This window comes from Patella vulgata, chromosome 4 (genome assembly GCF_932274485.2).
Source record: "Patella vulgata chromosome 4, xgPatVulg1.2, whole genome shotgun sequence".
In the NCBI taxonomy this organism is placed as follows: domain Eukaryota; kingdom Metazoa; phylum Mollusca; class Gastropoda; family Patellidae; genus Patella; species Patella vulgata.
In genome coordinates, this window is record NC_065882.2 from 86561545 (window position 1) to 86705723 (window position 144179).

The 144179-nt window shown below is 37.5% G+C and overlaps 1 protein-coding gene across 1 annotated transcript; it reads left to right on the plus strand.

Annotated features, from left to right (window-relative positions):
• The first annotated feature begins 813 nt into the window (after nucleotides 1–813).
• On the plus strand, nucleotides 814–100571 carry LOC126818148 (uncharacterized). The gene is made up of 10 exons (XM_050545365.2): nucleotides 814–1843; nucleotides 66099–66262; nucleotides 67012–67227; nucleotides 78456–78553; nucleotides 79433–79582; nucleotides 81481–81534; nucleotides 85254–85472; nucleotides 85937–86083; nucleotides 96375–96618; nucleotides 98080–100571. The coding sequence occupies exons 1-10, from the start codon at nucleotides 1008–1010 to the stop codon at nucleotides 99921–99923; spliced, it is 3972 nt and encodes a 1323-aa protein (XP_050401322.2). The 5' UTR covers nucleotides 814–1007; the 3' UTR covers nucleotides 99924–100571.
• Nucleotides 100572–144179: the final 43608 nt, after the last annotated feature.

Sequence of the window (144179 nt, forward strand, 5' to 3'; positions counted from 1 at the left end):
TTGCCAAGTCTCTCCTTCCGGAGGGGGGGGGGGGCACCGGAATATCCAGATAAACTTGTTCGGCAAACACCGGGTTGAAACACGGTATAAAATGATTAGCGAGCTACCGTGGCTCCTCAGTGACAATGGGAAATTAACGGGTCCATGAAGACGGGTACAAATGTAGCGCATTTGGCCCATCATAAATATCTATTTTACGTCGGCATATTCGTGCCACATAGTCGATGCCCTTCTCTGGCTATGCATGGAAGAAAATTTAGAACCCTGTTTTTTGTATAGTCCTTGCACAAATGTTTGAGAGGGGTGTGGTGGGGATGGGGGTTAGGGGCGGCAAAATTTGTCTATCCCCAGCGGCCCTGGAAACCCAACTGATAAATCCCATGTATAATAGCGATGACAAGTGGTCGTTCAATATTGTAATATTTTACAACAATATTGATCGTGTTTCAGTATTTCTCTACCAGACCCCATCCATGGCTTACAATCAACATTGTTCTCTTCTACACACATACCTGTACAGCTTAAAACATTCTCCTATGTTTATATATATAAAGAGAGAGAGAGAGAGAGAGGATGGTGTCTGTGGTCTATACCCTAATCAATAAACTACGGACGATATCAGGCATTCACCACGTGTTTACTAACCACCTCCCGGTCTTTAAACGCTTCATGTCTTAAAGTTTGGCCAAGAGATGGACACTGATTATTGTAATGATTTATAAAGACTAATTAAATACGTACTTGAGTAAGGCTGATTTAATGAGTTAAGTCGATTGACTGACGGCTTGTTGGTTCGGCTGTATCTTACATGAACATAAAGACGGTTGATGGCCATACAAGATCGGCAACACAGACACATCGCTTTCTTCACGATCGATGGCGGCAGGCGAGTTGGGTAAATCCACTTTATTCTACAAATCATCGCTGCTTTTCTTTAACGTTGATTGATTTTTCTTTTTACTTTTCAGAAGGGAAGACGGTGAAACTAAACGACACAGAAACCAGTCATGTCTAGTTATAATACACCGCCGAAAAAGGAGCACCATCTACCTGCCCGAATACCACTGGTTCAAGAAGATTCAGATTCCTCTGTGGGTGACGAATCGGATGACTCGCCCAAGTTGTTCACACCCATGTCTTCCCCGCTGTTCCGCCGGACTGGAAGTGTTACCGACGTATCTCTGGATGTTTTAACGGAGGATACCAACATTAGAAAGAATTCGGTGTCCAACATTAGTGCCTGCTCTACGGCCGAGAAAAATTATTCATCTCTGGCATCACCGAAACTGCAGAGATCGGATTCTGTGAAATATTGCAAATCGGCCAATGGAAACGCGCATCGGTCGAGCTCTCATCCAATGGGGCACTCGACACCGCCTCGAGCCTCGCGGCGCGTGCCAAGTTTAAAACTGAAGCGTCTGAACTTATCGTCCAAGCAAGACTCAACAGCAGAAGCTACTATGCCTTGTTTGTTGCAAAGTGGGGCCACCAATCCTTCGATTACGATTACCCTCGACTCAGACAGTGATTCCGTGTACAGTGACTACCTGAGCCCAGAGATCAACTATAAAAACGATGTGCGTGTTCAGTTTATCGGTGATGACACGAGTCTGTACGGAACACCGAAAGAGGAACTAATCCCCCCTTCACAAGAACCTAACAATGTTACCGAAATTAAACCTAGCCCCACGAGTTATTTGAAGGATCAAATTTTATACTTTTTTCAACCGTCTGATAACAAACTAGCTATGAAGTTATTCGGAAATAAGAATGCACTTATCAAAGAAAAAATGCGACATAAAAGAGTTGGAAATTGGGTTATACACCCGTGCAGTAATTTCAGGTAAGACAACTACTTCTATTTATATTCAATGTAAAACATTTCAAATATTTATTTATTTATTTTTTTTCAGAAACAAAAATATAAATAAACACACACATATTGTATTAATACTTTCACTGAGATTAACACCGTGTTCATGACTGGATTATTTGGCGTGCCACGTGCTTGCTTCCTGGTGCAGTTTCGATTCAAATCGATTTTACCAAAGGCTTTGAAGGAATCTTAGATACTTAATCACATTGACAAGGTTTTAAAAGCACTAAAAATAATCGTTAAATTCTAATTAAATTTGCCATTTTAACCAGGTTCAAAGCTTGCTTAGCTAATCGCTATTATTGTGAGTTATTCATGTGGTATTTTGTCGATTTGTATTCTTTTTAACAATTAATACAACATATAACTTTATGGGGTTATGTTCGTGTCACCAGAAACCGGTACACGTACAATGGTGAAACGTTGTACGGCGTAATGTACATGTATTTCTCAACGTTTTTTCCAGATAAAAAACGTGTTCTTTTTAATAATTATTATATAACTTCATGAGGTACGTTTGTGTCACCTGACAACGATGCAGGTGTATGTACTGAAACGTTGTTACACAATATAACATTGATTTAAAGTAGTTTGTGGTTATGATGTAGATATATTTCTGATTGTTTACCTATAAACTTGTCCTTTTAATCTGGTGTGTAAAAACTGTGTGGTATATACAAAAACTGAATTTAATCGTCCTAGCTGTTCTACTAATAAAACAGTTTATCATATCGCCCTAGTAATAAAACACGAAACATTATGGTATACAAAAAATGATGGAAGCAATGGTTCAACGATGTGCTTGATAAGGCTACAATAAAATATACATGTGTGTTTACGGTTACCGTTATTTTACCGTCTATTTCTTGTAACCCAAATCGCCGACACTGAACTGGAGGAAGCAGGGACGTAACTAGCTCAGAGCAACGAGGGGGGTGGGAAGTGTTCTCAGGGGTGCTGTAAAATTGACTGACAATTTATATCTATATTTTTTATGGTCGACAATTTGTTCACGGGGGGGGGGGGGGGGACTTTTTGCATGGGTGGGGGGGGGGGGAGTAATCGTCCACACAGGTGTAATTTTTGTTTGACCTAACAACAATCGGTTTATTATTGAAACATTGTATTCTATGAAAGCACTCTGTTTGATTTATTACAAAACGGTCCACATTCATATAAATAAAAGAAACTGTTCGAGGAGTTTCAAAGGTTCTTGATACGTCTGCCGCAAAATATCTCAAAAATCTTGGGGGGGGGGGGGGTAATTAAGAACATGATGGTTTGTCTATTAATTCAAGAAATTTCCAATAAACACTTTCTCCATCTCATCGAACCCATTTCACTGCTGAACTTGGCGTCTGTTATTCTTTTTCGGGCTGAATATTAAGCGCTTTATTATTTTATGTTTAGAAGTCTTTAGTCGCCCGACCTCGGGCTTCCCGACATTAATCGTCCCGACTTCTTTAGTCCTAATCTTGGACTGTAAACACCATTTCATTTAATGTCATCCATCGCGACATATGGATGTGTTCCGTTGCTGTGAAATATTTCCCAGACCCAAGTTGAATCTGTATTATTTCTGAGAGTTTTATTAATAGTCTAGTTTACGTAATTTAAACTTTATTTGAGGGGGTCGCCAATAAAATGCATGAAGTCATAATCTGAACGGTCATTCCGTGGGTTGAATACCATTTTATCGCGTAGTTGTTCGATCAGGTGGTTTTTGCGGGTTGTTTATTCAACAGATAAAAAAAACAAAAACAAAACCTGCGATGATTCTCCTACTGACATTTAGATTGATCACTGGAATCTTTTATTGTGGAATTTATTTTAAAGTAGCTAAGTCTCTTACTCAGTATCATCCAACACGATTTATTTGTCAATTTAAATCAACACTGATGTTGTCATCTTACCGGGAAAAGATGAGCTTCTGATATCCAATATTCAAGACAAAATAAACATTTTACCGTTGGTACACGAATTTCAAGGTCCCACATATTAGCGATTTAGCTCCTTTAAAGTCATTTGTATTTCCACTTCTTAACCAATGGTAATATGTACTCAAATTGTTTATTTAACATAAAGAAAAAGAGATCAAAATACCAACGGTAGATAATTTCCCAGTTTGAATTTAACAATATTTGTCTGAAAATGTAAAGGACGATTCGAATCATCGGCTTTAAAATTCGTCTACACATTTTTGTCTTTTCTTTCTTGTAATTTTGATTTTTAAAAGTGGGATTTTTTTTTTCTTCTGTGGGTGGAATATTTGGAATTAATTTCAGCATATTGGACTAGAAGTAAAATTACGGAGTACCTTCACACATGGCGCCCCCTAGAATATCAGGTTGTGGCAGACGGGAACTGCACAAATTAAAAGTAGTAATTTACAAAGTCGCCCAGAACATGTGCTACACGAGGATTAATAATATTAATAACACACCGCAGGAGGAATTTGAATTCCGTATTTTGTTAATTTCTCGGTAAGCAAGTTTTAGTAATCTCTATAGTATTTATTTTTATAATTCCGACAAGACCATATTTATCCGGATATTTCGCCAGACATATTCTGGATTATTGTAATTCTCTGCTATTTTTAATAAGACAGTTGGATTCGAAAAGCCGTTCTTTGTACGGGATTGACTATTATCCCAGAGATCAAATTAATCTCTTTTACACGTTAGCTGGTTCTTTAACGTCTGCGTCCACATTTCTTATATCGCAAACAAATTGTTTACCGTCGAGTGACCGTCATACAGTTATGGCGATTTGTTCTTCCTGAAAATTCTTTTGACACGTGGACAACACGACTACGCTTAATTAGCTAGAGACGGACGAATAATGGACTATTTCTTCCATAATAATTAACTTTTATTGTTCTACTCTGTCACATATTTGTCATTAATTATCAACAATAGTTCAATATAAATCATCTGTAATAATTCTTTCGCGCCAATCACGAACTATATCTCTGCCAATGGATATAGAGCGCTGGGTCCCGCTGTGCGCCGTAGACGTGTATGTGGTTTCTTCCGTACCAAACTATCGCTCGAAAACAATATGATTACTGTTTTTAACTTTCTCCGCGGACTTTTAAAACTCGTTTTCCATGTGCCCGTTTTCGTGGCATTTCCGATTGAAACGGTTCCATTACATTTTGCATTAGACAGACCTTTTCGCTGACAAAAACACGCGCGGGAACGCCGCAAAAACGTGTTTATGTAAAACGGCCCAAAGTTTGAAATGGGCTTTTCTTTCTAGACGACAAATCATGGCTTTTAAACTACTGCTTAATGTCGATCATACCGCTGAACTGTACCCAACAATAACTTCCTTGAAACTTTTAACAATAGAAAAACGGCATGCCTACAATTTATGTAACTTTATTTCCAAATTTTTATCTAAGCAACGTCCTGATTATCTGTTCAATCTTTTGTCTTTCTATGAAACTTCCTACACCAATATTAATAACAAACTAATCACTCGGCTGACCAAAACTTAATATTGTAAAAAACACAGCATCCATTTTAAAGGCTCAAACCTATGGAATTCTTTACCATCTTACTTAAAACTGACCACTAACTTAAATTCTTTCAAGAAACACATTTTAAATATCTTACTGTCAAAGATTAATACTGGTACCTTCTATGTCTGTTTATATAAAAATAATGTACATGTATAGGTAATTGTTCCTTGTTTCACAATTTTATGCCTTTTGCTATTGTAAGTTATATTTTGTATTATGTGTTATTATGTCATCTTCTGTATTATATCTGTCTCTGTTGGTGCTGTAATCTTTTGTATTATTTCATCCTGATTATTTTATACTCCTATGTTCATCCTTCTCCTTTATTTGTTATGCTATCATCTATTGTATTCTATTTTTTCATGAAGGACATGATGATAGAAACGCTTCTGCAACCTGATCCTTTACCCTTCTTCTCAACTAAAGTTATTATTATTATGGTCCGTCTTCGTTAGGTAGTCGGTGCTGAACAGTAGTATCCTGAGCCCTTTCTCCTTTATATGTGCTATTTTGTTAATTATAAAATGTTTTGAATTTGAGTTATCTTGTATTAAAAATTGTCTAGTGAAGAGCACTTTGAGATAACATAACCAATTATTTGGTGAAAACTCAACTATTTTATGAGATAACAATTAAGATGTAGAAGGTAGATATCAATTATTTGGTGAAAACTCAAGTATGTTAAGAGATAATAAATTGTGCTATACAAGGCAAGAGAGAGAAATGGGGTTTAATTTACACTGACACAAACTAGGTCATTTTGGGACTAACATATGGTTCAATTTTATTTCAATAATTAGCTTGCGCATAGGGGTCTTTAGCAGTGGGAGGAGAGAACCCACAAGGTTGGACAGGCAACCCTACTCCTTGTCACGTACAATCAGGAAATTGAAACACACCAGTTGACTCAATGGCAGACCTTACGATGCAGTGCACATGCACTATCCATTCAGCCATCCAACCCGCCTTTATACAAGGTAGTTATCAATATTGTAAATCGGCAGATTCAAAGGTGGGGTATACTACACTATGGAATATCAGAGGTGGGGTATACTACACTATGGAATATCAGAGGTGGGGTATACTACACTGTGGAATATCTGAGGTGGGGTATATACTACACTATGGAATATCTGAGGTGGGGTATACTACACTATGGTATAATAGAGGTGGGGTATACTACACTATGGAATATCAGAGATGGGGTATACTACACTATGGAATATCTGAGGTGGGGTATATACTACACTATGGAATATCAGAGGTGGGGTATACTTAACTATGGAATATCAGAGGTGGGGTATACTACCCTATGGAATATCAGAGGTGGGGTATACTACACTATGGAATATCTGAGGTGGGGTATACTACACTATGGAATATCAGAGGTGGGTATACTACACTATGGAATATCAGAGGTGGGGTATACTACACTATGGAATATCAGAGGTGGGGTATACTACACTATGGAATATCTGAGGTGGGGTATACTACACTATGGAATATCAGAGGTGGGGTATACTACACTATGGAATATCTGAGGTGGGGTATACTACACTATGGAATATCAGAGGTGGGGTATATTACACTATGGAATATCTGAGGTTGGGTATACTACACTATGGAATATCTGAGGTAGGGTATACTACACTACCAGGCCACGACTCTACAACCGGGGTATCAAAACCACGCCAGTTGGCTCAATGTCACAGCTTATGATGCTAACCTTTCGGCCATCTTACCCCCCTCCCCCCACTTCCAGTTTGCGAGACAGGATGTTGAATGTTGCGAAATTGTCCGTGTGTACAAATTGAACCATAAGTTAGATTGATGTCTGTATTCCTTTTAAAGATTAAGTTTTTATAAGATTAAGTTTTTCCTTGAGATTATATTCACAGGCTTAAAAAATATCAGACCTTTGACATTTTAAACTGATATTCCTTAAAGACATTCAGATTTCGCAATATATTTTTATTTTATTTTTGAACAATGATGTTAGAATGGGATTGGGGAACAGGTTTAACCTTTGTAAAACCCACCCCCTATTGTAGTTTAAAAGAGAATTAAAATCTCTCTAATGACATCCAAAAAAAATCGGCTTTCACAATATTGTAGTTTGTAACAGATTAAGAATTACTTAAATGATAAACAGCTGTTTAAAATCATCAAAGACGTTTTAAGTTGTTGTTTTTCTGTCAGAGCATCAGAGCGTTGGGATGGCCTAGTGGTCTAGAGTGGTCTAGGTGGTCGGTCACCTCTGACTTGCGATTGTGGTTTCGATCCCTGGTGTGAGCGTATGTGGCTTGGAGATAGGGGCGTCTTATCAACCTCGTGCGTGGGTTTACTCCGGGTACTCCGGTTTCCTCCCGAGTTCACAAAGCATTCTCTGACTCAAGTTGAGAATTTACTCAACTTTCAATCATTGTTTATGAGAAATATCTTTGATCCAGAAAAACAAAACGTGGCACATATAGGTTCTTATTGATGTATTGGATACATTAAAACAACAAAAGTTTTATAAAGGGCTATATTTTAGTTAAAATAAGGCGAACACTTTTTAGTAAATTCTTAACCTAAGTGACTCAGTGTGTAAGATACTGGCTTGCTAACACAGAGGTTCCTGGTTTGCTTCTTGTGTTGGAGGACAAAACTCCCTGGGATGAAAAACTGAGGTCCCGTGTACACATTGACACTCATGTAAAATAAACCTTGACAGTTCGAATTTAGGGTTAACCCTAACCCTAACCCACAGGCACTTGAAGGGATTAAAATAAAACTTCTTACTACAGTCAAGCAGTAGTAAGAAGTTTTATTTTAATCTCTTCAAGTGCCTGTGCCCTAACCCTAACCCCTAGCACACTGTATGGTGTACACCCGTCTTCTTTAACCCAGTCAGTACAGAATAGTAGGACAATAAACCACAGTTTATTTCTATATATTCATAGGCTTTGCTTAAAAATTTCCCTCACAGGACACTGTATGAAGTATGCCCATCTTCTTTAACTCCATCAGTGCAGAAAAGTTGGATATTAAACCCCATTTCATTGCGATATATTCTTAGGCTTAGCTCAAAAGTCCCTTGACACATGAAATTTAATATAAGACAGAGCTGTAGAGCCAAAATTTCCAACATAGCACACGTTGTATGGCGTACACCTGTCTTCTTTAACCCCAGTCAGTGTAGAACAGTAGGACGTTAAAACTGTTTTTATTTTAGGCCTAGTGAAAGTCACGAACTTGGTGATCAGGTGACATTATTCCTCATTTTTCTGCCATTTTTTTGTCTTGTAAAAGAATGGAATCATTTCTCATTCTTTGATTCTTCTGACATTTCAATTGTTTAAGAAAATCAATTTATTCTTATGTGAATGGCTGATCATATTTCCTTCCTGTTTCTAGGAGATTTTTAAAAGTTTTAAAACTTGGGTGAATCCATGAAGAATTAGGTCGATTTGTTAAAAGACGATGATAAATCTACGATTAAGATTAACTGTTTATAAGATGGGAAGATTTTTATGGTTTCTGACTCGATGTGTATAATATACGTACATACAATCTTTCATTACCTACAGACAATCCCATAAACCAACAGACGCGCATTAATAGAAGACGGAAATAAGTAGTAAGCTTCACATAGTATACACAATTTCTCCTTATTTCATCTCATAATCCCCACCCTCATTTTAACTTTAAACATACATTATGCAAGAGCTAAATCTGCCTATTGTAGGTCTTTCTTTAGGCCTGAAATGTTATATGAACTATTAATTCGACATTTATTAACATAAAAAGACCATAATCAACTCTCGATGTCATCTTATCTATCTGATTTTCATTGGATTTGAATCTGATCTGCTGTTCAACGTCTGTTGATGATTAAACACAATAATGGATAATCGAGACTTTGTTAATTATCGCGATAGCGATAACAATAACAGTGATTTTAAAATAAGGTTTTCTTGGCTACGAGTAAAGCAATTTGAAATTTTCAACATAATTTATTTACATTATCTAGTTTTTAACTATAATAGTGAGAACTGCCAGCTCTTTATCTAATCTTCCATAATGTATCTTTAATGTGAGTACACACGATTTCACCTTATTTCATCTCATGATCAGCCCCCCCCCCCCCCCCCGCTATAATACATGATTCTCCATAATACCATCTGAGAGAGAGAGAGAGAGAGAGAGAGAGAGAGATAACTTCAAACTTTCAAATTTTTTAGAAATAGTCCTGTAGTCCCAATTATCAAGTACCGTTAATAATAAACAATCTACTTTACATTTTGTCAAAACTTCAAACACTGATAACTTCACTTAGAATAAAGTAATTTGACTGAAATTTTCAATATATTCCTTTTACAGTATCTATTTTTAAACTGTTAGAGAAAGAAAAACTAGCTCTGTATAGAAATCTTACATAATGCATCTTTGAAATCTTATAATTTATGAATAGTCCATCGTTAAAATATTTTAGTTTATGAATAGCCCATCTTTAAAATATTTTAGGTTATGAATAGCCCATCGTTAAAATATTTTAGATTATAAATATCCCATCTTTAAAATATTTTAGATTATAAATAGCCCATCTTTAAAATATTTTAGGTTATGAATAGCCCATCTTTAAAATATTTTAGGTTATGAATAGCCCATCTTTAAAATATTTTAGAATATAAATAGCCCATCTTTAAAATATTTTAGATTATAAATAGCCCATCTTTAAAATATTTTAGGTTATGAATAGCCCATCTTTAAAATATTTTAGATTATAAATATCCCATCTTTAAAATATTTTAGATTATAAATAGCCCATCTTTAAAATATTTTAGATTATAAATATCCCATCTTTAAAATATTTTAGAATATGAATAGCCCCTCGTTGAAATATTTTAGTTTATAAATAGCCCATCTTTTAAAATATTTTAGTTTATGAATAGCCCATCGTTAAAATATTTTAGGTTATGAATAGCCCATCGTTAAAATATTTTAGGTTATAAATATCCCATCTTTTAAAATATTTTAGGTTATGTATAGCCCATCTTTAAAATATTTTAGAATATGAATAAGGCTCCAGGTTTGATCGATATATCATCCGAGACAAATGAAAACAGTTGTTGATATATAAAAATAGAAGAGTTTTCCAGGGAACAAGTGAAATTGTGTGACATAAAACCCGAGTTGGATCATCAGTTGATTAAATATTAATTCACTACGACTAGAGTAATCAGAGATCTTCATTGATTGTAGATTTATTTTCTTTTATGTTCAAATTACAAACTTTACTTATACCGAGTTTACGGAAGGTTGCTTGACACACATTTGCTTTAAAGAAGAGAGAGAAAAATGGGGTTTAACGTCCAATCGACACAAAGTAGGTCATTTCGGGATTAACAAATGGTTCAATTTTTATTTCAATTATTCACTTGTGCGTAGGGGTCTTTAGCAGTGGGAGGAAACCAGAGTTGACTCAATGATAGACCTTATGGTACAAAAATGAAATGAATTGGGGTTTAATGTCCTACAATCGGCCATCCTTGCTTTAAAGAAACAATATTGATAGAGAGATGGGGTTTGACCTCCACTCGAATCAAACTAGGGCATTTCGGGACTAACATAAGGACCTAGAGAAAACTGTGTAAGTTTTTTGTGTAAAGGCCACAAGTTGAGTAGATTAAACATGATTTTAATCTGTTTGATGTCAAAGACAAAATGTCAGATAGGAAATTAAACAGATCAGTATCCAAGATAACGACCACTAGTTCATAAATAAATTACAACCTAAATCAATCTTCGAGTTTAAGTTTTAAAAAAATCAACGTAGGATTAAAATACAATCTCTCTACATTTCTGTAATTGAAAACAAAGAAATGGACTGACATTGAACGTCACAGTGAGATTTTAATATGAATCAAAAACAAAGAAATGAATTGAACGACTAATCAAAACAATATTTCGATACTTCCAAAACAAACATGTGGTAATTTCTATTTCTATGGTTATCTGAGGTAGGGGAATTTGGCTTGTTCGATTTCAAAAGCAATCTGAAATTAAGTAGGGGTCAGTGTTGGGATTTCGCCCGTATATTCCGGACATGTCCAACGCTATTTTCCAAATGTCCGAAAACATCCAACCAGGAATATGCTCAATCAGAGATCAAGATATTTTGAATAATATTCGTTCGTTCCTGGAGTTAAGTCCACTTCCACTAAGGGTGATATCGTAGACAAGAATAATATTCAAAATTTCAAAATTAGTATAATGTACTAAGTGTATAACTACCACTCAACTCAATTATTGTTGATAATAGGCTGGATTGATAAGGTAATTAAGAGATTAACGTATCTATCATGTTATACTGTCTATACACCTACCTTGATTAACTACTTATTTTGCCTTGATTGACTGACTTATTTCTTTGTTGGACAATTCATCAATCTAATAAGAGTGATCATAATCTTAATCTACATGATTACCTTGTGGTTCCTCATTGTCAAACATTTTCATCGCATTAATGTCAGCTGACAGCATGTAGAAACTAGTCATTTATGTCACATGTAATAGTATATATATAACACACCAATGGGTATATATATATATATATAGAGAGAGAGAGAGAGAGAGAGAGAGATCATGGGGGTTTAATGTCCACTGCCAGAACATAAGGTCATTTCGGAACATACATATTGTTCAATTTTATTTCAATAATTCGCTTGCGTGTAATATTAGATTAAGATGTCAAAATATCAACGTTAGTTAACCTCTCGGCTTGGATTAAATCGGATTAACAAGAGGCCCATCAGAAGATTTTACCCAGGTGTCGCTAGGTTGTCTGGAGACAACATCAAAAACGATTCACTTTTAAATTCATCATGTCTTTGTAGTTTAATGGTCGAGTGCGAGACATTAAGTAATATATTGATATTATACGAGTGTTACACAATGTCTGGTACGAGACCATTAAACAACTTAAAATACAGACACTATCCAGCATGTGTATTTCAATGAAATATGTCACGCAGGTCCAATATTTCAACTAGTATAAATAATGTACGCTTGGCACATTGCCCGTACCATTATGTGAAATAATGGTACACCAACATCAAAGGATGACGTCAGATTTGTATTTTAATTGTAAATATTGAACAGAATTAAACCATTGTTGTAATGATATTCCTTTTAGCGATTCAACCATCACAATATTGTAGTTTGCGATGGATTAAAAATCACTCAAATGGCCCTCAGCATCTTTCGATCGACTTCATCTGCAATTATCTTTGGGCTAGATCTAATTTGCGACATTTTCGATTTCTTAATTCTCACAGTTTAAAAGACAATTTTAAAATGAAATACACAGCTAAAAAGAAAGAATCACTTTCAACTGCTGAACTTCATTTAAATTGTTTCATCAAGCTTCAAATAATTTCCATTCTTGATTTTATTTACGAGTTTTAAACGAAATATCAACAACCCCCGATCCGGCCGCCATTATTGAACATCGGCATCATGGGAATTATTTAATTTCACGACTTTCCCTCAAACTTGTTATCGCTTGTGTTTTCTAATGAGGCTTTTATGTAATAATCAAGGTTTTTCTCTGGATAACCAAATCTAATCAGCTGTCACTATTATCCAGTAATTTATCTAATAAAATCCCCTAATTTATATCTCGTTCCATTTTAGATTTCAAGATGAACGAACGTCGATATAAAACATCATTGATTTTATTTTTAACGAAATGAAAAAAGTTTTTCTTTTTATTTAAACCTCTGCTGCTGGTTCTGTTTGTCTTCATTATCCCAATAGGAGCAGAACAGTACGACGTTAAGTTTTATTTCATTTTCTCTTTCTATTCTTTTTCAATACCGTTCAGTTGAGTAACAATGATAAATTGAAAAATTTTCAAAATTCATAACCCCCTGACTGAGATACAATAAAAAGTAGTCCGTTAAACCCTGGTTTATTTCGTTTCCATTTGAAAACTTTAAATGAATAATGTAGTGAATCTCTCTGTAGACTATAACTCGATTAATGAACGTTATATATTAAACTATTTGGTGTGGTAGAAATATGTCAGGAATTACTTTCTGATTATCAGATGGAATGTTACAAGGTATTTACCAGATTTCTGATCAAGGTCAGAGGTTATAATAGATGGAGGGATTGGACTGGGTCAAAGGTCAAAGGATATCAGGTATATCACTTTAGTTAATATGATAATTCATGTGTGCATTACACACGCTGCCCTCAATCTGACCAGTCTGTAGTCTTATTACAGGAAGTGATTGATTAATGGGTGGGGGGGGCTGACTTTACAGATTAATGGGGGGGGGCTGACTTTACAGATTAATGGGTGGTGGGGGGTGCTCACTCTACAGATTGAGGTGGGGGTGGGGGGCCTCAAATATGAAAACAAATTGTGTATCATAGATTTTTAAGTTGAATGGTTAAAAAAGTCATCATAATTTAAAAGACATGAAGATGATTAGTAATCATTTTGATGTAATCAGTCGTTGTTGTTTGTATTTCAGAGGAAAGCCAAAAAAAAGCTCCCCTCAATCAACGAATTGAAAAAATCGCTCCCCTCAAAAAACTCTCTCAGTTTTGATAAGAAGAGTGAATTAGAAATGAAGGAGAGTGATCTGATATTAAGGAGAGTGATTAGTTATGTGCATGGGAAATGATTCTAAGATCAATAACTGCATGTAATGGGGTCATTCCTGGTTTGATAAATGATAATAAACCCCCCATGACTTTGTAAAGGAGACTGATTTTCAATTTTAAGGGGAGGGATAAAAAAACTCCCCTCGGTCGACATTCAGGTGAGGGACAGGTGCTCAGGGTGATCACTTGCCTTAACAAACAATGACTGTGTAATGGCGTCTGTTTTTTTCGTCCTGTTCCACCTGTAACAGCCCGAGATATGGGAATAGGACAGTTTACTAGTTGTTAGGGGGCGCCATTAGGTCAATTCACGTGACTCGGACAGTTTCGGGCCATCCAAGGGCTGGAGATATTCAAATAGTTTATTATTTCTTGACTTTACCACATGTATTTGTGTGACTTGGGCAGTTTCGGATCATCCAAGGACTGGAATTCTGGAAATAGGTCTACATAGAACATGAGTTTATTAGTTCTTGGGGGTGCCAAGTGACTTGGGGCGGTTTCGGGCCATCAAAGGGCTGGAGATATGGGGGATTTAAACTACGCCAGTTGACTCTATGACAGATCTTATGGCCTAAACCACTTGACCACCCTATTAATACGATGGGAAAATGTTTCTATTCTAGCAGAAAATATAAATTGATATTAAAATAAACGACAACCCGTTAATCTGAAACTTGACATTTTGTTTTATCTTTAATATCGTGTTTCTGGTTCTTACTCTCTAGGTGAACATTATTAATACCTCACCTGGCATTTTATTCACAGGTAAAACAGGCCATATTAAAAACATGTTCTGATTCTCAGGTAGAGCTACACCCGTGTCATCATTAAACATACATTATGACGTCACATTAATAATGACGTCATTGTAATAATCATGTTAAACATAAATTATGACGTCACATTAATAATGACGTCATTGTAATAATCATGTTAAACATAAATTATGACGTCACATTAATAATGACGTCATTGTAATAATCATATTAAACATACATTATACAAGAGCTAAATCTGTCTATTGCAGGTCTTTCTTTAGTCCTGAAATGTTATATAAATTATTCATTAGACATTTATTAACATATCCAGACCATAATCAACCCTAGATGCTATCGGATGGCTCCAGTTTTAAGTAGATTATAACTTCACTCAAAATAAAGTAATTTAAATGAAATTTTCAACATTTTCATGTTGCATTATCTGTTTTTGAAATATTATAGCGAGAACGGCCAGCTCTTTATCTAAATCTTACCTAATATATCTTTAAAAAGTACAGCATGACCTGTTTTTAATTTTTGAAAAAAAATAAAGACTGACTTAATAATGTTAATCCCTGGTTGATTCCAGGATGCAACTCTATAAATATATTCACATGAATCCCGAAATTTACTGTAGGCTCAATTATCAAGTACAACCCTAATAAATGTAATCGACAATCGTAAATGATACTGGATAATCAAACAATCAACAACATGATGAGATAAACATAGTGCCTTGAAATGTGCCATTTATAAGATGTCATTTAGCCAATAAAAGCATCAACACAAAAATCTCCCTTACACATCTGGCCCCGATTTCACAAAACATTCTTAGAATTAAGTTAAGCAATTTACTCAGAATTGTTCGCCCTGTTTTAACTAAAATATAGCTCTTTATAAACCTCTTGTTGTTTTAATTTATTGAATACAACAATAGGAAACTATGTGCAAAGTTTTGTGTTTCTGGATCAAATATATTTCTCATAAACAGTGAATTAAAGAGTTTTTTTTTTTTTATAAACAATATTTTATTCCGTTTCTGAGAATAAAATATTGTTTATTAAAAAAAAATTTAATGTTAAGTAAATTCTTAACATAAAGGGGCATTATGGGAGATTAGATAAGGAGTTGACAGTTCTCGTTATAATAGTTAAAAAAATAGAGAATGTAAATAGAAAATTTCATTCAAATTGCTCAACTCTGAACCGAGATATTGGCTTTTGAATTTCAGGCTAGCGTGGATCATCATTACTAAAGTCGGTACGATAAAAAAACAAAGTCTTGATTATCCATTTTTATGTTTAATTATTTTTCAGAAAATTGTATTCCGATCCGCTAAATATCGCAGGCTAGCAATGACATCAAGAGTTGATTATGGTCTAATTGATAATCTAGATAACATTTCAGGCAGACCTAAAGTAAGATCTGCAATAGGCAGACTTAGCTCTTGCGTAATTAGGAGATAAACACTTCCTGTTTCGTATTTAGAGGGGTTTTATTGTCCAATAGACATGTCCTGAGATCATTAGAACGCAGGTTCTAATGTAACAATGTTACAATGTATGTTTAATGCTTTGTGAAACCAGTTTGATTGTTAAGACGGATTGTTTGATGTGAACCAGGGTATTTGGTTTGTGTGGCCTAATACACATACATGCACTCTATCCATATTCACCAATATACCAGTGTATATAATTATCAATTTTCATTATACCAACTGTATTATTAAATATTAAGGTCAGGAAAATGATTTTATGATGAAATCACTAATTGATGAAAGTAATTGTAATTTTCTACCAAGGTCATCAAGATTATTAAGAACTTTTTTCTTGGTGAGAATATCTTAAGGTCAATGTAAACTTTATTAACATCAATAAATATGTTTTGAGAGAGAGAGAGAGAGAGAGAGAGAGAGAGAGAGAGAGAGAGGGGGGTTTAACCTCCACTTGGCACAAATTAGGTCATTTTGGGACTAACACATGGTTCAATTTTATTTCAATAAATCGTTTGCGCGTAGGGGAAACCAGACGACCTGGAGAAAATCCATATTAGATTGGGTAGGGGGATCCTTTTCCTTTTCACATGGATTCAAGGATCCTTTCAAGACCAGACCAATTGACGTCTGCCCATCTTTATTAGCTTGGGTAGTGTAGAAAGGTAATCGTGATTTCATTTCCTTCTTCTAAAGTCTTGATGACCTAGTCTATAAAACCCAGTAACGTGAATTAACCTAACGGACAAAAGCAGACTTCATCAGAGCCTCGACGTTTGAAATATTATTTTCCATCTTGTTATAAAGCTGAGGAGAATATTCCTTCCTGGCCAGAAATTACATTTTGGATTTAATCCCATGAAATTAAATTGTCCCGTATTTCATGGAATTTCGTCCAATCTTTTAAGAAGGATCAGATCAAAAACCATTTCTTTCTGGTAGAAAAAATATGATTTACTTGAAGATAGCTGACAAACTTGTCTTAGTTAATGATCAAATCGGGGAGATGATCTACCGTCGGTAATTCAAACTTTGTTTAAATTCGTTTTGTGAAGAGTACGGTCTAGACATCGTGAATTAAAAAGCATTATCTGACTGATGGTCAGGTTCTAGTCACGAAATCAGAGATATTCTCTCACAGAAAAACGTGAATATGATCTGTCGTTACTTTGGGAAATTTTTATGTATGATCGTGATTTATATATATGTTTTATATGATTTCTAGACGGCCACCTGGGGGTTTAACCCGATGACTAGCAAACTAGGTTATTAGGGGTGTGTGGGGGGAATAACAGATTACTTTCAGAGTTTGAGTTTTTAGATGGCCATTATCAGGGGGAGGATGGTGGTGATGATGGTGGATTGTGCTTGTGATGGGGTGGGAGGTAGAGTGTGGGAGGTGGTGGGAAGGGAGGTGGAATGTGGGAGGGATGGGCTGGGATGGGGTGGGAGGTGTAGTGTGGGAGGGATGGGGTGGGAGGTGGATTGTGGAAGAGATGAGGTGGGAGATGGAGTGTGGGAGGTGGAGTGTGGAAGAGATGGGGTGGGAGGTGGAGTGTGGGAGGTGGATTGTGGAAGAGATGAGGTGGGAGATGGAGTGTTGGAGGTGGAGTGTGGAAGAGATGGGGTGGGAGGTGGAGTGTGGGAGGGATGGGGTGGGAGGTGGATTGTGGAAGAGATGAGGTGGGAGATGGAGTGTGGGAGGTGGAGTGTGGAAGAGTTTTTGTGGGAGGTGGAGTGTGGGAGGGATGGGGTGGAAGTTGAATTGTGGAAGAGATGATGTGGGAGGGATGGGGTAGAAGGTGTGATTGTGAAGTTTGTGGGTACCACTTTCCCCAATTGATTGTATAATTATACTTATACATGATTCTTTGGGGGAGAGGGGGTTATTTGGGTACCCCGTTGTGACTGAGGGGATGGAGATACTAGGATTTTAGATGATCATCAGGAGTGGGGGAGTACCATACCAACTTTAGTAATGATGATCGAGGCTAGGCCCAAAATTCAATCGCTAAATTCTCAGTTCAGAGTGGATCAATTTGATTAAAATTTTCAGCAAATTCCCTTTACATTATCTATTTTTAAACTATTATAGTGAGAACTGTCAGCTTTTTATCTCATCTCTCATAATGTATCTTTAACAATCTTTGCACATTTCTTGATGGTGTTTCTGATTTGTGTTTTTCTGCCAATGTCACAGAAGAAGGATAATGATGTTAAAATTTCATCATTTTTTCCTCGGTCTCCTTAAATGATTTATAAAATAATTGACATATAACAGTTTGTCTTCTATCTATAATATATGCTGGGCCATATATTTGAAAATCTAAATTCGTTTAAAGGACAAATTAACGACTCATGGCGTTGTTGTGTTATTGATTTCCAAATCCATAATCTGTAACTTTGCTCTAAATCCGTGTATTTTCTTGCGGCAATCTTTTACGTTATCTAAACAAGTATTCATTGGTTGAGTCCACACATATTTACATTGTCTGTTCTTCGGGAACGCACCTATTAGATATTTTTCTCCCTATTTGAAAAGAGGGGTTGGATTAGTTGAATGGTTAGTGCGTGTGCATTGTATCATAAGGTCTGTCACTGAGGCAACTGGCGTGGTTTCGATTCCCCGGTTGTACGTGACAAGGAGTAGGGTCGGCTGTCCAACCTCACAGTTTTTTTCCGAGTACTCCGGTTTCCTTCCACTGCTAAAGACCCCTAAGCGCAAGTGAATTATTCAAATAAAATTGAACCATAAAATGACCTAGTGTGTGTCAAGTGGACGTTAAGCCCCATCTCTCTCTCTCTCTCTCTCACTCTCTCTCTCTCTCTCTCTATCTCTCTCCCTTTGAGAAAAAAAAAGAAATTTAAACACTAAAATTATTTGGTTGCTTTTTTCTCAAAAGTGTTTGGTTCCATATCGTTCACATGACGCGAGTCATTAATTTTTTATCGAGAAAAATAAAAATTAAATTGGGTTGACCTTAGTGAACGGCAAGCTACATGCAAATATCTAAATGAACGATCAAGATGTTTCATTAAAGATACTCAATAAATTTGTCCGCGATGAATAGATGGAAGTTTTACTTATTGTCCGTGATGAATAGATGGAGGTTTTATCATGCTGCGGATGATATTGCTGAACAAACAGATATTAATTGATGGCATGTTGTTATTCTATTGTGTTGTTAGATATAAAATACGTTCGTTGTATTTTAAAACAATGGCGTAATAGAATGTTTGTAGATTTAAATCACAAGCTTTTAACGTTGAAATGTCTTTGAAATATATTAACAAAGACAATTTTTATAGGGAACAATCAATTTTATTCTAAAACATATATGTGGCTCAGAGATGAGGAGTAGGGTTGAATGTACAGCCTCATGGGTTTTCTTCGGGTCCTCCGGTTTCCTCCCACACAACCCTATGTGTAAGCAAATTATTGAAATGTTAGTCCCAAAATGACATAGTTTGTGTCGAGTTGAATTAAACTCTCTCTTTGTCTCCCCCTCCGCCCCTATAGAATGCGGGGAAGTTTGGTTGGGGGGAAGGGGGGTTGAAGTATAACAGAAATTGTAAAATCAAACGGCCATACAGTATAAACTAGATGATGTTCGATCATTCACAGACTTGGCTTATACTATCATTTAAAGTGTTTTGTGTTCTGGCACAGAGACAAAGTTTAAATGACATTATTAATTGTAGGTGGTTTGTTTAGTTTTTCATCTGCCTAGTCTGATTAGTTTCTAGAACAACTGATACCACTTCTCGAGGATTTCACATAGCTGACCATTTTTGTTACGCTCTGCTTGTAGCCTTTGGACATTAAACCCCATTTCTCTCCCTTTCTGTGTGTCAACTTGCCTGATTTCGATTCCCCGGTTTTCCGTGATTAGGAGTAGGGACGTCTGTCCAACCTCATGGATTTTCTCCTTGTCCTCCACGCAAGCGAATTATAGAAATAAAATTGAACCTTATGTTAGTCCCGAAATGACCTAGTTTGTGTTAAGTGGAGGTTAAACCTCTCTCTCTCTCTCTCTCTCTACTGAAACAAATGACAGAAATGATCCCATTTGGCTTGGAACGGAAAGAAGAATGCCAATGATTTGTGAGTGTTATCTGTAGAATATAATTATAAAAACTCTTGTAATACCATTAACCATATTAAAAGTTGTTCAAGTCAAAGTTAAATTACATTAGACATCCACAAGGAGTTATAAACTTCTCTGTTTTATTTCAAATGCCAAATTTTAATTCCAATTCTCTGCGTTTACGATCTTCTTGTGGAGAAATAATGTCTTTATAATATCTTTAAAATAGATCATTTAAAGTCGGCCTTGTATATCCCTGGAGGAGAGAGAGAGAGAGAGAGAGAGAGAGAGAGAGAGAGAGGGAGAGGAGGGATTAACCTCCACTCGACACAAACTAGGTCATTTTGGGACTAACATAAGGTTCAATTTTATTTCAATAATTCGCTTGTGCGTAAGGGTCTTTAGCTATGGATTGTATTCCATATAAATTGTGTTGTGATTTTCACTATAAAGCTATTACAAGATTCCATATAAAAACAATATAAAAATAACTTTCCCTTGTAGCACACTGCATGCCGTATAACTGTGTCTTCGTCAGCCCAGTTGCAGTAGAAAAGTAGGACGTTAAACCCCATTTCATGCCATCACAAGGAATTCTCATTCATAAAGGTCCAGCTACCCCCAACCCCATACCATTTCATCACAAGGTATTCTCATTCATGAAGGTCCACATACCCCCCCCCCCCAATACCATTTCATCACTATGAATTCTCGATCATGGAGGTCCACTTACCCCCCCCCCCCCAAGGCCCAAACCATTCCATTCCATTTCATCACAAGGAACTCCTGATCATTTACACCACCACCCCCTCAACTCATACCATTCCATTCCATTTTATCACAAGGAACTCTCGATCATGGAGGACCACTTACCTCCCCCCCCCCCCCCAGGCCCAAACCATTTCATCACAAGGAACTCTCGATCATAAAGGTCCACTTACACCCCCCACCCCCAGGCCCAAACCATTTCATTCCATTTCATCACAAGGAGCTCTCGATCATAAAGGTCCACTTACACCCCCCCCCTTCCCCAGGCCCAAACCATTCCATTCCATTTCATCACAAGGAACTCTCGGTCATAAAGGTCCACTTTACACTCCCCCCCTCTTCCCCCCCAGGCTCAAACCATTCCATTCCAATTCATCACAAGGAACTCTCGATCATAAAGGTCCACTTACACACCCCCCCTCCCCAGCTCAAACCATTCCATTCCGATCATAAAGGTTCACTTACACCTCCCCCCCTCCCCAGCCCAAACCATTCCATTCCGATCATAAAGGTTCACTTACACCTCCCCCCCCTCCCCAGCCCAAACCATTCCATTCCGATCATAAAGGTTCACTTACACCTCACCCCCTCCCCAGCCCAAACCATTCCATTCCATTCCATCACTAGGAATTCTCATTCATGTAACACAATTACAAAAACTCTTTTTTTCGCAATTAACTGGATGCGTTTACATTCCAAGACCTGATAATTTGATTGGCTAGACAGAATGCAATAAAACAGAGAAATAAAAAGCCAATCATGTTTTATTTTCGATGTTTTGTAAGAAGATTTTCTATTTATTTAAAATAAACTGGTTTGTTATTGGATCATTCTAGACCCGAGAAGTAAATTTGTTTTAATCACCCTGGGTTTGTTTTATTTCAATCTGCGTTTTATAGTCCACAATTTAAATAGAATTTATTCAATTTGCTGGGGCTTTTAATGCCTCTAGTAACTGTTCATCAAAGAAAAGGTAACAAATGCTTAAAGTAATGATATGCCATTAGCCTTTTTACCTCAAATATCAAAGTCCTCACAGCTTAATTCACGTTAAAGGAGTTAAATCGTTAATATTTGAGACTTAGAAATTGACACAAATGGGCCACAACGCATAAAATAATGTAATATCGAGTGTAAATAAACTGATTTACATTCAATCGTTTCTGTTTTTACTCTAATTTAAAATCAGTTATGTTCGGGGAAATACGCCAGAAGTCTCAATCAAATGGCAATATCTAGTGCCTGGTTATTCCAGTCTACAACAACAGTATTTATTGTGCATGCTCTCTAGATAAGAATATAGCTTCACCGTTTGACATGACATGTGAAATATGTCTAGCCTTGTTCTTCGAATCTCTTGTTAACAAATGGCGCTGAAATGCATTATGGTACACGATTCGTGTAATAATGGTAAAATGTTTATTTTGTCTTAAATATTGGATATCAGAAGCCCATCTTTTCCCGGTAAGATCACAACATCAATGTTGATTTAAATTGTCGAAGACTTTGGATGATATTGAGTTAGAGACTTAGCTACTTTAATATATACTCAGATTGAATACCCTAACCCTAACCCTAACCCTGTTAAAACATTTAATTAAAAAATCAAAATACCAACGATTGGATTTATTCTGATTTAAAACAGAACTATCATTAATTTTCATGGACAACAAACCGGCGATGGGCTAATGGCGAGAAACACATATCGATGAAATTTCAATTCCACATATCTTAGAGAAAGAGAGATGGAGTTTAACGTTTCGAGACTAACATATGGTTCAATAATTCGCTTGTACGTAGGGGTCTTTAGCAGTGGCTGGAAAAAAACCACGAGGTTGGACAGGCGACCCAACTACTTGTCACGTACAACCGGGGAATCAAAACCACACCAGTTGACTCAATGACAGACCTTATGATAGCCCGCACACGCTAACCATTCGGCCATCCACCACCCCCACCGCCACATATCTTAGAGCATTAGTACTTTAACAATTATATGTCTTGACCAATTTATTAAAAACTTTTGCTATTTATAAGCTGGGTTGGATCCCTCGCGGAACTTACGTCCATGACATTCGAGCCAGGGTTGTCAAGAATTCTTGCCAGGCAGTCACAGAAATTCAGGCAATCATTGCATTTCTATTTATTCCACTGAATAGCTTTTTAACATTAAAGGGGCATAATAGTTAAAAACTAGATGATGTAAAGGATATACGCTGAAAATTTTAGTCAAATTGCTTCACTCGGAACAGAGATATTAGCATTTGAATTTTCGGTCTAGCCTCGATCATCATTGCTAAAGTCGGTACAATAAAAAACAAAGCTCTGATTATCCATTTTCACGTTAAATCATCCATCACAAAATGTATTCAAATCCATTAAATATTGCAGGCTAGCGATGTTATCAATAGTTAATTATGGTCTGGATAAGTTAATTAATGTCTAATTAATAATTTAGATAACATTTTAGGCCTAAAGAAAGACCTGAAATAGACAGATTTAGCTCTTCCATGGTCAACAGAGCCTGCATGGCTCCCCTTCAGTTTTTAAGGACTCCATCACTTTTATTAGTTAGTCACCAGCATATTTGGGAGTGATTTTGGTCCGTTTCGTGTATGAATAGTAAACATGGTGGTCATAAACTGTAAATAAAAATCAAGAATCACAAAAATATAATAAAAAAAATCAGATTTCAAATTGAATAAGACACATAATTATAAGAATCTTGGTAAAAATATCTTAAATTAACTGCTGGTATGTAATCAGTGTTAAAAACTATTGACAGCTGGTGCCAACTTAATTTTTAAAAAGCCTAATTTGAAGTCAACGAACTAGAAAGATGATTACTACCACCATATTGGATGGATCACGTGAAATTTATAATAAAGTTAATGAGATCCAGGCTTTTCGTACATCAAAGTTTATTGATGGCAGTAATTATACGGAAGGAAATGTTTTAATCTGGTGATTAAACAACATCAAACGTACGATATGTATACTATGTAGATATATATATGTCAAATGAAATAAAAATGGGGTTTAACGTCCATTAGACATCATATCACAAGGGATGCAGCTGCCAGACTTGTTCGGTGTACGGTGATTTCTAGACTGGACTATGGCAACAGTCCAAGAAACAAATTCAACGACTTCAATAAATCTAGAATAAATGCACCTGAATCCTAACGAGAACTAAACATAGATGTCGTCACATATCTCCTGTTCTTGATTCCCTCCCCTGGCTTAGAATTTCAGAAAGAATCGAATTCACAACCTTGTGCCTTACCTACCAAAATGGCTCCAACATATCTACATGCACTTCTATGGTCCTTCGCGATGATCAATTTCTACTTAAGACTCCATGCTATAATTTAAAGACAATTGGTGCTCGGTCATTTTCCTACGTCTCTGCCTCACTTGGGAATAATTTGCCATTCAAACTCAAGAGTGCTAAAACATTAAGTTTGTTTAAATCAAACCTCAAGACCTTTCTTTTCTAACGTTATAATTAGTGAAATTTGTGTTGTGGACTGATAGTGGTACGTGCTGGTTGTGTGGTCAGCACTTTGAGCATACCCCTTTAGTGTTGTGGACTGATAGTGGTACCTGCTTGTTGTGTGGTTGGCACTTTGAGCATACCCCTTTTGTGTTGTGGAGTGATAGTGGTACGTGCTAGTTGTGTGGTCGGCACTTTGAGCGTACCCCTTTAGTTTTGTGGAGTGATAGTGTGTGTTTGTTGTGTGGTCGGCACTTTGAGCATACCCCTTTTGGTGTGAATTTTAGTGTAATACAAGACTCCTTATTTCCAGCAGAGCTTTCACTTCCATATTTGGGGAGTTGGGTGGTCGAATGGTTAATGTGTGAGAGTGAAATCATAAGGTCTGTCATTGAGTCAAATGGCATGGTTTTGATTCCCCACTTGTACGTGACAAGGAGTAGGGTCACCTGTCCAACTTCGTGGGTTTTCTCTGGGTTCTTTGGTTTCCTTCCACTGCTAAAGACCCCTATGCGCAAGCGAATTATTGAAATAAACTTGAACCATGTGTTAGTCCCAAAATTACCTAGTTTATGTTCTCATTATGAAGAAGAATAAAGGTTAATTTAGTAAAATATTCCAGCCATAGCCTTTGGACTCCTCACCAACGCTAAGGTAATTTGCTCCAAGTATAATTATATGGCTCAAACTTCTGTCTGTCTTCATTTTATGAACACAACATTAAAACACTCCATAAAACCAAATTTAGCGTTTTTGTTCCATATTTAGACTGTTGGATATGATTTAATGGATTCATTCATCACATCAGTTATAACAACAATAGGATCAATAAAATCAATAAATCAGATAGATCTATTTACGATACACTATAATTTATATATAAACTCATTCACACATTGTTATAGTCAATTCTCTAGTCAGACAACAAATAATAGTTATATGGAGAGAGAGAGAGAGAGAGAGAGAGAGAGAGATAGGTCATATCAGGACTAATATACCGTTCAATTTTATTTCAATAATTCGCTTGCGCATAGGGGTTTGTAGCAGTGGAAGGAAACCAGAGGACCCGGAGAAAACCCACGAGGTTGGCCAGTCGACCCTACTCCTTGTCACATATAAGCTGGGAATCGAAACCACGTCAGTTGATTCAATGACAGACTTTATGATACAGCGCGTACACTCTAACCATTCGGCCATCGAACCACCCCAACAGTTAAATGGAAGCATACTGTGACATCCACAGATTTTTATTGGAACATCTCTAGCCAAATAGTAAAAATCGGGGTGACTTTCCAGACAATAGTCTCGTCTCCGTTATTGTTCGTAGAATCAAAGGGTTGGGCTCAAAATGGCCAAAATATTCTGTTGATAAGACATAAAGCTCCATTGCCATTCCAGGCCCCGAATTCACAAAGAATTCTCAAACTTAAGTTAAGAATTTACTCAACTTTCAATCACTGTTTATGAGAAATATCTTTGATCCAGAAACACAAAACTTTGCACATAGTTTCTTATTGATGTATTTGATATATTAAAACAACACAAGTTTTATAAAGGGCTATATTTTAGCAAATATAAATTTGAGAATGTTTTGTGAACTCAAGGCCATGCCTTTCCTATTACCTCAAGATGTGAGATGTTTTGTGGTAAGGTGATGAAATGAAATGTTTTCTGCCTTACTAAGTTTTCATCCCTGGGTTGCTATTTTTATTTTGTAAATAAAGAGACTGCTCTACTCTACTTTGTCTTATTTTACAGAAAATAAATGGCTTTACAGAAAAGAAAACATTCTTCAGGTTAAGAGAAACCTGTTCTTTTTTCCTCTCTCTCTCCCCCCACTCTTTTTCCCTCTCTCAACACCCTCTCTCACTCCCCCCATTCTGCCTCTATCCCCCCCCTTCTCTTTCTCCCCCCTTTCCTACCTCTCCCTCCCTCTCTCTTTTTCCCTCTCGCCCTTCCCGTCTCTCTCAGTCCAACTTCCTCCCTCTTTCTATCAGATCCATCATAATTTAAAAGATAGGGATTAGCAAGCTATATTGGTGCAGCGAATCCCAAAACCAAGATGATCTTGTTAATTACCGGGCGGGGGGGGGGGGGGGATGGCTGAATTGTTTGCGCGTGCATGTTGTATCATGAGGTCTGTCATTGAGTCAGCTGATATGGTTTCGATTCCCCGGTTGTACGTGACAAGGAGTAGGGTCGCTTGTCCAACCTGGTGCGTTTTCTCCGGGTCCTCCGGTTTCCTCCCACTGCTAAAGACCCCTTGAAATAAAATTGAACCAAGTGATAGTCCCGAAATGACCTAGTTTGTGTCTGTTAATTATCTGGGTGTGTTTCTTTCATGGATCCATGGATGATCTGGATTGACCGATCTTATCCTTGTGTTGTTTTGAACACAACCCAGGTTCAACTCCAATGTGTTCCAAGGTGCGAGGGTCGGATCTTGTATATAAATAAGAAATAATAAAAATGAAAAGCCTGGTGTGAATAGGGTCTAGCTGAAGAAGAATCGCTATAATTGACTGATTGTCACGTCAGCTGTAAATGGTGTCGAGATCAGTGAAGAAGTGAATGTGACATGTCGAGATTGATTTACGAGATACAATATTTAATTAGCCACCTAGTATTCACTGGATCAAATCAATCACCCACTAGGTGGCGATATATACACTATCTCCGCTTGGTACAGAGATACTAGGTGGCGAAAAACATGAACCTTGAACTTTTCTGGTGGGGCTTTAACATGTTCTTATCAGGACTCGTAAAGGTCATTAGGACTGATTGATGGGGTCTAATTGGATTTTTGTCACGATCAATAGGTATTTTTTTTAGTATTAACACTGTGTGTATCGTTGATTTGTTAGCAATGGTTGACATTATGATGGAAGGGGGGGGCTTTAAGTGATAAAAATGTTCGATGCTATCAAGCTTAGGTTTTATTAAATATGTATTGAAATGAAATGAAATGCGGTTTAACGTCTTGCTTTTCTGCACTGACTGGGAAAACCAAGACACACATACGCCACGGTGACTCTGTGAGTAGGACACTGGCTCACCTGCATGTCCCGTTTTCGTTCCCTGTTTTGGTTGAGAAAATTCATGAGGATTTTCCAGCTTGGAACAATGTATACTCATTCTAATGGGATTGCCGTGCACGTAAAAGATCCCTTGGCAATAGAAGAGTTGGCTGTAGTGTGGTTTATAGCACACTGTATATATTCTAAGCCCGTCTTCATGAGCCCAGTCAGAGCAGAACAGTAGAACGTTAAACCCCCATTTCATTTTCATTTCTATGCCAAATTTCCCTCATAGCACGTTGTATAACGTATGCCCTTCTTTATTAACTCAGTTGATGCATTCAGAACTTGAACCACATTTCATTTCCTAGGCGTATAATATTTTATATTTGTGTAATAATTTATAATCAAAATGATTATTTATGGAATATGTATACAGGTAGCTCCCGAATTTCTAGGGGGTGAATGGCCGAATGGTTGGTGCGTGCACGCTGTATCATAAGGTCTGTCATTGAGTCAACTGGCGTGGTTTCGTTTCATCGGTTGTACATGACAAGGAGTAGTGTCGCATGTCCAACCTCGTGGGTTTTCTCCGGGTCCTCCAGTTTTCTTCCTGCTGCTAAAGACCCCTACGTGCAAGCGAATTATTGAAATAAAATTGAACCATATGTTAGTCCCGAAATGACCTAGTTTGTGTCGAATGGCCATTAAACTCCATTTCTCTCTCTTTCCTGAATTCCAACTTGTAAAGCTGCTCTGTTATTATATCGCAGACTACAATCTGTACGATGTCACTGACCGTGGTGTGATTTACGCAATTCCCCTTGTCTATTATTTCCCTTAAAACAAAGTTACGCTAAATAAAGAAGATCCATATTTGTATGTTATATCAACATGATATAATCCATAAAACATAACGCAAATAATTCTATAATGGCCGCTAAACGCTGATACATTATTTATCTACCATTAAAACTGTTAAACAGTCTTATCGAACCCCTGTGGATTGTCTGGTTCGAGCCATTGTTATAGAAATGTTTGCCGTTATGATTTCAATAGTTTCTAATATAGCGCTGTAAGAAATAATATTTATGGTAGTTTCTGTGTCTATATACGTTCACTTGCTTTTCAATCAGTTTTTTTATTGTCCGTCTGATTGTGAATTGTACAGGTTGTTTGGTGTACAAAGAGGAGGGATATAATATTGATAATTTCCTGTTTGGTTTAGAAAGTTTTTTTTGTTGACAAACGGGATTCCGTTACTAAGGTGTTGGCTCAGTAATCTGGCAATCCTACTTTCGATCCCAGGGTCGGTAGAGAAAGTAAATGAAATAAAATGAAATGGGTTTAATGTTCTACTGTTCTGCTCCAAACTGGGCTAATAAAGACAGGCTTACACTATATACAGTGTGCTATGAGGGACATCTTGCTCGGACAGCCACGCCATGGCCTATTCTTATAGCGAATTCCAACTGTCAAGCGATCTTTTATGTACACGCCAATGTGTACACAGGACCTCAGTTTTTCGTCCCATCCAAACGACTAGACAGCTGTCCTTGTCAGGTCCTCGGGAAGGTAGAGAAAGATCCTTGATATTTCCAGTGTGGTTTAGTCGTGTCAGTGCTATCGGAAGGATGGATTACACCGTATACCTTGGTGTGCATGTAAAAGCACACTTTTGACAGTTTGAATTTGAAATAAGAGCTGTTCTGGCAAAATCACCCTTATAGCACACTGTATGGCATATGCCCGTCTGCATTAGCCCAGTCGGAGCAGAACAGTAGGACGTTAAAGTCGTTAAACCCTGCTTCATTTAATTTGGTTTATAAAGAAATGGGGTTTATGATCATTAATATCTTCCTGTTTGTATTATGAAGGAATAAAATACAGCCTTGATATCTGCTGCCTCTTGTTATAGTAATAATATTGTTATCTGTTTATATTAATTGCCCCAAGACGGGTGAAAAGTACTTTAAAATGTTATTAAACCAGCATTAAAATCAGATTTTGACGGCATATCTTTTATCTTTTCATCGTTTACCATGAAACAAAGTAGTGCAGCTTTGCGGTTGTGCTAATATTTGTTATACATAAAAATAAAAGACAAAATTTGTTTGTTTGTTTGAATTTAAAATGTTTTTTAAAACTTCATAATAACACTTTTTTTTACAAGCAACTTAAGGGTGCTATATTTATTGAACTAAAATATCATTTTCATAAAGTAAAAGACGTTACTGAGGGATTTAAAGTAAGAGACGTTATTGAAGGATTAGGCTGACTTATTGCATAGACTAACTTATTGCATAGACGTACTTAATGCACAGACTTACTCATTGCATAGACTTACTTAATGCACAGACTTACTTATTGCATAGACTTACTTAATGCACAGACTTACTTATTGCATAGACTTACTTAATGCACAGACTTACTTATTGCATAGACGTACTTAATGCACAGACTTACTCATTGCATAGACTTACTTAATGCACAGACTTACTCATTGCATAGACTTACTTAATGCACAGACTTACTTATTGCATAGACGTACTTAATGCACAGACTTACTCATTGCATAGACTTACTTAATGCACAGACTTACTCATTGCATAGACTTACTTAATGCACAGACTTACTCATTGCATAGACTTACTTAATGCACAGACTTACTCATTGCATAGACGTACTTAATGCACAGACTTACTCATTGCATAGACGTACTTAATGCACAGACTTACTCATTGCATAGACTTACTTAATGCACAGACTTACTTATTGCATAGACGTACTTAATGCACAGACTTACTCATTGCATAGACTTACTTAATGCACAGACTTACTCATTGCATAGACTTACTTAATGCACAGACTTACTCATTGCATAGACTTACTTAATGCACAGACTTACTCATTGCATAGACTTACTTAATGCACAGACTTACTTATTGCATAGACCTATATAGTGTATAGAGAGAGAAATGGGGTTTAACGTCCAATCGACACAATCTAGGTTATTTCCTGACTAACATATAGTTCAATTTTATTTTAAAACTTGCACGTAGGGGTCTTAGCAGTGGATGGAAACCAGAGGACCTGAAGAAAACCCTCAAGATTGGACAGACGACCCTACTCTTTGTCACGTACAACTGAGGAATCGAAACCACGCCAGTTAACTCATTGACAGACCTTATGATACAACGCGCACACGCTAACCATTCAGCCGCCTCAACCCCCCCTTTTTATTGCCATTTTAAATAGGACTTAAAACCTCATTTCATTTTTATTTTTGGTCCCTTTAAAGGGTTAGTTGTACTGTTGAGGTATATGATGTATATGAATTAATACAATCATTTAAAACAATATATACCATAACTATCTATTGCTGTTTTAAACTATATAAAATATGATTATAACAATATATACCTTTACCTGATGGATTATTGTTGTTTTAGATATTCCTTACAATTCTTACTTATCTTAGATAAACTTACAACAATAAAACATCTCCATGGTGATAAGGGTTTACAACACTTCAACAAAACACTTCAAATATATAAGAGAGAGAGAGAGAGAGAGAGAGAGAGAGAGAGAGAGAGGGGGAGGGAGAGAGAGAGAGAGGGAGAGAGAGAGGGAGAGAGAGAGGGAGAGAGGGAGGGAAGAGGGAGAGAGAGGGGGGAGAGTGAGCGAGAGAGAGGGAGGGGGAGGGAGGGAGGGAGAGAGAGAAGGGAGATAGGGTTTAACCTACCCTATATTTTTATTAGAAGTGATAGAAAACTGGAGTTCCTAGAGAAAACCCACAAATCTCCTCTCTTTTCACATACAGTGATGGAAACCATGAAAATATGATTCATTGATAGATGTTGTATTCTAAAGCAGATGTGTTAGAAAATTTGAGAGCCACTGTCTCTAAGTGAGTAGGACGCTGGGTCGCTAGCCTGGCGGTCTCAGGTTCGATCTCTGCATTGGCCGAGAAAGTTCATTGGGATTTGGGGGGTTGGATGGCTGAATGGTTAGCATGTGCGTGCTGTATCATAAAGTCTGTCATTGAGTCGACTGGCGTGGTTTCGAATCCCCGGTTGTACGTGGCAAAGAGTAGGGTCGCCAGTCCAACCTCGTGGGTTTTCTCTGGGTCCTCCGGTTTCCTCCCACTGCTAAAGACCCCTACGCGCAAGCGAATTATGTAAATAAAATTAAACCATATGTTAGTCCCGAAATGACCTAGTTTGTGTCGAGTGTACGTTAAACCCCATTTCTCTCTCTCATTGGTATTTTCCAGTATGGTTTCCCCTTGTCACTTGTGCAGGATGGAGAACAATAGGCCATTAAATCCCATTTCATTTCATTTCATTTCATATCATTTCGTTAGACAATGCCCCCCTCCCAATCACTTTTAACCAAACAGAAAGAGAAAGGAAATACATAATAGAATTAAAAGATAGATACAAAATAATTTGTGGCCCGTGAAAGCAAAATGAGTCATAAGGCACAAGTTCAGAGGGGTTGGATGACTGATTAGTTTAACGTATGCACTTTAGGTTATAAGATCTGCCACTGAATCAAGTGGCAAGGTTTCGATTCCCTCGTTGAATATGACGAGGAGTAGGGTAGATTTTCCTCCCAGGTCTGAAGTTTATGTCTAGTGGATGTTACTCTCACTCTCTCTCTCTCGCTCTCTCTCGCTCTCTCTATCATGCTTGACATTTTTGAGAGACTCTACAAAAATGATTATTACCAATCCTGACGAAATGTCATGAAAGGTTTCAGTGAGGAATAAGTATCTGCTATGACATCCATCACCACCATGATGGTAGCTTTATCAATCACCTCGTAGATATAATAGACGAATAATTGGTCTCCTGGCAATATTTCTAACTTACTTCTCAATAACGATGGTTCTTATCCTTTTTAAACTTCTATTGAACTACTCTGATCAAAGAAATCGGTACGAGACATTTTGAAAAGCCTTTGGTGTCAAATTGACTAGGAATGACTGTCTATGCCAGTCAACCAATTAATAAAATTTGTAAATTGAAGTCGCATTATCGCGTGGAAACGAGAACCATGAAGATGACGGGACTTTGACATTTCTCTTTAACGATGTGATCAACTCGCTAGTTACTTTGTGAAATAAATATTGTACTTAGAGAACTCGATGGTATCTATTCATCTTAGTTCGTGATTTCAAATATTTTTACATCTTCACAAGAACATCGGGTCCGTCATAAATCATGTTCCGTCTGAATTAATCAAATAACTGATTAGAATGAAGAAGCCTGAGTAATTCAAAGGTTTCTTTCATTTATTCGTTAATAAGCCAGTTCCTCCTTGCTGGGAGATCTAAACTAGCAGATTTAATTATTTCACAGTTTCTATACCCATAAAGACATCGAGGTGTGGATGGAATTATTACCAGGGCAGACAGATTAATTCAGGATATTTCGATATAACAATGATCATATTATTTATATTACGTGGTGTTACTAGGTTCAGAAATCCAAGTAATTTTTCGTTTGTTTCATTTTCCTCGCTAGATGATCTAATCCCTAACCCGAGAATTATTTTGTCTACAAATTGTAAGACAATGTTGGTTGGTAAGGTTTTTAAACCAACCCATTCCCCTTGCTTGTCTTGTGCTTCTCCCGGCCATGAACCTAGATGAACCCTTGGGGTTGTATTAATTGGCTGATTTTTACTATTACATTATTTAAAGTCATTATTTAAAAGCTATTTGATTTTTTTAAAAATGAAATGAAATGGGGTTCAACGTTCTACTGTTCTGCTCCGAACTGGGCTAATGAAGACAGGCATACGCCATAAAGTGTGCTATGAGGGAAATTTTGCCCGGATAGGTGCACTATGGCCTGCTTTTATATCAAATTCAAACTGTCAAGGAATCTTTTACGTGCACGCCAATGTGTACATGGGACCTTGTTTTTTTTCCGTCCCATCCGAACAACTTGATTATGTGGGACATATCTTACTCATTTACAATTGTCTAGAAAATAGAAATCTTTCGTATCAATAGTCATTCGGATGGGACAAAAAACATCCTGTATACATGTTGACAGGCCCATAAAATAAACCTTGACAGTTGGAATTCAATAGATGTCGGAGTAAAATTTGCTTCATAGCACACTGTATACGCGTCACAGAAATGTAGGACATTTAACACCAATTTCATTTGGGATGGGGGGTTGTATTACAAGGTCTGTCATTGAGTCAACTGGCGTGGTTTCGATTCCCCGGTTGTACGTGACAAGGAGTAGGGTCGCCTGTCCAACCTCGTGGGTTTTCTCCGGGTCCTCCAGTTTCCTCCCACTGCTACAGACCCCTATGTGCAAGCAAATTATTGAAATAAAATTGAACCATGTGATAGTCCCGAAATGACCTAGTGGACGTTAAACCCCATTTCTCTCTCTCATTCCAGATATTGCTTTTCTTTTTAAGCGAGGCATTTCGGCTGTGATTAGTAAATAGACATATTTGGTCATATTTTGTTTTGCCAAACATGATTATAATTCCGTTGGCTTCTGTTAACCCACGCCAACTAAAACCTCAAAGAAAAAAGGACAAAATAAAAAAAAAAATAAATGAGAAAAAGATCTTGTAGTATCTGTTTACGTTTATATTCTTATGCCTGATATTTCATCAATATTGTAAATCTTGTTCGAGAAACTTTATTTTTACCAAGAAAATGCTTAAAGTAGCTAAGTCTCTAGCTCAATATCATCCAAAGTCTTCGACATTGAAAACACGAATTATTTATCAATTTAAATCGACATTGATGTTGTAATCTTATCGGGAAAAGATGGGCTTTTGATATCCAATATTTAACCAAAAAAAATACATTTTACCATTGGTGCACAAATCGTGTACCATAATGCGTTTCAGCACCATTTATAACAAGGGACAAGAAGGACGAGGCTAGACATATTCCACAAGTCATGTCAAAGGGTGACGTCATATTCTTATCTGGAGAGCATGGTCGTAAATACTATCGACATAGAGTAGAATAACCAGACGCTAGAGATTGCCATTAGATTGAGAATATAGCTGATATGAAATTAGATAAAACAGAAACGATTGAAAGTAAATCAGTTTATATACATTCACATTACATTAATATATGCGTTGCGACCCTTTTGTGTCAATTTCTAGGTCCCAAATATTAGTGATTTAGCTCCTTTAAGTTTTGGAGGTTTATAGTTTGGTGGCTGGTTTAGATAAACGGTCAATAACCAACAGAAATGTTTTATCCATAATATTTATTTTGATTCATCGTTTAAATTCCTCTCAAAGATTCGCCGAGTCGTAAATCAACATCATTAATATTTTATAGATTCAATGATCGACATTACCCAGGGTTATCGGGTTCAGCATTATAAATTCGTGCAATTAACGATAACATTACATAGTAGACCTGTTGACCTGCCCAAATATTTTGGGTATAGACATGTGTAAAGAAAATCGTAACTTTGATATATTATTTGTTTTGAATTTCATCTTATCTTGCACCTGCAGCCATGACACTTTTTTCTTTGAAAATTAAAGCAACAAGCGGGGTAACAACAACAACTCCAGGGGCGGGATCCAGGAATTTTTGCAACCGTACACTTTTCTCATAAAGCGTTGTTTTACAATTTTTTTTATGTAGCTGAGCAGTTTGGAGTCGGACCCCCCAAACCCCACCCTCTGGATCCACCCTCTGCCCCTCTCTTGTATCCGAGGCTGGACAGACCTGTACAGCTTCTGGATCACATGATGGTGCCCGCAGAGAGAGCAGACGCATTAAATATTTTTAAATCCCCGCCAATCTTATTAAAATACAGATCTATATATCGCTTTCTTTTTTTTATACTTTCGATGGCCTACACTACATGATGATGTGACAAATTATAGTGGGAGTTCACGTCAGGTGTCAAACGAGCGTCTTTTGACCCTATGACGTCAGACATTGATGTTTCTAGTGGTTTACCCACAGTTCCGTGTATCAAAAGGCCAAGAACTCGCCGTAACAGACCGTTTCTTGGCTAATCCCTCACATTATCAGATCCTAGTGTAGTAAAGACAAGTAAAACGAAATTTTGAACTATAAAAACGAAATGAAATAGGATCTGTGTTTAAATCAGATTGAAATCCCAGGTGAACAGCAGCAATACAAAAACAGATTATACATAGATATATGATACGTGGTTTATTAATAACGTTTCAGGCTAAAAAAAACTTTTATCAAATTTGTAAATGTTTTATTTCAGCCCATATATCTAATTTTTAATTAGCCTCAACCATGTAAAATCCTGAAAGTACTTTTTGTTTAGAGTTTTGTCTTATATAACACTTCTAGCCGTAAGGTTTTAATCCTTATCTTATTGTGGGGTTGGATGGCTAAAGGTTTCAATGCATTCACTTAAGATCAGTAGGTCTGCCATGAAGTCAAGTGGTGTGGTTTTCGATCCCATGTACAACCTCGTGGCTTTTCTCTGGGTCCGCCGGTTTCTTCCAAATGCTAAAGACTCCTTTCAAGCAAATTATTGAAATAAAATTGAACAATGTGTTTGTCCCGAAATGACCTAGTTTGGGTTAAGTGAACATTTAATAGGGGTACCTCAGACCAGGTGGTAACATAGCCTAGGTGGCGTTGGCTACCGCTTTCGGTTTCGGACCTATACTACTTTCAACCCGTGCAGCATCGGGTCATCTGCTAGTTTTATATATTTTAAGATTGTAGTGCAGGGCCCTTATTCACGAAAACTTAAACTAAGTTTTACAACCGAAATTTTAAAAAATACTGCAACTTCATTGGATATATGCAAATTGATTTTACTGGTCAGCCAATAGAATTGCAGTATTTCTTAAAATTTCGATTGTATCTTAGTTTAAGTTTTCGTGAATAATGGCCCTGGATATTATGGATATAATTGTGCTGATTATAAAACCCCATTCAAGAAATGCATTGCGTCATTTATGTAAATAATTTATCGTTTATACATTTTAAGATTGTATAGTGCTGGATATTATAATGATAATTCTGCTAACCTCTCTCTCTCTCTCTCACACATGATGATGTCACTTACAGTGCTTGAATTAATTATAATGATTGGTTTGTAAATGTAGTGTGTTTCATTTGAAAACATAAAAAAAACCCAAACAATGTTTGATTTAACCATGGAAATATTGTCGTTTTATTCAAGGCTTTGTTGATGGAACATGAGAACAAAATGAGAAAATATTGGGTTTTGTTGGGTGGCAGTCCTAACTTAGAACTCCAACCGTGACTAGAATACAGACACCATCGTTTTATGCGAGGCTGTGGTGAGGTAATAACCTCGTGACTACTGGTCTTATTGATTCGTACATAATATCGACTGTCTATTACTCATAAACCATACAAACTAATAAAAATTATTTTAAAAAACGATTCGTAAGTTATGAAGAGTTTATGGTGTAGTTTGGTATTTAAACCAACGAACAAGTGATATCTTTAACATTAAGGAGTTGCAAGCACAGTGTTGAAACAGGCTACATGATTGGTTATCAAGTAATGGTTAGGCGTAGATTGGAATACATTTATTTTAAAATAATTAAACATAAAAATGGATAATCGAGACTTTGTTTGTTTTTTTATTGTACCGACTTTAGTAATGATGATAGAGGCTAGCCTAAAATTCAAAAGCTAATATCTCGGTTCAGAGTGAAGCAATTTCAAATTTTCAGCATATTCTGTTTATGTTATCTATTTTTGAACTATTATAGCGAGGACTGTCAACTCTTTATCTAATCTCCCATTATGCTCTTTTAATATCTAGTGGATTAACTGTACAATAGATAATAAAACAAGGTTGATATTGACTAGGATTCAGGTTAATCTGTAATTTGTGGCCATGAAAACTTAGATTAAATATTATTCAGTTCTTAATAATAGATACAATAAATAAATTCTTGTTGGCCTGAGTTAGATAGTATTATAATGTAGATACAATAAATAAATTCTTGTAGGCCAGAGTTAGATATATACAATAAATAAATTCTTGTTGGCCGGAGTTAGATAGTATTATAGATACAATAAATATATTCTTACTGGCCAGAGTTAGATAGTATTATTTGCCAGTTGATCAACGTCTGGTTCTCACAAGATTCAGAAGAAACAGAATCTTGCTCTTGTCTATTACACTATCATTTTGCAAATTTCCCCATTGTGGCCATTGAGAGAGAGAGAGAGAGAGAGAGAGATGGGATTTAACGTCCACTCGACACAAACTAGGTCATTTCGGGACTAACATATGGTTTAATTTTATTTCAATAATTCGCTTGCGCGTAGGGTCTTTAGCAGTAGGAGGAAACCAGAGGACCCGGAGAAAACCCACGACGTTGCACAGGTGGCCATTGATAGATATATTTATGAAATTAAATGAAATGAAATGAAATGGAGTTTAACGTCCTACTGTTCTGCTCCTATGCTGGGCTAATGAAGACGGGGATACGCCTTACAGTGTGCTATGAGGGAAATTTTGCCCGGACAGCGGCACTGCAGCCTACTCTTGTATTATCAAATGTCAATGGGTTTTTTTGATTGCACCACAAGATTTGTCGTAAGTAGGCTGTCCCAGTCAGAGACCAGCTCTAGTAATGATTATCTTACAGGTTCGACGTAGTCTTTAATTAAAGAAAGAGAAGAATTAATTTGATCGTGATTCAACCGTTTAAAAGAAAATATCTATTACACATTAATTTACGTCACGAGAGAAACTGATCATTACTGTATTACCTGAGTTACCTGGGTTACCTGAACAGGTAAAACTATATTACTTTCATCTCTTCCTTTTAACTTGATGAGATTATATTGACCATGCGATTAGAAACAGAGCAAATCTGTAGGTATATTTTACAGATAAATGAGTTTTTGTTTAATTCAATCTTTTGTGTTTCAAAAAGACGTCCATCTTCAACTTAGTTTGCTATTTAATCAAGTTTCAAAATGATACTGAAGTGAAATGGGGTTTGATGAAGACAGACATAATATATACAGTGTGCTATGAATTAGGACCTACTCTTATTTCAAATTACAATTGTCAAGGGTATAGGGGCCTACCGCTATGTACACAAGACCTTAGATTTTTTGATTCTATCTGGATGATTAGACACTGTTTCTTGTCATGCCCCGTTCTGCACCACTGACAAGAAGAAGTTTTACAACCAACACCAAGATTCGAGAACGAAGTACCCTTCGTTGAAACTGAAATGGAATGAAATGGGGTTTAACGTCCTACTGTTCTGCTCCTAAACTGGGTTAATGAAGACAGGCATACACCATACAGTGTGCTATGAGGGAAATTTTACGTGCACGCCAGTGTGTACACGGGACCTCAGCTTTTTCATCCCATCAGAACGACTAGACAGCTGTCCTTGTCAGGCCCTCCGTCCTGCATTACTGACAAGGGGAAACCACGCCGGAAAATCTGGATGAACTTTCTCGGCCAATGTAGGGATCGAACACCTGACCTCCAAGCCAGCGAGCCAGCATCTTACCCACTTAGCCACCGCGTTCATTTCTCTCATCTTCTGACCACTGGTAGTAAAGTGGTGGACACACTTGCCGGATGATTCAGCCGAATCAATCGCCGTCAAAATTCGCCTAGTGTGTCCGCTGAAGCATTCGCCCGATTGTAGAATTCATTAGCCAATCACCACTCATGCCCGATTATAGAATTCATTAGCCAATCACCACTCATCATCCACTCATATCAATAAGTCACTTGATTGTTCGAAGGTATGGTCGCCGCCTTGTTTGAACACTTGTCGTGAAAGGTAAAAAATTGACTGGTGAATCAGGTGAAAGGATTCGCGTAGTGTGTCCACCCATTCAGTTGAATAAGATTTGGCGCCGATTGATTTGGGTAATGTGTCCACCGCTTAAGGTGTTGGCTCACTAAGATGTTTGGAGAACAAGTTCCAAGGGATTTTTCCAGGGTGTTTCCACTTGTCTGTTGGGCAGGATCAACAATTCGCAATAGACAATCCAGTTCTTCAGATAAAACAAAAAACTGTTTTTTGTTCCATCTGTAAATTTATCCTGATGTTCAGGATCACGTTTGTTTTGTGGTATTTTGTGGTATTTACGATCCTTGCTGGTTTCCTTTTATCAGGGAATCACGGAAAATGACATGGCAAAGAAAGAAATCTGGCATCTTTTTCGTCCCATTGGAGACGTTTTCCAGATGTTCTGGATAACTGTTGTATTGTGGGTATCAGCTAGGTTTGATCCGGTCTGTTTTCCGCTTGTCTTGAGTGTAGGATTTTTTGGGTCCCATCTGAAAATGTATGGAGAAGTTTAGAATTACCGTTGTATACATTGATATGAACTGTATAAAAGATGTCATTGTAATACATCAGGGAGAACAAGAAGAATAAAGAGGAATGTCATTCACGTATCTTGCTTGTCAGTACTAACATGACTTCCTGATTAAATTGAAACCCTTCAGGACTGTTCCACGATCATTCATTGACAACATAACAGCTACCAATCACTTGTATAGATTCTACAAAGCTAAACTAAAACTCTATTATAAGTCCTACTGTCCTTTTAGTCCACGAAGCCGTAATGTCATTCTTATGTTTTTAATTTTGATTGAAGCCTGAATTATTAAAGGTCAAGGACTGTACATCACAGTAGCCTCCAGATCCATTCACTTGATGGCCAAATGGTTATATTAGCACGTGTGCGTCGTATCATAAGGTCTGTCATTGAGTCAACTGGCGTCGTTTCGATTCCCCGGTTGTATATAACAAGGAGTAGGGTTGCCTGCTCAACCTCGTCGGTTTTCTCCAGGTCCTCCGGGTTCCTCCCACTGCTAAAGACCCCTACGCGCAAGCAAGTTATTCAAATAAAATTGAACCATATGTTAGTTCCGAAATGACCTAGTTTGTGTCAATAGGACATTAAGCCCCATCTCTCTCTCTCTCTCTCTCTCTCACTCTCTCTCTTTCTCTCTCTCTTTCTCTCTCTCTCTTTCTCTCTCTCTCACTCTCTCTCTCTCTCAATTTGTAAAGTCACTGATTTTTTTCAGAATATGGCCAATAAAATATTTCTGCCATAGAAATGTTTCTGACTAAAATTCCTAAATATTGATAAATGATTTATCTAATAAAACATTTTGTACCGAAGGAACTTATTCAAGTATCCCAGTAATCTCTTGAAATGTTCTACTACTGATATAACTCGGTCTAAAAAAAACCATAAAAACATGGAATCAATTTGGTGTGTAAATTATTGAAATGTGTGAAATTCAATCATAGAATCTGTCAGTTGCTGTTTTAACAACAAGCTCATGAAATGCAATAATAGCCACATGTTGTGAATGTGGAGAATTATAACTGAAGATTGATTGGCCTTGATGCGAAACCGTTTCACAGATACATCATTAAATGATAATTTTTACAGCAATAACAACTTGAAGAATTATTTCCTAGTTTTATTCCGAGAGAAAGTCAGCTTGATTTTCCCTGATGATTCTCTGGTGAATTTAAATCTCTACAAGATTTGCTGACAAGCAACTTTTTTTATTGCTACATTTTGGATAACGCAGGAAGGACGCATAACAGAAAAAACAATAATAAAATAGCAATAAACATAACAAACGAAAATAAAATGAAATAAATGGGGTTTAAGCTCCTACATTTCTGCATAAATCGGAAATGAAATGAAATGAAATAGAGTTTCAATTAACATACTACTGTTCTTCTCCGAACTGGGCTAATTATACGGGCATACACTATACAGTGTGCTATTAGGGAAATTTTGCCCAGGCAGCTGTACTATGACCTACTCTTATATCGAACTGTCAATGGATCTTTTACATGTACACTAATGTGTACACAGAACCTCAGTTTTTTATCCCATCCGAACAACTAGACAGCTGTCCTTATCATGCATGAACCGGACTAATAAAGACGGGCATATGCCATGCAGTGTGCTGTGAGGGAAGTGACATTTCTGTCAATTATTCATCATACCTTTATGTACACACTTTCTTATAAGGTAAACGGATGATCTGAATTACAAATGTTCTTAGTGGGTGATCTGAATTCCAATTGTCCGTAGTGTGTGATCTGAATTACAAACTCCCTTATTGGGTTTTCTGAATTACAAACTTCCTTGGTGGGTGATCTGAATTACAAACTTCCTTTGTGGGTGATCTGAATTGCAAACTTCCGTAGAGCGTGATCTGAAGTACAATTGTCCTTAGCGGATGATCTGAATTACAATTGTCCATAGCGGGTGATCTGAATTACAAACTTCCTTGGTGGGTGATCTGAATTACAATTTTTTGGCAGGTGATCTGAATTACAAAATTTTCTGGCAGGTGATCTGAATTACAAATGTCCTTTGTGTGTGATCTGAATTACAAATGTCCTTTGTGTGTGTGATCTAAATTACAAACTTCCTTAGTGAGTGATCTGAATTGCAAACTTCCTTAGCAGACAACCTTATGTAAGCCATGAATTACAATGTTTATTTAGATAATCGCAAAGTAACTACAAAACCATCTTTATAATCCCTACACATCAATATATATCTCACATCTTGCTTGGAATGCATTTACTAATAAACAGAGAATATAACCCACAAAAACTCAAACAACTGCAGACATAAAAGTCGATATCTTTTCCATTTAAGAAATATTACATTACGCAGTTCTTCAATAAACAACAGCATAAAATCTGAGATCGATATATTCTTCGTAATGATTGTTGTCAAACAACAGCTTGAACATCAATATATTGGCAGATTTAAATTTGTTTCAGATGTGCCAGATGCCGATGGGCTGAGGTCCTAGTGCTGGATTATGTAAAAACCTAACAGGTGGAAGCCTAGCGCCTCAGACAAGTTGGATGGCCGAATGGCTAGCATGTGTGTTGTATCATAAGGTCTGTCATTGAGTCAACTGGCGTTCTTTCCGGCTCCACTGAATAGGGCTGAAACGATTCATCGGTGAATCGGTGTACCAAGATTTTTTTAACTGTCACGATAAACGATATTTTTATAGTGAAAACTGGTATATCTAGATTTATTTTTTTCTTACGATTACCGATATAATTTAGTATAAAGCACGATACATTAGTTTTAAAATAAAGTGACTTGCATAACAGTGTGGTTTCTTTCAATTAAAACTTGTTTTAAATCGCTGATGGAAGCTAGTTTTCGTGGTTTACAAACACATCGGACAATAAAGTCGCCCGCTTTGGTCTAAGAGTTTACACTATCATCCAGACGTTTCAGTGTATACAACCTAACAGACCGGTACATGTCCTAATAATCGCGTACTACGTTTATTGTAAGAACGCGTTTTATTGGTTAAATAGTTAAATCTAACAATTCATCCAATCAGATATAATATAACATAAATATTCGTCTGCTAAGAAACCCGCGCATGGTATCGTGCTCACTGCTCAGAGATTGAAAACAGAGAAGTCATGATTGAATGAGAATCAGAATTACCGACAAATTTAGAATTTTAATTTTGTTTTTACATGAGGGTACAGCTAATAAACACCATTCTATTACTATTACTACTATTAGGCTTAGTAAGTCCTATGTCAGGTTTAAGTACTGCCACATTGGGTGATTTGGAAATCGAAAAGCCCCCAGCCCAGTATAAATCGAAAGTGTGGGAATAGAAAGGTTAACAGAGATGTTTCATTTTGTCGGACCTGCCATGCTCAGATACGTTACACAGGAAATACTACAAATATGAGCACCCACATTTGAGTTTTTTATTAAGTTTAATTAGAACCCAATCCAATTTTACAGAAAAAAAGACGCGTATCGTGATGCATTCGCATCGTAAGGTGGTTAAAAAACAGTGTATCGTATCGTGGCTTAGCGTATTGTTTCAGCCCTACCACTGCAGTAGTCGGAAATCATGTACAAGCGGGGAATCGAAACCACGCCATGATCTAACGTGCCAGGGGTTAACCCTTCGGCCACCAAACCCCTCTGTTGGTTTTAGATGATAAAATCTGTCATGGAGTCAAGTGCAGTGGTTTCGATTTCCCGCCTGTTCAGCCTTGTGGAGTTTCGCCGGGTCCTCCGGTTTCCTTCCACTGCTAAAGACCCTTATGCTCAGGCGAATTATTGAAATAAATTTAAACAATATGTTAGTCCCAAAAATGCCTGATTTACTGGTTTATGTTGTGTTAAACCCCATCCCTCTCTCTCTCACACTCCTTATGATCCATGATCCCATGTGAAGCCATAAGAATTGATGTATGGGCCAATATAGTGGAAAAACATTTTAATGCATCTTGGGTAATGTGGCTAATGGGGCAAGCTTTAATTGGTGCCAAGAACAGAAAAAAAAATATACAGAATCTTTTGAAAATTGCTTTCTTTTTTTATGCCAGCATGAAAGAATCTCCAGAGAAACATGAGTAAAACAAACTGCACGTCAAAATGTCAATATTTTCTTGTTTGTTATTGTAATAAATGGATGAAGATGGAGAACGCTGTAATCAATGATGTACACACACACATCGTTAAATCTACTGGTTTTAACAGATTTCAATCTCAACATTTCACAGAATTCGATAATTTCTTCGTCCATTTGCCTAATGAAGTTGATATAAAGAGGGGCGTATAACTCTAGACAAGGGATTAATGTTGTTCGGTAATTCAAGGGGATTTGTTGAACATGAAAACAGAGGTCACCAGGGAAATGTCACCGTCTCTTTGAAAATAACTTCAATCAACTCCATTAATTTCCCTAAAAATATTCGAATCTGTTCTTCTAGTCTTTTCTAGATGGCCACGCAGCTGCCTTAGCTGGTGCCCATCATTCGGAGGTTATCACTTAGCTGATGCCCATTGTCCAGTGGTTACCACTTAACATGTGCAGATCGTTCTGAGGTTACCAATTAGCATGTGCCCAGGGCCTTGAGGTTACTAGTTAGCAAGTGTCCATTGTCCTGAGGTTACCACTTAACTGGAGCCCATTGTCCTGAGATTGCCACTTAGCTAGTGCCCATTGTCCTGAGGTTACCACTTAGCTGGTGCCCATTGTCCTGAGGTTACCACGTAGCTGGTGCCCATTGTCCTGGGGTTACCACTTAGCTGGTGCCCATTGTCCTGAGGTTACCACTTAGCTGGTGCCCATTGTCCCGAGTTTACCACTTAGCTGGTGCCCATTGTCCTGAAATTACCACTTAGCTGGTGCCCATTGTCCCGAGGTTACCACATAGCTGGTGCCCATTGTCCTGAGGTTACCACTTAGCTGGTGCCCATTGTCCTGAAATTACCACTTAGCTGGTGCCCATTGTCCCGAGGTTACCACATAGCTGGTGCCCATTGTCCTGAGGTTACCACATAGCTGGTGCCCATTGTCCTGAGGTTACCACTTAGCTGGTGCCCATTGTCCTGAGATTACCACTTTGCTGGTGCCCATTGTGCTGAGATTACCATCTAGCAGCCTTTGTTGGTGCAAACGAAATAAATATTAATAATGAAAACTCAATTATAACTTGAAATAAAACTTGTCTCTTTTAAAAAGGTTTGCAAATAACCCCTGTTGTGCCAAAAAAACCATGTTGTGCGAATAACCTCTGTTGTGTAAATAAATGATGTAATGACAGGTAAAAGTTGATATAATATTGTTGATAATTGTAAACAGTTTGTAACAAGTTTTACTGGTAATTATCAACAATTTTCTGTAATTTATATCGACCATCAATATGTTTCCTGTATGTTTTCAGACACATAAAAGAAAGCAAATTATTGACAATTTGTTTCGTGTAATCATTTGCTATCTCCATTTTCCACGACAATAAAAAAAAATAGCAAATCGACTAAGCAGGAAAGGATGGCTTATATGTTATGCTTTGAAGTTACAACAAATTCATTTGTAAATATAAAATGTCATCTGATAATATATGAAACACTAAGTTGATTTAGAATTTCAGCAAATTTCTCTTAGAAATGAAACCCTAATATAATTTAGAATCTTAGCACTACATCTTTTAGAAATGAAACAATTATATAATTAAGAATATTAGCACATCTTTTAGAAATATTAGAACTATATCTTTTAGAAATGAAACACTAAAATAATTTAGAATATTAGCACATTTTTATAAAAGGGACCCTGAGATGCTTTAGAATTTCAGTTTTGAGGAATTTTTATAACAAAAGTTTGAGGAGTTAAAATAACTTAAAAACTTTTCAGGTCATTTTATAAATAATAAATTGAATAATTGGTAATTGAATAGTTTTATCTAACTAACAAATTTTTGAAGAGTTTTTACAACTAAAAATCTTTTAAATAGTTTTTAGAAGTAAAAAAATATTCTTTACTTTGGCTAAACTAATTTAATTTTATGTTCTGCTATGTATTGATCAAAAAATAACATAATCAATTCTTGTGTGAGATGTTTTGTTAAAATTTCCAATCTTTAATATTTAAAACTAAAAGCTTTCCGGGAGAGTAACCAAGTCCTTTTTGTTTTCAGATTAGTTCTTTTCCCAGAGAAATTGGATGCAGAATTTTTAATAGGTGTTCTGGAAGAAATGAAATTCAAATTGATATGGCCTGATATCAATCTGATTCAAATACAGATCTACATTTCGTTTCGTTTTTTTTTTTATACATTCGATGGCCTACACTACATGAAGATCTGACCTGTTGTACTGGAAGGTCACGTCAGGGGTCGTACGAGCGGCTTTTGACCCTAATACATCAGGCATTAATTAATCAATCAGCGTTGACGTTTCTAGTGGTTTACCCACAATTTTGTGCAGCGTATGCCAAGAAGTCGTCGTTGCAGATAGTTTCATTGGCTAATCCTTCACGCCATCCAGATCGCAGGTCATATAACAACTCTTCCAGATCCTTGTGTAGTACAGACAAATAAAACGAAATTTTGAACTATAAAAACTGAAACGAAATATGATCTGTGTTTTATTCAGATTGGCTTTATATATGCACCTCTCTTCTATGACCAATAATTAATCTCCCCCATGTTAATTACTGTCAATCAATAGTGGCCTCACTAATCCTTCATCTTGTCTTTGATCATGTTATACAGGTGACAATTCTACGGAATACAATTACTGCTTATTACTGAGCGACGTTTCAACTCGGCTTCTCTAGTTATTGTCAAGCAATGATAAGCAGGATTTGTATTCCATAGAATTGTGACCTGTATACTCCGGTTCAATTACTAAATGCCATTGAAACAATTTGATCATGTTGTTGTCTTTGATCATGTTGTTGTGGTGCAAGGTTCCTGATTTGTTGTTATTGCTTGTCAATATATAATTGCTCTACACATTAATTGTTTCCGTACTTTCTTGGTAACCACGAGCAAATAGTCTTCGAAACGTCACCCAAATAGTAGCTGTTTTTCCATATGTATGTGTTATAGTTTATTGCTGTATCCAGTTACTAAATGCCTATAAAGGATTATCTATCCACCCCTAGTGTTTAATATTCCCATCATTCCCAATTCGTCGAGTTCACAACCCAAAATAACTTTTACAATTATATTCTCCCGCTTCTATAATAAATGGCTGTTGAATTTAATGGTTTAAACTGTATTAATCATTGTGATTGCTCCTTTCCGCTAATAGTATGTTTGTTTAGGTTTACTCCGCTAATTTAAAGGCCAAAAATATCTGAATTATCATCTAATGGTTTTAAAGAAAGGTTGTGGTAGTCAGATTTCATGATGAACAAATGTTAATGATGTTGATATAGATAATATTATGGGTCTTTCAACTGTTATCATTCAGTAAATGGCATGAAAACAGACCAGATTTCTCCACAAAGTTACTAGAGAAATTGGTGTGTGAAAATATTGGTATACATCTCTAGCAAACATGGTTCAGTCTTCGACTTGATGTTTAATTTGACTTTGAACGTCTCGGCAACAATGGGTCGTTTATTTTGTGACAGATATATATGTATAAACACCACACCCCTTTCATCCTTTTATTAGAAGACATGCGGTTTCTGGTAGAGTGGTCTAACGAAATGGAATGAAATGAGGTTTAACGTCCTACTGTTCTGCTCCTATGCTGGGATAATGAAGATGGGCATATACGCCATACAGTGTGCTATGAAGGAAATTTTGCCCGGGCAGCGGTACTATCGCCTACTCTTATATCGAATTCCAACTGCCAAGGGATCTTTTATGTGCATTCCAATGTATACACGGGACCTTGGTTTTTTGTCTCATCCGAAGGACTAGACAGCTGTCCTTGTCAGGCCCCCCGTCCTGCATCACTGACAAGGGGGAACCATGCAGGGATCGAACACCCAACCTCCAGGCTAGCGAGCCAGCGTCTTACCCACTTAGCCACGTGATCCCCAAGGGGTCTAACACATGTCCTTTAGATCATAAGGTCTGTAAGAAGTAGAGTCTCCTGTCCTATCTCAGGGATTTTCTCCGGGTCCTCCGGTTTTCTCCCACTGCTGAAGATCCCTACGCGCAATCGAATTATTGAAATAAAATTGAATAACAAGTTCGTCCCAAAATGACTTAGTTCATGTCGAGTGGACATTAAACCCTCTTTCTGTATTTGGGGTGTTGACTGGGGGGTAGACAAGAAAATATGGGACGGAAACTGTGAGGTCCGGCTATGTACATGTTGGAGTACAGAACCGTTAATTTAGAATAATACAATGTGAACCCCTATACGGAGGTTAATACGAATCAATTGTCTAGCTTGATTTATTCGTCAATAATCTTGACTTCAGACATCTTCCTCAATCTCATTATATAGTCGTGATTCTATCACAGGGACTTGATACTTGTATATACACCCTTGATTCCATCACAGGGACCTGATAAACCTGTGATTGTTTTCAATATAGGGGGATTGGATGGCCGAATGGGTAGCACATACGCGTTGTATCATAAGGTCTGTCATTGAGTCAAATGGCATGGTTTTGATTCCCTGGGTGTACGTGACAAGGAGTAGGGTCACATGTCCAACGTCATGGGTTTTTTCCAGGTCCTCCGGTTTCCTCCCACTGCTAAAGACCCCTACGCGCGAGTGAATTATTGAAATGAAATTGAACCATATGTTAGTACTGAAATTACCTAGTTTGTGTTGAGTGGAGTTAAACCCAATCTCTCTCTCTCTCTCTCTCTCTCTCTCTGTTTTACATATAAATTGTATTTTTTGCACTGTATCATCTTTCAGTTGAACTTGTATCACACTCCTGTGTACAGACACACCCCTCGTCTTGTCCCTGTGATTGTATCATATGTTGTATAACACACCTGTGTACTGTATTGTGAATGTACCATGTCCCTGTGTATTGTATTGTGAATGTACCATGTCCCTGTGTACTGTATTGTGAATGTACCATGTCCCTGTGTACTGTATTGCGAATGTACCATGTTCCTGTGTATTGCATTGTGAATGTACCATGTCCCTGTGTACTGTATTGCGAATGTACCATGTTCCTGTGTATTGCATTGTGAATGTACCATGTCCCTGTGTATTGTATTGTGAATGTACCATGTCCCTGTGTAACTAAGTATTTCAACAATCTAGTTACTAGGCGATATTGTTGACAAGGACGTGATTTCTGTCACTATGATTGACTTCGTCTGTTGTTTTCATTGAGTGGTTTCATCTTATTATCATCAACGCCTTCAGCAGACGACCTACGGCTATTATAGCCTAGTATGCTCGATAGTCCTAGTTATTCATGATGCAAGCCACCCTGTTGGTAATCCATAGCTTCTACGTCATCATTCCCAACTTTAATCACTTGACAATAATTTGTTTCGATTTCTGGGGAGTTGAGCAGGTTCCTTGTCGTGCATTTAATTAATCCTCAATGATTTTGTTTTTTGTGTGAAGGTGGATTTGTACAGGTTTCAACAGATTCATTAGTTTGATTCCCGTTTTTTTTTTGTGTTTTTGGTTTGAAAGTAGAATGAACTATTGATATTCAGTGTTCTTTGATATTCGGAGGGTTAGTGCGTGCACGCTGTGTCATAAGGTCTATCAATGAGTCAGCTGGCGTGGTTTCAATTCCCCGATTGTACTTGAAAGGAGAAGGGTCGCCTGTCCAACCTCATGGGTTTTCTCTGGATCCTTTGGTTCCCTCATACTGCTAAAGACCCCCACCTACATTTAAGCGAATTATTGAAATAATATTTAACCACACGTTTGTCCCAAAATGACCTAGTTTGTGTCAAGTGAAAACCCATGAGGTTAGACAGGCGAACCCTACTCCTTGCCACGTACAACCGGGGAATCGAAACCACACCAGTTGACTTAATGACAGACCTTATGATACAGCACACACATGCTAACCATTCCTCCATGCAAACCCGCAAACAGAAAATCAACTTGGTGTGAGATTAGTCTAGCTGAATTAAAACCACACAAATGACTGCCATAACATCAAAAAGTTATTTGTTAATGTCCGTTAGTTATCTAATCGTATAGAACAAGTCGCACACATATTTTTATAACGCCTGATTTGAATCTCGTCAAAATTCTTTCAATCGAATAAATCCCTGAAAACATATTTACACCAAAAATAAATTGGTTTGTTTTTCTCAATGGATTTTTGATCAGTTGATTTTTGAAGTGAACGTAAATTGATTAGTAAAATGTTGAGGGCAGTTTACTTGACAACGAGAATTTAATGTTCTGTACTATCTGAAGTAAAGATTTTTGTTTTTTAATTTCCACCTTGGTTGGGATTATGGTGTGGATGGTCTGTGTTGTTAAACAACTGATTTGTTTCGTCTTCCACCTCGCTGAATTTGTCAGATTAATATGATTTAGAAACTCACACTTCATCAATATTTGTTCTGTTATTAGTCGTGTTCCTACTTAGGCCAGGGGATAGGGTGGTCGAATGATTGTGTGTGGGCGTTGCATCCTCATTTCTCTCTCTCTCTCTCTCTCTCTCTCTCTACTTATAGCCTGTTCAGACGCTTATTTTTAAACCAGTTCATAATCGCTGGGGTTTTTAAGACAGCATCGTGTTGCGTTCACACGTACTATAAGCCAAACCAGTTTAACTATTCTGACCTCTTCGGTCGGAGGTTAGAGTTAACTGCGCATGGGTAGCTTCATATTCTTTATTCGGTTTTCGCACGCTTTCGATAACATTGGCACTGTCTGACCCCAATATTTCCACAGGAAAGTGACTAACTGCGTACTGCGCATGCTCAAAGCGAGCTGGAGCTGGGGTTTTTAAGTCAACCCGTTCAGACGGCTAAGATGAACCAGTTTAAAATAAAAAGCCTTCTCGAAGACAGGTCGCGAGCAGGGGTTTTTAAACTGGTTTATTTGCCCCACATCTGCGTTCAGACGCTTAAGTTAAACTGGTTTAATGATCCCTGGGGTTTTTAAACCAGTTCAACTTAAGCGTCTGAACGGGCTATTAGTCCAGGGGGTTGAATGGTCTATCATTGAGTCCTATATAGTGTGTGTCGAGTGCATGTCTAACCTCATCTCTACTTAGTCCAGTAACCTGTTGATCTTGTTAATTGGTTTTGTGTGAATTAGTTGAGAGTTTTATCATCAAGGGGTTACTGGGCTATTCTTCGGTTGAATAAGGTGAAACATGTAATATTTCATTGATATCAATGTTTCCATGACAACCATATTGTTTGTATACTGAAGATTTAAAACAATAGAGATTAGAAATCTATTATGAAAATATAATAATGAAATTAAAATCGGTATCACTGTTTAAGATTAGGGGGAAGCGGACGTAAAATACAACTAACTAATAACAACAACAAATGGGGTTTAACGTCCACTCGACACAAACTAGGTCATTTCGGGATTAACACATGGTTCGATTTTTTATTTCAATAATTCGCTTGCGCGTTGGGGTCTTTAAAAGTGGTAGGAAATCGAAGGACCCAGAGAAAACCCATGAGCTTGGACAGGGGACCCTACTCCCTGTCACATACAACCGGTGATTTGAAACCACGCCAGTTGACTCAATGCCAGACCTGATGATACAACACATACTCGCTAACCATTCGGCCCTCCAACCCCCCCATATCATTACTTTAGGATTTTACCAGTGAGAGGAAACTGGAGGTTCCGGAGAAAACCCTTGAGGTTTGACAGGCGACGCTGCTCCTTGTCATGTACAACGAGGGAAACGAAACCTCACCAGTTGACTCAATGCCAGACCTGATGATACAACGCATACTCGCTAACCATTCGTCCCTGTGATATCTGGGACGCTAACTTTAAGTTTTGATGAATGTATGCCATGTTTGTTGAAGCTTGTGTAACATATAAAGGTGTTTATAACAGGTGTGTAAAGGTGTTATTCTGATCATCATCAACTCACCTGTATTGTATTATAATCACCTTTGATATTGAGAAGTTCAGGTGGGAAATATAAATTGTTTTTATAAAATGTTTTTCATGTGGCACCCTTTGGTTGGTTAGGACAGGTGTATCAAAGGATAAACTTTAAGTTATTTCAGGTAAAGTCGGGTTCCATTTACCTGAGACATTATTAAGTTTAGATCTGTTTTCTGTAGGTCATGTAATACACCTGGTAAAACACCTGGCTAAACAATTTATATACATGACTTGATCGTTATTGTTTACTGACGTCGGGGAAACCAGACTGGAAAGTAGTAAGGAAATTTCTCAGCTCATTCTGTATTAGCATTGCCCCCCCACCCCTCCACCCCTCCACCCCCCTGTATCAGCATCCCCCCACCCCTCCACCCCCCTGTATCAGCATCCCCCCCACCCCTCCACCCCCCTGTATCAGCATGCCCCCCCCACCCCCGGTGTATCAGCACATAAAGCAGATAATAATAAAACAATCCATTTCTTGGAGTAATGTCCCTTCAACCAGCTCCTCTAGTTAAAAGCATTATATGTTTCTGTTTGTTTTATGTTACCATAGAAACTATACCAATCCGAACTCGTAACATTCTACTAAAAGAAAAAGAGTGATAATTTCTGGATTGCGTCTTGTAAATGTCAAAAATATTCTTGGTTGAAAACTTCTGATCATAAATTGATTATTACATAATCCTAAAACTATTCTTCTTTTTTTTCGATCGATTACTCAGTGTGTTAGAAACTGTCCAAATCGTGCATTGAATTCAATTAATGCATAAAGATATCTTCTGAATAGCACAACCTTTAACCTATAGAAGTTTTTATACTCACAGATCTTGAACATGTTAATTTGTTTTCATGGCTTTCCTTAATGAACTGAATACTTCTATAACTTTGATATTTAGAATAAAGACTGCCTGTTTTTATCTGAATGTAGGTTATAGCTGGAAGAGATATGTTAAATTTAGAAAAATGGCTGGTTATTTATGTATCTTGTATATTTTTATATCATATTTCCACGGAAATATTTATACTTTATGTATATATGTCAATCTGATTCAAATACACAATCTATATTTCACTTCGTTTTTTATACTTTCGATGGCCTACACTACATGAAGATCTGACCGGTCATAGTGATAGGTCGCGTCAGAGGTCATACGAGCGGCTTTTGACCCTGTGATGTCAGACATTTGATTAACCAATCAGCAATGATGTTTCTAGTGTGCACCACACACCCAAAGCACGCTGTAACAGACCGTTTCATTGGCTAAACCCTTACATCATCCAGAACGCGGGTTATATAACAACTCTTCCAGATCCTAGTGTAGTAAAGACAAGTAAAACGAAATTTTGAACAATAAAAAAACGAAAACAAAGAAGGATCTGTGTTTGAATCATATTGGTTTTTATGTATTCTCGTTATTTATGTATTTCTGTATATTCATGCATTATATTCGTATTGTATAGTATTCTCAGTGTCTGGAAGGTTTGGTACAATCAAATCTTATCTTTCTACGGGTTTTCTCCGGGTCCACCAGTTTCCTCCCACTGCTAAAGACCCCTACTCGCAAGCGAATTAATGAAATAAACTTAAACCTTCTGTTAGTCCCGAAATGACCTTGTTTGTGACCAGTGGATGTTAACTCATTAGCATGGTTTTGATTTCTCTGTTTGTACGTGACAAGGAGTAGTGTTGCCTGTCCAACCTCATGGGTTTTCTCCTCGGATCATCCGGTTTCCTTCTGTGCTTTAAAAACCCTACAAGCAAACAAAAAAAAATTGAAACATATGTTAGTCCCGAAATGACCTAGTTTGTGTTGAGTGGCCGTTAAACCCTCTCTCCCTCTCTCTCTCTCTCTCTCTGGGGGGGTTAGATGGCCGAATGGTTAGCAGGCGCCAGTTGTACGTGACAAGGAGTAGGGTCACCTGTCCAACCTCGTGGGTTTTCTCCGAGTCCTCCGGTTTCCTCCCACTGCTAAAGACCCCTACACGCAAGCCAATTATTGAAATAAAATTAAACCATATGTTAGTCCCAAAATGACCTAGTTTGTGTCGAGTGGACTTTAAACCCCAATCTCTCTCTCTCTCTCTCTCTCTCTCTCTCTCTCTCTCCAAAAGAAACAGATAGTTAGATAGCCTGGTTATGATGAAACGGGAATAACTGTAGCCTGAGTGAGGAATATAGAGAGTATTCGATGAGGTTGTTAACAGGTCTTTAGTTAAATAAAACCAAGGATTAAACGATGCTGGGTGTCGTGAATGATTTCTATATAGCATTGATTCCCGGGTGAAGAATAATGAAAGCTGATTGATTGTCGGAGATGAATAGATGTGAGTAGACAACGATAACCAGTAGATTAACAATGTATTATAATCTATAGACAGAGATGACCAGTAGTATCAGTCGTCCAGTTTGCTTTATTTATCTCAGTCTGAAGAATGATCGATTAGACAAACGTTGTTCGATAAACGACTTGTTAACATTATCTAGTAAAGTATACTAAAGTTCCTGATATAGGAAATGAACTGAAATTGGGTTTAACGTCCTTGTAGTGTCTGATGAATATGTATGTATTCCATATAAGGTTACTTATTAATCACATGATCACCTTTTCAATTTTTGTACCCCTCTATTGTTAATTAGGGTTGCATGTATGGGGTTAATAAAACGTGAGTGATTAGATTTGTGTGTGTCTGTGATTTAATCCGAGTTAAATCCAATGCAATCCTTGAGATATATGATCAGGGAGATATAACAGCCATTGAAGACGGACATTGTATACAATTCTCTCTCACGAACGCACCTTGGGGGGGGGATGGCCAAATGGTTAGCGTGTGCACGTTCTATCATAAGGTCTGTCATTGAGTCAGCTGGCGTGGTTTCGATTCCCCGGTTGTACGTGACAAGGAGTAGAATCGCCTGTCCAACCTCGTGGGTTTTCTCCGGGTCCTCCGGTTTCCTCCAGGTATTTCTTTTTATTTCGTCTCCTTTCCGCCAAGTTAATGACTAGATCTCCTCCTTCTCACCCGCCATTATTTCCTCTCCTTTCCCCCAAGTTAATGACTAGATCTCCTCCTTCTCACCCGCCATTATTTCCTCTCCTTTCCCCCAAGGTAATGACTAGATCTCCATCTCACCCTTTATGTTTCATGCCATAGGTTTTCTTTTTCTTGGACCTCCACAATGAACCTCAGGTTTTTTTTGTCCTATCCAAATGGCTACATGTTTTTCCTTACCATGTCATACAGTGTGCTTTTAGAGTAATTTTTCTGTCCCATCCAAACAACTACATGTTTTTCTTTTCCATGCCATGCAGTGTGCTATCAGAGATATTTTACGTAGACAGTTGCACTTTGGCCCACTTTGATTAAAGTCCAAAATTGATTTTGATAATTTCTCCTGCCCACCCTACAAGAAATGTGATAGGAATAGTTCCTGGATCGTTCTTGAAATTTAAACTAATTCAGTCTCCTGCATTGGATCACTTACAATCACGCAGTTATAAGAAATGAAAAATCCATATTTGGTTGACGTTCTATATTTAGATTAGAATGTTGGTTTATGACCTAATATGGCAGCAAACGGTTTGTTTCTGGAGAAACTTATCACGCTATATAAAATGATTGATGTGTGATTCGATTGATTGAGTTTGGTAATAAGTTAAAAGCCTTGGCCTTTCTTCCCGTCTACTGATGTAATAATTCCTGTATTCTTCTTTTACGCCAGCGTATATATAGAACTACGCTATTCTCAGGGATTTCATGTATACAGGCGTAAAAAATAAATATAGTATTCATCCTTTACATCAGTCTATATATCCGAAAAATATTAACACAACCGTTAAACAGCACTACATTGTTTCACAACACAAATTGATTTCAACACTGGTTTAATAACATTTTTAATGTACTTTTTCGTTCATCAGGGAGCTTGTAAGAAATAATGTTATATAGCTCTACGCCATTCTGTTGATTTTCATATGATAACACACAAATTGAAACTGACGGGAATAAATTATTTCATCATATTCCAACTTTAAATAAATGTGAAATGTGGAAACCATAGGTGTGAATCCCGAGGAACTTTTTCAAATAACTTAAGCATGCACGTAAAAGATCCCTTGGCAGTTGGAATTCAGTATAATAGTAGGCTATATTGCCGCTGTCCAGGCAAAATTTCCATCATAGCACATTGTATGGCGTAAGCCTGTCTTTATTAGCCCAGTCGGAGCAGAACCGTAGGATGTAAAACCCCATTTCATTTCTTCATTAGCCTGCTTGGGGACATTAAAGTAAGCCTGACTCGCTAGCCCGGCGGAGGTCGGGTATTCGATCCCTGCATAGGCCGAGTAAGTTCATCCAGATTTTCTGGCGTGGTTCGTCCCTTGTCAGTGATGCAGGACGGAGGGCCTGACAAGGACAGCTGTCTAGTCGTTGGGATGGGACGAAAAACCGAGGCCCCGTGTACACATTGGCGTGCATGTAAAAGATCCCTTGACAGTTGGAATTCAGTATAATAGTAGGCCATAGTGCTGCTGCCCAGGCAAAATTTCCATCATAGCACATTGTATGGCGTAAGCCTGTCTTTATTAGCCCAGTCTAAGCAGAACCGTAGGACATTAAACCCTATTTCATGTCTTCATTAGCTCGGTTGGGGACCTAAAAGTAGGATGTTAAACCCGGTTTTATCTCGATCATCATTTCCTATTATTGTCATGATAGTAGTTATTGACACCATATATCATTATGTCCTATATAAATCGACCAACCTCCGTTTATATCTTTTCTCAATCATCTAATGTAATAACGGCCAAGAAATTGATTTTGTAGAAGTTTTAAAATGTTTTTCAGCAAGATGGTATTTATACCCATCCATCAAATTCAATCTAAGCTTAAAGACTTCTCTAAATGATTTCTCGATATTTTTTTAACATAGCAATAATGTAATCTTGATAAAAAGAATTGTGGGTATCTTATTGATTCATAAAACAAACTCTCCACAAACTCGTTACATTCAAGTATTTACCAGGATCAAACCCGCTACCTCCAGACTAGCCAGCCAGCGTTTTACTCACCGAGCCAGCGTGGCTGCTAGGGTTATTTATGTGTATATATAGTATAGTCGCGTAGATCGTATGTAATCCGGGGATTATGGGAAACAATGACACAGATGATAAGTCAATAAGACACGATGATATTATACTCGTGTATTAATCAGATTATGTGGAAAATATCAATATTAGTTATATAGCATTATAGTCAATATCAGTTATATAGTCACTACTATATACATATTATTATACACCCTGCTATAGTCAATATCATACACCCTGATATAGTCAATATCAGTTATATAGTCTACACCCTGATATAGTCAATACTATATACATATACACCCCGATATAGTCAATACCATACACCCTGATATAGTCAATACTATATATCATACACCCTCCCCCTTGTTAAGAGTTGCACAATCCTGACTACAACTTGTAAGGGGATGCACAATATTGGCTCTTCCCACTTGTCAGGAGCTGCACAATCCCAGCTCCTCCCACTTGTCAAGGAGCTGCACAATTCAAGCTCCTCCCACTTGTCAATGGGCTGCACAATCCAAGCTCCTCCCCCTTGTTAAGAGTTGCACAATCCAAGCTCCTCCCCCTTGTTAAGAGTTGCACAATAAAGGTGTTACCCAATGATTCATCTTGAAGATAAAACCAAGAATAGATCGAAACATATATAGCTGCCTGGGCAAACTTCTTCTTCATAGAAAATCATACATGACCATAGAAAACAAAATCAGCAAGAGAAAAATGAAAAATAATGTTTCATTTTCTGTCTAGATAAATAAGGTCTGTCATTGAGTCAACTGGCGTGGTTTCGATTCCCCGGTTGTACGTGACAAGGAGTAGGGTTCAACCTCATGGGCTTTCTATTGGTCCTCCTGTTTCCTCCCACTGCTAAAGACCCCTACATGCAAGCAAATTATTAAAATAAAATGGAACCATATGTTAGTCCCAAAATGACCTAGTTTGTGTCGTGAAAGAACCCCATCTCTCTCTCTCTCTCTCTCTCTCTCTCTCTCATTACCATAAATTACCAAAATCCAAAGCAAAATGCTGTTATTTGAATGTGTTGTTTTACGATAAAGCTAATGCAGTGTTTGTCGGTAGATTAATGGTTTAGTCTCAAGGAGGAAAGTATGGTGTTATATTTGCTGTCGATCGTTAAAAGGAACACAAATGACTTGATAGCGACGTAAAGTAATAAGGCGGTCATATTAACAGTTGTTGGTGTCAAGACTGTGAACTCGGACGATAAAACCGATTTTTAAATGACAAGAACTTTTATGACTGAAGTTATGCATGTGAAAGAGTTTTTATACAAAATCCCTGAGGGTTGTTTGAGGAATAAAGAAATCTCTAGCAACTATAATATTGTAAAAGTTGAATCTCCCGTTATATTATCCAAAATTCTCGGAACATACTTTGAGTGATTTTTAAAGTAGGAAAATCTTTAACTCAATATCATCCACAGTCTTCGACATCGTAAACACGACTTATTGGTCAATTTAAATAAACATTGATGTTGTCATATTACCGTGAAAAGATGAGCTTCTGATATCCAATATTTGAAACACAATGAAAATTTTAAACTTGGCACTCGAATTGCATGCCAGAATGCTCTCACGCACTAATTGTAATGAAGTGACTGGATGAATGAGGCTAAACATATCCCACAAGGGAAAACTACTGGAGTAGACTGGAATAACCAGATGCCAAAGACTGCCATTAAATTTGCACTCTTTGTGTATTTCAATGAACATAACTGATTAGAAATTACAGTAAAAATAGAAAGGTTGAATGTAAATCAGTTTATATATACATTCATATTACATTATTATATGCGTTGCAACCCATTTGTGTCCATTTCTAGGTCCTAAATATTAGCGATTTATCTCCTTTAAAATGTTACAATATTTATTGTTGAAACGGCTGGAAATCAGATCCTTAGATCACAACCATTTAATTTTCTCTTCCTCGGCAACCACCTGTTAAAACTTTGCCTATTATTTCTTCGTGAAAAAGACTTATTTAAAACCAGAAGTCCTTGGTTCTTCTGCTCAACAGCTTTCAGTTCCAAATATTTAAGTTTTCAAATTTTAATTTAAAAAAAAACGTACTCAAGAAGTGATTGAGTTATAAATTATTATTTATTAAACAAGACCCCAAAGGACTAATCATTAAAATTGGATTAGCCTTACTTTAAAAATAAAAACTATCAAAATATTGCGTCAACAACACTAGAGAAATACTTTTGCAATAACGATCTGTTATTTAACCAAAAGGTCAAATCATTTCTCATTGCCAGTTTTTATTCTCTGGAAATGTTGAAAGATAATAGATTATTAAAGTTAGAGGTGACACTGTCTGTAAGTCACACAACCATGTAAAAGAAGATTGAGTTTTTAAAAAAGGAAGAAAGAGTCTGATTAGGTGGACTAAATTGTCGTGTAAAAAGAAAATGGATGATTTGAAATAAATCTAATGACTGTGTAAAGAGGAGAATGAAAGGATACGATGTGGTTGTTAATTATGGTATCTGTCAAGACAGACGAAATGTGAGTTATTAAGGTATTAAATCTTTTTCACACATTGGCGGCGGTTCAGATCTAATTGGATTTCTCAGATCTAATTCTTAGAATATAATGATGAAAGATTCTGTCCATTTTGGTGAAAGAATGTGTTTGTCTGTAGATTAAAAAAAACTAAGGGGGAGTAACTCTCAATCCCTCATGATGTATAGGGAGGCAGACCACAATTAAATTTCACCATCTCGGTACCCACAAATTGTAGTTCGTCTATTTATAGCAATTCTCTCTCTGTCTCTTTTCTCCCCTTTTGCATGCCCATTTTTGTTGATTTTTTGGTCTAGAATGGATGAAGAGCGTTTGAATTAACATTTTCTGCCAGGTTTTGGTAAATATTCATGATTTTGAGGAGGAAGGATAAGAGGGTTATCAGGTTAGCTACGGCGATATGTACGGCAACTAGTTACATGTTTTTAGTATGCTTCTTCAAGTTTGTGTATCTCAAAATTTTGGTGGTCAACCTCATACAAATTTTAGTGCAAAGACATGACCATTTGTTCCTCTGTCTGTAGTGAAAAGCATTCAGCCCAACGAAAATTTGGGAAAAAGTTGGAGGTGGGCAAAGAGGCCAGAATTAACATTGAAGTCAATGGGTAAATTAATGGTGGTCTGCCTCCATAGTCTGTCGAACAAAAAAAACACTAAGGGGAAGTAACTCTCAATCTCTCATGATGTATATTTTTAATGATTAAATGTGATTGGGTATTATGTGTCGATTCATTTGAGAAACAGCTAGTAGGCCTAGAGTGTGATGTTGATTATTAGAGTTGTATAGAATTCTGTAGACCTGCATTACCAATTACTGTCGTCCATGCTAGGCAAAGAGGCTGTCAGTGAAAACGTCACTATTTTTGGCGTACTATTATTTAGGAAGAGGGCAGTAAACTCGTGACATGGATTCGAATCTCTGCCTTCTCATTTAGGCTGACAAGAAAGTGTTGCACTGTCGATCAACTGCTAACAAATCGAGGTACATGCATGTACACATCAGTGTGTACGTAAAAAAGGTGAATTTGTTTTGACAATATCCGTATTACATCATCTACAGAGGGTGTCGAATGTTTGACAAATTTTATCTGAATAGACTAAATCTATATTTTCCATTTAGTCTGCAATTTTGTTCCTTTGAAGACCCTTAAAGGAGCATTATGGGAGATTAGATAAAGAGTTGACAATTCTCGCTATAATAGTTCAAAAATAGATAACAAAAAGGAAGTATCTTAAAAATTTCAGAAAAATGACTTCACTCTGAGTCGCGTTATCGTCATTACAATAAATGAAATGAAATGAAATGGGGTTTAACGTCCTACTGTTCTGCTCCTATACTGGGCTAATGAAGACGGGCATACGCCATACAGTGTGCTATGAGGGAAATTTTGCCCGGGCAGCGGCACTATCGCCCACTCTTATATCGAATTCCAACTGCCAAGGGATCTTTTACGTGCATTCTAATGTATACACGGGACCTCGGTTTTTCGTCTCATCCGAAGGACTAGACAGCTGTCCTTGTCAGACCCTCTGTTCTGCACCAATGACAAGGGGAAACCACGTAACATAAAGATACATCATGTAAGATTAGATAAAGAGTTGGCAGTTCTCGCTATAATAGTTAAAAATTAGATAATGTAAAGGGATCTGCTGAAAATTTCAGTCAAATTACTTTACTCTGAGCAGAGTTATTGCCAGTACAATAACAGTGTAGCCTTGATTGTCATTGCTATCATTCAAAGTTTCCATTTTTACGTTCAATCATTAACCACAAACCACAGTTAAAACTGTTAAAAATCTTGAGTATCCAACGGCAACGAGAGTTGATTATGGTTTTAGTAAATTAATAAATGTCTAATTAATAATTTATATAACATTTAAGGCATAATTTAAAAGAAAGACCCACAAAATGGCAGATTCATCTCTTGAATAGTGTTTGTTTAATGTTTTCAGTGTTCCTTGATAGGGGTAAGATGGCCGAATGGTTAGCACGTGCATGTAGTATCATAAAATTTCCCTCATAGCACACTGTATGGTGTATGCCTGTCTACATTAGCCTAGTATAGGAGCAGAACAGTAGGACGTTAAACTCCATTTCATTTAAAATCCAGGATTACAATCATCTGATTAAAATACAGATCTATATTTCGTTTCTTTTTTTTATACTTTCTATGGCCTCTACTACATGAAGATCTGACCGGTTGAATGGTCATACGAGCGGCTTTTGACCCTATGATGTCAGACATTTGATTAACTAATCAGCATTGATGTTCCTAGTGGGTCACTCACAGTTCTGTCCACCTCACAGACGGTTTCATTGGCATCATCCAGAACGCGGGTTATATAACAACTCTTCCAGATCCTAGTGTAGTAAAGACAAGTAAAACAAAATTTTGAACAATAAAAAAACGAAACGAAATAGGATCTGTGTTGTAATCAAATTGGGATTATAACAATAGTTGTTGTGTAAATTGTCGACCAGACACAATTTGATTGAAACGTGATAGTCTCCCTTTAAAGTAATTGTCGATATAAATCTTCCTAATTTTGTTTCTGGTCTATTCATGTTTTAATTCGCTCTCCACGGACAATGAGCAGAAAGGAGAAAATTTGTGGTAATTTTTGTGATCTCCCAGACATCTTTAAAAATGGTCCACAGGTCAAGATTAGAAAAAGGATAATTATTGTGCTACTAGCGATTGAGCTGCGACTATTGTGGTTTTTATTCAATGGAAGTTTGTCTGGGGGGAACTGATTCAACTTACACTGTGAAAAGAGAAGTGTCAGAAAAGACAATGTTCAAAATGAATTGAAACAAAATAGAGTTTAAAATATAAGGGGAATAAAATTTATTTTCATTATCTATTTTTTAACTGTTGTAGCGAGAATTGTTACCCCTTTAAGCAAATAAGATACCAGTTACCACCAGGCCTGTCTATATATACAGAACATTTTTTAAAAGGAATCTGAAACACTGGAGTGTGGGTGGGGAGTGTGGGTGGGGGGTGGGGGGATGGAGAGGTTCCTACACCCTGTTTACAGTGATTTGACCAGGCTATTGTTAGACTTACAAGTACGATGTTTTCCGAAATATGCTGCTTTACATCTCTCATTTAGTACAAAATTTTCACTTGACATCATCAGTATTGTCCCACTGCTTTTTTAACTTTTAGAAAGCAGTGGATTAATTCTCTTCAGCAGTGGGGCAATTGTCTTCAGCAATTGGGTAATTCTCTTCAGCAGTGGGGCAATCCATTCAGGCAATGGGACAATTCTCTTCAGCAGTGGGCAATTCTCTTCAGCAGTGGGCCATTTCTCTTCAGCAGTGGGGAAATTCTCATCAGCAATGGGGTAATTCTCTTCAGCAGTGGGCCATTTGTCCCACTATTAACTATACCAAAAAAAGCCCTGTGTCTGTAAGGATTTGTGTTGAATTAACCAGGTGGTAATTTTACTGTGTATGTGTAATATCGGTAACGAAAAGGCTGTTTTGAAATCGTCTCAATCAAGTTGGAATTAATCAGCCACGATAAGTATTGATTTCTAGCCAACCGGCCAACTAGTCTGACGGCTAAAAATAAATATAAATGTGCTGTAACATTCCCGCAAATTAATGCATGGATTATCCAATACTGTGTAGCTAGTGTTTCATAGATTGAAAAATACATGTTGGTTAAAGGCACACCTACACTTTCTTTTCTCATCTACTACATACTGACCCTTTAGAATACACGTAGTTTAAAGGCACACTACACTTTGTTCTCTATATTGGACCTTTAAAATACATGTACACTTTGCTCCCTATAACCTACTGGACCTTTAAAGGCACACCTAGACTTTGTTATTTATCATCTACATAGGCCCTACTAACCCTTTAGAATACATGTAGTTTAAAGGTAGACCTGATGCAAAACAACACTTTATGAGAAAAGTGTCACGGTCGTGTGCTTTATCCTTTATCATCTATTGGTGGGATGGGATGGGCATTCTAAGCACGAGATAATGATATAAATATAATATTATTGTGATATCACAATTGTCAACTGTTAAATTTCCTCAACGGTAACCTGGTAAACCCCCTCCTGGATTCACCCCCCGTTTACATGTCTAACTGGACGGTAATCTGACTAATAGTTATTCAATCTTCAAACAAAATACACAGCTGTTTATTTTATAACAGGTTTTTTGTATTTTAGTATAATATTCATTCTGTTGGAACAGATACGGTACACGTAGGGAAGGGAAGGAGGGTGAAAGGGAAGGAAGGGAAGGGGGATGAAAGGGAAGGGAAGGAGGGTGAAAGGGAAGGAAGGGAAGGGGGATGAAAGGGAAGGGAAGGAGGGTGAAAGGGAATGTGGGGAGGAGGGTGAAAGGGAAGGGGAGGGGGGTGAAAGGGAAGAGAAGGAGAAAGAAAGGGAAGGGAAGTAGGATGAAAGGGAAGGGAAAGAGGGTGAAATGGAAGGGAAGGAGAATGGAAGGGCAAGGAAGGAGGATGAAGGAGGATGAAAGGGAAGGGGAGGAGGATGAAAGGGAATGGGGGAAGGAGGATGGAAGGGAAGGGGAGGAGGAGGAAAGGGAATGGGGGAAGGAGGATGAAGGGAAGGGAAGGGGTTGCATCTAAGAATCAGAATATTTTTTTTATATGGATAAATTTTGTGTGTACATTAATTTCCTTTGTGCACTAGTTCCCAAACTTAGAGCAAAACTACATAAGCTCTTTAATAGAAATATATTAAATATCATCAGAGAGATACAAAAAATACCACCAACGACACTTGAAAAATGAAAGTAGTTCATTTTAATTATAGATCAGCATAGATACTATATGCACGTTTATTGTCATTGTCTATGTAATATGTATTATTAAATGTATATGACTATGTCTAAGTGTATATGTATGCATGCATGCAATAAACATCTTATATATGTGAAATATAAGTTCCAATCATAAGACGGAAGAACCATTGCAGACTTATTAGTTATTGGCGAACCTAGCGGTTACACAACCCCAACTTTAAGATATAAATTCTGGGTATTATGAACTCAATATTCTGTGTTTATGTTGTAAAACTTTACTTCACACAGATCTCCACAGACCATTAATTGGCATAAAAAAACCTTCCATCAAATTTCCTCTCAGAATCCTTTCTACGGTCTCGTATGACCGCTAAAACATGAACTTTATCTCCGAAATGAGGAAATGAAACAAGGACTGTTTTTAACTCTGATTTGAGCGCTAACTATATAGCAAAATAGCATTAGAAAAAAAAATCTGTTCGGAAAAAATACGATGAGAATTTGTGAAACGATAAATACGGAGTTAGTTGAAGTTTATTAATCTCTTGTGACGGAATGGAATTAGAATGACGGGTATGATAGCACTCCCGGGATCTTATCCTGTAAAGAGTTTTCAAACTTAATTAGAATCTTATTCTTGGATCTCTGTGTGACCAAAAATGTTTTCTAGATTTTTTTTTCTGTTTTTGAAATACTTAATACATTCATACAAACAGTATACTACATGTATATCAAAGGGGTTTCAGTTAGATGTAGTTGCCACCAAATTTGATTTAGCTCTCTTATCAAAAGCCCAAAACACATATAAAGCCACTGCCTTGGCTAGCGATTTTGGTATGACAAATGAAAATAATTCAGATACATACAATGTACATCACACTTACAGCACAAGTGATGACCGAGTAGCTGCTACTAAGTCAAGTGACGTATGTGTATGTGAAATAGCTTTATTTAAAGTCCGCTTCCACCGTTGTGATATCACAGACAAACGAGTGACCTGTAATGACTTAGCCTTTTTATATTTTAATAATTAATTAATCACACATTATGCAAGAGCTAAATCTTTCTATTGCAGGTCTTTCTTTAGGCCTGAAATGTTATCTAAATTATTGATTAGACATTAACTGATCCAGACCATATCCAACTCTGTATGTTATCACTATCAACTCTAGATGGCATCGCTAGGCTGCGAACTTTAGTGGATTATGAGCTGATTTATTGCATAACTTTCCTTCACGATTTAACGATTAAACGATTAAATGGATAATCAAGACTATGCTGTTTATCTTACTGACTTTAGTAATGATGATCAAGGCTAGGCGGAAATTTCAATTGCTTACTTCTCAGTTCATAGTGGATCAATTTGAATGAAATTTTCAGCAAATTGCCTTTACATTATGTAGTTTTTAACTATTATAGTGAGAACTGCCAACTCGTTATCGAATCTCCCATAATGTATCTTTAATGGATAAGCTCAAGTGTTGATGATTTGTACTTGATAAAGTCTGTGAGAGGTTCCCTGTGTGTCTAGGCTTGGCTATGGTCCAGACGGCGTTATTGAATTTTTAAAAAATGATCTACTTTTAACAAAATCCTGAAAATATTTTGTGTTTTATGTTTTTCAGGTTTTATTGGGATTTAGTAATGTTGGTGCTTCTAATTGGCAATTTAATTATTTTACCTGTAGCCATTAGTTTTTTTAACGATGATCTCAGTACACATTGGATCGTGTTTAATTGTATATCAGACACAGTTTTCTTCTTGGATATAATTATCAACTTTAGAACAGGTGAGATAACACTTATTTATATTGTCAGGGTCGGGGTCGGGGAATGGTTAAACGTGGGTACTTTAGATCAATTGAACGAGAAAGAGAAATGGGGTTTAACATCCACTCGACACAAACTAGGTCATTTCAGGACTAACATATGGTTTAATTTTATTTCAATAATTCGTTTGCACATAGGGGACTTTAGCAGTGGGAGGAAACCAGAGGACATGGAGAAAACCCACAAGGGTTGGATAGGCGACCCCTACTCCTTGTCACATACACCTGGGGAATCTTATGATGCAATGAGCACACGCTAACCATTCATTTATTTTTGGCTTCTGAAATCTAAGTTAATATATCACTTGTATAGATGTCATACACTAGATGAGTAAGAAATAAGCAAAACAATATTGAACATGTAGACTAGCGAACCACCTGGAGGGGGTTGGATGGCCGAATTGTTAGCATGTGCACACTGAATCATAAGGTCTGTCATTGAGCCAAATGGCGTGGTTCGATTCCCTGGTTGTACGTGACAAGGAGTAGGGTCGTCTGTCTAACCCCTTGGGTATTCTCCCACTGCTGAAGTCCCCTATGGGCAAGCGAATTATTGAAATGAGATTGAACCATATGTTAGTCCCAAAATGACCTAGTTTGTATCGAAGGACATTAAACCCCATTTCTCTATCTAACTTTTTATCTTTTTTCTTTTGTTTTGACAATCCATAAAACAAATTAACAAAAATGTTTTGTCTCTCTTCTTTCAGGTGTGATATTGAACGATTTTGCAGATGAAATTATTCTGGATCCAAAATTAATCGCCAAGCATTATATGAGGACTTGGTTTTTTCTCGATCTATTAAGTTCTATTCCGATGGATTATATATTTTTAATGTGGGATTCGGAGGCTGATTTTAATCAGTTGTTTCATGCAGGTACGGGTGTGGGGGTGAGGAGAAGTTCCACTAAACCGTACTGGCAAGGTGATCATTCTAAACTTGTTAACTCGCTAATTACACAAACAAATATTACTTTGTTGGTGGGGGGACAAATTCAAACTTAATATTTTGGGGGGGTTTTAACTTAAAAGTATTTATTTTATTTTTTAACTTAAAAGTATTTTTTTTATTTTTTAACTTAAAAGTATTTTTTTTATTTTTTAACTTAAAAGTATTTATTTTGTGGTGGGATAATTTAAAAATTATGATTTATTTTGCTTGAAATAATTTATTTGGTGGTGGGGCGACTTCACGACTTAAAATTATTTATTTGGTGGTGGGACGACTTAAAATTATTTATTTAGTTGTGGTACGACTTAAAACTTATGATTTTTTTAACTTAAAAATATTCATTAGGTGTTAGGACAACTTACAACTTATGATTTTTTAAACTTTAAAGTATTCAATTGATGTTGGACAACTTACAAATTTTATGACCACAAATAAACAAACAAATATTTATTTGATGGTGGAACACAACTTAAAACCTTTTGGGGTTTGCATTAACCAATGATAACAAGTCCAAAAGAATCTGACAAAAACAAACCAAGGATTAATTTGGGGATGAAACATCTAAGAACCTTTTTTTCTTAAAATCTAAAAGTTTGGTGGCCACAAATGATTTGGTGACATGACAACCTTAAAAATATTTTGATTTAAAAGTTTGATGAGCACAGATGCAATTACCCTGACCCCTCCCAAACTAAGTAGTAATTTGTTGATGTTTTCACTCACGATACGGTTCCTCACATCATGGCCCACGCCTTGTTACCGTTGGTAACAGTCAGGCTATTATATATTGTATTAAACACTTTACTAAACTCGAAGGGGGATGTCTTAGTCGAGACGTCATGGCACTAGACTTGAAGAACCATCATGAATTTTCTAGCCCAGTCCTAACTTATCTAAGGGTGTTGCCTTTGGGACTAAAAAGGACAGTGTGTCTAGTCATTCGGGAAGGATGAAAAACTAGTGTAAAAGAACCTTTGACAGTTAGAAATTCCAAAAGACTAAGCAAGATCGCTGCTGTCTGGGCAAAATTCCCCAACTTTGCATCGCACACATAAAAATAGAAATAAATTGTTAGAAAGTTTCATTAACGTGAGTATTCTTGACCTTTGTATACATACGCCATATTTCATAGTTTTTATTCAAATCAAAGTTAAAAAGTTGGATGACCACAAATATAGGTACCATCTTTGAATATCTTTATTTCATTGATATGCACCCAGTAGTTTTGGTGACTATATGTTTTGAAGACGACTAAAACATAAAAAATATAAATACCAACATAAATTTATAAAAAAAGAAGAGAGTTGGGTGGTCGAATGGTTAGCGTGTGCGCGTTGTATCGTAAGGTCTGTCATTAAGACAACTGGTGTGGTTTCAATTACTTGGTTGTACGTGACAAGGATTAGGGTCATCTGTCCAACCTCGTGGGTTTTCTCCAAGTTCTCCAGTTTCCTCCCACTGCTAAAGACCCGTACGCACAAGCGAATTATTGAAATAAAATTAAACCCTATATTAGTCCGGAATGTACCTGGTTTGTGTCGAATGGACGTTAAACCCCATTTCTCTTTCTCTCTCACAGTTGTCTTTTGAGTTTCTGGTGCTCTTAGTTCAGCGAGCAAAATGTTAAACTTCCTCTGTCAAATACACAACAAGGTAAAAGTAGGCTGTAGCGCTGATGTCAGCTAGGGCAAGATTTCCCTCATAGTCTCCAACAGACCAGTTGGTGCAAAAAAGTGGGATGTATTACACAAGCAGGCATATAGAGTATAAATATAGTCTTTATATGTATATTATACATAACGAAAATAAAATGTGAGATATACCTTTATCACCCAATAATACATTCTACAGTAGATATTGCTTGTATGATAAAATTCATAATCTTTTAAATCAATTTGATTCGTCAATTAAAAAGGAACTACTTTGTTTTTATTTTCAAAGAACAATTCATTTTTTATTAAAAGAAACTTCTTTTTTTATTAAAAATGAATTATTTTTATTTAATTGACCTTGATGGAAACACTGGTTCAATATAAAGAACTTTGCAATGGTTGAATTACTGTCAAAAAATGATGTATCACTATGCCGTAATATAATCAGGTTCAGTAAAAGTGAAATCTTTAGCAAAGAATTATATTTATTTATTTGAGCATGTAAGAAAGGATTGGGTGATAAATAAAATCTCCTGCTTGTCTTTTTTGATATCAAAAAACAACACTCGTTGATGAAGTAAAAAAAAACAACTCAGCAATGCTTCACTTTTTTTAAAATTTATCGATTTGTTTTGGTATTTTTTAATATCAAAAATGACGAGTAGGAATTCTCTATATCTGGAATAAAGTTAAATACATCAAATCTGATCCAATCAGCACTTTTATTTTTCAATGAAGACTTTTTTCTAACTTCCTGGTTCAAGGGTTGAGAAAGTACATATAGGGTATATCTGTTGTCGTAAGTTTAGATCATAGAAGCATGAATGCCGTGCTATGATTGAAATTTGACATTTTACATAAAAGTTGTCTTGATAAGAAAGCCCCCCCCCCCCCTCACCCGTCAAACCTAAACGTAACACCTGTCATTAAGATAAAAGAACATGTCTTGTAGACAGAATTGCTGTCAAAGGTGCCATTTGTACTCTCCTAACAACTCCATTAAATTTATAATAAATATAAAACAGTTCAGATATTATAAACATTCTTATTATAGAGTTTCAGAGAGATAGAGAGAGAGAAATGGGGTTTAACGTCCACTCTCGACACAAACTAGGTCATTTTGGGAATAACATATGGTTTAATTTTATTTCAATAATTCCCTTGTTCGTAGAGGTCTTTAGCAGTGGGAGGAAACGGCCTAGAGAAAACCCACGAGTTTGGACAGGCGACCCTACTCCTTGTCACATAAAACCTGTAATTCGAAACCACGCCAGTTGACTCAATGACAAACCTTATGATACAGCGTGCATGTGCTAACCATTCAGCCATCCCAGCCTCCCCACAGCCCCTTATAGACTTTCAGTACTTACAAGTTAACCCAAAATCAAAAATCCAGAGATTCTCTTGACTAGGATTTCAACCCTGTGGCCCCAAAACACAATCATAGCTATTTTTCAATCTATTAAACTGGAATTCTATTAAGAGATAATTTTTATTTTGTTTTTTTATTGGGGGTTGTCATGTTTTTATTTATGAAATATTTATTTGTTTTTGCATACTCTAATTTTTATACACCCACATTTAAATATGGTCGTATATGTTGTCGTCCCCCCCACCTGTCCGTACGCGTCCGCTTTCCTCACTTCCTGGTGAACACTCGTAAGGTGAAAGCTCTTATTCTGTTGACTTGAGATTTATGCACCATAATAAAATTCACAAGTCAAAGAATCCTATTGATTTATATCAGTTATCCATACTTCCTATTTTCTCCTTTGATTAATTTAACAAATCTTGTGGAAGTTCTAGGTTCAAAAATTAATCATTCAATTGACTTGAAGATACATGTGCACGAGTCTTAAGATACGTAACGATTTTCAATAATTTACTATAACTGCAACAGCTAAAGGTATCTTGTGATTACCAGTTCATGTTTTGTATAGTAATTGTTGACACACGAAGGAACCAGAAATCAATAAAAAAAATTAATTTTCTGATAATTACAGATTGGATTGTAGATCGGGTTTTAGTGTCTTGTAAATGCGCCCGTTAGCAACAAAATGTTAATTATGCAACCGACATCCTCTGTGGACTGCTAGGATGACTTAGCCACTGTGGGTGTATGTTTCATTGCCTAGCAACCTATCTTTAAAATTATTCTCATATAATAGTCAACATGTGCTTCTGCTGCTTTTGTATTATCTCCTTCTTCTTTCATTCAATAATTGTAAGTGTGTTCTGTTCTTTCTAAGTCCTGTATTGATCTTGTTTTTCTATTTACTTGCCATTATTTTGGACAATGACCATGTATATTTAATTACAAAATCCAGAAACTGAAATATTTTAATTCCTAACACTCAGCCTCGAAATAACAGTCGCGAAACTAACACTGAGACTGAAATATTTTAATTCCTATCACTCAGCCTCGAAATAACAGACCCGAAACCAACACCGAAAAATTTTAATTTCCATTACCAGGCCTAGAAATAACAGTCCCAAACTAACACTGAAATATTTTAATTTCCATTACCAGGCCTTGAAATAACAGACCCAAAACCAATACTAAAATATTTTAATTTCCATTACCAGACCTAGAAATAGCATTTTTAGTTGAGTCTGAGAAAATGTCTGACACTAGTTAACTATGAACTGATATATTTAACCTTTGTGACGGACATGTATTAAAAATATCAACAAAAACAGACAAATCGGTGACGTACAGAATAACACGCTTCAGAAGTTTTGTACCAGAATTTTTCTGTGATATGGGCCTTGTCCCCACTCATGCCTGTTATCTCTTTATCCATCGTCACTTAAACTAATCGTATTTAGTCTCCCCTGGAACATTTACTAATATTAATTCAATACAATATACTAATTTCTACAACAAACAAACGGATGAAGCAAACTATAATTATTTAAAAGATTTATAGATTTCAGAAATCTGAAAATGCATCAGAAACGGTCAGCATTCACTACCCACAACTCCTTCATATGTAAATAACTTAATTTAATCAACCTGTCCATAATATCATATTATAATGTATTGGACGTTCAAATTTGTAATAAACAACAACAATACCCTTAACCCACACCCCATCTATACATTCATACACCTACCAACATACTAGTAAGTACATCCAGATCAAAGTCATTATTAGTAAGTACATTTAGAACACAGTCATTACTGTAGATATGGAACAAAGTCATTATTAATGAGTACATCTAGAACAAAGTCATTACTAGTGAGTACATCCAGATGAAAGTCATTACTAGTAAGTAAATACAGAGCAAAGTCATTACTAGTATGTAAATACAGAACAAAGTCATTACTAGTAAGTAAATGCAGAACAAAGTAATTACTAGTAAGAAAATACAGAACAAAGTCATTACTAGTAAGTAACTACAGAACAAAGTCATTACTAGTATGTAAATACAGAACAAAGTCATTACTAGTAAGTAAATGCAGAACAAAGTCATTTCTAGTAAGTAAATACAGAATAAAGTCATGACTAGTAAAAAAATACAGAAAAAAGTCATTACTAGTAAGTAAATCCAGAACAAAGTCATTACTAGTATGTAACTACAGAACAAAGTCATTACATGTAAATACAGAACAAAGTCATTACTAGTATGTAAATTTAGAAGAAATACATAAATAAACAAGTCGTACATTTCCTTTGTTTCATTGTAAAATGTCTGGTTCGTGCTAAAATACAAATAGCTTGGAAGTGAATGAATCCTGAGTCACAAAGTTTTCACAGTAGGCTATACACTTTTACTCCGATGAAAGACACATCTTCTTTTTAAGTGTTTAATAGACTTGGCATTAAATATTGTCTATCAAAGGAGTTTTCGTCCGGTACAAACCAACCAATCATATTCACAGCAGACCAAGATAAATTGGAGTAAGCAACCAGAAATTTAAAAAAATGTCTGGGATATATATTTATCACTTCAGATATATCAGATGTTAAACATTTTCATGTCAGTCTGTGATAATCATAGTAATGTTAGTATGTAGCAATGCATTATGTATGACAAATATACCAAGATAACAAAATCGTAATTATCACAGTTGAAAAACCGCCATTTTGATTTCCCGGACAAATGTGAATTAGTTCATTAACGGCATGTTTTTTAATTTTTATTTTATGTATTTTTACAGTTGAAAAACCGCCATTTTGATTTCCCGGACAAATGTGAATTAGTTTATTAACGGCATGTTTTTTAATTTTTATTTTGTGTATTTTTACTGTTTTTGCGTTGAACCCCATGCTTTTATTTACAGAAATACATTTAGAATTAGTTACTATAGAAATGTTACCATAGAAACACAAATTATATATGCACTGTTCGGAGTAGTGCTTTTAAAACACAAAGCTGAAAAATTTGTATTTCTCTTACAGTAATTATATCTCTATGGATATTTTATTTTAATCGATAAATATATATTTCTGAAATTTCTCGTACTTCTTTAAATATTGGACGAAGTAAAGCCTACATCCAACAAAAAAAAACAAAACCATATACTCAAAACATTAAAGATATTTTAGTTAAAGAGTTTAATAAAGAGTATGCCATTCTCGCATTAATAATTAAAAAATAGTTGATAGAAAAAGAAAATATTGAAAATTTCAGTCAAATTACTTTATTCTGAACGAAGTTGTCACTCTTGGAAGTTTGGACTAGAAATAGGCATCAACCGTCTCCACACCGTCTCAGAGAATTACCGATTGTTTGATTGACAGACGCTAAACTCCACCCACATATTCTTGATTATCAAGTAACATTCTAAATGGCACATACACTATGCAAGAGCTAAATCTGTCTATTACAGGTCTTTCTTTAGGCCTTAAATGTTATATAAATTATTAATTAGACATTAATTAACTTATCCAGACCATAATCAGCTCTCGATGCCATCTTATGTGTCAGATTTTCACTGGATTTGAATCCGATCTGCTGCTAAACACTCATTGATGATTTAATCAAAAAATGGATAATCGAGACTTTAGTAATTAATGATGGTCGAGGCTAGGCCTAAATTTCAATCGCTAATATCTCGGTTTAGAGTTAAGCATATTCCTTTTACATTATCTAGTTTTTAACTGTATCTTTAATCTTTTATAAAGCCCCCTTCATGCACATACACAATGTCAAAAGGTAATTGGCAAACAGTGAAATATAGCCTACCATTTTTGTCGTGAATTATGGGCAACAATATCTTCACACATGAATAGCATGACAAGTTGCAGTTAGATGGCCTGTAATGTTCGGATTTGTCAATTTTACTTATGAACAAGAATCAATTTTATTTATGAACAGGAATTTAATTTAATTATAGACAAGAATTTATATCAATTAAGAACAAGAATTTAATGGTTTCTGTCACGACAGTAAAAAAATAGCTTTAAGCTTAGACTGGCACAAAGTAATATATATTTGAACTTTGTGTAAACTGAAATGATGATGCAGCAATCTTTTGTTGAAAATATAATAAATATGATGATTCAGTAACCTTTTTTTTGAAAACAATATATTGAAATGAAATGAAGTAGGGTTTAATGTTCTACTTTTATGCATGAACCGGGCTAATGACAGTCATACACGATGCAGTGTGCTATTGATGGTCATACACTATGCAGTGTGCTAATGACAGTCATACACCATGCAGTTTGCGAATGATAGTCATACACCATGCAGTGTGCTAATGACAGTCATACACCATGCAGTGTGCTAATGACAGTCATACACCATGCAGTGTGCTAATGATAGTCATACACCATGCAGTGTGCTATGAGTACAATTCTGCCTAGTCAGCGGTGTTTCTGCTTAGAAGTTAAAATTCATTTAAAAATAATTTCACAATGTGGCATAAAATTTCTAAATAGAAGACATATTTAAGCCAGTGCTATACGATTATTTAGCACACATCAATATTATTTAGCATGCATAACAAATTAAATACAATGAACATGACAGTAACAAATTAAATTCAGCAACAATTTTTTTTGGTCTTCTATTTGTAAGGGTTATATTGAAATTGAACATAACATTAACAAATTAATGACTATGAACATGACATTAACAAAATAATGACTATGAACAAAACAGTAACAAATTAATGACTATGAACAAAACAGTAACAAAATAATGACTATGAACAAAACAGTAACAAAATAATGACTATGAAAACAACATTAACAACTTAATGACTATAAACACATGTACAATTTTAACAAATTAATGACTATGAACATAACAAAATAATGACTATGAAAATAATGGTTACAAATTAAATACTATGAGAATAATGGTAACAAATTAAAAATACTATGAGTATAACAGTAACAAATTAATACTAACATAAAAATAATAATTAATTGTTACAAACATTATGAATATGATGAACTTAACAGTTACGCATTAAATACAGTTAAAACAGTTACAAATTAAATACAAAAAAAATAACAGTTACAAATTCAATATTACTAACATCACAGTAACAAATTAACAGTTACCCTAAACTAACCAAAGAGATCTCCAAGGGCCTTAAATTTTAAAACTTTAACGTGTTTTCATTACTGTGAATTAGCAAGATATCTGTTTCAATTATCACAGTTTTTACATGAAATTTTAAGTGTTTTTACCCAAAAACTGTATATTTATTGTTAAGTTGCCTGTAACCTGACAGACAGGTAAGTTCTACAGTGAGTCAGTTACGTGGCTGGTCAGTCGAGACTTACAACCCTAATTCTAACTTTGGAATTCTCCTTACATCACAGAGGTCCTGTCCCTTTAAGTTTGCTAAATGAAGTGGGTCCTGCTCCCCTTAAGTTTCATAAATGAAATAGCTTCTGCTCCTTTTAGTTTCCTAAATCAAATGGGTCCTGTCCCTTTAAGTATTCTAAATCAATAGGTCCTGTCCATTTAATGGTCTCATCTTTTTATTTTATCTTGAATTTGCGCTTCTTGCTAAAACAAAAAGCTCTGCTGAGACCAAAATAATTTTAGTTTTAGTTCTCCAAGGGTTTTGATTAATAAATCGTCACTTGTGAACTATGTTTTCTTTAAAGTGTTAAAACTTTGAAACATTTGAACAAAAAGTATTTGAGAAGAATAACGAATTAGAAACCAAAATTTTAATATTCCAACCCGAAGAACAAAAACTCAAATTGAGGTGGTCTAAATGCAGGGGCGGATCCAGAGTGTTGGGGGGTTGGGGGGGCCAGCCCCACCACCCTTTGCTCAGCTACATAAAAAATTGTAAAACAACACTTTTTATGAGAAAAATGTCACGGTCGTGTGCTTTATCCTTTATCATCAGATGGTGGGATGCGATGGGCATTCAAAGCTCGAGATAATGTGATATAGACATATGTGATATTACAATTAATGCTTTGCATCAATGAAATTGAATCACAATGTCATCATATTAATTCATAATAAAAATAGACGTCAAACGGGGTGTTGGATTTCTATCTTTAAAAAGCTCATTGTGTACATATATGCAAAAATTACGATAGAGACCATGTATTTCTCAAAATATTTTCAAGCACGGAGGGGAGAGAACCACCCTGGACCCTCCCCCCCCCCCCTCCCAGCAAAGATAAGTTATCTCCGGTACCGGGCAAACCCCCTCCTGGATCCGTCCCCCAATTGTCTTTAGTAGCCTAATGCGATATTTTATTTTTGAATGTGCTGCTATTCAATGTTGAGCCTTGAACTAAAAATATTAGACTAACATAGACCTAGTTTTATAATTTTTGTTTCCGTTTCAAATTAAAACAACTTTTTATTTTCTTAAATAATCCTTTCAAGATTTCCTTGAAGGAAGTGACATATGGTTTCTGAATGATCGCCTTGTTGGTTTCATAATTTGTTCATTTATTTTTTGGTACTTTTTTTATTTTCTTAGAACAATATAAATGATTGTTCTTTGTTTTCGTTTTTATATCAATAATAACCTGTATATATATATATATATATATATATATGCTAATATTAAATCATATCCTGACCCAGTCAAGCTTTTATATATATATCCTGACCCAGTCAAGCTTCTATATTTTCTTTTAGCGAAGTTAGATTAAAAAATCGAAATAAATTAACATGTTTCTGCATGTTGTTTTTTTTAGTTATTTTACAATTCGGGTTTCATTTGCCGCTTCTTAACGATAGGGAATCATATATGCATGAGTAAGTCACCCTCGTGAAAAATTGAGGCCCTTATATTAACTAACCAATACAAATGGCAATTTATATGGCTTGTGTTCTTCAGTTCTTCTTTTACTTGTTTTCCGTTCTCTGTAAATCATGCTCTCAATCTTGTTTCTTCTGGTCCCGAATTCACAAAGCATTCTCAGACTTAAGTTAAGAATTTACTCAAAATTGTTCGCCTTATTTTAACTAAAATATATAACCCTTTATAAAACTTAATATAGCCCTTTATAAAACTTGTGTTGTTTTAATGTATCAAATACATCAATAAGAAACTATGTGCAAAGTTTTGTGTTTCTGGATCAAAGATATTTCTCATAAACAGTGATTGAAAGTTGAGTAAATTTTTAATTTTAAGTCTGAGAATGTTTTGTAAACTCAGGGCCTGTATATTCCATACTGTTTTTATGAACAGTGGGCGGGGTGGGGCATGCGTGCATTTTTGTTAGGGTTTTTTATTGACTAAGAATAGAATCGATCTTTTATTTTGAAAACCATATACAGTTGTCTATTGCGGGGGGTTGGATGCCTGAATGGTTAGCGTGCGCGCGCTGTATTATAAAGTCTGTCATTGAGTCGACTGGCGTGGTTTCGAATCCCTGGTTGTACGTGACAAGGAGTAGGGTCGCCTGTCCAACCTCGTGGGTTTTCTCCGGGTCCTCCGGTTTCCTCCCACTGTTAAAGACCCCTACGCGCAAGCGAATTATTGAAATAAAATTAAAACATATGTTAGTCCCGAAATGACCTAGTTTGTGTCGAGTGGCCGTTAAACCCCATTTCTCTCTCTCTCTCTCTCTCTCTCTCTCTCTCTCACAGTTGTCTTTTGAGTTTACGGTGCTCTTAGTTTAGCGAGTAAGGAAATGAAGACAGTCATACGCCATGCTGTGTGCTATGAAGGACATTTTCCCCGACCAGCAGCACTATGGCCTACTCTTATATCAAATTTCTGCTGCCAAGGGATCTTTTACGTGCTCGCTAATTGATACACAAGACCTCAGTTTTTCATCCCATCTGAACGACTGCACCACTGACTAGTGGAAACGATGCCAGAAAATCCAGATGACCTTTCTCGGACAACCCCGGGATCGAACATGAGGAACGGGCTGACAAGTACCAACGAACACAAGGTTCGTACATGTTCACGTGCACGTAAAATTTCCCTGCAACTAAAAGTGACTGGAAAAACCCAGACGAAAATCTCAAGAAATCACAAACAGCCTAGACAACTGACAATATATGGTTTTCAAAATTAAGATTTAAATATCCAAATATGTTTTTAAAATGATTTTTTTTTTTTATTTACGGTTTTCACTAAATTTATTTCAACAGGAAGAGCCCTGCGTATGATACGACTGGTAAAACTTTTAAGTTTATTAAGATTGTTAAGATTATCCAGACTTGTGAGATATGTTCAACAGTGGGAAGAGGTAAGTCCTGTGTACATTTTGGCCTGCACAGAAAATATCCCTTGGCAGTTGGAATTCAATATAAGAGTAGACTGTAATGCTTTTGTCTGGACAAATTCCCCTCATAGCACATTTTTCGCCGTGGTTCCCCCTTGTCAGTGATGCAGGACCTGACAAGGACAGCTGTCTAGTCGTTCGGATGGGATGAAAAACCGAGGTCCCTCATAGCACAATGTATGGTGTATGCCCATCTTCATTAGCCCAGTTGGAACAGAACAGTAGGATTTTAAACCCAATTTCATTTGCATCATGTAAGAATTTGATAAAGAGCTGACCATTCTTGCTATAATAGTTCAAAACTAGATAATGAAAAATGAATATACTGAAAATTACTTTATTCTGAGCGAAGTTATAAATGTTTAAAGTTTTGACAAGAATAGTTTAGATTGTTGTTTGTATTTGTATGTGGTCCATGATAGCATAATGAGTTGGAAGACACAAGTCTTTTACGATATTCGGGGGTTGGATGACTGAATGGTTAGCGTGTGCGCACTGTATCACAAGATCTGTCATTGAGTCAAATGGCATGGTTTTGATTCCCCAGTTGTACGTGACAAGGAGTATGGTCACTCGTGGGTTTTCTCCAGGTCCTCCGGTTTTCTCTCACTTCTAAAGATGCACAAGCGAATTATTGAAATAAAATTGAACCATATGATTTGCGACTTCCTACTCATTTTGTTGTCATTGGTCACATGTTGTGTTAGGTGGAAACTCGTTGAAACCACTCCCATGCCACAAAAAAAACCCCACAAAGGCCTGGAATCTAGTCGATGTCTGCCTGCATCTGATACTATAACACACGAATCCATGAATTTGATAATATTTTTTTCTGTATTCTAGTTTTTAGCAATAGCCGGTAAATTTATGAGAATCTTTAACTTAATATGTCTGATGTTTCTACTGGGACATTGGAATGGTTGTCTTCAATTCCTGATACCGATGCTACAAGACTTTCCTAAGGATTGTTGGGTTTCTATCGAAGAATTACAGGCAAGTGTCATCATAATTTGACTTCCTGACTTCCATCTTTCTTTGTCTGTGTCTATCTTTAATTTCAGTTTTATAACTTCCTTATTCTCTTACCAGGTTGGTTGGCCCTTGATACGTTTATAACATCATTAGTTACTAAGTCAGCCTTACCAGCTTGGTTGGCCCTTGATACGTTTATAACATCATTAGTTAGTTAGTCAGCCTTTCCAGCTTGGTTGGCCCTTGATACGTTTATAACATCATTAGTCACTTAGTCAGCCTTACCAGCTTAGTTGGCCCTTGATACGTTTATAACATCATTAGTTACTTAGTCAGCCTTACCAGCTGGGTTGCCCCTTGATACGGTTATAACATCATTAGTTACTAAGTCAGCCTTACTAGATTGGTTGCCCCTTGATACGTTTATAGCATCATTAGTTACTCAGTCAGCCTTACCAGATTGGTTGGCCCTTGATACGGTTATAACATCATTAGTTACTTAGTCAGCCTTACTAGATTGGTTGCCCTTTGATACGTTCATAACATCATTAGTTACTTAGTCAGCCTTACTAGATTGGTTGCCCTTTGATATGTTCATAACATCATTAGTTACTTAGTCAGCCTTACCAGCTTGGTTTCCCTGGTTTATAATTCCCTTGTTCACTAAGTCAGCCTTGACAATGGTGCTGGACAGGAGACCTAGCATGGAATGTCTTATCATTTGGATGGTATGAAAAATCAGGGCCCTGGGGTATGCATTGACCGAGAAAGTTACTCAGGAATTATTCAACCTGGTTTCTCCCTGGCAAGTAAAAGTGTCTAGTTATTTGGATGAGATGAAAATTAGAGGTTCCATGACAGCATGGTAAAAACCCCTGACAGCTAGAAACTGAAATAAAAGTAGGCTGTAGTTCCCCCGCTGTAGTTCTGCCCACTGGCGTGCCATGCATGGAACTGTGGGTAAACCACTAGAAAAATCACTACTGATTGATTAATCAATGTCTGACGTCAAAGGGTCAAAAGCCGCTCGTACAACCCCTGATGCGACCTTCCAGTACAACTGGTCAGATCTTCATGTAGTAGAGGCCATTGAAAGTATAAAAAAACGAAACAAAATATTATTCAGATGGGATGAAAAACAGGTCCCACATTAATGTTGGTGCACATAATAAAATTACCCTTGACAGTTGAAACTTGATTAAGAGTAGGGAGAATTTCCAGTGTGATTTCATTTCATTTCTTTTTTTTTTGTTTTTTGTGTATTTATGATGTTTATGGCATCTTCCATTCTAAGATATTAAACAAAGTTGCTTGTAGTTTATTTTTATAAATGAAGATTTTCTGTTTTTATATTCCAAGTCTTTTCTTCCTTGCCTGCTTTTTCTATCCTTGACATTAAAATTGTTTTCATGTTGGAGTATGATTTTGTCTCAATTTAAAAGCAAAATACCTCAAAATTTTCTATTTATTTTCTTTTCTGTTTTAACTTTTTTTTTTACGATTGACTTGTTATTGTCATGATACTGATTTCTTCAAACTATTTTGCTATCAATGTTTGCGTATTCTAGAGTCATGCCATGATGCCAATTATTTCCGAGTTTTGTTTTTTTGTTGTTCTGAAGATCAAATAATAAGAACGGTATCACAGCTCCTGTGGAATTATGCTTTTAAAATTATTTTCGTAGAATTTTAGAAAAAAATCATGAAAAGATAATTTCACATTATTGTGTGTTTGATGTCTTTGATTCATAATTCCCCGTAGAATTAGAATTTTGTTTGGCTCCATAATCTGGTTGCCATGACAATACAAATTCTGTGATACCGTTATTTAAAAAAAAAGTTTTAAAATGCATGTTTTGTGGAATTTTAAAGATTTTATTGGAAATTCTGATAACGGTATCACATGTTCTGTTGTCTAGGCGCCAGTTTATGGTCCAGAAAAAGGAAGAACTTATAAACACAAGAATTTGAAGGTAAATCATCCACATTTTGATTTAAAAATTAACTTACCGTACCGCAGTAGACCATGAAGCGAAGTGTTTGATAAAATATGCTCAAGTACAGAGAGAGAGAGAGAGAAATGGAGTTTAACATCCACTCGACACAAACTAGGTCATTTTGGGACTAACATATGGTTCAATTTTATTTCAATAACTCGCTTGGGTGTAGGTAGGTGTCTGTGGCATTGGGAGGAAACCGGAGGACCCAGAGAAAACCCACGAGGTTGGACAGGCGACCCTACTCCTTGTCACATACAACCGGGAAAGTACCGAGGTACAGTACATGACACGATATTATTATTATTATTATTATTCATCTTCTATAGCGCTTCATTATATTCAGTGATATTTCTAAGCGCTTAACAAATGTCGCATCACAGTTTGTAATAATATTTAAACAAGTGTGTTTAAAACTCTGATTTAAATTTAACAAAAGTTGAACTTTCTCTAATTGTTCTTGGTAGCTTATTCCACATATGGGCACCATTTATAGGAAAATATAATTTTCCTCGAAGTCTCTTGTAAGCAGGCACAGATAATAAAGTAGTATCTGTGGACAATTGAAGATTTGGTCTTTCCTGTTCGTAGAATATAAAGAATTGTTTCATGTAGGAGGGAGCAGTATCCGTAGGAGGGAGCAGTATCTGTAGGAGGGAGCAGTATCGGAAAACAAGCTTTATACACATTTGATAGCACTTTAATATGGAAGACCAAATGGGACAATATTCATGATTCTTGTTTCTACATTCCAGTTTGAACATTTTAGACACGAACGCAACATTCTAAACTAATGATTCTTGTTTCTACATTCGTATGTCAACATTTCATGCACAAAATCAACATTTTAAACAAAAAATTGACTTTATGTTTCATTTTTGGCGTTTTATTGGTAACTTTTATATATCATTAAATATTAAAATAAAAAAATAATTTCTTAATTTTACACGACAAACAAATCAATTCATTGGTTTCTGAAAGTATCTAAAAAAAAAATCTGGAATTTCAACTCTTATGAAAATATTTTCTACGTTTCAAAAAGTCTTGAAGTTAAAATCTTGAAATGAAAATGTCCAGAAAAATATAATGAATTATCAACATTATTACACCAGAGGGCGTTAGCGTATGTGTACATTTCATGCACAAAATCAACATAGAATTGTTAGCCTGTGGGATGAGAGGCATTGTCTTGTTCATGATGAAACTCAGATTTCATGCTTTACATGATGGTGAAATTTCGGTGTTTACCTTTGGTGAAAAGTTGAAACTGTTTACCGGTAGTTTTGATCTTGGTAATATAATCAGGAATTCTGTCTTCTCATCATTCAGCATTAATTTGTTTTGATTCATCCTTGTCCGAATATCACGGATACAGGATTCTAGCTTCTTTAGGTTACCATGTATTGACATCTAGTCTAAAGGAATAAATGTGTTATAAAATTGCGTATCATCGGCAAAACCATTATAGCTGATACCACATCTATAATAATTTTACCAAGCAGAAGTACATACAGTAAGAAAAGAAGTGGGGCTAGTACCAATCCATGTGGGACTCCAATGGACAGCGGTTTAGATATAGAGTTGCTGCTATGAATATGGACATATTGGCTTCTGTCAGTTAGATAAGACTTCAACCAATCCAGCACTGATCCTTTGATTTCACAGAATAATCTATGGAGGATGCTGAAAGTTGCAAAATGTTCCATTCATTCTACATTGGTAAATACTGAACAGAACTGAACCACTTATGGACTGTTATTTCTTGAAAAGATTCAACTTTCACACTTAATCATGAACATTTTAATTTAAAGATCAACTTTTGAGTTTTCCTCAGCAGACCGAGAGAGAGAGAGATGAGTTTAAGAGAGAGAGAGAGAGGGTTTAAGAGAGGGGTGGGTGGGGTTAAGAGAGAGAGAGAGAGAGAGAGAGAGAGAGAGAGAGAGAGAGGAGATGGTGTTTAAGGTCCACTGACACAAACTAGGTCATTTCGGCACAAACATATGGTTCCATTTTATTTCAATAATTCACTTGCGCGTATGGGTCTTTAGTAGTGGAAGGAAACCAAAGGATCCAGGTGACCCTATTCCTTGTCACATACAACCAGGGAATCGAAAGCACACCAGTTGACTCAATAACAGATCTTATGATACAACGCACACACGCTAACCATTCGGCCATCCAACCCCCCAAGCAGACCGTGATGTGAAGTGGTTTTTGTAATATTGGTCGAGTGAGATACACCGATGTTCAACCCATATTTACAGGAATTTGATAATTGTACCCATTTGAACCAATATTTATTTTCTGTAGATGTCAATTTATGTCATAGATATTGCAATTCGATTGGGGACTTCTGAAGTATTTCGCCGAAAATAACTGATTTGGATAAGAGTAAAACCAGTTAATATACACTCATATTACATTATTATTTGCGTTGCGACCCATTTGTGTCAATTACTAGGTCCCAAATATTAGCGATTTACCTCCTTTAAATCAATTATTTAACATTTAATTATGAAAACCAACCGAAATAGAACAGAAGATGATCTTCAAGTTTCAATTCAAACAGATTAAAATGAGGCCAATCAAAATTTTTACTCAATACATTCTAGATGGTATTGGTTTGTTTATAATGTCTGCAGAGAATTCCAAAGGTTGTCAAATTTTCAATTCCTCATATCTTTATAAACACTTAAAGATACTTTCCCCGCATACAAAATGTGTGAATTGATGATATATTTGGACTAAAAATTTGTTTCAAATCCCTCCCAAAACTTTGTATTCTCTGGGAGATTACTATAGCTATAAATAAACTGTTGTTAGACGCCATGTATGTCACCTTAATTCATTGTGGGGAGGGTCCATTTTTCAGAATGTATTTGTCATTACTTACTGTCCATTTGCCATACATGTTGTGGCCTAAGTAAATTCTTAATTATTTTTTGTCAACTTCCTTTTCCGCCGTTCAGTTGCAGAGTCTTTTGTGCGTTGACACCCCTCAATGTTCCCAAAACCGCCTAACCATTGGATCAAGCTAGCACACAATAAACTGACAGACAACAGTTGGGATGCCAGTTAGTGATACCCTGACATTTCAGTCAAATTGCTCCACTCTGAACCGAGATATCAGCATTTGAATTTTAGACCTAGCCTCGGTCATCATTACCAAAGTCGGTACAATAAAAAACATAGTCTTGATTATCCATTTTGGGATTAAATCATCAATGAGCGTTGAGCAGCAAATTGGATTTAAATCCAGTAAAAATCGGACACATAAGATGGCATCGAGAGTTGATTATGGTCTTGTCATGTTAATAAACGTCTAATTAATAGTTTTTAAAATACAGATGTGACGTCACGCTTTGATGTTCGCATACCATTATTTCAAATAATTGTACGAGCAACTTGCCAATCGTACATTATTTATACTAGTGAAGTATTGGACTCGTGTGACATATTTCACTGTAAAAGCACGTGCGGATTGTCTTTATTTAAGTCATTTAATGGTCTCGAGCTTAAGACATTGCGTAATATAATGTAAAAACACTCGGGCCTACGGTCCTATTGTTGTTACAATATATTACTTAATGTCTCGCTCTCAACCATTAAACAATACATATACCATTTCAGGCCTAAATAAAGACCTGCAATAGGCAGATTTAGCTCTTGCATAATGTATGTTTAATTTTTTTCAGGATGCACATTGGGCTGAACAGTATACCTGGTCTTTATTTAAGGCTCTATCACATATGCTATGCATTGGTTACGGTCGTTTTCCACCTCAGAATATGTCTGATACGTGGTTGACCATATTAAGTATGTTGAGTGGGGCTACCTGCTATGCCTTATTTTTGGCTCACACAACAACTCTCATACAATCGTTTGATACGTCTAGAAGAATGTATAATGAAAAGGTACGTATAACTTCGTTCGACTGCTGATCTGCCATTTGTAAGAGAAAGAGGGAAATGGGGTTTAAAGTCGACTCAACACAAATTGAGTCATTTCAATTTTATTTCAGTAATTGGCTTGTGCGTAGAGGTCTTGACTTAGTTCAGAACTGTGCCTCAGTGATCACTGATCCGCCATTTATAAGAGAAAGGGAGAAATGAGGTTTAAAGTCCACACAACACAAATTGGGTCATTTCGGGACTAAAGTATGGTTCAATTTTATTTCAATAATTTGCTTGTGCGTAGGGGGCTTTAGACATGTAACGAACCCAGAGAAAATTCACGAGATTTGACAAGCTACCTTACTCCTTGTAATGTACAAGTGGGGATTCGAAACCACATCACTTGACTCGATGACTTACCTTATGATCGAACGTCCACTCGTTAAACAATTTGCCCCTTTCATTTAATTTGTTTATGTTGACAGTTCAAACAAGTGGAAGAATATATGGTATACAGAAAATTACCGAGAAATTTACGACAGCGTATAACAGATTATTACGAACACAGATATCAGGGCAAGATGTTCGATGAAGAAACAATACATAGAGAACTTAACGAATGTTTGAGACAGGTGAGTTGTTAAAGTAAAATAATCTTCTTAAGTATACTTTATTTACATTGAGTAAAAACATGATGGAGACAAACCATGTGACACACATAAAGATACAACAAAGGCTGCAGCGTCTACCGCCGTGCACGTGCATATCGAGACCCATCTCATCGGTATGCATGTCCAGTGATACATACCCAGAGAGGGTTAACTAGCAGACGATAAAAGTCAACATTAGTTTAATATTTAAATATGATCTGAATACAGATAGTAGGAAATGTATAAAATGAAATCGATTGGCACCATGCAGCAATATATGTTAAACCAGTACCATACCTAGTGTGTTGTGCTGGTGGTCCTCGGCTTTGGTTATGTTCCTTTATATTCCCTTCGGATATCTCCGATTTATATTGGATATTTCTCATTCATTGGCCTAATTAAATATGTATACTAACTCAACATTCAAAGCAGTGATGCAGGACAGAGGGCCTGACAAGGATAGCTGTTTAGTCCTTCGGATGGGACAAAAAATCGAGGTCCCGTGTACACATTGGCGTGCTTGTCAAAGATCCCTTGACGGTTGGAATTTGATATAAGAGTAGGCCGTAGTGCTGCTGTCCGGGCAAAATTTCCGTCATAGAACACTGTTTTGTTTAAAATTTAAAAACTTAAAAATTTGAAACTAAAAGCTTTTGTACTTTCGAACACCCCAACCAAGTACTTTTGGTTTTTTGAAAAATATTGAAGGAAAATGTTTACAGGTTTCCCGAAGAACAGAGAATCAAATTGGTGTGACTTGATGCAATATTATTTTTACATCATTTAAGTACGGTTGATGTGTTTTTCATGCATTTTTTAGGGGGTTGTAGGGGTGGGGCAGGGGGGAACGATACTGCAGGCAGGTCTATGCAGTACAAGCTCTACCCATTTTAAGATTAATTTCTTTGACATTCTGATTTAATGGACAAAGGTCTTCAGCGAGTCAAATTTACTGCCAATCAGTCAAATCTGGTCAATATGACTGAATCAAGAGCCTTGGTTTCACAAAGCGTTATCAGACTTGAATTAAGAATTTACCCAACCTTCAATCACTGTTTATGAGAAATATCTTTGATCCAGAAACACAAAACTTTGCACATAGTTTCTTATTTATGTATTTGATACATTAGAACAACAAAAGTTTTATAAAGGGCTATATTTTAGCTAAAATATAGCAAACAATTTTGAGTAAATTCTGGGAATACTTTGTAATGACAGTGACCTTGCAAGTACAGATATTCATGCACCACTTCATTTTTTACGCCCCCCATTGTTTTGTGCAACTTTCCATTTGCATCATTAATTATTTCTTATCAAAACAGCAGGACGGAGGGCCTGACAAGGACAACTGTCTAGTCATTCGGATGAGACGAAAAACCGAGGTCCCGTGTACACATTGGCGTGCAGGTAAAAGATCTCTTGACAGTTGGAATTCGATATAAGAGTAGGCCGTAGTGCCGATGTCCCGGCAAAATTTCCCTAATAGCACACTGTATGGCGTATGCCCGTCTTCATTAGCCCAGTTTGGAGCAAAACAGTAGGACGTTAAACCCCATTTCATTTCATTTCCTATCAACACAATTTTTTTTTTTTGTACTGAATATTGCTAACCCCCCCCCCCTAAATTCTTGAGAAATATAGAAAGGAAAGAATTGTGGGCCAAATCTGAGAAGTTTTCATAACGTCATGGTGGGTCTGTGATGGGGTAGTCTACATACAGAAGTCTGTTGGAATTTTCAGGAGTTTTAGTAACTTTTGTGCAATGAAAATGATGTCGGAAGATTTTAGACTAGACCTGTCAACTCTACCGCATCACATTCCCGTGTACAAACTGAGTGATTTGATGATGTATTTGGACTAAAAACATATTCAAACTAATTAATCTATCAAAATTTTGCTTCAAATCCTTCTCAAAACACTGTTAACGCGAGGGAATACCCCCGCTATAAAAAAATCTATTAAAAGAGGCCATGTCTGTGTCATGGGACTTCGCGGATGAACTACCTAGCAACGGTAGCGAAGTCTTTTTCAGTGATTTTTATCTCAGAAAGTGTTGTACGTCTAACTCTTCATAAAGTTTATCAACATGTACATCAAGCGCTCAATCTCCGCATGAAACCTTTGACGTCATGTGAGCAGACATTCCTAATCATCGGGCTGTCGATTAGGGAAACCCTTACATTTTTGTACTGTATGCGCACCATGTGTGTTCTTCAGGGAATCAAATATTTTTCTAGTAAGATTGGATATTTCTACTTTCCATATATACCAAAATTGCGATACTTTTATTGGAAATACCCCCCCCCCATCCTTGGTCCTGATGATATATTATATAAGGTATATAAATGGAGATAGGTGGAATAAGTGGACCAGTGTTGTGTTTATTCTGGTGTCTAATGAGTTATTATACAGTTTAAACACCTTATAAATTACACTTTCTAACAGACTTAACACTGTTTATATTATTAAACAGGCATTTACACTCTCATCAACATTCATTCTGACTTCCACTCTACACAAAATAGGTCATTTCCGGACTAATATATGGTTCTTTTTAAGACAAGAAATGAGAGAGAGAGAGAGAGAGAGAGAGAGAGAGAGGGGGGAAATGGGGTTTCATTTCCAATCAACACAAATTATTCATTTAGAGAATGGCATATCTGGTTCAATTATTCACTTGTGCCTATGGGTCTTTAGCTGTGGAAGGAAACCAGAGGACCCTAAGTAAATCCACAAAGTTGGACAAGCGGCCTTACTCCTTGTCATGCACAAGTTGGAAGTTGGAAACACATCACTTGACAGATCTTATGATTTACAGTACACTCAATAGACCACATGGCCACCCAACCGACCTAATGTTGAATAATATCATTCCATATTATTTGGTAGGCTACATATTGCAAAGGTAGAAATTGTCCGAGGTGTTTCAGGAACTATAGAAATCTAATGTGTTTAATCTTGCCTTTCTACAGCATGCTGTGACTCACGTGTTATACCATACGTGTCAGGGAGTCACAGTGGCTAAGTGGGTAAGACGCTGGCTTGCTAGCCTGGAGGTTGCTTTCTGCATCCCTACATTGGCCCAAAAAGTTCATCAGGATTTTCCGACATGATTTCCCCTTGTCAGTGGTGCAGGACAGGGGGCCTGACAAGGACAGCTGTCTAGTCATTTGGATGGGATGAAAAACCCTGGTCCCATGTATACATTGGCGTGCATGTAAAAGATCCCTTGGCAGTTGGAATTCAATATAAGAGTAGGTCACAGTGCCACTGCTTGGGCAAAATTTCCCTCATAGCACACTGTATGGTGTATGCCCGTCTTCATTAGCCAAGTCGCAGCAGAACAGTAGGACGCTAGACCCCATTTCATTTCATTTCAATTCATAAAGTCAAACGATTGTTTTAGGTGCAGAAAGACGAAGTGTTTAAAATAACCATGACAGGTATTCAATCGTCAGAGAGATCTATAAACAATACAATATTTAATCTAATATTCAAGTCTGGCACGAACTATGGCACCCATCCAAGTCTGTCGTATTATCTGGCGCAGATTTGTCTTCTTTTTTTTCTGTGTGTTTATTTGTTGATATTTTTAATGCATGTCCAGCACAAAGTTAAAAATTCCAGGTATTATAGTCCAGGTATTTATAGTCCTGGAAATATAGTCTAGGTAATATAGTCCAGGTATTATAGTCCAGGTATTTATAGTCCAGGTAATATAGTGCAGGTATTTATAGTCCTGGTATTTATAGTCCTGGTAATATAGTCTAGGTATTTATAGTTCAGGTAATATAGTCCAGGTATTATAGTCCTGGTATTTATAGTCCTGGTAATATAGTCTAGGTATTTATAGTCCAGGTAATATAATCCAGGTAATATAGTCCAGGTATTATAGTCCAGGTAAAATAGTCCTGGTAATATAGTCTAGGTATTTATAGTCCAGGTAATAAAGTTCAGGAGTATTATAGTCCAGGTATTTATAGTCCAGGTATTTATAGTCCAGGTATTATAGTCCGATAGTGCCTGATATTTTGTCAGGTACAACCATATCTATTTCCGTGCATGCCAATATTTAAAGCAGACATGGAACCGTATAAAATCTACCACTGAACCTGTGAACACCTGCCATCTTCATGAGCCTGGTTAGAGCAGAAAAGTAGAACGCTAAACCCCCTTTTATTCATTCCAAATCTCACTTTAAATTTATGGAATTTCTATCTACACGGAAATATCGCTGAATCTCCCTTTAAGCAAGTATTTACTGAATAAACGGTTGAAGTTATTCACACCAGAGTAATGGCGCTGCTATATCAACTATTTATTTAAAATCTTCTAAATAAACGTGTAATTTACTGTCTGACACGGGAGGGTGTTTTATCACCGCCCTCGGCAGGATGAGGTGTTATATTGTTATTGTATACTAATTATACTTAACGCGCTTCAGGCTCAACAACTAGAAACTTTATCCAATAAAGAGAGAGAAATAGGTTTTATCTTCCACAAACTAGGTCATTTCCAGACTAACACAGAGAGAGAGAGAGAGAGAGAGAGAGAGAGAGAGAGAGAGAATAGGTTTTATCTTCCACAAACTAGGTCATTTCCAGACTAACACACAGAGAGAGAGAGAGAGAGAGAAAGAGAGAGAGAGAGAGGGAGGGGAACAGCAATTAGGGGGTGGTCATTTCCAAACTAACATGGAGAGAAAGAGAGAATGAAAATGAAATGGATTGGATGTCCATGAGAAGGAGAGAGAGAGAGAGAGAAGGAGAGAGAGAGAGAGAGAGAGAGAGCTAATGAAGTGTGCTATGAGGGAAATTTTGCCGAACAGCAATTAGGGGGTGGTCTTGTGGTTTAAAGATACATTAGTTGAGAGTTTAATAAAGAGTTGCTATAATAATTTATAAAAATATGATGGAAAAAGAAAATATGGTAAATTTCAGTCAAATTACTTTATTCTGAACGGAGTTTTGACTGTTGGAAGTTTGGACTAGAAATAGGCATCACCTGTCTCCACACCGTCTCTGAGAATTGCTGATCATTTGATTGACAGATGATAACTGAGCCCAAATATTCTTGATTATCAAGTAACATTCTCAATGCCTAAAGCGGTGGACACACTAGCCGAATGATTCGTCCGAATCGTTTGGCCGAATCAATTGGCGTCGAAATTCGCCTAGTGTGTCCACTGTCATTCGGCCGAATTTCTATTCAGCCGAATGATTCGCCCGAATCAAACAGGTTTGATATTTTCGGCCGAATTATATTCGCCTGGTGTGTCCTGTTTGAAGACATAGACGCCGCCATGTTTAATCATGTGACATGAAAGGTGATGCAATCGACTAGGGAATCGGGCGAAGCATTCGGCTAGTGTGTCCACCCATTCGGCCGGATAAAATTCGGCGCCGATTGATTCGGCCGAATGATGCGGCTAATGTTTCCACTGCATAAGGTATCCTCGATTATCAGTATTTTCATCAGCAGTCTTTGGAAGTGACGTCAATGATTAAGGGTGAATGTTCAATGAATTAATTATTAAATGGACGACTGTTTAAATCGAATCTTTAATGTGTGCGCTTGAAATGAAACGGGATGTCATAAATGTCCTGTAATAACAAAAAGAGTCGGAATGAAATGAAATGAAATGGGGTTTAACGTCCTACTGTTCTGCTCCTATACTGGGCTAATGAAGACGGGCATACGCCATACAGTGTGCTATGAGGGAAATTTTACCCGGGCAGCGGCACTATCGCCTACTCTTATATCGAATTCCAACTGCCAAGGGATCTTTTACGTGCATTCCAATGTTTACACGGGACCTCGGTTTTTCGTCTCATCCGAAGGACTAGACAGCTGTCCTCGTCAGGCCCTCCGTCCTGCATCACTGACAAGGGGAAACCACGTCGGAAAATCGGGATGAACTTTCTCGGCCAATGCAGGGATCGAACACCCGACCTCCAGGCTAGCGAGCCAGCACCTTAACCACCTAGCCACCGTGGCTCCGGAATTCATTGTTGTATGATAAAATAAAGAAAAGTGGAGGATAAAAGCTTTGATTTTACAAATAAAACAAAAAGATATGGGGTGTTTCAATTCCTCATTTGTACATGACAAGAAGTAGGGTTGCCTGTCCACCCTCGTGGGTTTTCTCTGGGTCCTCCGGTTTCCTCCCACTGCTAAAAGACCCCTACGTGCAAGCGAATTATTTTTAAAAAAAATTAAAATGACCTAGTGTGTGTTGAGTGAACCTCTCTCTCTCTCTCTCTGTTTAATAATCTCAATTGGAGAAAAGAAAATGGGTTATTGAACGAGGCAATAAGAGTTAACTATTTCTGTGATTTTTACCTAGAGCTGTTGAGTTGTAAACATGTTGTATACAAATAGACAATGAATGATCCTACTTTAGATTCTCGTCTTTAGAAGTGATAAGATTACTGTGTCGCATGCCTCAAGCAACACTAAATAATTTGTTAATCTGCAATTCATTCAGTTTTTTCATTGCCACCAATCCCAGATTAGAAAATATCGAACGGCATATAACATGACATAGCGCAATCTTCTATTTTCTCGAACACCTTATTACATATCCCTAGGGGTATTTGGCTGGTCAATCTAAGGCTGGCTAACGTTGAGAGGGGGGTTGATGGCCGAATGGTTAATGTGTGCGTGCTGTATCATAAGGTCATAAGGGCAACTGTCGTTTCGATTTCCCAGTTGTACGTGACAAGGAGTTGGGTCGCCTGTCCAAAATTGTTGGTTTTCTGCAGGTCTTCCGATTTCCTCCCACTGCTAAAGACCCCAACGTGCAAGCGAATTATTGAAATAAAGTTAAACCATATGTTAGTCCTGAAATGGGGGGGGTCACGGTGGCTAAGTGGGTAAGACACTGGCTCGCTAGCCTGCAGGTCGGGTGTTCAATCCCTGCATTGGCCGAGAAAGTTCACCCAGATTTTCCGCCGTGGTTTCCCCTTGTCAGTGATGCAGGACGGAGGGCCTGACAAGGACAGCTGTATAGTCATTCGGATGAGACAAAAAAACGAGGTCCCGTGTATACATTGGCATGCACGTAAAAGATCCCTTGACAGTTGGAATTCGATATAAGAGTAGGTCACAGTGCCGCTGTACGGGCAAAATTTCCCTCATAGCACACTGTATGGCGTATGCCCGTCTTCATTAGCCCAGTTCGGAGCAAAACAGTAGGACGTTAAACCTCATTTCATTTCATTTCATTTAGTCCTGAAATGACCTAATTTGTGTTGAGTTCTCTCTCTCTCTCTCTCTCTCTCTCTCTCTCTCTCTCACCAATAGGGCCTATAGGATGGAAGATCTCTATAGATTGGTCTATTACTCTCTATCTCCCATTAGTTATAGAAAGTAAATGAGTCATAGTGAGTAATTATAGTTCTATTTCAACTGTTTCTTCCATTGATTAAATATTTACATGTAACAGTTGATTATAAACAGATTGTCGACTACACAGTTTATATATCTTACTCTATTATTTCATCTTAAAAAGTCGGTCAGATGTTTATTGGGTGGATATCTTATAAAAACCAAATGAGGTTTAATGTCCTACTGTTCTACACTGACTGGGCTAATGAAGATGGGCATATGCCATAAAGTGTGCTATTAGGCTACAGCCTATTCATATATTGAATTCCATATCCCATCTACTGACAAGGGAAAACTACACTCGTACACTGGAAGATCTAGAGTTGAAGGATTCTTTCAATTTTCATGCGTTTTTTTTTGGTCTTGATGGCAGGTTAGTTTGTTTTAGAATCTGAATACTTGAGATAAGTTCATTGGTCTTTATAGTTCAAACATATTTATAGAGATATGATAGAATTTCTTAAAAACTCTCCAATATTATCAAGTCAGGTACACTTATAGGTAATAGGTCAAATATTTTGATGGACTTCTTTGTATTCAGATTATGGGGTCATTGAGTCAACTGCCGGCGTGGTTTCGATTCCCTGGTTGTACGTGACAAGGAGTAGGGTCACCTGATCAACCTCATGGGTTTTCTCCGGGTCCCCCGGTTTCCTCCCACTGCTAAAGAAGCCTACGCGCAAGCGAATTGTTGAAATAAAATTAAACCATATGTTAGTCCCAAAATGACCTAGTTTGTGTCGAGTGGACGTTAAACCTCCCTCTCTCTCTCTCTCTGTCTTTAAGTCAGATTAATCTCCACTGTGTTATATTATGTTCAATCCCAAATGCCATTCAAAGATTAATCTTGTTTTATTTATGCCTGGAGATATCTTCCTGATATTTTGATTTTGTTGTCTTATTTAAACAATTTGTGTACATCTTAGCGTGGATTAAGCCATGAAAGAAAGTAAGACAAGATGTAAACCCTAAGCTTGGACCTAGCCCCAAGGCTTACCCTAACCCTAACCTACAATCTTGCCAACAATCACATGCCCTAACCTTATTTACATCTCAGCGACTTTGACAAAACTTGAGCTGGCGTTAACAAATAGATTTAGCCATATTATCTTTAACAATATCTATATTGATTCTGAGCCCGTCTAGGTTCTATAAAATACTCACTTGGTCTGAGCCCGTCTAGGTTCTATAAAATACTCACTTGGTCGGAGCATGTCTAGGTTCTATAAAATACTCACTTGGTCTGAGCATGTCTAGGTTCTATAAAATACTCACTTGGTCTGAGCCCGTCTAGGTTCTATAAAATACTCACTTGGTCTGAGCCCGTCTAGGTTCTATAAAATACTCACTTGGTCGGAGCATGTCTAGGTTCTATAAAATACTCACTTGGTCTGAGCATGTCTAGGTTCTATAAAATACTCACTTGGTCTGAGCCCGTCTAGGTTCTATAAAATACTCACTTGGTCTGAGCCCGTCTAGGTTCTATAAAATACTCACTTGGTCTGAGCCCGTCTAGGTTCTATAAAATACTCACTTAGTCGGAGCATATCTAGGTTCTATAAAATACTCACTTGGTCTGAGCCCGTCTAGGTTCTATAAAATACTCACTTGGTCGGAGCATGTCTAGGTTCTATAAAATACTCACTTGGTCGGAGCATGTCTAGGTTCTATAAAATACTCACTTGGTCGGAGCATGTCTAGGTTCTATAAAATACTCACTTGGTCTGAGCATGTCTAGGTTCTATAAAATACTCACTTGGTCTGAAATTCCGTTTTCATCCATCGTGGAATTCTATACGGTGGATCGTGGAAAATTGTGGCCAGATCATGGTTGGGACTAGACAAAAGGTTTCCAGGTTAAACTGAATCTATTTACTGAAAATTACGAAAGACAGATTTGACATAAAATACATACATTGTAATGAATAATAAGGTTTAATAAAAACTAAAACTAGATTTGTTAAAAATGAAATGTAGTTGTAACGAATGATAAGGTTAAAAAAAATTAAATCTAAATTTGTTAAAAATGTAGGCGTACGAGCCGGGTGGGGGGGGGAAGTTTTGGCGACTCGTGCCGGGGAGAGTGGGGAGAAAGTTCTTGCGACTTTGATGAAAGAAACATCCCAACGTGCACTATATGTTCAATGCTATGGCCATTTATTGAATCTGATTAAAATACAGATCTATATTTCGTTTCATTTTTTTATACTTTCGATGCCCTACACTACATAAAGATCTGATCAGTTGTAGTGGAAGGTCGCATCAGGGGTCATACGAGCGGCTTTTGACCCTATGACGTCAGATATTTGATTAACCGATCTATGTTGATGTTGTTAGTGGGTTAACCATAGTTTAGTGCACCTCACGCCAAAAACTCGCTGCAACAGACCATTTCATTGACTAATCCCTCACATCATCCAGAACGCGGGTTATATAACAACTCTTCTAGATCCTAGTCTAGTAAAGACAAGTAATTAATATTTTGGGGAATACCAACCCTAACCCTATTAAGAAGGGTAAACGGTAAATTGGGTCCAAGTTCAGTCTTCTGAAAAGAATTAGGGTTAGTATTCCCCAGAATACTAATTAACCGGCCTACAATTAGCATCTCGCTTGTATGTGACCATATGTTAGTCCCGAAATGACCTAGTTTGTGTCGAGTGGACGTTAAACCCCATTTCTCGTTCTCTCTCACAATTAGCATCTCCCAGATGTCTGAAAGCTACAAAATATGTGGGTTTTTTTACATCTTTTTCAGGAGGTCGTCAACCACAACTGTCAAAGAATAAATTTGCACCACATATGTTTTTTTTTTCACATTTACAGACGTCTGGCGCTATATAAATAAAACGCAACAATATATGATTTGTTACATCTATTTCAGGAGGTCGTCAACCACAACTGTCGAGCTTTAGTAGCATCTGTGCCATTTTTTACTAACGCTGATCCAGAGTTTGTGTCGGAGGTTGTTAGTAAACTAGAATTTGAAGTTTATCAAAATGGTGATTATATTATAAAGGAGGGTACGATTGGAACGAAGATGTATTTTATACAAGAAGGAATCGTTGATATTATCACATCAGACAATGAAGTCGCTACAAGTCTTTCAGACGGTTCATATTTCGGCGGTAAGTTTTCAAATTCTTTTTCTTTTTTTTTTTAAAGTAATGATATTTTTTAATATTAAGAAACGCCTATGCTGGGATATCCCCTTCATGTGGCAAATACTAAACGATTAAATTTTGTTTCAAAACATTAAGCAGCAGTCAGTCAAAAGATAACCGTAATTCATAAAAACTGTATTTATGAGATAATCTTTGTTCATAAACACTGTGATGACAATGGGATCTTTATTCGTAAATACTATGGTTATGAGATAATATTTATTGGTAAACACTATGGTTACGAAGTAATCTATATTCGTAAACACAATGGCTAGGAGGTAATCTTTATGAATAACCTGGTCCATTTAATAAGTGTATTGTTTTGTCTGCAAAAAGTTATATATGTTAATTTTTAAATCAATTTTTGTATATCTAAACATATCATAGATATCAAATCACACCCAAGGACATTATCCACAAAAAATTAAACTCATATGGTTTAAAGTTACAATCTCATATTTTTAAGTTATATTTCTAAAATGTATTAAAATAAAGCCCTAAAATAGATGGTATCTATAAACAGACCTACCTTGTTAAAGAATAATCCTATTAATCCTATAATTCACTATTGCCAGTTGAGAAATTGGCAAAAAAATCATTTTTAACTTCAAATTCAAACGTTTGAAGATAGCTATTCCATGGTGGGGAATAGGAAAACAAGGGAGGTAATTGTGTTATTATTTCTGGTGTGAAGATTTTTAAGTGCGAGAAAGATAACCTATGATCGTATAATAGTGAGTTGACAACCGATTGAGCAAAAGACATAGAAATAATTATGTTTTGACTTTCTTAGAAAATATGAAATTGTAACTTTAAGGATATAGTCTTTCCAATTCCATTGGCTGAAAGATGTAATCCTGGTACAAAAGAAACTTTAGCGAGCCGGAACATCCTGATCACTCCACCAACCCATGGGTCCATTCACAGCAGAGATACATAGTCAAATTATCCACCCTTGATAACTGTGCCCCTTTCATCGACCAATCAAATAATTCCATAAATACAAAGTGAGTGGTCGAGGAGAAGTAACTTGTATTATGTTGCAACTAAGACCCCCCAAATATTGGTGTAAACTTTGTCAAAATATTTTAGGAAATCTGTTTGTGTGCATGTCACAGTACTGCTGTATAGTGGTGAACGTCAATAATGAGGCTAAGACTGATATGTAAACTATTTTCTGATTGGTTCGTAGAATCAACCTAAGTGGCCAATGAAATCACCAAGGGTAGATAATTTGAATTCATGAATACCCCATGAATGGAACCAGGGCTTAGTGGAGTAGAACGGAACTGTTACCTAGGGGATCCCGAGGATGATGAACGGCCCAAGTCTAAAAATATTTCAGTTTGTGTTTTTGCGAATAAGGCCCCATAAATCTACAAAAAAACAATGTTAACATTGATTGTTTTATTTGCTTTATTTCAGAAATCTGTCTTTTGACCAACGCCCGACGAGTTGCAAGTGTTCGGGCAGAAACATACGTTAATCTCTATTCCCTGTCTGTTCATCATTTTAACGCGGTTTTAGATCGATATCCGGTTATGCGTAGAACGATGGAAAGTGTTGCCGCGGAAAGGTTGACGAAAATTGGTAAAAATCCCAGCATCGTCAGTAGCCGGGCTGATCTGGAGGAGGACCAGAAGCTAGTGAATGAAATTGTTATGGAGTCGACACCCATACCAACCAGTGCTAGCGAGGATGATGAAAAGGAGAGTGATGACAGTTCGGAGGGAAGCAAACCCAAGAAAAAATTTAAATTTGATTTTGGATCCAAGCTGCATAAAATAACAGAGGAGAAAAAGTCAAAATCCCGGGAAAATCTTCGTGACCGGGATTTGATCGATTTTCACACGGAACATAAATACACAAGCCATATATGGGGTAAACTTCCCAAGGTGCCTTCTGGGACCAACCTCTTCGGATTGAAAGTTCCTCATGTTCCGGATAGAAAACGTTCTGGGAGTGTTGGGGATGTTGGGGTACTATCGGGTAAGAATCAGGAAGAGGAGGACGACCAGGAAAGGTCGGAGAGTGAAAAACGGAGAGGCAGTTTTCTTGGCAGTAAAATCTTAAAAGCATTTGAACACTCCAAACCTAAACGTTTGAAAGAAGCCAAAACCCCGAGTCAGGAAGATCCACCTACGAGCATTGACAGTCAAAGCAGCTCCATAGCAACTGTACAGTATCTGGTCATTCCCGATGATCCAGTTAAACCCTCCAAGGACCCTAGTGCTAAAACCCACTTTTCGAAAGATGTTAAAAGAGGAGCAACTGCGCCCAATTTGCATCATCGGCATAGTTTGACAAAAGACTCTTTACCACAAAATAAACGACGAAGTTCGTCTTTGACTTCAAGTTCTCCTAAAGACAATGTCACAACCACACGCGCTGTTGTTACGGATGTTCCTGTGAGTCTTATAAAAGACGCACCCCTTAAAAAAGCAATAGACGTTAAACCCGCCGCGAGACCCCTACATAAACCCCCATTAAGTAAAGAGCACCACACTCCTTCAAAGTCACCGCTAGCCAAGGAGCTCTCACAGCCCCTGCCAGCAGCATCTGCAAAACCAGGATTGTCTATACTAAAAGACACGTCTACTCCAAAACAACTTTCAAAGGAAAGTTCTTCAGCTAAAGCAATACAACCTATTCTAAAAGACACATCTCTTTCCGCGAAACCAGTTCACTCCATAACAAAGGATGCTTCATCCATTAAACCTATTTTAAAAGACACCTCCCCAACAAAATCAATATTAAAGGACAGTAAGCAAGTCACATCGACGGAACCGACTTCAACCGTAACTTCATCCCTTCTGGATAGTTTGTCGGTGCCCAAAGCAACAAGCAGAATAAGCCCCGATCCGAAAGCTACAACGCCTAGATTAAGTAGCGTGTCAGAAAATGTCCCAATGGCCAAATTAGGGACCACACAAGTTTTGTCGACTGTCACAAAACCTGAATCGGTTACTGCTGTGAAATATTCTGATCCGCATTCCTCTACCCTTGATACCCCAACCCGTTTACACGCCACAGCACCACACTCGCCATCAATATCCTCTTCTACGCCATCCTCATCGCCTGCTGTCATTTCTGTGCAGGCAACAAAAAAAGACGAAGGGCCAAGATTGAGCACGGGTATTGAAGTTAAACCACCACTGGCATCACCAGAGCTTTTGAAACACGAGATGCAGCTGAAGGCAACAGAATCCTCTGGTAAGCAGCCTGTCATAGCTGAATCTAAGTACCATGAACACGATTCTTTTTGTTAATGTTTTTATTAGGGACTAGTTTTTATATACACATATAGAAGAAAACATTTTTAATCGAGAAAAGTGTGGAGGTTGCGAGAGTACCGTTAACCGAGAAAGATTGAGCTCGCCAAGTATAAGGTGGGTAACCTGGTTGAGCTCAGTTTACAAGAAGTGTGACGGGAAGGGCGTTGGTATGATTTCGCTTAAAATTAAACATGCAATCGATACTGTAAAACCGGAAATTAATGCGTAAAATGCAGCCTTTTGTTTGCTGCGTTGACTTACGCATTTCTGTTTTGTAATATTACAAATTGCGCCATGGGTCTCATAAATTTCAATAGCAATTTATGTAGACTTCCTTCAGATCGCCATTATTTACGTCATGCATTAATTTTGTGCTTTACAGTATCAACACAAGCGTTAATGTATATCACGATGGATTGCGCTATACGTAAAGTGTCTGAAATATGAGACATATGATGAATTCCCTGAAGGAATCAGAAAGTCTTTAAATTTTAAAATTTAAGCTAGAAGTTTTATACACCAATTCTTTTTTTTAAAAAAACAAGATATTGATTCAATATATAAATGTTACACCTTCATAATATAGGATTATCTCCCTTACTTAAAGAGGCATTATCACTCTTAATGGCAAACACCAAAAATATTAAATCCTATAATAGGTTGGTGTGTGTACAAAATTTCACAAATATATCTTGGATGTTTTTTTTTAGATATGCTCCAGAAACAAAATCGGAACACAATCGTAACTGTATTTGGCACCTTCGTGTTCGAAAATACAAACACTGACCTATTAATAGTAACGTGTGCCTGTTGGTCGTTTTGAATATGACTAAAAGTATGCGAATTGTAGGCCCACATTTAAGTAACTGGTTGGTGATTTATCTGTCGAATTTTTTACCCAATCTAAGAATATGTTCGATTTAACTTGACAGCCAAATCATATAAAACCTTGAGCCATCTTAACAGCTGCCAAAGGGATATTGCCTATTTAACAAGTCTTTATAAATAACCAAGTTATCTCCCTTACATAGGTAGGCCTATTTGAAATTATTACAAAAATATCAGAGCTATATCCCCTCTCTCTAACAATTTCAAGTTTTAGCCTAGATACATAAAGTTATTTTTTGTCGGTAGGGATATTATCCAAAAATAAATGGAATTATATGATACGATAAATTGGATGAGGAATTTTTAGGAAGAATTGTTCGATGTATACACATATTTGGAGATAACTCACTTATGAAGCTAATAAAGGGAGACAACTTAATGGTGACTGTAAGGGGAGATAATTATAGATTACATCGTGTATTTTGTATATAACAAGTATAAATAGATGTAGATATAGAGGTAATAGAAGCCATGTATAAAATAAACTAGTGATATAAAACAGAGTGTGTATGGATGTGGGCGTGGTTGTGATATCTAGGACTCTAAATGTTTTAACACAGCCTTTAAAAAATTAGGCAAACACATTCACGTTAGCCATCATTTTACGTCATGATAATGTAGCTCCGATTGACCTTTAACATTGTGATTTAAAAGACGACTTACATCAAAAGCAGTAACAAACTCTAAACATCGCCTTGTCTTAGGTGTAGATGAAGGCACTTGTAAACTAGATAATCTTGTAAAAATATAATATTAACCAGAAACAAAGTAGTATGCATACAGACATATTCATATAAGTGAGGTTATAAATTTCAAGGGCAAAGAACTCACCAATATACGGTTGATTTCAAGCCTATTTCAAGCCTTTAAAAGGACTTTATAGGCTTTTGGCATAATATACTTAGCCTCGGCTATTATTTTTCGAAAGATATTTTTGCATTTTACAAGCGCTTGTAAGTGGAGTAGTTGTTATCATACGTTTGGCGCGACAATGGCCAATAGGTCACAATATATGCATCAAATAAAAAGGATATAATTTTATCCTATATTGATAAAAATATATATTACAGTTAAAATTAAATAAAACTAGCCAAAAAATGTAATTGGTGCACCTCAGGTAATTAAGGTTTTTTTTTATGATTTTGCATTTTAAGTTGTGGCTAACCATCAAAGATAAAGTTAATCAAATTATTCCTCAGTTTACTTTGAGATATTTAAATTTTGTTAATTTTGTATTATGCCCGTCTTTATCAAAGCATTTTGTGTACTCACCATGTGTTATTTTTGTTCAATCCGCCCGCCATGATTATTTTTTGAATTAATGGTTTCGCTAAATATTATCAAATTAATGTAACTCACCTATTTTTATTTACCTCATACTGATTTCATTTGATATCTGTAATGTTTACCCGCCCCTTGTTGATTGACTGTTTATTGCTTACCTCCCCTTTGATTTATTATCGCCCTTTGTTGATTGATTCTTTATTGCTTTCCTCCCCTTTCATTTATTATCGCCCCTTGTTTATCTTTCGTTTGTTTATTACCCCCCCCCCCTTCCCCCTTATTTATTATCTCCTTTTGTTTATCGACTATTATTTAAAGATACATTATGGGAGATTAGGTAAAAAGCTGGCAGTTCTCACTATAATAGTTAAAAACTAGATAATGTAAAGGGTATTTGCTGAAAATTTCAGTCAAATTGATCCACTCTGAACCGAGAATTTAGCGATTGAATTTTCAGTCTAGCCTCGATAATCATTACTAAAGTCGGTACGATTAAAAACAGTCTCGATTATCCATTTCTTGATTTAATCATGAATGAAAGTTGGGCAGCAAAACGGATCCTAATTAAGTAAATATCGCAGGCTAGCGTTGACATCGAGAGTTGATTATGTTCTAGATAAGTTAATTAATGTCTAATTAATAATTTAGATAACATTTCATGCCTAAAGAAAGACCTGCAATAGGCAGATTTAGCTCTTGCATATTGTATGTTTAATTTAACTAAGACAAATTTACCGGACTATATATTCAATTATTGTACCGGGTTTACAAATCCCCTGTGGCCCCTCTCATATTTCATTAACAATTAGTCATATTAGCGCCAATTTTTTTAACATGATAATTGTATTAATAATCATTACTTGTTAATTTATATATTAGCGAGACACTTGTTATTTATTTATTTATTTATTTGTGAAGATGGAGAGTATGAATGGGAGTTCTAGATATGTGTTTTTTATTTCATTATGCAATAATGTAGATATATTGAAAAGATCGGATTAACCATAGTTATTTTTCAAATTTATGAATCTCTTTAAGTGGTGGGTGGGGGCGGGGTGGCTTACGTCGCCCTTGTGATCTGATGCCGACGGCTTATGTCGCCTGCGTGCATTTAGTGGCATACGGTTGCACCAAACTATATCGCATACGGTCGCATCATATCACAAGGGCGACGTAAGCTCCCTCAAGCCACATCACAATCCCCCATTTATAATCGCACTAAAGCTCGTTTAAGAAGACCCTATACTCTGATAGTCTTGCATCATGCCCCCCCCCCCCCGTCCCGCCCCCTCAATCCCTCGATGCCTCGATCCATCTCCACGTTAATTAATCTTAACGATGTCTATAAATGTCATATTACTAGATGCTCGAGACTAACAATCTCCTGTAGTAGGCCTATAACTGTCATATTACTAGATGATCGAGATTAACAATCTCCTGTAGTAGGCCTACTTTCGGTCGGGGTCAATTACATGAAGAGGTTGGTCACGATTTACCGTTGACGCTGATATAAACCGAACCTGTGAAACTGTGTTATTTTATAATGAGAATAATTCATTAATTAATCCGATCTTTTCTATACACCTGTAAATCTATTAACATATAATTGTGTTGATTTCTTTTTTTAAAAATGATTTTTTTATTTTTTGTAAATACTTATAAGTAGCTGTCTGTGATAAGTTTTCATTTTAATAGAAGCGATTACAGTAAACTCTCTACAATCCGACCGACCTCCGTAGATCAATCCCAGACGAAAAAAACCCAACATATTTGCTCTTTGTTTTGTTTTTTGAAAATAAAATCTGAAATTAGTGGAATAAACGTTTATATTCTTGGATGGCGACAGTTTGACCTTGTTAAATAAATAAAGAAACAATTCCCAAGGAAGGATTTATCCAAGCAGCAAATACAGTAGTTTCCTAAACTCGGGTCCTATATGTGATGCCAATTGGGTGCAAAAAGAAGGACGTTAAACTCCATTTCATTTCTATATGTGGTTGGAATGTAGAGGGTTGACTGTACAATATAAATATATATATATATTGATATTTATATATAGATCATTACACCAACCAACGAATCGTCGTAAACAATAAACAGAACAACAATAATATGTTGTAATAAACAAACAAACAACATGTTGTTGTTAGATAATTTGAAAATAAAAATCATTTCAAAAACCCATCTTTTATTGAATTTCTTTTGATTTCTATGTCCCGTCTTCACATGCCCGGTCGCAATCTTTCAAACAGAGTTGTCTTCCCTTGCAGCCCAAACTATCGAATGCTGGATAGCGAGACTTGTGGGAGAGTGGCCCGGTCGGAGTAGGAAACAGTCTGATTAAAACACAGATCCTATTTCGTTTCGTTTTTTATAGTTCAAAATTTCGTTTTACTTGTCTTTACTACACTAGAATCTGGAAGAGTTGTTATTGGTGACGTGTTTTGGCCAATGAAACGGCCTGTTATGGCGAGTTTTTGGTGTGTGTGCACTATCAACATCAACGCTGAGATAGATCTGTGTTGTAATCAGATCGGAGCAGAACAATAAGTCTTTAAACCCCATTTTATTTTGATTTCTATGAATTTATCAAACAGTTGCTTCACCCATGGCCCTTGCTGGGTTTGTGGATAAAAAAATAGGTCTTCTATAGCAACTTCAGATCGGTTTGGGGAGGTTGGAAATGACCTTCCGAACCGGCCTGGTCTTCTTCCCAAGTGTGTGTGTGTGGGGGGGGGGGGGCACGGTGGGTAAGACACTAGCTCGCTAGTCTGGAGGTCGGGTGTTCGATCCCTGCATTAGCCGAGAACGTTCATCCAGATTTTCCGGCGTAGTTCCCCCCTTGCCAGTGATGCAGAACGGAGGGCCCGACAAACTTTCTCGGCCAATGCAGGGATGGAACACCCGACCTCCAGGCTAGCGAGCCAGCGTCTTACCCACTTAGCCGCCGTGACCCCAGCACTTTTAAAATATGTAATATATAAACGTACACAAATTAACTGGCACGTGTCAAAAATTGTTTATAAAGAATTTATGACTTACAAAGTCTTCTTTCTAGAAATACTCGTAGACTGAAGGATAATTATAAAACATCAGTAAATTTATTTGAAGAAGACCTGGTTATACAGATTCTGCTGTTTGTTACTGGGTTTTAGGTGGTTTCTATGACAACATGATATTCCTGTCGGTATTTACACGGGATTTCTTTGAAGAACAATAAAAATATCAACCTGTGATACGAGACGGAATATGTGGAACTTGAAATACTGTACAAGTATTCTTTTAATTAACAACTTGTTGAAGCTTGTCTTCTTCACACCACAAGTAAACAGTTTCTTTATAAATCAACACAGCTTCTATTAAAGGGACAATAACACTCTTGCTGACTTGACAGCTCCAGAAAATAAAAAATAGCCTTATTCTAAGTACTAGATGTGTTAGTGTCCTACCTGTTGTGTAAATTATCCATTAAATCCTATTTTACTTGTCCAAAGGGTTCAAAAATATTTTTAAATCCAAGTCACATTTGAAAAGCTTTACGTCAGGCTTTTCAAATCATTTAGTTGAATTTTTCCAATTTTTAAAGTTAGGTGTGTTAAGATGAAATTTGTATCATCAATTAATTGGAATATTGTAAAATAGTACAATTTTTTGACCAGAATAAAGACTTGGATAATTATTCAGTTACAACAAGAGTGGTATTGAGCCTTTAAGCCCGGTTCACAGTGGCGGCCATGTAAAGAGTTATTAATCCCGGTTCAAAGTGGTGGCCATGTAAAGAGTTATTAATCCCGGTTCAAAGTGGTGGCCATGTAAAGAGTTATTAAGCCCGGTTCAAAGTGGTGGCCATATAAAGAGTTATTAAGCCCGGTTCAAAGTGGCGGCCATATAAAGAGTTATTAAGCCCGGCTCAAAGTGGCGGCCATATAAAGAGTTATTAAGCCCGGTTCAAAGTGGTGGCCATATAAAGAGTTATTAAGCCCGGTTCAAAGTGGTGGCCATGTAAAGAGTTATTAATCCCGGTTCAAAGTGGCGGCCATGTAAAGAGTTATTAATCCCGGTTCAAAGTGGTGGCCATGTAAAAAGTTAGCAATAGATTAAGGGAATCCCACGAGGTCGATATAAACTAAAATAGGGTTTAACGTCCTGCATCGACCAAGCTAATGAAGACGGGCATACATCATGCAGGGTAATTTTGGTTTGGCAGCGGCGGTACGATCTATTCTTGGGGGGTGGGGGGTGGCGCGTTGTAACATAAGGTCTGTTATTGAGTCAAGTGGCGTGGTTTCGATTCCCCGGTTGTACGTGACAAGGAGTAGGGTCGCCTGTGCAACCTCGTGGTTTTTTTCAGGTTTCCTCCCACTGCTAAAGAACCCTACCCTACGTGCAAGCGAATTATTGAAATAAACTTGAACCATATGTTAGTCCAGAAATGACCTAATTTGTGTCAAGTGGACTTTAAACCCCATCTCTCTCTCTCTCTCCCTCCCTCTCTCTCTCTCTCCCCCTCGCTCTCTCTCTCTCTCCCTCTCTCTCCCCCTCGCTCTCTCTCTCTCTCCCTCTCTCTCTCTCTCCCCCTCGCTCTCTCTCTCTCTCTCTCTCTCTCTCTCTCTCTCTCTCACGGCCTACGCCTAGTTTGAATCCAACAAGATCGCCAATGAAGACGAGTATACTCCATACAGCGTGCTATGAGGGGCATATTTGCGTGACAGTAACGCTACGGCCTACTCGTATATTAAATTCGAACTGTCAAGGGCTCTTCACCCATGTGTACACAGGATCTCGACTTTTTATACTCTTCCGAACGACTAGACATTGTTCCTTGCTCGCGAGATCGAACAAAATCTGTCTGTGAATCTAAGGAGATCTATACTACACCAACAACAATTTATAAACATATAAAGAATGGCCAATAAATTAGTAAGGAAGGGAGATTCACTCATATTACTTGGCATAAGTCGTTTCAATTATATTTAAATACAGAATAAGCACAATAACCCTAACCCTAACTCTAACCCGCGGACTTTTGGGAATCCATTCATGAAATTTCGCAAATATGAAATAGCATATACCTTAGAAACCCACTACTGACATTGTCAGAATTATCGTAAAAAATGAAACGGAATAGGGTTTTAACGTCCTACTGTTCTGCTCCGACTGGGCTAACGGAAGCGGGCATACGCCATGCAGTGTGCTACGAGGGAAATTTTGCGCTGGCAGCGGCACTACGGCCTACTCTTATATCGAATTGCAATTGCCAAGGGATCTTTTACGTGCACGCCAATACATGACTTCGGTTTGTAGTCCCACCCGAACGACTAGACAGCTGTCCTTGTCAGACACTCAGTCCTACACCAATGACAAGGGGAAATGACGTCGGTAAATCCCGAAAAACTTTCTCGGCCAATGTAGGGATCGAACACGCGACCTCTAGGCTGTCGAAACAGCGTCCTACCCACTTAGCCACCGTGGTTTCCCTTAAATATTATGAGAACAAATTAGAAGACTGGTTCTTAAGAAGACTCGATATGAAAAGATAGAATTTACACCAGAGAGGAAACAGAGTCCAATCAGTAAATGGTTTGTTTCCTTAATGGATTCCTAGTTTCTTAAACAAAGATCCGACTCTCACGGGGTTTGTGTTCGACAAGAATAATGAATCCAGCCATCATAGCGCCGGTTTATAATCAGAAAGACAGTGTTTAGATCGATATATGATTCACTTTATTTGTTGGATTGATACAATTGGAAGTTAAACTTCACTTTCTCGTTATCGATGTTAGTGTACAATTAAACGAAATAGGCTCTATTATCCTACGTTTCCACTATGAGAACAAATTTGTGGAGTTGTTATCATTGACGTGTTCTGAATGATGTAAGGGGTTAGCCAATGAAACGGTCTGCTACGGCGAGTTTTTGGCGTGAGGTGCATTAAACTGTGGTCAATCCACTAGAAACATCAACACTGATTGGTTAACCAAATGTCTGAAGTCATAGGGTCAAAAGCCCGTTGTATGACGAAATATAGATTTATATTTTAATCATATTGCTATCCAAGCGACATGACCCCCCCCCCCCCCCCAAGCCCCCGCCCCGCGGTTGTAACCTGGGGCCCGTTTCAAGAAATTTTAACTAAGATAAAATCCAAATTTTAGTAATTTGATTGGATAATATTAGACTGATTGTAGTGCTTAGCCAATCAAAATTGAAGTATCTACTAAAATTTGGATTTTATCTTTACTTAAGATTTCGAGAAACAGGGCCCTGTGTGATAACAACAGATGGTTGATGGAACAAAGTTATTTTGTGCACTGTGCGTGAAATACACGCTCCTCGATTGTCCGATTTGTTTGTTTGTTTGTTTGTTTGTCTGTAATCCATCAAGTATGAATGACAGTTGATTATCATAATTCACTTTATAAACAAGGATTTTTTTATTAATAGAATATTCAGATCGCATTCCATCCAGACAAACATGTCATCACAAATAATAAGTATATTTATATGAAAGGAAGTTCTTTGGGGTTTTTTCTAAAGACTTTTTTTAATATGTTTTTATTCGTAAAAACCCGTTTGTTATCATTTGGTGTATTATACACACAGTAACGTACACAGAGTTTCCAAGGGCAAGTAAGGTGATGAAAGAAGAGGAAGGGTGGGTGGGGGGGGGGGGGAGGGGGAATAAAGTCTTTAACTACATAGATTAAAATCGTATTTTCCTTTTAGGAAGTCAGTTATTAGGGATACCTGGTATAAAATGGGTGGGGTGGGACATGAATCAAAGAAGGTGCAAGATGGGAGGGGATTATTTGACGGGGGAGACACTACTTAAATTCTTGATTGTGCCCAGTTCCCGCTTGTACGTGACAAGGAGAAGGGTCACATGTCCAACTTCGTGGGTTTTCTCCTGGTCCTCCGGTTTTTCTCCCACTGCTAAATACCCCTACGCGCAAGCGAATTATTGAAATATAACTGAACCGTATGTTAGTCCCGAAGTGGCCTAGTTTGTGTCGAGTGGACGTTACCCCCCGCCCTCTCTCTCTCTCTCCTCTCTCTCTCTCTCTCTCTCGTGCCCAGTTAATAACATTTTATTTATACTTTATTGGCAAATCAGTAAGTTAATTGTATATTTATTGTTTTCCAACAGGTCAAGCACAATGTTGTGTGTTTATAAATTGGACCTATAAACGATCAGCCGAGCGGAGCAATGTAAATCAATCTTCTTCAAATTATAGTTACATTTTAATTTTTCAAATGATTGGCCCACGCCCAGTGGCCTTTTTTTTAGTCCTACTTAAAATCCCCAGACTCGACATAAATAAAAACAAGACCACTGTTCTGACAGTCGAGAATAGTTTGACAAGAAGGATAAATAAATGAAGAATATGAATATTGTAAGTGTAATGGAGAATTGACCAATCTATTGATGAGAATAATCTTGAGAAACGTTTCTATAGTATCTAAGGAATTCAAAATAAAAAACAAAATCCCCCGCTTCTCTGTATCCACCTCTGAACATCAAAAACAAACAAACAAAAACATCATCAATCAGTGGTATAATGTTACAGAATATGACGTGAAATAAACATGACCTTATAGCCCGTGTACCACCCTATTGTTATTAATAAACAATTTAATTGATACATGTAGACTATAAATATAGGTATATATATCATACAGAACTTTATACAATCATCATCTCTGTTCCAGGTAAAAGACAAGGTAAGTGATCAGTTACAATCAGTCTGAGGCGAATCTAGGCTCCGATGGACGAGCATTCTGCACACACAGAATTATCTGCTCTACTACAGGAATAGATCTCTGTCCCAAATGGCCGCCATATCCATCAACAAGTATATTGTATTGTAATTTGGTCCTACTCCGGTCCCCGTCTGTTATACAGAAAAGGGCTAATTAAACATTTTCAATTTTCTTAAATGAAATGAAAATATATACTTATCAAAATTCTCGAAATATACTTAGTGTTTTCGACTAAAATCGTCGATTTAGGATTTATAATGTCGGCCAAGTTGCTTAGTGTTTGTTCTCAAGCGGAGCTAACTGTAGACAGACAGCATAAGGTTAGTATGCCCCGCAAGCGCCAGCCTCACAATCCAGAAAGTTTTTCTTGGTCTTCGCCGGTATTTAAACTTGTAGTCGAGAGTTCGACAAGTTTCCCTAACGGCGAGGCTATCGCGACCCCGTTACGTTAAATATCATTCTCCGGACAGTTGTTACTGGAAGGGAGCCACGGCGGCTAAGTGAGTAAGACGTTGGGCACGCTACGTTGACAGAGATAGTTCCGGCGTGGTTCCTCTGTGGCAGTGTTGTTTGATGGAGGGCCTGGCAAGGGACCACGTATAGTCGTTCGGATGGAACGGAAAACCAAAATCCTGTGTAGACATTGGCGTGCACGTAAAATACCTCTTGACAGTTGAAATTCGATATAAGAGTAGGCCGTAGTGCCGCTGCCCGGGCAAAATTTCCCATAATAGTAGACCGTATGACGAATGCCCGTCTTCATTAGCCCAGTATAGGAAATGAAATGAAATGGGGTTCAACGTCCTACTGTTCTGCTCCTAAACTTGGCTAATGAAGACGGGCATAAGCCATACAGTGTGCTATGACGTAAATTTTGCCCGGGCAGCGGCGCTACGGCCTACTCTAAGCCAGCGTCTTACCCACTTAGCCACCGTGATCCCCGCCAAGTATAGGAGCAGAACAGTAGGACGTTTAACGTTAAACCCCATTTCATTTCATTTAGATGCCCGCCATGATTTCAATTCATTTCATTTCACTATATTTTTATATATTACAGATTGAAGTTGAAGAATAGATAAAGATGGCGTCTATTAAATATCTAGTTACAATATTTATAATTATAGCAACTGTTATTAAAGGTGAGATATTTATAATTATAGCTACTGTTAATACTGTTATTAATGGTGAGATATTACAAATACTTTAATAGTGGAGACACTTGAAGGGATTACTATATGTATACTCACTCAGCCACAACCTGAGTCGAACCTGTGAAACCCTGGGCCCTTATTCACGAAAACTTAAACTAAGATACAATCGAAATTTTAAGAAATACTGCAATTCGATTGGCTGACCAGTAAAATCAATTTGCATATATCCAATGAAGTTGCAGTATTTCTTAAAATTTCGGTTGTAACTTAGTTTAAGATTTCGTGAATAAGGGCCCTGGTTAGCCACCAGCAGCGGGATCTAACTTTGGGCAACCTGGTTAGCTACCAGCACCGGGATCGAACCTCGGGCAGCCTAGTTAGTAAGCCACCAGCACAGGGGTCGAACTTAGACACCCTGGTTAGTTAGCCAGCATCGGGATCGAACCTTAGGCACAGTGACTAGTTAACCACCAGCACCATGATCGAACCTTGAGCATCCTAGTTAGTTAGCCACTAGCACCGGGGTCGAACCGTAGACACCCTGATTAGTGTGGCTCCCCAATATGGTTTGTAACAACAGGAGATACAAATGAAATAATTTTTTTTTTGTTCTAAAACTTTTTCTATAATCTATTTCAGCTGAAGATAAAAATGAAGATGACCAGCGGCGTTCGAATACAGGCCTTGGATTCAACGATGGTTTAAATCCAGGATTTGGATTCAATCAAGATTTGAATCCAGGATTTGGACTTCCCTTTAACCAAGGGTTTCCCCCATTTCCCAGGCGCTCCAGATTTCCTAGACGCTCCAGATTTTCCAGACGTCCCATATTTCCAAATCAAGGCTTTAATGGCGGATTCCCAAATCCAGGCTTTAATGGCGGATTCCCAAATCAAGGCTTTAATGGCGGATTCCCAAATCCAGGTTTCAGTGGTGGATTTCCTAATCCAGGCTTCAATGGCGGATTCCCAAATCTAGGCTTCGGTGGTGGATTTCCGAACACAGGCCTCGGTAGTGGATTTCCAAATTCAGGCTTCGGTGTTGGATTCTTCGAATAATCAGACATAGACCTACTGCTACCGATATTACTATCTTATCAGATTTTCGAATAATGTTCAATAAACATATTTGACAGTTTCCCTTTTACGTGTATTTACTTTGTTACCGAATATTCATATCAGCTTTCATTACAAATATGAACTTCTCATAATCACATGCCCCTTTTTAAATCGTGCAAATTCGAATTGAAGTGTGCAACTGGCCTTTGATAATCCATAAGCAGAAATAGAAATGAAAGGGGGGTTACCGTCCTCAGGCCCGTAGTAAAATCGTCGCCCATTCTATTAGACGCAATACGAAGCCAACGACCAACGTGCCCATATCAGTATGGGCACCTAGTAAAGCCGGTTGACATTGGTTGGGCGCCAAAAACGACGTGATTGGTCAGGTGCCTTATCCCGGAGACGCGCCCATAATAACATGATTGGTGGGGCGCCTTATAATGACAATATATGATTGTCAGACCGCACATGATGCATAATACCGAGTGAAACTGGAGGGACGGCAACGACGTGATCAATGGGGTGCCCAAAACGGCATGATTGGTGGGATGCCACATCCTGGCGGGGCGCCCACGACGAAATCTACCATAACAAAGCCAACTTGAGATTGTTGGAAATTTTCCAGGTCAAATTCACGATGGGGGTGAGATTGATTCAAGCCCGCACCAGGCGTGATAATCTTCAAAATTGAAACAAGCCGCAGTCTAACCCAATTCCGAACTTTTCGTTTTTCTCATACATTATTATAGGTACGCTAAAGTCGTATTCCTCACTTCAACTTTTTATAACGTTCATTTCCAAATATCATAAATACACCAATATGCAAATTCAGTCTCAAAATTGAAATTTTCCGTTATTATCATATAGTTTCTTGCCTTAGGTGCAAATTCCCTGGATGTGGAGAGTGCCCTAGATCCTTCTCCGGAGGGAGGCGCGTCCACGGTGCCGTTCAAGTGTAGGTACATCGGCGCCCCCAGAAGCCTTTGCCGCACCGCACACCCCCTCCACACCAAAAAAAACCAAAACATTTTCGGGCTAGCCACGGGCCTGCGGTCCTATTTTCCTGCACAACTGGTACAATCTAGATGGCCTACTCTTCACCGAGCGTTTTTATAACCTAGGGTCTTCCATACTCCTCGCAGTATTTCGTTTGATTAGACCTAATCCCACTTAACACTGCTGTAAAGGAAGCAAATTTCTGTTCCAAATTATGTCTGGTCAATAGTCCGATTAACAACCAATAGCTAACTGCGTAGCAATATCATTACGCTTTAAACAGAGATCCAAATTGGACCAAATATATTATGTTTACATAACGTTACGTATGATGACTCACGATTTTATTATGCCCAATTAACCAGTGCATAGCAGAATATTGCAGAAAACTAATTACGTGACAAACGAGGCTATCAAAACAAATATAATGTAAACAATACTGTTTGGAGACGAACGATACTTTCACCGTTTTTAATACCTTAAATCACTGTCCAAAGTTTTAGGAAAGAACCCAGATTGAACGAAGGGCTGTCATGTTGCTGTACTTGGGAGAGATTTGGTTGAATGGGAAGAATAGACACACTCCATCAAAAGCTCAAGTATCAAAAGTCAATCCAGCAATGGCTAGAGAGGGATTTCTCGGGCCATTGGTTCAGGAATATGAGGGTTTTCGTTTCATCCAGAACACCATTCAATTTTTACTCTTGGTGTGATGATCAGGTTGGTTGGATAGTCTAATCTTTATAATCGTCGGATCAATGAGCGCCGTATCTACACAGAGATCCGTCTACTTCATACTTCGATGCTAACAGTAGACAGGCAGCCCATCGATGGCTACACTCATCGCAGTGTTTCGTTTGATCAGAAATATGATCGGTGGCCAACTTACTACAATCCAGGTGCCCAATATGTCTTCATGTAGTCTACTATATAATATTAAATTAACAAAAATTGTTAACACATTTTTATTTGCCTTAATAAGACTTGGGATTCTTTGTTTTGATTTGATCAGATTGTTGTTATTCTGATACCAAGTCTATAGATCATTATTAGAGCACGGGGTGAAACTTGGATTGATCGAACCTGTCACAAACTGGCAACTACGGTTATAGGCTAACATTTCTCGTCTAAACACTAGGGTGCTTCTAATCAAACCGTCGCTCAATAATAAACAGTATTCCATAGAACTGTGTCCTGTCTATTTCCAGATTAATTACTAAATACTAAGGTGGTCCCGGTTCGCTGCGGGTGTTGAGGGTGGGGCGAGGGGGAGGGGGTCAACTGTCAGTGTTGCAAGACGGGAGCTCCTCGTACGTAACTAACGTACGAAAATTAAATGGTAGCTGGCTTTTTTTTCGCACGTATACAGTGAATGGCCATTTTGCTCAGTAATCCCAGCCAGAATTTGGCTATTTTTTTAAAATTGCGTTAAAGTTTTAAATTTTTGTTTAGAACTGAAATAAATTAACTTTTAGTCAATCCCCACGCTTAAAACATTAACAGAATTGATTGTGTATATCTGAAATAGACACGACCGAAGCACAAAATAGTGCCAATATGCCGACGTCAAATCTAGAGTTGTAGATGATGTTATTTTTGTGAAAAATCATTGGAAGAAGCGATAAGACGTTCTGTACGGATTATACAGTCCTAAAGGCTGCAAGAAGGCTATTGTTTACAATTTAACATTGTGTCTTGTACTGTTGATAATGATCATAATGATGGTGTTTACATTTTGTTTGTTGATGTGACCTCATGACCTGTGTCGTTTAGATAACGTCATATGGATATCATGGCTATTCACTGTGTCAGAGTCACTTCTCTGCAGGTAGGGTGAGTCTGTCGTTCAGATTGGGGAGCTCCTGGCAACGAACAATATCTATTCGTTCCGATAGGACGTAAAAAAAGAGGTTCGATATACACGTTGGCTTGCATGTAAAATAGCTCTGGAGAGTTTTGGGTTATACTGATGATATATACCATAGGAATAAGTGTGACAAAATGCCTGGACTTATATTGACCACCAGTTGGTTTTGATACTATAAGATATTAGCACGTAATTAAAGACTATCAATTCCACATGTATGGACAATGTTATATAATCTGTATAGATTTATACTGGTCAGCGAAATTTAGATAACTTGTAAACTACATATATAGTGAAGATCTTGGGTGTGTAGACCCAGTTGAAAGGTATATAATCATCTGTTTGCTGCCTAGAGAGAAGAAACGAGGAGACGAGCGGGGAGAAAAGCGGACACCGTAGTGCAGTCCTTGTCGTGGCAGGGGCGTGGCAGGGGCGAGGTGACAGCGGCGGGGGCAAATGGTTATCTTAAACTATTCATGTACTGTGTTGCTGTTATTGTTTATGTTCCTGATGTAGTTTAGTTCCTGTTTATTTTATGTTCCTGTTGTATTTATGTAACTGTTTTATATTTATGTTCCTGATGTAAATAAATCATTTTACGAATCTGATCTCTGTTATCACTACTATAATAATATAAAACACAAATTTATATGGAAAGCAATCACTGGGTTTATTTCACACTACGTTTCAACATACTATAATAATATTAAATAAAGTGTCTTTATTCAGTGCAATCATTGCGTTGGGTGTGACATTTTGACCCTTTTCAACATCAAATCATCCTATAGCAAGAAATCTAAATGGTCAACTCTCAACAAAATTATGACGAGGAGACTGCCAAACACGGTCCGGACCTGTGTGCCGATAAAGAAAGGAACCAACGAAATGTTGAGCAAAAGGATGCAGCCTGTGATGTTACATCCATTTAACATTGAAGTTAATGGGCAAATAATTGCTAGTCCGGTCTCTTTTCCCGACGCCAACCTGGGCTGAACGCTTTTCACTACATGAGACAGACCAACAAATGGCTATTTCTTTGTTAAAATTTGATATGAGTTTGACCATTGAAATATTTAAATACACAAACTGGAAGTAGCATACTATAAATATGTAACTATCCGCCGTACATATCACCGTTACCTACCTCTTGACTCTATTATCCTTTCAACCGGCATGGTGAAATTTAATAGCGGCCAGCTATGGAAGCCGATAAGCACACTTTCGCGTAATGCCTTCGCGTCAACCAAGGTGCCAAGGCGAAGCCAAGAAGAAGCAACAACTGCTAAGCCAAGAAGTCGAGTCACTTCTTGCGAGATGTCTCCCCTTCGTTATGAGTCTATAACCGGGAGGGGACGTGAAGAAGTCATTTCACTTCGTCTTGGCGGAGATCACGCACGTGATAATCTCACACTGCACGAAGGGGGTTAGTGGCTTGCGGTCGTGGTTACAATCCCTGATGTGAGCGTATATGGCTTGGAGATATGGGCGCTTTGTGGACTTACTTCTGGTACTCCGGTTTCCTCCCACAGGAAATACCCCTGCACCTGCACTAGGCATAATATAACAAAATAAGACAATTGTCAAAAATATCGCCATTGGTGGACATTAAACACAAATAGAAGAATATGAAAACCGGAAGACAAATCGAAAATCAAGGGTTCTCGTACGTGCACACACACCAGAACACGGAGGGACTCAGGCTTTTCGACCCCCTCCCCACCACTGAGCCACTTCTCACCCTTGCCATGCATCCCATCCTGTACTGCTGACAATGAGAAGTCATGCCCTCCATCCTGTACTAGCTGACAATGAGAAGTCATGTCCTCCATCCTGTACTAGCTGACAATGAGAAGCCATGCATCCCATCCTGTACTACTGACAATGAGAAGTCATGCCCTCCATCCTGTACTAGCTGACAATGAGAAGTCGTGTCCTCCATCCTGTACTAGCTGACAATGAGAAGCCATGCATCCCATCCTGTACTACTGACAATGAGAAGTCATGCCCTCCATCCTGTACTAGCTGACAATGAGAAGTCATGTCCTCCATCCTGTACTAGCTGACAATGAGAAGTCATGCCCTCTATCCTGTACTAGCTGACAATGAGAAGTCATGTCCTCCATCCTGTACTAGCTGACAATGAGAAGTCATGTCCTCCATCCTGTACTAGCTGACAATGAGAAGCCATGCATCCCATCCTGTACTACTGACAATGAGAAGTCATGCCCTCCATCCTGTACTAGCTGACAATGAGAAGTCATGTCCTCCATCCTGTACTAGCTGACAATGAGAAGTCATGCCCTCTATCCTGTACTAGCTGACAATGAGAAGTCATGTCCTCCATCCTGTACTAGCTGACAATGAGAAGTCATGTCCTCCACCCTGCGAAAAGGAAATTCCTTATTTAAACTAGGGATTGTACCTTTTTTAAAATCTTACAATAAGAATGTTGCAACTGTTTTCTCAGCTCTCTCATTGTACGTCACTCAGACGGAAGAATATATTGGCGAAAAACATGTAATTCATACATAAAGACATGGATAGATAAGCGGACAGACAGACAGACAGACAGACGAGTCGGGAGTTGTAGGTTGTTTTATCTCAACATCCTAGCATTAAATAAACAAACAGGTAAATATAGAAACAGGAAAATAAACAAACAAATAATGTAATCACCCAATGAATTAAAGTAGGTAAATCACTGCCGTTCAACTTGAACTGGTCATCTATTTCACCCAACATAATACAATAACGGGTCATCTATTTCACCCAACATATTACAATAACGGGTCATCTATTTCACCCAACATATTACAATAACGAGTCATCTATTTCACCCAACATATTACAACATATTACAATAACGGGTCATCTATTTCACCCAACATATTACCCCAAAAAATTTATAAATTGAATGTAAATCACTTTATATACCATCATATTAGCCTACCACAATATTTACCTTTAGATATGTTCTGAGTTTCCAAACAATAGAACTACACGGCCTTTAATGTGGGCGGGGGTTGGATTGCCGAATGGTTAATGCGTGCGCGCGTTATATCATCAGGTCTGTCATTGAGTCAACTGGCGTGGATTCGATTCCCCGCTTGTACGTGACAAAGAGTAGGGTCTCCGGGTCCTCCGGTTTCCTCCCACTGCTAAAGACCTCTAGCTACGCGCAAACGAAATATTAAAATAAAATTGAACCAAACGTTAGTCCCGAAATGACCTAGTTTGTGTCGAGTGCTCTCTCTCTCCCTCTCTCTCTCTCTGTCTCCCTCTCTCTGTCTCTGTCTCTCGAATTATTGAAATACAATTGAAGCATATGTTAGTCTTGAAATGACCTAGTTTGTGTCGAGTGGACGTTAAACTCTCTCTCTCTCTCTCTCTCTCTCTCTCTCAGGTGAGGTGGGATAAACAAAAAGGTGACTAAAAAAACAAACAAATACATCATCAATCAGTGGTATAATGTTAGAGAATATGACGTGAAATAAACATGACCTTATAACCCGTGTACCACCCTATTGTTATTAATAAACAATTTAATTGATACATGAAGACTATAAATATAGGTATATAACATACATAACTTTATACAATCAACATCTCTGTTCTCGGGTAAAACGTGAATTTTTGATCTTTTTAAAATACAAGGTAAGTAACGTTTACTAGAGTAGTTATCACTGTAACCCGGGTATCATTTAATCTTGTGTATTTAGCACTAAATTCTTTCACAGTCATTCAATATCAAATCTATGTTTAAAAATTTGTAAAAATTGTTTAAAATTACCAAAAATCATCTAATTTGTACTTGTGTCCAATTTTGATAAAAGTGGTCAATTTACAAGCGTTTAATTTCCTGACGACTGTTAAAACAGCCCAATTGATTATTGATGTATACTTATTAATTTTTGAACAGTGGTCAGGAAATTAAATCCTTGTAAATTAAATTACCCCCCCCCCCCGGGTTTATTAGAAACTCCCGTTAACTTTAATATAACCAGACTTCAACAAAAATAATTCTTGGTAATTTGTTATGGAGAATGCTGTATGGACTTATATATGACTTGAAGATCAAGCCAGTAATATTTAGATGTCCATCATGATTTCATTTCATTTCATTTCACTATTAAGTCTGATGTTATATGTTACAGATTGAAGTTGAAGACTAGATAAAGATGGCATCTATTAAATATCTAGTTACAATATTTATAATTATAGCAACTGTTAATACTGTTATTAAAGGTGAGATATTACAAATACTGTTATTAAAGGTGAGATATTACAAATACTGTTATTAAAGGTGAGATATTACAAATACTTTAATAGTGGAGACACTTGAAGGGATTAAAACCAAGGCGGCTTATTATATACTCATTCACCCACAACCGGGGTCGAACCTGTGGCACCCTGATCAGTTATCCAGTGCCGATGTCACCCAGGCACTTGGAGTGTAAAGCTTACTATTTGCATACTTCGTTGACCAGAAGTCATGTCATATCGCGGATTATATACCGTATGACCCTGACTAGCAAACCAGGCTATCCAGACATGATCCAGGAAGTTATATATATTTCCTTTATCTGCTATCAGCGGGTGATATACCGTAAAATCTCCAAGTGCCATATTTAGCTTGATAACGATAAAAGTATGCTTGTCCAAACGTCGTGCTCACAGAATTAAACAAGTGATGGTTTCTCTGTCAGAGCAGCTAAAATGTGGGATGATCTTCCAAAAACTCTTCGAGAGTCCTCTTCCATCCAGAGCTTTAAGACTAACTTAAAACCATATTTATTTCAAAAATGTTTTTGAACTGTTTTGTTTTGAATAATAATAATAATAATAGAACTCGTGTGTTAGAACTGTTAATGATATACGGTACACTAGGGAACAACCATGGAAGAGGGAGCTGTAATCCCTTCGATCAAGGGTTGGTTGTTCAAAATGCCTTCTACGTGTGACGTCATATCACACCGCGTCGATCATTGGTGTCGATAGTGCGTGCTTTGTTTACATATGACGTAGTAGTGTAAACTGGTCCGGACAGAATGGCGCTTTTTACTCATTTTTACTCAATTTATACACTAAATAGGAAATACCTTTGATCCAGATATACTTCAAACACGTTTATTAATTTTTACGAGAACAAATTGAAAGGGACACTGTTAAAATCCTTTTCTATAATGTCTTTCAGCTGAAGATGGAAATGAAGATAAAAATGAAGGGTTTGGTGACAGACGGGGTGTTGGATTTAATCAAGGGTTTAATCCAGGATTTGGATTTCCCTTTAACCAAGGGTTTCCCATATTACCAAGACCAAGACTTCCAAGACGTCCGATATTCCCAGGCTTCGGTAGTGGATTTCCAAATCCAAGCTTTGGTGGTGGATTCCCGAATCCAGGCTTCGGTGGTGGATTCCCAAATCTAGGCTTCGGTGGTGGATTTCCGAATCCAGGCTTCGGTGGTGGATTCCCAAATCTAGGCTTCGGTGGTGGATTTCCAAATCTAGGCTTCAGTGGTGGCTTACCTAATCCTGGCTTCGGTGGCGGATTTCCAAATCCAGGCATGGGTGGTGGATTTCCAAATCCAGGCATTGGTGGTGGATTTCCAAATCTAGGCTTAGGTGGTGGATTGTTTCGATAATTAGACATAGACCTACTGCTACTACGTACTACCACAACCTCTACCACTACCACTACCACTACCACTATCGCCACCACAACTACTACTATCACTACCACCAGGACTGCTACTGTCACCACCACTGGGCTGTAATTCCCAATTTTGGAATTGAATGTTAGCCTGTAGAACCAGGACAGGACACTACCACTACCATTACCACTACCACTACCATCACTACCATTAACATCACCACTACCATCATTACCATTACCATCACCACTACCATTAACATCACCACTACCATCATTACCATTACCACTACCATCACTACCATTAACATCACCACTACCATCATTACCATTACCATCACCACTACCATCACTACCATTAACATCACCACTACCATCATTACCATTACCATCACCACTACCACTACCCAGGGGCGTGCTGGCAGGGAGTTTAGGAGGACGGTTAGTAAAATATATTAGATTTCTCCCAGAAGTGCTTGCAAAACGCGTTTCCCGTTGTCAAATTTCAAACATTTTCTGGGGGGAAAACCCCCACAGACCCCCCTACCAGCGGCGCGCCTTCGGCGACCGACGGGTCCCTTCGGGGCCCGTCCTCCCGGGCCCCTTCGGGGCCAGCACGCCCCTGCCACTACCATCATTACCACTACTACTACCTACCGTTAACATCACCAATACCACTACCATCACCACAACCATCACCACTACCATCACTATCACTTCGGAGGTGGGGTGGATATCTAGGTTTCAATAGCGGATTTTTCGGATAGTTAGACATAGGCCTACTGCTACTACTACTAGTACTACTACTACTACTACAGCTCTACAGAATTTAGAATAATGTTCAATAAAAGGAGTAAAACATGTTAGCCATTTTCTTTTTGTTATCAAATGTGTCATATAATACCACGTTTTTAAACCACGTAAATTCAACTTGGTGTGTTTGACGGGCTTTTGATAATCGTTTAGAATTAATTTTCTGCACCAACCGGGATGATAAAAATAAAGACGGACATATGTCATGTTACTAGAGACATTTTTCGCGCACCCCGTTGCTATGGGTTCTTTTACGTTGTCGTGGAGGGGTTTTTTTTATCCCATTCGAACAACTATACTAATTTCCTTTCCAGACTTACTATCCAGTAACATGTCCAGGAACAGAGGGATAGGGCGGGTGGTGGGGGAGAAAATGGACAAACCACCGAGTGCTTGATTCCCTTCATCCATTTAAATATATTGAAGACTTGGTTAAGAATTAGATATTTTACCGAACTTCTTTATTGCTAGGCCAGATTGTATAAGCAGGCACCGACTACCCCATTTCACAAGGACCATTGTCTTTATATATCGAGGGAAAAAATTTCAATAAGGTTCTCCCCCATGAATCATCAACCAACGTCTAATATACGTAAGGGGGTGGGTCATAACTTAGGCGTGGACGCCAAATCAAAAACATCAGATGCCATTTTGATTTTAAGTAGAGACAAAGGGCTTGAAGTCCAACATTTTGGTAACAAATTATATTTTGGAATCTAACGATAAAGAGAGGTGGTTTAGCGTCATACTCGGACGCCAACCGTGATGTGTGAAAATAATGTCGAATTCCATCTGTTAAGGGTTATTTTACTATTTTACATACACGTAAATGCGTGCCATTCGCTACGTTCTGTGCCATACACAAAGGGGGAACCACGGGCAGGCTAGAAAATAAAATCTTAACCTTTGCTACGTGCCAAGTAGGACGTAAAACCTATATCATGTCATCATCTGTTAGGTGTTATAAGGGAGGTAACTCCACTTAAACATCAGGAATCAGACTACTAATTCTCTCGCCACGTTGAATCAATGACATTTGTTTTTACCATTCCAATTATCTTAATATTTATAACCATTACAAGCCCAACATGTCTCTATCATCTCATAAAAATATTGAATGGAGTTTACAGTTTATATTTTTCTAGACCGAGTCATAGAAATCTATAGGCTGTGACTTCAATTTAGTAGTTGATTTTCCCACTTCATAGAAGCACAGTGAATCAGTGAGAGAAATGGGGTTTAACGTCCACTCGACACAAACTAGGTCATTTCGGGACTAACATATGGTTTAATTTTATTTCAATAATTCCCTTGCGCACAGGGGTCTTTAGCAGTGGGAGAAAACCACAGGACCCGGAGAAAACCCACGAGGTTGGACAAGCAACCCTACTCCTTGTCACGTACAACCGGGGATTTGAAACCAGGCCAGTTGACTCAATGACAGGCCTTATGATACAGCGCGCGCACGTGCTAACCATTCGGCCATCCAACCCCCCTCAGTGAGTGAGTAGCTGACCCGACAACTGAGGTCCCATGTACACATTCAAATTAATAAGAAGAGGCTGTAGTGCCAGTGTCTGGGGAAAATTTCCCTCTTTTACAAACTGCATGGCTATATGCCCGTCTGCCCAGTCGGAGCAGAAAAATAGAACGTTAAACCCCATTTCATTTCCCTAATTCATGTCTGTTGAGTTCCTGATCCTTACGCTTCAAAATCCTGAATATTCACCTGAACATTAGCGTCCTTCCGTTCTGCTCCGACTTGGCTAATGATGTCGGGCACACGCCATATACTGAGTCATGAGGGACATTTTGCCAGGACAGCTACGCTACAGCCTACTCTTATATTGAATTCCAACTGCCAAGGGATCTTTTACGTGCATGCGAATGTGTACATGTGTACACGGGACCTCGGTTTTTGGTCCCATCCGAACGATTAGGCAGCTGTCCTTGTCAGGCCCTCTGTCCTGCACCACTTAGAAGAGGTAACCACGTTAAAAAATCCTGATGAACTTTCTTGGCAAACACCGGGATCGAACCCGCACCCTCCTGACAAGTGAACCAATGTCTTACCCACCACGACTCCCAGAAACTGGAAATTTAAACACTATATGCTTCAGTTGTAGAACCCATGTCCATCAAAGATCTATAATAACCCTGTTGTATCATCAACTTGTTAAAGAAAGAGAGAGAGAGGGGAGAGGGGGGGGGGGGTGGTAATGTCCATTTCGGGAATAATATATGGTTCAATTTTATTTCACTAATTCGCTTGCACGTAGGGATCTTTAGCAGTGGGACTCAATGACAGACCTTATAATACTGTGCGCACATGCTAACCATTTGCCCCCCCCTCCCCCATCCGCATTTAACATAACACACCACTATATTAAAAGATAATTTATTTTCAGTAAAAATCTTAATAAAAGTGATGATATAATTTAAAAAACAATAAACACATCAAACATACTGGCCTCGAGTTCACAAAACATTCTCAGGCTTGAATTAAGAATTTACTCAACTTTCAATCATTGTTTATGAGAAATATCTTTGATCCAGAAACACAAAACTTTGGACATAGTTTCTTATTGATGTATTTGATACATTAAAACAACAAAAGTTTTATAAAGGGTTATATTTTAGTTAAATAAGACAAACAATTTTGAGTAAATTCTTAACTTAAGTCTGAGAATGTGTTGTGAACTTGGGGCCTTATTTTTTACCATATATAGCAGTAAATTCCAACTAAAGTCATCTGAATCAAACAGAAATAAAAACACTGTGACGACCATGATTTTAAATACTAGGACAAAACAAAATATACACAAGATCATTTATATTATAAATCATAATAAATCACAGAAAATCATTCACAAGTCAAAATATCTTCAACATTAACAAAATATATTATACAACACATCTTGGATTCAAAACTTTTATTGGCAAGGTGTATTACTATGTTCCTTACGACCATATTATATCTTTAACTAATTATTTGGTTCAAACTTTCTATAGAGTCAAATCACACCTACTCAAATGAATTGAGTGATATATTTATATATTTTGGTAAAATCCTTACCATTGTTAAAATATCCATCAAATACATGTGTTTGCCATGTCTTTATGTATTATACTCAATTCCATTACAATGAGTTGGATAACTTGCATTCCAGAAATTTTATAATTTATCTAATTATGGCAAAGTTTCTTGGAGGGGGAGGGGGGCACTTTTCACCTTCACCACAAGAGTTCTATGAAAACCCATCAAGGGTTCCAGAAGAAATTTTAAGAAAAAAGGACCATAAATTTGCCATGTTTTGAATTTATTATATTGAATTCCAGGGACACTATAATTTATTCATTGATGACAGGCTTTCATGAAGGGGGGGGAGGGGAGGGGAGGGGGTATTATTCACCACAAGAGTTCTAGCCCCAATCATATATAATATATAATTTCACTACACTGAGTTATACATCTTGGATTCCAGGGATAATTTATTATGTTAAATTTAATCACAAATTTCATTTTAACAGATTTATCATTATAAAATATTTTAATACAATTATTCATAAAAGTATAAATAAATTTCTGTTTTTATATCAAATCCTGAGCATTATAAAATTAATTTAAGGCCATACAATAAAAAATTTTCTGGTTCTTCCATAGAAAAAAAAACAGATGTGGAAGGCAAGTTTTTGCGTTTTTTCTTTTGTCTAAGGATCACTGGGGGTTGGATGGCTGGATGGTTAGCGCATGTACGTTGAATCATAAGGTCTGTCATTGAGTCAACTGGCGTGGTACGTGGCAAGGAGTAGGGTCGCCTGTCCAACCTTGTGGGTTTTCTCCGGGTCCTCCGATTTCCTCCCACTGCTAAAACCCCTATGCTCAAGCGAATTATTGAAATAAAATTGAACCATATGTTAGTCCCAAAATGACCTGTTTGTGTTGAGTGGATGTTAAACCTCTCTCTCTCTCTCTCTCTCTCTCTCTCTCAGGATCACTACTTGGCTAAATGACTTCTCACAAACATCACATTTCAAGGCACTGCATTTATCTTATGATGTTGTTTACTGTAATGTATGATTATCCAGTATCATTCATGATTGCCTATAACATTTATCATGGTAGTATACTTGATAACTGAGCCTACGGTACACATCCAGTTTTATTAAAATGTTTTTATAGAGTTGCTCGCTGGAACCAGTGAAATATATTAAGATGAGGTAGTTAATTTGGTTGGGGTTTTTTTTTCTTATTTTTTTTTAAATAAAAACAGATCATGAGATTGTTTTTATTTATGAACCAGATTATTATTTTGTACGGCCTCACAAGAGTTTAATGTTGACAATGTTTCATCCATTAATTTTACTGTGTTTCCATTCTGTGTTTTCTTTCCATGAGTTACTTCCGTCTTCATATATTTCCTGTTATAAATACACGAATAAAATAAATCGGGTTTTATTAATGACTGTTTCTCAACAATCTGGTTAAAACACAGATCTTATTTCATTTCATTTTTTATAGTTCAAAATTTCGTTTTACTTGTCTTTACTACACTAGGATCTGGAAGAGTTGTTATCATTGACGTGTTCTGGATTACATGTATGTGAGGGATTAGCCAATGAAATGGTTTGTTACAGCGAGCTTTAGGCGTGTTTTGCACGGAACTGTGGGTAATTCACTAGTAACATCAATGCAGATTGGTTAATCAAATGTCTGACGTCATAGGTTTAAAAGCCGCTTGTATGACCTCTGACATGATCTATCACTACAACTGGTCAGATCTTCGTGTAGTGTAGGCCATCGAAAGTAAATAAAAACGAAACGAAATATAGATCTTTATTTTATGATCAGTAGTGGAATACCACATTTTATCAGTGAAATAAAAGTGTTATTCCACTGGCTAAAGTAGTCCATGTTGTTTTTACCTAAAATGATTGTAAAATCATAAAATAAATAGAACATTTGTCGTTTTGTCGTGAATAACATATTTTATTTCATCTCTAAGCAAGAAAACGTTTATATTTTCACTCATGCTACGCATTCGTGAAAATATAAGTTTTCTTGCTTCTCGATGAAATAAAATATGTTATTCACGACAAAACGACAAATATCCTCTATATATTTTAATCAGATTGGGTTATCAGTGTATTCGATGTTCTATCAGGGGATTATATTCAATGAAGATTTAATGCAGGATGGAGGTGCCTGACAAGGAGAGCTGTCTAGTCCTACGGATGAGACGAAAAACCGAGGTCCCGTGTATACATTGGAATGCACGTAAAAGATCCCTTGGCAGTTGGAATTGGATATAAGAGTAGGCGATAGTGCCGCTGCCCGGTCAAAATTCCCCTCATAGCACACTGTATGGCGTATGCCCGTCTTCATTAGCCCAGCATTGGAGCAGAACAGTAGGACGTTAAACCCCATTTCATTTCATTTACTTAACAATTGGTCAGTGAATCCATCAATACGTATGACCCTTGTTTTTATTTTAATATCTACCGGTACCTGGAATTCATACGGAGCATTTAAGACGCGCGATTCGCAAACCATGCCGAGATAGCCTGGGTTATTTTGACAAAGGCTGCTTACTGAACCTGTTATGAATAATCAGCAAGCTTGTTTTGTTTTTTTACCAGATTAGCAAAATTACTGTTAAATGTGGTAATTAGGCTACTCGGATTATGAACTACATGGCCGATTCTTACTAAGGTATGGCTGTTATTGTAGCCGACAAGCAAGTTGATTGACTTCTTAATTAACAAGTAATAATTAACCAGTTGTAATTTAGCTGAAAGTAGATTGATTTATGATACCATAGTGGCTGATTCATTGTTTTACCAATCGGCTTGATTAAACATCAATCGGTTAAATCCCACAAAAAAACAGCCGATTGAGATCAGTGGCACCAACCCAGGTAATGAAGAAAGACATACATTGAGTGTGCTATGAGGGAAATATTGCTCGAACAGCAATTTATTAATTCCAACTGTCAAGGGTTCTTTTACATGCACGCGAACATGTACACGGGACCTCGTTTTTTGTACCGTCCGATGACTAAAGGCTTTTCCTCAACCTGTACCACTGACGAAACCATGTCGGAAAATCTCAGGGGACGTTCTCCGTCAACACCAGGATCAAACCACAAACTTGCTTGTTAGTGAGCCAGCGTCTTACTCACTGAGCCACCGTGGTTTCATCTATACAATCAGGATATAAATGTAAGTAGCAACACAAATTAAAATGAAATGAGGTTTAATAAAGATAAGCCATACATTGTTTCTGCCTCCTCTTCCACGAATTGGGAGCCACGTGGCCAAGTGGGTAGGATGCTGGCTCGCTAGACTGCAGGTCGCGTGATCGATCCATTCACTGGCCGAGGAAGTTCCTCAGAATTTTCGGACAGGGTTTCCCCTTGTCAGTGGTGCAGGGCAGCTGTCTAGTCATTCGGATGGGATGAAAAACCTAGGTCCTGTGTATACAGTGGCGTGCACATAAAAGATCCCTTGGCAGTTGGAATTTGATATAAGAGTAGGCCATAGTAGCAAAATTTCCCTCATAACACACTGTATGACATATGCCCATCTTCATTAGCCCAGTTCGGAACAGAACAGTAGGATGTTAAACTCCATTTCATACCATTTCATTCCTTCAACGAATTCCAACTGCAAAGGCTGCTTTTACGTGCACACTGGGTAAGAAATGTAGAAAATTAAACCCCATTTCATTTATTCAATTCGCAAAAACCGCGACCCTTGACTATCTTATGATCTAAAGTATATACTTTACACTCGTCAACAAACCCGGGGGGGTTGGATTGCTGAATGGTTAGCGTGCGCGCGCTGTATCATAAAGTCTGTCATTGAGACGACTGGCGTGGTTTCGAATCCCCGGTTGTACGTGACAAGGAGTAGGGTCGCCTGTCCAACCTCGTGGGTTTTCTCCGGGTCCTCCGGTTTTCTCCCACTGCTTAAGACCCCTATGCACAAGCGAATTATTGAAATAAAATTAAAAACCATATGTTAGTCCTGAAATGACCTAGTTTGTGTCAAGTGGACATTAAACCCCATTTTTCTCTCTCTCTCCCTTGACAAACCCACCCTGGTCTTATCAGTTGTATTTCTAAAGGGGAAAACCCATCGTAATTAAACATACATTATGTAAGAGCTAAATTTGCCTATTGCAGATCTTTCTTTAGGCCTCAAACGTTATATAAATCATTACATTTATTCACAAGTCAAGCCAATAATCAACTCTCTAGGTCATTGGATGGTTTTGATTTTCAACGGATTTAAACACGTTTGCCAGTTAATAAGTAAAAAATGGAAAATCAAGACTACTTCTTCACACGGCCATAACTCTGCTCAGAATGAAGTAATTTCACTGAAATTTTCAACATCTTCACTTTTCATTATCTATGTTGTAACTATTATCTAATCTTACCTAATGCATCTTTATCCAAATTTTTAAGTTTTGAAATGGGGTTTAACGTCCTACTATTTTGCACCGACTGGACTAATGCAGATGGCATACGCCATACAGTGTGCTATGAGGGAAATTTTGCCTGGGCAGCAGAACTATGGCCTACTCTTATATTGAATTTCAACTGCCAAGGGATCTTTTACATGCACGCCAATGTATAAACACGACCTCACTTTTTTATTCCATCCGAATGACTAGACAGCTGACTTGTCAGGCCGTCCGTCTTTAAAGAATATAATATAATAAAAATACCTTTTTCCATATAGGGACTGTAGCTTTAAGTGTATCTATAGCAAAATGAACTGATTCTAACGATTCTCGTCTATGAGCTGATGAAATAGCTATAATAATACTGGATTCTTTTACTGGTACAACACTGAAATAGAGAAATAGCTATAATAATACTGGATTCTTTTACTGGTACAACACTGAAATAGAGAAATAGCTATAATAATACTGGATTCTTTTACTGGTACAACACTGAAATAGAGAAATAGCTATAATAATACTGGATTCTTTTACTGGTACAACACTGAAATAGAGAAATAGCTATAATAATACTGGATTCTTTTACTGGTACCACCCTTAAATACAGACATAGCTATAATAATACTGGCTTCTTTTACAGGCACAAAACTGAAATAGGGTAAAACGAAATGGGGTTTAACATTCTAATGTTCTGTCCGAACAGGGGTAATGAATAGGGGCAGATGCAGCGTGTTGGCGGTTTCATATACTCTCCATCATATTCCAATAAGAACACTGAACTTCAGGTATTCATGAAATCAAATGAGAGAGAGAGAAATGGGGTTTAACGTCCACTCAACACAAACTAGGTCATTTCGGGACTAACATATAGTTCAAGTCTTACCCTATTCTATGAACTATGGCTATATTTCCCACTTTCCATTTTTCTCTCACCATACCACAAATCTCCAACATTTTCTTCCGTGCCATCGGAATGTACGCCTCATATTCTAATCTGGTGACATTCTTTCCATCAAAGTTATCCCTGGTTGTACCTGTTGTAAAATACGTTGTTTAAATCTGTTTCTATGGTGATATGGTGATTAAGTCGTACATGTATTTACAAATTGTTTCTATGATATTTATCAATGTACTAGAAATATACACAGGTCACAATTCAATAGGTTATAATTACTGTTTTACTGAAATGAAATGAAATGGGGGTTTAACGTCCTACTGTTCTGCTCATACTGGGCGAATGAAGGCGGGCATACGCCATACAGTGTAGTGTGATATGAGGGAAATTTTTGAGTGGGCAGCGTCAGTTTTGCCTACTCTTATATCAAATACCAAATGTTATGGGATCTTTTACGTGCAGGCCAGTGTATACACGGGACCTGGTTTTTTTCATCCCATCCGAATGACTAGACAGCTGTCATTGTCAGACCCTTCGTCCTGCACCACTGACACAGGGAAACCATGTCGGAAAACCCTGATGAACTTTCTCGGCCAATGCAGGGATCGAACACCCAACCTCCAGGCTATCGAGCCAGCATCTTACCCACTTAGCCATCGTGGCTCGCGTTTATTACAGAATGGTGTCTTTATTGAGTAATTTCTACTCACAAGTTACCTCAAATTAAGTTTCAGAAAGATATCTTCTACTGCTGTCAAAATAATCAGATTACTTTCAAACTGAATGATATTATTGTATAATCTTTTGGCCATAGACCAAAGCTGAAACGAAATGAGGTTTAACTTCTTGCCAAAGATTCTTTTACGTGCAGACCAACTTATACATGGGGCATCAGTTTTCATACCATCCAAACAACTAAACACTGGTCCTGCACAATTGATAAGGGCAAAATCACAAGGGACTTTCTCAGCCAACACGGGGATTGAACCCTGGCCTTACTGGTTAGTGAGTCAGCATCTTATTCACTGAGCCACAAGCAAGGGCGTGGATTTCTCATAACTATTGGGGCGGACGGACGAACCCTGGAACCTTTCATTACCAAACCAAAATAATAATTACGAATAGTTTACTGTACCAGTGTTATTTCAATGAAGGCTGTAACTAGGGGTAATATGATGACAATATGGAAAAATGGACTGCCTACATCAAAGCTGCATAAATATTAATTGTTCATGAAGTTAAGTGAATCGCCCAAAGACGTTCGTTCTACGATCAGGACAGTTCTCTTTTAAAGGGACTATCCCGATTTGAACAGAGTCCCAAAAATAAAAGTCGGAGTACTTATGAAATTTAAGCGCCAAAATATGGAGGAATGTGTATATTTACCCTGTCTCAAAATTTCAGCTCAAAATATTGAGACGTTTCGATGTGAACGTCAAAACTGCTTATCCGGACATGTAACCCTTTTAAGATTTTGATACGGCGCAGAGTGCTGAAGGATCGCTCGACTGAGCAGGAACTAGCAGGATTCAGCAGTGTGAGATGAGAAGAGCTTCGACAGAAGGGAACATCTGCCTCACTTCAGGTGACATAATGAGGAACGCTTCGTGCACAAGTGAAATAGATTTGGCGCTTGAAGAATGGCAATTCTTGTTCCAAGTCCTGATTCAGTTCCAGATACGTAGAAACAAGCTCACCATCATGGGGATATAAACCTGAAAATCTGTCCTGGCGATCAAAATCATGGGAGGGACAGAGACCTATTCGTCCCCCCTTCCGATTCTAAGGGGGGGGTGCGTCCCCTTTCACCCCCTCTAAATCCAAGCCCATGGCCACAAGGCCTGTGCCCCCTGTGAACTATCAAATAATAATACCTACCTATAAATGTTGTGATGGCTCCATAAGAAGGGGAGGTAACTAGGTCAACTAACTTCTCCACACTGATCACATCTTCTATAATATCCACATGATCCATATCGTTTATACTTTGATCTTTAACCTTTCAACTTTATAACCTGTTAAAACTGATCAAGTTTCAAGCACAACGGCTTCTGTCTTAAGATGGTTTGACCTTTAACCTCCACTAATAGGTGGTATAACAGCAAGTTCGTCCCCAGTTTTTAAATCTATTATTATATCGTCGTTGATATCCAGGTATACTTCATTCAATGACAGAATTAAATTCTCACTTATAACTGATAAACTGAAACAAAAAAAAATTTATATTAAAAATTTATATAGTTTTTAGAGGGGGGGTTGGATTACCGAATGGTCAGCATGTGCGCATTGTGTAAGGTCTGTCATTGAGTCAACTGGCGTGGTTTCGATTCCCCGGTTGTACATGACAAGGAGTAGGGTCGCCTGTCCAACCTCGTGGCTTTCTCCAGGTCCTCCGGTTTCCACCCACTGCTACTAAAGACCCCTACGCGCAAGCAAATTATTACAATAAAATTAAACCATATGTTAGTCCCGAAATGACCTTGTGGCTGGGCTACAGCCCCCGCCCCCTACTCCTATGTCGTATCATGACTACAGTAGCAATATCGAGCACTATATCTGACCATAATGACATCATGTAATATCGAGTTAAACATGGAGCTATGAGAGAGATTTTGGCCGGACAGTGGAAGGGTCAGCATATGATGAATATTTTATAATATATGTACACAATACCTGTTATATTTCTCTAAAAGTTGATTTAATATTCTTCTTGTACTGATCCTTGAAGGATAGTTAATTATTGTTTCTTTCTGTCCAACTAATTCTCTACTTTTGGCAAAAAATAAAACCTTCACCTTAAATTATAAGATAAACAAAATTTTATAAATAGAGTTAGTGAGGTTTCGAGTAGCTAAGTCTCTAGCTCAATATCATCACCAAAGTCTTTGACATTGAAAACATGAATTATTTGTCAAGTGATGTTGTAATCTTACTGGGAAAAGATGGGCTTCTGATATCCAATATTTAAGACAAAATAAACATTTCTACTACGACTGGGCTAATGAAAAAATGAAATGAAATGAAATGGGTTCTAATTCTTTACCGGGCTATAATGATCATGAAAACAGACATATGCCATACAGTGTGCTATGAGGGAAATTTTGACCCGGGCAACGACACTATGGCCTATTCTTATATCGAATTCCAACTGCAAGGGATCTTTTACGTGCACGCCAATATATAGGCCTTCACAGGGCCTCAGTTTTCCTCCCCATCCGAACGACTGGACAGTTGTCCGTGTCAGAACCTCCATTCAGCACCATTGACTGACTGACAATGGGAAACCACATCGGAAAATCGCGATGAACTTTGTCAGCAAATGCTAGGATCGAACACGCGACCCAGCGTCATATCCACTTTGGCACTGTGGCCCCTGGGCTAATGAAGATGGGTATTTAGTTCCACATCAAGCTGTGTGCTAGGCCTATAATGGAAATTTTGCCAGAACAGGCCCTACTCTTGTTTCCAATTCCACTGTGAAGGGTTATTTTACGTGCACGCCAACATGTACCCAGAGCCTCGGTTTTTCGTCCCATCCGATAGACTATATATTGTCCCTTGCAATGATCATCCCCTCCGTCTCGTTAAAAATCATCAGGTAAATACCGTAATTAGTAGTCAAAATAAACGGCTTGGAAACTGTCTTCAACATTTTCATTTACCTACATTTGTAAATGTATTTGACTCCATTGATAAACCAACCAATAAATTAGACTGACATCAATAATTTTACAGTGAATTATAGAAAACCATCCCTAATCTCTTAATTCTGAACTTTAATCGGCCATTTTCTCACAGGATTTATCTGCCCTTGGTTTTGACGTATTTTACTTCCGGTGTCGGGATCGATTAAGGAAAACAATTGGAAAACGCTGTTTGATGGTTATTAAGTGAGTATTTTATCAATATTATTTCAACTGAACTATTTGAAACGTATCTTCATTCATCATCATATGATTTGGTTCTGTGTTCTGTTGTAATTACTCTATTGATAAGCTGACTAATCAAAACGAATCGCGGTAAATTCAAAACATAAAAATAACTCATAGACGCGCAGGTGCTCGTTTTATTGATAGGTCTAGTTTGATATCTGAAGTCTGTCACATCCCATCAAAATATTTCATCCATTGTTTGCTGTAGGCACAATAGACCGTCCCAGTCACTTAGTGGTCTGTGTGGTCCAATGTGGATACGAGACGTTAGTAATTTTGTCCTATCCGAATGACTAGACACTGTCCTTTTCTAGACCACCGTAGCCTGCGTCCTACACCACTGACAAGTTCAGACACACTGCAAACGAAAGTTGGTTGGTAAGCTTACAAATTCCGGTACCGCGATATTTAATGTTCACGCACACGTTGCTACACGTGCAGCGCCGTGTCAACCCGCGTACAGTATCCATACAATGTTAATTTCACGCTTTTCGAATTGCCGTGCACGCATAAAAACAAAACAACTCCTGTTAGTAGTTAGAATTTACAAAAGAGTAAACGGACACGCGCCGTCCCTTGGCGAAATTCACCCAATCGCATTTCACATAGAAATTCAATTTTATCATTTGTTAGTCTCAAAATGACGGAAGTATTGGGTTGACGAGACATGCGTTTAAAATTCGATACAACTATTAAAACCGAGTTATCCCCCTTAGTATGTACATGGATTACAACCTGCTCTGTGAAGATGCGATGACGTTTTGGAACCTAGATGATGTAGAGAAACTTATCTGTGAAGATGCGATGACGTTTTGAAACATAGATGAAGTAGACTAACTGCCATGACGTTTTGGAACATAGATGATACAGAATAACTGTTCTATGAAGATCTGATGACGTTTCGGGACCTAGATCGTGTGTAGAATAACTTATCTGTGAAGATGCGATGACGTTTTGGAACCTAGATGATATTCCTGATTGTTTTTAAATTTGAGTGAAGTCTTTGTCACTACAGGCCCGGGACTGTACAGCGCAGTGGACGTTTACGGCTGGCCCCCGGATCCATTCACTTGATTTGATATTTGTTTATTAGTGCAATGTCTATTTTCTGTCTTGTTCGCAGGTTTATCTTGTAGATTTTTGTTTTACGTGTTGTGCGGTCTTCCTGCACTTACTAATACAACTGTTCCGCGAAGATGTGTTGGCGTTCTGGAATCTTGTAGATGAACCGCGGTGACGTTTAGCTGCTGTAGAATAATTGCTCCGGGAAGATCAAACCGATCTAATTTGGTTTTTGATTAAACTGAAACAACAAGTTTATTTACAGAAAAGTTAAAGAATAAGTCAGATCGGTAACGTCCCTGTGTGATCCGCGGGCAATGATTTTTAAAGTCGCATGATCCTGTGTAAATCGATAAAGTCTCTCGGAATTTTTAGACGTGTTTCCCCCTTTTCTGTGGTGCAGGACTGAGGACCTTGGACGGAACAGCGACTAAAAACCGCGGTCCGGTGTACACATTGAAATTTGAAATAACAGTACGCCATAGCGCCCATGTCCCGACAATTACCTCAAAGCACACTGCATAGCGTATGTCCTTCTACATTATTTCGACGGGCTCGTAAATGTAAGACTGTAAACCACATTTAATGTCCTTATTCGAGAATATAGTATAATGGTCTGCACATGTGTGCAATAGTCGTATACCAGGTATCTTGTGCGAGTGGCAAGGATATAGTATTTTATTAAAGATACATTATGGGAGATTTGATAAAGAGCTGACAGTTCTCACTATAATAGTTAAAAACTAGATAATGTAAAGGCAATTTGCTGAAAATTTCAGTCAAATTGATCCACTCTGAACCGAGATATTTGCTTTTGAATTTTAGGCCAGCCTTGCCTCGCCTCGATCATCATTACTAAAGTCGGCACGATAAAAAAAACAAAGTCTCGATTATCTACTTTTACGTTTAATTATCATTCACAAAATGTATTCCAATCCGCTAAATACGCAGGCTAGCGATGACATCGAGAGTTGATTATGGTCTGGATAAGTTTATTAATGTTTAATTAACAATTTAAAAGACATTTCAGGCCTAAAGAAAGACCTGTAATTGACAGATTTAGTTCTTGTATTAGGTATGTTTAATTGCCAGGTGTGTTATTTACCATCCCGATGTACTGTTAACTAAAAGTAATAAAAATGACATCATTATGACATCATATCTATTAATAACTAATGAGTTAATTAACACGCACGTCCTTGATTTGATATATATTATATAAATCTATGACGTATAGGATCCGTTACACTAATACAATAAATAAAGAATATACTATCTCTATACTATCAGCATTAATCGCCCTCCGCCCCGTCTAGTTCGTAAGGCTAGATCTATTTGTTAAGGCCAGCTCTATTGATTGTTAGCGAGATTGTAGGTTAGGGTAAGGGTTGGGGTTAGGATTACCTTGTTTACATCTCGTGACATTTGCCAATCTTGAAGTTGGCCTTATCAATTAGATCTAACCGTCCGTAACTCAAATGTAGAGGGCGCCGCGGGTGTCGACAAATTTACAGTTTATCATAATTGTAAATTTGGAACGTAATTGAACTATTTTTGGACTGATATTCCTTTGGAGATTGGGGGGGGGGGCGAATGGTTAGCATGTGCGCGCTGTATCATACGATCTGTCATTGAGTCAACTGGCGGGGTTTAGATTCCCTGGTTGTACGTGACAAGGAGTAGGGTCGCCTGTCCAACCTCATGGGTTTTCTCCAGGTCCTCCGGGTTCCCCCCACTGCTAAAGACCCCTACACGCAAGCGAATTATTGAAATAAAATTGAACCATGTGTTAGTCCCGAAATGACCTAGTTTGTGTCGAGTGGACGTTAAACCCAATTTCTCTCTCTCGCTCTCGCTAAAGACCTGTACGTGTAAGCGAATTATTGAAATAAAATGAACCATATGTTAATCCCCCCCCTCTCTCTCTCTCTCTCTCCTTTGTTTTACCATCCTAGAAATGAAATTGGTTTAATGTCCTCTCTCTGTCTCTGCCCCCCCCCCTCTCTCTGTCTGTCTGTCTCTCTCTCTGGTTTGTTTTACCATCCTAGAAATTAAATGTGGTTTAATGCCCCCCCCCTCTCTCTATTTCTCTCTCTCTCTCTCTCTTATTAGCGAACACATTCGTTCAACATGTCTGTTAGTGTACCTAATAAACATTTCTAAATAGGCCTACCAATTGTCCCAAGTTTAATAAAAGTAAAGTTGAAGTATTGAGGACAATTTGTCTGATGTATTGTGATATACAACAATAGGTATATAGAATATACCTGTATAATTTACCTGTATTATCAGGTAATAACTGATCATAGTTCACATACCTGGACCATATATATATCTCACCATGGTTCCCACAGTCAATATTATATACTATATACCACGATGGGTTAGCCCAGAGAAAGGATGTGGGGCAACGTCCATTCCTATATATACCACAATGGGTTAGCCCAGAGAGGGGATGTGGGGCAACGTCCATTTGATACAAACTATGTTATTTAGGGACTAACGCATGATACCATTTTATTTCAATAATTCGTTTGAGCAGGATGTGTTTGTGGGGGGGGGGGGCTTTAGCAGTAGTAGTGAATAAGAGGACCCATAGAAAACCCACGAGTCTTGGCAAGTGACTCATTCTGATTAAAATTCAGATCCTGTTTCGTTCCGTTTATTATAGTTCAAAATTTCGTTTTACTTGTCTTTACTACACTAGGATCTGGAAGAGTTGTTATATAACCTCCGTTCTGGATGATGTGGGGGATTAGCTAATGAAACGGTCTGTTACGGCGAGGTTTTGGCGTAAGAAACATGGAATTGTGGGTAACCCACTAGAAACATAAACGCTGATGGGTTAATCAAATGTCTGACGTCATAGGGTCAAAAGCCGCTCTTATGACCTCTGACGCGACCTTCCACTACAGCCGGTCAGATCTTCATGCAGTAGAGGCCATCGAAAGTATAAGAAACAAAACGAACTATGGATCTGTATTTTAATCAGATTGGCCTGAAGAAAGCGGCTTGAGAAATAATTGTAGTCTTCTCTTTCTGTATGATAATATCGATTGATGGATGAAATCAGAAATAGTTTATTACGAAATACAATCTGATCGGATCAAGTCTTCGACCAACATCACATCCACCAAATCATCAGTTTACTATAAGTCAAGATTACCACTGTTCGCCTCCACGTTGGTAACGCAACAATCATACTAGAAAAAAAAACGCTAAATGTTCGCCTCCATGTTGATAAGATCCTCAAGTCACCAATATAGCTATCAAAAACAACGGATACACCACATGAAGTTGGCAAATGGCAGAAGGACCAAGGGTGGGGCGTAAGTTGTGTGGTTAGGACAGGGGTGATGGCCGGATGGTTAGCGCGTGCGCGTTGTATCATAAGGTATGTTATTGAGTCAACTAGCGTGGTTTCGATTCCCCGGTTGTACGTGACAAGGAGTAGGGTGGCCTGTCCAACCTCGTGGGTTTTCTCCGGGTACTCCGGTTTCTTCCCACTGCTAAATATTCCTACGCGCAAGCGAATTATTTAAATAAAATTGAACCATACGTGACCTGGTTTGTGTCGAGTGAACGTTAAACCCCATCTCTCTCTCTCTAACATGACTTAGATCTATGTTTTAAATGACTATTAGAATGAAGGCAGTGGGCGGTAATTAATCTGTCACTGTTACTACCAGAGAACATGTCACTGATATTTCATGGGCAATGATCACATCTGCTGTTCTTCAGTTCATTTACTGCCAAAATATTCATTCTTAAGATAGTGGTTGTAAATCCTAATATTATTCCCTACATTTTACACCTTGTACCAATGTCGCACCTTTCATGATAATTAAATTTCTAATTAGGGGTCATTCGGTGCAAGCCAGCATTATTCTCTTAAACAAACATACAAGTCTTTCTTTAGGCCTGAAATGTTATCTAAATTATTAATTAGACATTAATTAACCGATCCAGACCATAATCAATTCTAGATGGCATCGCTAGCCTGTGATCTTTAGTGGATTATGAGCCGATTTACTGCATAACTTTCATTCACGATTTAACGATTAAATGGATAATCGAGACTATGCTGTTTATCGTACTGACTTTAGTAATGATGATCAAAGCTAGCCGGAAATTGGAAGTTTTCGGTTCATAGTGGAACAATTTGAATGAAATTTTCAGCAAATTGCCTTTACATTACCTAGTTTTTAACTATTATAGTGAGAACTGGCAACTCGTTATCGAATCTCGAATGACTGACGTACCGGGTCAAATGTCGCTTGCTGGGTACCTGACGTCATAGAACGTGAACTCCCACTATAACTTGTTAGACTTACATGTAGTGTAGACCATCGAAAGTATAAAAAACGAAACGAAATATAGATCTATATTTTAATTAGATTGGTTGTTAACACTTTAATTACCGATGGGGTGCCAAGTGATATTTTCTTTATTTTTGAGATTATGTCATATCTAAAACTTCATTAATGTTACATCTCATATTTTGCTCCTAGCAGTATAAAACATGTCCATGTAGCCTAGTTTTGTGTAACATACCGCGAATAGAACACGAGATAACGAAAAAATATTTCGGAGTAAAAGCGAAAAATTGCTAAATGGTGACCTCTGACCTGTTCTTGACAGGCCTTACCATCACAAATCCCATTCTTAAGTTATATTTTTTAATTCAGGCCACATTCCTCTATCAAATGCCATTGATGTGGAACTTCGCACCTTCCGTGTTGAATAAACCATTTTTTTTGGGGGGGGGGGGGATGGGGGGGGGGGTACTATGGGTGGCTTCTCCTAACACACCTAGTTAGATGTTGTCCTAAATTGCTAATGGTGGCCAGAGAGAGAGAGAGGGTTTAACGTCCACTCGACACAAACTAGGTCATTTCGGGACTAACACGTGGTTTAATTTTATTTCAATAATTCGCTTGCGCGTAGGGGTCTTTAGCAGTGAGAGGAAACCGGAGGACCCGGAGAAAACCCACGAGGTTGGACAGGCGACCCTACTCCTTGTCAGGTACAACCGGGGATTCGAAACCACGCCAGTTAACTCAATGACAGACCATTCAGCCCCCCCCCCCCGCCCCTGGGCTAATGAAAACGGGCATACGCCATACAGTGTGCTATGAGTGAATTTTGCACGGACAGCGGCGCTACGGCCTATTAGTGTTCTGCTGTGGCCTGGATAAAATACAGATATATCATAGCAAATAACTTACTTAAATTATTTAATACTACTAATAGATCAGAGCACGTGTTACGTATCAATAACCTTGACGACTGGTAATAAGATCGATATTCTCAAGGTCGTGATCGGGCTATCACAGCTGTAATATAATTTCCCAGTGAATTCACCCTATAGGGACGCATGCCACGCCTCTCACCCATTAGAACCCACTTCAGCTAAATTATAATTTTTATTAAATCTCTAATTAATTTTATATGCACACGCCCATGGGTGGAGTTGGGTGTGGGGGTGTAGGGTGTTCGTGCGTGCAGTCAAGTCAGGGGCTATAAGTTTAGAAACTGTAATAATTCTGTCAACGTATATGACCTCTGACCTGTCATTTGTATTTTATTTTCTTATGATGTGTGTGTGTGGGGGAGGGGGGTAGTCAATATTCTAATAACTGATTCCACCCCACCCCCGGATCCGCCCGGCGTATATTAACCTGTCAACAAGATTTCGTAAGATGGTTGATTTAATAACGGTTCGGAGATTAATGCCGGGATATATTGCAAAATCATACCTTAGTTATGAACTTTGGTATTGTGTTATGTTCCTTTGTGTAAGAAATGTTATGGCTACGTTACGGTTGATTGCTCGCTTTGTTATAAACTCCCCGTTATACCTACCTACCTGAGAGGTGAGATATATATTATAGGTACAATCATAATAGGTAGGTAGTTATAATCCTTGTAATTTATAATATACGGCATTTGATATCACATTTCTTTTAAAAAATTTGAAATATTAGTTTATGAGAGAGAGATAGAGAGAGAGAGAGAGAGAGAGAGAGAGAGAGAGAGAGAGAGAGAGAGAGAGAGAGGTTTAACGTCCACTAGGTCATTTCGGGACTAACATATGGTTCAATTTTATTTCAATAATTCGTTTGCGCGTAGGGGTCTTTAGCAGTGGGAGAAAACCGGAGGACCCGGAGACAACCCACGAGGTTGGACAGGCGACCCTACTGCTTGTCACGTACAACCGGAGATTGAAACCACTCCAGTTAACTCAATGACAGACCTTATGAGACAACGCGCACTCGCTAACCATTCGGCCAACCAATTCCCCAAACCTGTTGAAACGATGAGTCACCACGCCCCTGTCGGCACCCCCTCATCAACCCTGTATCAGTGTTTTGTATATCGACCTGTATGTTATAGTATATAAAGTGGTATATACGATGGTATATTTAATTAAAACATGTTAATAATAGATGTAAGTATCATTGTATATTTAATTACCAGGCAATATAATATTACAACACCTCAATTCTTGCATAATTAATAATGAAATGAAAGAGGGTTTAACGTCCTAATGTTTTGCTCCCAACTGGGCTAATGAAGACGGACATACAACATGCAGTGTACTCTGAGGGAAATTTTGCCCGGGCAGCGACGCTACGGCCTACTCTTATATCGATTTCCAACTGCCAAGGGATAGTTTACGTGCATTCCAATGTATACACGGGACCTCGGTTTTTCGTATCATCCGAAGAACTAGGCAGCTGTCCTTGTCAGGCCCTTCGGTGAAGGACGGGGGGTCTGGCAGGAAATGGCCTATTGCCGATTGAACGAGACGAACAATTGAGGTTGTGCTCACTGTAGAACCCTTGGCAGCTGGAATTCGACAACGAATAGGGGAAAACGCCAACTGTCCGTACACCCCCAGCCCCCTAAACCGCACCCCTAACACACTGTATCGTCTAGGCATATCTTCAACGGTACGACTGGCGCAGTTATAGGACGTTAATCCACATATTATTGTATTCTGATTAACAAACATTCGTCTATATATCCAGAATAATTGTCCATTTGATCTACGTGTATGATATAACAATCCGCGTCATATTTCAATAATATGAACAACACCTTTCAAAGTCTAGTCACAATTTCATTCCCCGAAGTGTATCGTACTGTCTGCCTTGTTATAAAATTTGCTAAGAAATCGAAAATTATGCTTTGTTCTATATTACCCAGAACTGTTGATACAGGTAAGAAATCCCCAGGTGTAATCAAAGACAAATTGATGAAACTTCAGATAAAATCGATTATATAAGTAAGTAACTCTATATCGTATAGTTATTTGGATCTAAAACCAGGCACTTGTTGGATGTATTTATATAGAACGACTGTAAAAAAAACATATCGTTCTAAAACCTGACTCGGGTTGAATTATTTATATTCCCACTGTAAAAACAACATATCGTTATGAAATATCGTTATAAAAACAATCTAACTAGTCTCATATGTTATATCAATTAATTAACACTGTAGATAGTTCCACTGGAAAACTATGAAATGTCATTTTAAAAACAATATCAAGTTGATCTAATAAAACTACATCGTTTGGAAATATCGTTTTATAGTCGTATAAAACTATATCGTATCATTTTTTGAAACAACATATCAACCTATAATGTAAATTAATCAACTAGACTCAAATCAGATTTAAAGACATTTCTTTTGTCTTTTAACATAACTAATTATAATTATAATATGAAAGATCATTTATAAACAACCCATCAAGCTAGTCTCATTATGTATATTAATAAACTAAACTCAAATCAGATTTAAAGAAAAGTCTTTCTTCTTTTCCGATCTAACTAATTATCGATCAGAATAAAACGCTTAAACAATATAAAGGACTGTTTTTGATTATTGGTTGTGGATATATATATATATAAAGTATTTAGCTATTTATTCCGAACAAAAGGACAGTAGGTCTGACATTCATGTTGGTTCACGGAACAATAGCACGTATATTCGCGTTGCTGTGCCAGTCGAATAAAGCCGCTATTAACCAGCCAGTAATTCGCGAGCTTTGAATAGAGAGATTTGGATTAAGTCGTATACTGGAGGATCAGTTAGTTGAACAAGACGTGTTGTAACAATGTTCAAATCATTTCGAGCTTCTTTTTTATTTTGGATTTTTCGACCACATTTTGCCTAACCTGTGTGTGTTTTATTTAAGATATTGGGACGAAACTGACAAATCTTGATTTTGAAAACCAATTTTTCTCGATGGTTTTTGTGTAATGGGTGATTGTTAGAAGAGAACAAACGACAACGCGCCTTGTCTATGATTAATGTAAGGAAATTTGTTGGTGTTTTAATTATTCTGAACACCTCGTTTTTAACACAAATGGATTTTACCCCGATGTTCAATATAAAAGTGATACACGGAATGGCCGTTCTTTAACACCGCACCGAGGAGTTTTTACAGTTTATAGTTTTACGTGTTTTTCTGTTTTGTTGTTTTTAGTGAAAGGTGTTAATTAAAACTCTCGACGCGACGAACACACAACAATTCTTTTATTATTACTTAGCCCGACGATTTGGGTTGGGTGACATTTTTATTATTAGCTCGTATTTGTTTGTGATTCAACTTTGGACATTTTACTGTGACTGAATTAAAGGTGTGTTTTTTTTCCCCGTTATGTCTTTCAGAGTCGGCGAATCTTATTGACGAACTAGAAATGAATTCTGTGAACGTGCTATGATAATTTTGTGATGTTGATTCTGTGGTTGAACGAATGTCTCAAGACTCAGAGGATAAATGTATTCCGAGTGAGATGAAGAAAGGAGAAACGTCTGGAGATAGTAGTGCTACCCCTGTTCACACCATCATCACTTCAAAACACCATATAGATGTGACTGAAACGAACCTTGACGACATAGATGAAAATTCGGGCATTACTAAAGCCGATTCCCCGTCAAAACATGACGTTTCTAAAGACCCCTCAAAGCCCGAAGACGTCACACAGAACGCTGGGGATCCCCAAAACGCAACAGAGACCGATTCCAAGGAAATTAACAATGACATTACGGACGTTAGCCCGTCTAAAAGTGGAAACGAGGAAGGAAGTCCGTCCCGAATTCTCAGTTTTCGGTTATTTAAAAAGGAGTCGTATTTACGTCAAGTGGAAAGAGAGAAGTCAGAGAAGGAGCGGGCCATAGAGAAACAGGCCAAGGCTCAGGAGGCCCATTTAAAGGATGGGGTATTAGTGTTTGGTGATGAGGAGGATCAGGAAGAAGCACCCAAACCGGATCCAGGTCTGGTGGAAGGGAACCCCCTACTAGACTCCTATGGTATATTACCTACTGATTATATCGGGAAACCAATCGAAGAAATTGACAAAGTAATCATCGATAAGGTAAATTGCGTATTTTCATTTTCAAAATT

Coding starts and splice junctions, on each gene's coding strand:
- LOC126818148 (XM_050545365.2), top strand. CDS start 1,008: ATGTCTAGTTATAATACACCGCCGAAAAAGGAGCACCATCTACCTGCC. Junction 67,228..78,455: donor CACTAAACCGTACTGGCAAG/GTGATCATTCTA, acceptor TTATTTCAACAG/GAAGAGCCCTGCGTATGATA. Junction 96,619..98,079: donor AGACGGTTCATATTTCGGCG/GTAAGTTTTCAA, acceptor GCTTTATTTCAG/AAATCTGTCTTTTGACCAAC.